Genomic DNA, 144179 nt, shown 5'->3' with positions numbered 1-144179 from the left:
CCTGGCAACCACTCAGAATACCCTAGCAACCGCCTAGCAAAAAACTTTCTGGTCCAAACTTTCTCAAGCCAACTTAAAGTTTGTCTCGACGAACTTTCGCATCTAGTTCACCTTACTACTGTAAGTTGTCATTACTATACTTTTTTACATAATTGCAAAATTTGTTTATTTACAATTTATTTGTTTTATTACAATCTACTTTTTTTGTGTAACTATATAATTTTGATTCTGTGTTCTCCATTTTTTGATTTAGTGTCTAACAAATGATGAGTTTGTAATATTGACTCACTGTGTGTATGATCTGAAAGCATTGTTTGATTTTGCCAGAAGAGTCAGAGATTCTCTGAATGTGGTTTGAAAATTTGGTTTTGTGTTTAAGGTTTTGAGAAATTGAGTGATGGTTTCAAGAAATGTGTTTTAGCAATTCGGAAAAACTGTATTACAGGCCTGGATTTTCAGTTTGTTTCCCCCAACTTTATATTTTCACAAGTAAATTACTATGTGCAAAATACACATTTTACAAAAATACATTATTGTTACAACTGCTGTGGTACAGTCAGTAAAATGAAAAGATATTCATATTATTCTAGAATAAAATACAGATTTATGTGAAAATCTTTTAGCGTGACTGAATACGTGCAGAATATCTCATCCTGTCCAAATAAAAAACTGGCAGATCATTCAGAAGTTTCAAAACAAAACACAGTTATTACAAATGATGTTTGCTCAAGACCCACAGCAAAATTCAAAATCATTATTTCATCATTTCATAGTTAGAGTTCACCTTGAGTTTTTGTAGAATACAGAAGGGGTTCATTATCAAGCCTGTTCATTATCAAAATAAAATATAAAAATACCAAACAAATAAAAAGTTGCACTGCTCAGTTTAATAGTATACAATCCGTGCTGACCACTGTGGCACATGTTTGATTTTTTCCCATCGATATTGGAATGAGAATTGTGAATGTGAACCATTCACTCTTAATGAAAAACCAAACTTTGCCCTCAGACATCACACACAAGCCCTCACAAACACACACACACTACAACATACAGTAGTCTTACACACTGGTGCAATAAATTCCAAAACAACATTTCCAAAACTGGTAAGTTATGTTGCTTGTGTTCCCCCCTCACAAACCTTTTCACATGATGAACACAAAAGACACAACCAATGGATACATTGGCACATTTTTTTATTCCTTTATACTGTACAGTACAACACACCAAACAAACAAGCAAACAAACAAAATACTCTGCCCCAGCATCCCGTCTTTGGTCTGGGTCAGGCCAGAGAATCTCGTCCACATCACAGGCTATATTGGCCCTAGCCAGGCACACATCAACTGCAATATTTGGCAGGCTTCTTCCATTTCATCGTCTCTGTGTCCTAGAAAAATAGAGGTACCGAATACTGTAACTGTAACACTTCCTTTGTACAAAATGAAAGCATTCAGAAAACTCTATCTGTATGTGAGGCAATTTGATGCATTTCTTTTTATTACAGTAGTATAGTGCAACAGCTACAGTACATGTATGTGTTGTAAAAGCACAGTGTACTACACTCAAAAGTTACAGTATGGAGCAGTCTGAAGTACATCTACTGTACCTGTTTTTCTCCATGAAGGTTCGTATGATCGAGGCGACGGTGAAGCGACTCAAGTTTGGCTGTACTTGTAGCCCAGCCTTTTCGTCTTCAGGGACTTTTTTGCTGATACTGTGAGTTCTCATGGCTGGAAACAAGTGTGCCGCCCCGTGTAAGAGGTTTCTTACACCTGGTGACACTCATGTCCTACCGGTATGTGTGTTCTGTTTGGGTGAGGAGCACGCGCGCTCGGTTCTTGAGGGGGATATGTGCGTGAACTGAGCGCTTCTCCATGAAGACGCCTCGCTCTCTTCATATCAGAGAGTTGTGATTTAGGCCCTTCGCTCCTTGAGCTCTGTGCAGTGCATATCAAGAGCCTAGCTGTTTAAAAAAAAAAAAGGCAGGCCTCCTCTTCCTTAAAAGTGTCATCTTGCAGAGGCCTCCATGCAAACAACCTTTCAGGTAGAGCTAGAGAAATGGTCTCTCTCTCTCTCTCTAAGAGAGTGGTTTTTGGCCCCCCGGTCCCTGAGCTCTGTGATAGTTGAGCTAGCTGTCCTAAAATATGTGTCCGGCCTCCTCTTCTTCGAGAGTCATCCTGCTGAGGCCTCCATGCAGCAGCTTTGCAGGTGGAGCAAGAAAAGAGGTTTCTTTCTCATGATAATGAGTAGTTCTTATACCCTGAGCTCCCTGAGCTTTGTGTTGATGTCTGCAAAATCTCTGGTGTGAGTCTGGCAGGCCTCCTTAAAAACTTAATGACTTAAAGAGTCATCCTGCTGAGGCCTCAGGCAAAACAGCCTGTGAGGTAGAGCTGGAGAAGTGGTCTCTCTCTTTCCGAGAGGTTTTTAGGCCCCTCGCTCCCTGAGCTCTGTGATAGTTGAGCTAGCTGTCCCCAAACATGTGTCAGGCCTCCTCTTCTTCGAGAGTCATTCTGCTGAGGCCTCCATGCAAACTGCAAACGGCTTTGCAGGTAGAAGCACAGAGAGCTGTTCTTTAGGCCCTTCGCTTCCTGAGCAATATCGCGAAAACAGTCTGCAGCAGTTGTGATAGTATATAGAGAGAGATGACACACACTCTTTAATCTGCTGCGGACAATTCATGATGTTGTCTCTGATTCCTCAATAAAACAAGTGTTGTAATCACCGGAGCTCCTTGTCAGTGTCCTCCCTATAGCGGTGATAACCCGTTAACAGAATGAAGCCAAGAACCCACAGAACAGCGCTGGGTAAGAATTGTAAAGCTAAAGGATAGTTGTATAAAGGCCTATGGGTCAAGTCAGTTAAAAAAAAAAAGGTTTGAAAACAACTGGGCTACAGCAACAGAACCGTCAGCAGGAGTGCGGGTGGCATGCCATCAGTTGCGGATACTGCCTTTAACTTCAGACAACGATTCTACAATTATTTTAGATCTCCTTGGATTGAGCTCACTTTATTTTTTCTCATTTTAAATAAAATGACATTACATAGGCTCACACCATCACAAGGAAGAAACATCTTTATATTTATTGTGACTACTATTATCTGATATTTTTACTTATAGATTTTTCTTACATCTTTATTTTGTAGAAAACTATACACACATGCAAAGAAGAATTTTTTCAAAGTACTGAGTTTTGGTGACAATAAATGGGTTCTTCCCGTATACCTGATCATCTCTGGTAAAAGTCTCTCACCGAACACTCCGTAGTGGGTCTGTTATGGGGTCTGTTATCAACCGGCAAATTCACATAAAGGGAGGAGAGGTGCTAGCCATCCTTTTTACAGACTATTTCAGATCGGTTCAGGTCATATCACTATGGAGTAGCCCAGTACCTAGACTTGACAAGTTGATTGGATTGATTATTTGTACGTGCTCCGCCCGAACTTTGTTTAATGAAACATCATTTAATTGTCCCGCTGGCAGAGTTTCAGACAGTGTTTCTGGAAAAACTAGAAATATTTTTGTACAGTGTAGAAAAACTGCATCTTTCAAAGATTTGGTGCCACTAGTTTAGCGTGCGACACAGAGGCAAATTGCCTGTTTATTAAATAGGTTTGATTTGGGAAAAGGTCACTAAAGGTGATGAAAGATCCGTGCATAATTCATCGGCCCAGAGACTCTCGATACTCTGGAACCTAATTTACAAAGTATGAGAAGTGTGAAACATAAAATGACCCTAAGTGAAGGTGTGAACATGTAAAAACGCTGTACATGGGCTACTCATAAGACCAGAGGTTGAGTGTGACTGAATACATGCAGAATATCTCATCCTGTCAGAACTGATAAAACAAAAAAAAAAGCCAGATCATTCAGAAGTTTCAAAACAGAACACATTTATTACAAATGCTGTTTGATCAAGAGCACAGCAAAGTTCAAAATCATTATTTCATCATTTCATAGTTAGAGTTCACCTCGAGTTTTTGTAGAATAAAATAAACTCAGCCTAAAAGTGCTGAGGTGAAACTGTCTCCCAGCTAGAGCTGTTAGAGGCTAGGCCTATATATAAGAATTGTCATGTATTTTTGTCATGTATGATTATTATTATTATTTTTTTTTTTACAATTGCCAACAATCGTTTACCAATACTTAAAGAACTTCTTCTAAACTCTTAACACAGCAACACTACGGAGCCCCAAAAGGGACATGGTGGTGGAAAAAATATGGGATGGGAGGAAAAAATGCCTACAAGACAACCATTGAGTCTGAACCAATATACCTAAACTCGCTAGTTCAGACTTAAGCGCCCTCCAGAAGCTTGTGTTCAGCAAGTGAACGACGCCTCGTGGTGCAATCCCAAAGAGGCACGAAATCACTCTCACAGACCTTTTCCTGGACTGTTCCCTGCTGGTGGAATGACCAGCCTATCTCAATTCGTGCCTAAAGACACATATTTTTCTTCAGCACCAGACCAATTAATACTAGCATTACCTTTTATTTTCTATTCTATACTGGCCTATTCTATTTGTTTTGTTTTTCTGAAGAAAAAAACCTTGCTGTGTACTGTACTAGACTAACTGAGATTACAGCACTTGTATACTGTAGCCCTCTTGTTGGTCTGATTGCTTCTATTTTTCTCCTCATTTGTAAGTTGCTTTGGATAAAAGCGTCTGCTAAATGATTAAATGTAAACGTAAGTGTCATGACTTAGAGCACATGTATTTCGTTTGAAGAAGACGTGATTAAATATGTGCGCATACACAATGTGGGTTCATGTTTAGAGCACAGAAGAAAAAAGCTGCAGAAACCGCTCTCATGCGCATGCTCCGCCTGTTGTTTGAATTCTCTGCTCTAATGTGATCTCATAATACAATGCAGTGATTGGGTTAAAAGAGTTCATTCTCATGAATAAAAGCAGATAAGTGCTCAGAACCGGCTGATGTAGAATCGTGCCTGCAGCCAATCACACACTCCGAAGGCACGCTTATACCTCACATTCCGTCACATTGCTTCGACTTTGCTTTCGACCCGGCAGAACGAAATTGAAGTGTATGCTACGTCTGTTTGTCTCCAGTCCTGTTTCTCCAAGTCTCCATCGTCTTCCTGATCTCCTTCATCTTCCCCCTCGTCCAGCCACTCCTCACCTCTTCCAGCATTGGTGTGTGCTCCCGCCATTTACCTCCTTGTCAAAAGAAAAGAACTGGAAAGAACTGTCAGTAACTCAATTTACCATTTCTCAAGAACGAAATTGCTCAGAAAAGCGCAAAAATAACCAATTTTCACTTGTTGATTAAATGTGTGAGTGCTATTAGTGTTTTCAGTGATGTTTAAGCCTGTACATATCTGTTTAAAAATCTCAAAATGTGTTTTGGGGTTTCATGACCCTTTAATGTCTCCCTGGCAGTGTTTCAGACAGATCCGTACATTAACAATGGAGAGGTTGTTTAACTCAACGAGTTCAGTAAAGTTGGCAATATATTCACAGACTGGTGGGCTAAACAATTTTAAAGGTCCCGTTCTTTGTGATCCCATGTTTCAAACTTTAGTTAGTGTGTAATGTTGTTGTTAGAATATAAATAATATCTGTAAAATTATAAAGCTCAAAGTTTAATGCCAAGCGAAATATTTTATTTAACAGAAGTCGCCTACATCGAACGGTCGGTTTGGACTGCATCCCTCTACTTCCTTCTTTAATGACGCCACTAGAACAGTTTTTTGACTAACCTCCGCCCACAGGAATACACAAAAAAGGGGGCGTGGTCTTGTTGCACTCCCACAGAGAAAGGAAGAGTTGCGTTTGTAGAGTGTGTTTGTCGCCATGTCGTCGAGACGCTGTTATAATGTTCTTCGGGTCTGATTCCGGCTCAAATTAATAGGGTAATATTAAAGACATGTTTACAATAACACTGAGCGCATGCATCTCCACATTATGGTAAGAGGCGTGACCCTTCCGGGCAACGTGCGCTAAGCTGCTGTCGAATCACAACACATGAACCGCTGGCACAATCAGAACTCGTTACGTATTTCTGAAGGAGGGACTTCATAGAACAAGGAAGTCATCAGCCCGTTTTTAGGACAGTGAAAACAGCGGTATACAGATAAATTAGTAAAAAGTAAATAAATAAAAAGTAAATTGTGTGAAAAATACTGTGTTTTTTTACACGCGAAACATGAACACATGTTATATTGCACACTGTAAACACAATCACAGCTTCAAAAACACACGAAAAACGGGACCTTTAAAACACAAATGACACATCTTTCCAATCAGTAACATAGGCAACGAGCTACAACCTAATTTTCCTCAAAACGAGCCTTATAATATAAAGAAACATGTTATAAAGAAACAGAATTTCTCAGGGCATCCACTGGTCAAATATGTCCCCTATGCAGAACTTCAATTGCCTCCTAGGTTGAAATTGCTTTCCAGGGGTGGGAGAATGGTGTTGATGGTGCCCGATGGAGGGTGGGACGATATAGTTGGTGCCCTATGCAGATTGATTATTCTTTGTATATGTGGAACAGTGGTACTGGAAATGCTGTAGTAAAAGCTTTATTATAGCAACATGAATATCAATAAAAAAATCCAACAAACACAGCCTTTTTGTTACTGGAAGCTTGTTTACGCTACAGAATAAAAAGGTAATTGTGAGTTCACACAATTCAGATTTATTTTTCTTGCAGTTGAGAGTTTGTTTCAATTGAGAGGTAAACAAGTTAGAATTGTGAGATAGTCACAATTACCTAATTACTTTTCTATTCATGGCAGGAATAAGCTTTCATAGGTTCCACATGTGGGGAAAAACAGAGATGCACACATTCTTCCTCCTCTCCCCTAACTCTTCTTCTCCCTTTTCCTGATCCAACTCCTCCTCTCCTCCTTCATCTATATTCCTCGCCCAGACATTATTTTTCTCACTCTGCTTTTTCGGCATCCACACTGAACAAAGGCAATTCAAAGAGTCTGTTTTTTACGGTATATTTCCAAATAATGAAAGAAATTCAACACCTGACTCTGCCTCAGTCTGAGGTTGGACTCAGATATTTCTCAGTATGTCAGTGATCTGATACTTACAGTAAAAATGCTTATCAGTTGTTTTAGTAGTTGTTTTATTTTGAGCTGCTGATGTTTCAGAAGTAAAGGCTTTATACTATATTTAAGGTTTGGAACATTAGGTCTTCATTTCTGTCATGCTGTGTTTAAGCATTTGTAAATAAGACCAGAAAGATCCATGATTTTGGTGTGGGGTAAAGCTTGTATGAAAAGAAAATGTAAGAATTTTAGAAACATATTAATTGACTGCATATTGTGTGAAAACAACATGAATTGTAGTCACAACAGACAGATCGGACAAAAGGATGTTAGTAATTGTTAAAAACTGTCAAACATTTCAAACATGCATTTTAGTCTGGGATTAGTCTTAAGCCTAGTCTGTGAAAATGGGGGAATTCTGTTAAAATGTAAAAAGCAAAACAGCTTTGTATTATTCAATAGACCACACATAAAGAGAAAGGGATTGTGGGAGCTGGCGTCTTTATTCCACATGAAACACCCATCATATACAAATTACCACACCATTCCTTAGCAAATGCACTTAAGTTTATACAATCCATTACTGCCATCTGCTGGACTAAATCATTACTCATTACTAGACTCATTACATCAGTTTTATAAAAAAAACAAACAAACCTGTTTTACATCATTAACATCACATTATTATCAACAATTCACATCAGCCCAATGGGAGAAAAAAAAAAGCAATCAATTAACAATCCATTTTACAATTCAAGGCATAGCCTACCATTCTCTTTTTTTTTTTACAAACATGTTTTCCTTTTTTCTTTTCTCTGTCTTCCTTTTTTTTAAGTCCACACATGAACAGGTGATTTTCTAACCTGATTAGATCTCTGTAAGAATTAAATGTCAGTCTTTGTACATCAATCCATTACTGCGACCTGCAGGACTAATCATTACTCATTACTAGTAGACTCATTTCAAGCTTAACCTGTTAAGGAAAGTGATTAAGTAGTAAAGTAGTTCGAGGCAGACAGTCCTGATCTATGGGAATGTTTCCTGACGCACAAGACAGAGTCGAGACTTCCTCTTAATGTGAGTTTGTTAAAGGTGCACTATGTAACTTTGGTAGACGTGCTTTAAAAGGTGTATAAAACCAATTTCAAGTGGGAATTTCCGGAAAGACCAGAGACTGCAGTTTCAGGACCGCATTTAGGACCCTATTTGTTTCTTTTCTTTTTATTTGAGCAGTTTGAACTATTTCATAGCACTAACTATTCAATTCTAACCTAACCAACCACTAACCCATGGCATACCCATTGGCAACCCTCTCAAATTATAATATTTAACCTAATTTGTTTCATTATATGAGACCCTATTCTGGTTTTAAATTCAGTTTTCTGGGAAAGAAAGACTACTTTCTGTGTCTGTGCGAGACTTAAATTCATTAGTCGCAGCGCTGTAAAAACAAGGTAAAATGGCACAGTTGCTTCAGCAAATACGTTTTTATATGACATTGACGATATCGGTTTAGTTAGGAGGAGGTTACGTTATTTTCTAACGCAATGGAGCATAATATAATTTCTGCAAAAACGATTGCCACAGCAAGATTATTTTTAAATGGATTTTACTTGTTAATCTATGCATATTGAATTTTAAAACAAAAGAAAGTAGATCTTAATATAGAATCATATCGAAAAGAAAAGACCTGTAATGTTACAGTTCAATATTGGTCTTTTTTAGAGGCAGACAGTGCGCATCTATGGGAGTGTTTCCTTCCCCATTACAAGCATAACACTCATTCTGGTTTTTACAGTGGAAGAGAGGAACATGAGCCACAATCTGCTTAAAATCATCCTGAAGATCTTTTTTAATGTCAAACTTCCAGAAATTCTTGAAGACAAAAGCTTTAATTCCATCATGTTGTTTCCAGTTCTCCAGAGCATTTATAATGTTGTGACTGCCTGTTGCATTCAGACATGTTTTAACACAGGGAGAATTAAAGGTGTAGAAAACAGAGCAGCCGTCTTTTTTTCTTTTATTCAAAAGATTGCTCAAGGGTGAGTTATTAGCAGGATTCAGCAGAAGAAACTCTGAATGCATTTTGAATTTCTGTTCATCAACATCCTTTTTAGTTCCTGCAGCGATGAGCTCTTCACCCTGGTAAAGTGCCTTTGAGTCATCAGTAATATTCTCTCTCACAATCGCAGCATTCTCCTGAGTGAGGAAGTTGTTCTTTTCAGGAAAGAAGTTCTGTTTACACTGTTCCTTCGGCACATTGATGGCGATAGCATACTGACGGGGGTCTTCCTCAGTTCCTCTCTTGTAGCTGTTAATATTGTTTAATGTGATTAATGATTATTATACATTTTTTTATCAACCAAACACTTTTCATTTCTCTACTAGGCTACCTCATTATTAGGGCTTTTCACACTTGAAATAGTAAACCCTGGGTCATTCTAAAGGCTCATGAATATACTTCATTTTCCGCATTCCGCTCCGTCTCACATGTCAGTCGTGTCTCAGATTTCTACTAACCGCAGATGAGCGCGGATGGATGACTTCGACACCAGCGTAGGTTATCACTTCACGTTTCACACATAATTTACCCAGGGTTAACAATTTATTCATGGGTATCCATAAGTTGACGTTTCACATTGTTTCTAGATTTATCATTTATAAATTGTCGACTGCTGTCAAGTTTTACCTGAATGGACTTTTCAGACTATAAAGGTAGGAATTTAATGCTTTCAATGGTCATAACACTGAATAAAAAGCAGTGTCAAATCCACTTCTAAATTACAAGTGTGAAACCTTCCTCTATTGCGGTTAAAAGTGCTGTTCAGAATGACAGTGTGAAAAGCCCTCTTGTTGCTACTTCCTCATTGCTAACTTTTAATGCAAACTTTGAGCTTTTACTTTTCCATAAAAAGGAGAAGACTTACTTCTGCTCAAAGAAGTTAATAATACGGGTGAGAGTATTGATGTCCACAGTGGCGAGAGTATTGATGTCCACAGTGTCTTCAGTGTTTTCAACACTTTCTGTCCAGTCGGGAAGCAGGAAGAGCAGCAGGAGTCCAGTCAGAAACACAGTGAACTTCTAAAATCACAAAACAGCACACACACACACACACACACACACACACACACACACACAGAAAAACAAAATACATTCATAAATACAATATTCAAAGTAAAAAATAAAACTAAAAACATTCAAAGTGACAAAAACCTCCTACTCCCACCAACACTAGTTGTGTGTTATGAGCCTTTAATGTTACTGACCATGTTGTTTGTTGCTTCAAATTTCTAAGTGATAAGAGGGAAAGAGGAATGTTGAAGATGGCGCCTGTGTGTTCGGCTGGCCGTCGGTCCCTCTCGTGTTTATTTCTATGGATCTATTTATGGATGTTTACCTGGACTTTAAATTGCTGCACACGCCTGGTCTATGACCGCCAGTCACTACTGAACATTCGTACCTCTTTTATGGACATGTACAAGCAGGATGCAGTGCACGTTTTTAATCAAACGTACAGAAGCTTCACTACAGATACTTTGGAGTGTATTCGCCAGTGGCCTCTCATCACTTCGCGGAGAAAACGCAGGAGAAAACGCGGGAGTCGGGGTGGACGCATCATCAGATTGAAAGCACATCTTCGAGCTGGGATTGATCTAAATCCGCATCGCCTGTCGCGTTATGGTGGATATGTTGCCTGGCGACTGCGAGCGTTGGCCCATCAATGGCTTCAACCTATTATTCCCTTGCGCCCGTCTCCTGCCTATTTGGATGGCTTCCCTCGGATCGGCTTTTGCCATCGGCAAAATGGCGTGACTCCTGGAAATCTACGTTCATTGAGGAAAGCCTCGTTTTCCCTCGATGTTATTCCTCCGCCTAAAATGGCTCTGATCAACGCCCGTTCCTTGGTGAACAAAACCTTCCTGCTCAACGACTTTTTCTCCTCTCATAGTTTGGATTTTATGTTCATCACTGAATCCTGGACTAAGGTTGGTGATCTAACCCCTTTTTCTGAATTAGTTCCAACTGACTGTTCGTTTTTTAACTCCCCCCGTCCAAACAGACGAGGGGGGGGGGGATAGTGACTATTTTAAAAACTCATTCTCTGTGCGATGCCGATCAGTTCCTGTCAGTGCATTTTCTAGCCTTGAAGCTCAGCTACTTCATTTAGGCTGGAATGGCCCTATTTTACTAGGGGTGATTTACCGTCCCCCACACTCATTACAGGACTTCATTCAGCAATTTACAGAATTCATTGGTAATATCACCACAACCTATGACCGTTTTTTATTGGTGGGTGATTTTAATATCCACGTTTGCTGTCAATCGAACACCCTATCAAAGGATTTCCTCAGCCTCATTGAATCTTTCAACCTAGTGCAGTGGATCAACGACTCCACTCACATTCACGGTCACATCTTGGACCTTGTACTTTCCTATGGGATGGCAATCAGTGATGTTGTTATATCTGATTTTATGCTTTCGGACCATAAGCCGATATTATTTTCTACATCTCTCCCTTGCATTTCTCACTCCACCATTGCAGATAAAAGACTGTCTCGGTCCTATTCCCCTCAGTTTGGATCTAATTTTAATGAGCACTTTGTGAAATCCTCCTCACATTTGCTTTTGGATTCACCGCTACTGGACTTAGATGCCGACCAGCATCTCGGTCTGTTAAACTCTGCTTGGCTGAATGCCCTAAATGAAACTGCTCCGCTTAAGCCTTACAAACCTAAACCTAAATCTGAACCGTTGCTCAATGTGGATATTCGTCAACTAAGACAAGTCAGCAGAAAGGCTGAGCGCAAATGGAAAAAGGACAAGTTACATATTTCACTCCAGCTGTTCAAAGCCAGTTTGTCGACCTACCAGAATGCTGTAAAGTCGGCAAAAGCCACATACTTCTCTGACATGATTATGGCAAACCACTCTAGACCAAAGGTTTTATTCTCTGTTATCAACTCTGTTTTAAACCCTCCGGTAAATACATTGCTTGGTGCTTCTGACGAGCTATGTGAAAGCTTCTTGAGATTCTTCATTGACAAAATATCTAATCTGAGATGCAAAGCTAGTCCCTCTCATAGTGAACACTCTAGTCAGTTGTTGAATTCTGTTACCTGGGATACTTTTGAACCAATCACTCTGAATCTCCTCAAAGAAATTATAGCAAATATGAAACCTTCGTCCTGCTCTCTCGACATCATTTCTCCTAAGTTTCTTAAATTAATTGTTGACTCAGTAGGGCCAGGTTTGGTGTCATTTGTAAATAAGTGCCTCCTCATCGGCTCCATCCCTGCTGCCCTTAAGGTGGCCACGGTCACACCGTTACTCAAGAAGCCTTCACTGGATCCTGCCGTGCTAAATAACTTCCGTCCTATCTCTGCACTACCTTTTGTTTCGAAGGTGTTGGAAAAAGTTGTTCTTGGCCAACTCCAGTTTTTCCTAAAGTGCAATGATATTTCTGAAAAATTTCAATCCGGTTTTAAGTCTGCTCACAGTACTGAATCTGCCCTTTTGAGAGTTTTAAATGACATCTATTTATCCACGGATACTGGTGACTCTGTGGCTCTTGTACTTTTAGATCTATCAGCAGCTTTTGATACTGTCGACCACTCTATCCTGATATCCAGATTAGAGTATTATGTGGGGCTAAAAGGTATCGTCCTCCAGTGGTTCCAGTCTTACCTCTCGGGTCGAACTTTCAGAGTAAAGTTAGGAAATTGTTCCTCTTCCGTTGCCCATCTAACCTGTGGTCTTCCTCAAGGATCCATCTTAGCGCCATCTCTTTTTTCTCTCTATATGTTACCACTGGGCACTATTCTAAGAAGACATAGGGTATCCTTTCACTGTTATGCAGACGATACACAAATGTATGTACCAATCAAGAGAAATGATCCAGCCGCCCTCTCATCATTATTAAGTTGTCTAGACGAAGTTAAATCTTGGCTGGACCAAAATTTTTTATTTCTAAATGAAAACAAGACTGAGATCATTGTCTTTGGGTCCACTGTTAATCCTCAGGCTGCCACTCTCGACCTAGGCAGACTATCGGCTTTTAGATCCTCACGTGTACGGAACCTGGGCGTTCTACTAGATGAGTCTTTAAACTTTGATAAACAAATCTCCTCTGTAATAAGCTCTAGTTATTATCAACTTCGTCTGCTGTCGAAAGTCAAACCTTTCCTTAATCACAAAACTCTTGAGATGGCTATAAATGCCTTTATCTCCTCACGCTTAGACTATTGCAATTCACTTTACTGCGGTATTTCGAAAACTCAAATTGCGCGTCTCCAAATAGTGCAAAATGCTGCTGCAAGATTCCTCTCAAATAGTCGAAAAAGTGACCATATCACCCCAATTCTGAGGTCTCTTCATCAGTGGCGTAGGCAGAAATTGTATTTTGGGCGGGCCAGTGAAAAAGTGAGTGGGCCTATAGTTTTTCCTAGAAAAAAAATTACTTAAATAATAATTAAGCCTTAGAGAGTAGAAAAAAGAATAGACAAACTGCAAAAACAGTTACACCTTTATTTTGCAATATTCGGCATAGGCAATAACAAAACACTGTCTAATCATCATGTTCAACCATTGGTTGCTGATTAAAGGAAATGACCATATTTGGATCCGACAGCATTGTACAGGAGAGAGAGAGAGAGAGAGAGAGAGAGAGAGAGAGAGAGAGAGAGAGAGCTTTTCAACGGTGTTTGACAGGTGCAGACAGCGATCGCGGAGCAGCATATTGATTTAGAACGCCAACTTTTGTTGAATTTAGGAGAAATCTACAGACGCAAATAGACAAAATGTAGTAAAATAAAGACCTAAATGTGTATTTTGGACTTTTTTTCACCACAAGTCTGAAAGAAGGCATTGAAGACAAATAGCCCAAAATCTCAAAATTGACCAGTGAAAAAAAAACCCCGATGTTTTTGCCTGCCGTGTCTTGCCTTAAATCACTTCACGGGCAAAAATTAAGGAAATTAGTTAAACAACAGGCCTACCTTTGTTGTTTTCATTCTACAAAACAAGACGCAAGTGCCTGGGTTTAGTGTTGAAAACAGAAATGATCTCATCATAGTCCAAACAGTCACAGAGTTCTTTTTCAAATAACTTTTTGGCTAAAAAGCAGCTAGCTGGCTAAAGGCCGCCAGAGCCCGCCGCCCAGAGTGTCTTCCTGTCGGAACCCCTAGCAACCATAGCAACCAATTACGTTCTGGAGAGAGGCTTTCTACAACTTGCTTCAACAGTTCCATTTTATTCGGAAAACAAATTGAACACACACACACCAGTCAACAATAAATCAAGTTTATATTAATATATTTTCTTAAATACATTTGAATAATAAAAATAAACTAAAAATGTATTTTGATCAAACTTGCCTGGGCGGGCCAGTGAGTAATGTGGGCGGGCCAGTGCCGCCCTGGCCCATTACTGGCTACGCGCCTGCTCTTCATTGGTTACCCATTAATTTCAGAATCGATTTTAAAATCCTTTTATTTGTATATAAATCTCTATGTAGCCAAGCACCAAGCTACCTATCTGAATTGTTACAACCATACACCCCATTAAGAAGTCTGAGATCGAGTGATAAGAACCTGCTATTAGTCCCACATTCCAGACTCAAACGCAGAGGTGATCGAGCATTCGCTGTGGTTGGGCCTCGGCTGTGGAACAATTTGCCCTTAGTAGTTAGGACAGCCCCTTCCGTGATTTCTTTTAAGTCACTTTTAAAAACGCACTTGTTTTCCCTGGCCTATAATTAAGGATGGTTAGTTTTACTATTTCTCTTTTGAGTCTTAAGGTTTTTTTTTTTTTTTTTTTTTAATTGATTTGTCTGATATTGTTGTGCCATTTCTTATTTTTTATTTTTGTATTCTGACAATGCTTTTGCTACTCATGCGTAAGGCTGCTGTATCTGTGCTGTGCTCTTATGTATGGTATTATTGTTTTAATCTTGTAGTTCTGTAAAGCACTTTGGTCAGTCAGTGACTGTTATAAAATGTGCTATATAAATAAAATGAACTTGAACTTGAACTTGAAAGAGGAAGTGGATGGGATTTATTCTGAGTGTAGACCAGCCCTCTTCTTTAAAAGACTATGGGTGTTTCTCAAACGAAGGCTGCATATCTCAGCTGTCATCAAATGTTGCTGAAGGCCATCTCGATTTGAAGGATCCTTGGAAGGCAGCCTTTGTTTCGTGTCCTTCATTCGGCCTGTTTTGAAGGACGCATTGGATGTATCTTTCTCGGCATTAAATCACCCACAATCCTTTGAACACATTTAAATTCATGAAAATAAACTGACAGAAAATGAGTCGGCAATGAGCTTGTCTGAGTAAATCTGGCCCTGGTAATCACTGACTTTCACAATCTTCAATAATGTCATTGGCATTTTGTGTTTGTACGGCTCTTAGAAAGAATCAGTTATGGATAAGAAAAAAAAGATTATTGGCTTTCTCTGCATCAATGTTTAAGCATGTTTGCCTATTTCTTTGGAATTTAAATCAATATAGCACTCTGCATTACTTATCATAAATCACTCTTTTAAGTAGTTTCAAATTCAGTCAAGAAGGAATATGCTTTGAATCGGTTCACGATTCAGTCTGGATCTTTCGAAAAGTTCACTCAGGGAATGCATCATTTGGAGCGCTTTCTCACTCCGAGAAAGTTTAGAACACAAATAACAAAAATGATGATGGAGGAAGAGGATATTTACCTACAGTGATTTGAAACCAAACCTGAAAATCTATAATATCATTTGTCAGAGATGACAAATGTCTTTTTTGTTTAGTTGACATCTGCACTTGGAACCTGTCAAGGGTGCTATACTTCAAGTAAAACCAGTGTCAAGAAATACATTGGAGTATGAGTTAAATAACATACTATGTGAGTATCAATTCAGTATGTTCTATTTGTATGTTCATATTCAAGTTGAAATAATGGCCTACTTGATATAATGGCCTTTCTAATGTACTGTATTACTGAAAGTACTGTATTACTGTACCCATTACTGAAAGAACATTTTGATGCTGGTGTGGGGAATAATGGAAAATATTTTGCGTTTGTATTCTGCAGGAAGACAGGGCATTGTTAACACTCTAAATGTTGTCTGAACTGAATGCAACATGTAAATTACAAAGACATTCTAAAATTAATTATGATTAATACAGTTTTCCTGAATTGCTAAAACACTAAATCCAATTCTCTGAACAAATTTTCTCAATACCCTAAACCAATTTGTCGAATAAATCACTCTTTCAGTAAAACATTGAGGTTAAGACACTGTTTGCAAATGCACTCTATTTGCAGAACTCTAAACTCACTCACTGAAACACATTTTCAACTGTGATGCACTTTTGTTTCAAAATGCTAAACACAGGCAGGCAAAATTTAAACACACACGTTTACACACAACGACTCAACAACATACAAGAAGTTAGTTCAGAGTGCCCAAACTGACTCAAAATGTTGCACTGAATGTTGATACCAACAATGGATGGAAACAATATACAGTATTTCTGATTTGCTAAAACACATTTCTTGAAAACATCACTCAATTTCTCAAAACCTTAAACACAAAACCAAATTTTTAAACCACATTCAGAGAATCTCTGACTCTTCTGGCAAAATCAAACAATGCTTTCAGATCATACACACACAGTGAGTCAATATTATAAACTCTACAGATCAGACACTACATCAAAAAATGGAAAGCATGCAGTTACAGAAAAAAAAAATTATATTGTAACAAAGTAAACAAATTTTGCAATTACGGAAAAAAGTATAGTAATGACAACTTACAGTGTTAAGGTGAATAAAAACTGTAATCACTGCAAGTATAGTTTTGTACTGGATATTGTATAGTATTGAATGTCTGTATATTCAGCACTTGTGTAATACAGACACAGTAAAAAAAAAAAAAAACTAAATAAAATGCATGTTACAGTACTTTCAGAAGAGTTGTGCAACTGCAGAATCAAGGTCAATGAGAGAGATTTTATTCTGCTTCAGCATCATGTGTTCATGTTGGTCCGGCCCGGAGGAGTTTCTCCACATTTCAGACACTGTCGTCTCTGAAGGAAAAGAGAAAAAAAAAACTAAAGCAGATCCAGCCTTGACAACATTCTCCACACCTGCTCTTTCTCATCCTCATCCTCGTTCACCTCCTCTTATACACACACTCTTCCTCCTCTCCCTCTTATATTGTTTCCATCCATTGTTGGTCAACATTCAGTGCAACATTGTGAGTCAATTTTGGCACTCTGAACTGACTTTTATGATGTACAGTTGGTTTGGTTTCATAATTAGAAATAAGTGTGAACAGTTTGAGTCGTTGTGCGTAAACAATGATAACTGTGTTGTAGTTGTGTTTAACTTTTGCCTGCCTGTGTTTAGCATTTTGAAACAAAAGTGTGTCACAGTGCAAAATGTGTTTACGGGGTTTTGTGCAGACGTGAACGGTCCGGAAACGTGCTACTTAGTGCAGTGTTAACATGCTCATTACAAAGACATTCTAAAATTAATTATGTTAACATAAAACTCCAATGTTTTTAAGTTGGAATCTCTGTTTTATAATTGTTTGGAAATCACTGATTAAACCAAATGTATAAAACTGTTTCCTTCTACAAGCAACTGTAAAGTTCATCAATTTTGTGAATACATGCTGTAGGCTACAATGTATTTGTGCACATGTAGCCTGTGTGTGACAAACCTCTGTGCACTTCACTGCATACTGAACATGCAAAAGATGTTTTACATTCTTCACATCCATGTGTAACATGATGGATGCTGTGTAAATTATGCAAAAAAACAAACAAAATAAACACCATTGTTAGAAGAGTTAAAATAATTTTGAATTAAATGTTTGCTTTCGCAAGAGATGTGTGATTGTTTTGCATGGTGTGTGTTTTGTGGTTTTGTGTGTGGAGTTTTGAGAAAAGGAGTCAGAGTTTCAGAAATTGTGTGCAAGCAATTTTTAAAAACTGTAATGGATCAGTATTGTAGTCAGTGATGTTACATATGACACTGAACTGAGATGATTGGGTATTGAATTATTTATTTGTTATTGTCACGAAACTGCTCCGAGACACAAAGGTAGATCCAAATGCAGCTTTTATTAAGAGGCAATCCAGACACGGAATCCAATAAACAGGCAGTGGGTCAAAACACAGGTAGGCAGTCCAAACAAACAAACAAAAACAAAACAAGACAGGCAGGGGTCAGAGGCAAGAGAGTAATCCAAGGAACAGGTAAGAAATCCGAAAACCAAGAAACAAGAAAACCAGGAAAAACGCTCAGAGTTGCAGTGTGACACTAAACAAAACTTCGCAATGATTGAATGAATGAACAAGGAATAAATAGGCTGAAACTAACAAGGATGATGAGACACAGGTGAATGCAATTAGTGATGATGAGTCCGGGCAGTGAGTTATGGGAAATGTAGTTAGTGAGAGAGTGACAATAGTCGGGTGTGGAGTGCCCTCTGGTGGTTCGCAAGGGCACTCCAGCTGGTGACCGTTACAGTTTTATTGGTTGATTTAATTGTATTTTCTTTCATTTGATATATCTTTTTTTGTGGCTTGTTAAATGTGTTCTTGAGTACTGTGGGTGGTTATTGCCACCGCTCTTATACTGTCAATTCCTTTACAACAACCATGGGCTATTAGCTGCTGGGATTGCGAGGATTTATTTAATCCATTTATACTTTTGTTTGTTTATTGTGTGGATTGTGATTTTTGGTTATAAATTTGCATGAAGGTGTGAATTGAGGTTGTTTGAATTTAATTTATTTGGATCTTTTTTTTAAATTATTATTCTTTCTTTCCCAAATGTGACTTATCCCATGGGATATTGATATTGACTGTCCAAGATCCAATTTTACAGGTGGCCACTTTATGACTTATTCTTTTCCTTTTGTGTGAATGTTATTGTATTTGTAACTTGTGTATTTTTTTTCCTAAAATTTTTGTATGATTATACTTTTACTTCTTGGGTGTAAAATAAAGATTGTACACATCTCTGCTTGTTCTTTCCATTTATTTGGAAACCCTGTAGTTGGGAGCATTTATAAAACATATTTTATATCTTAGGTGGCAATAGCCTCCGCTCACAGTTTCAAGAAATGTGTTTTAACAATTCAGAAAAACTGTATTGCAGGCCTGGAATTTCCCAACTTTTTATTTTCACAAGTAAATTACTATGTACAAAGATATAGAAAAAAACACATACATGCATAATTCTTGTTAAAACTGCTGTAGTGCAGTCAGTGAAATGAAAATATATTATTCTTATTCTAGAATAAAATACTGATTTATGTGAAAAATCATTCAGCCTTCTAAAATAAAAGTTCATCATTATTGTAATGTTTCCTGTATGTCACTTTTCTTATGTTGCTTACCAGAAGTTACGCAGTCTTACCAATGATACTCTGCAAAAACTGATGCCTATCCACAGCTATGTAAAAAAAAACTGAATTCTTGTTAATCAAAATGAAATGATCAAACTTTATGTTGAAAAAACAAAACAAGAGCACAACCATAACTTGATGAGATATTAATAATAATAAAAAAACAATTCCCGTATTAGTTACACGTGAAGTGAACCTTAATGTAATGTGGAAATCTGCAAACCATTTATTCATGAGTTATAAACATTACTAACAGCAGTTATTGCGTTAAAGTCCCCTTTTGGTTCATGCAGTTATAACTGCTTATCAACGATTAATAGTGCATTTGTAAATTACTTATTAACAAACACCTTTATAAACCCTTTACAAAGGGAACCTTAATTAAATCTGTTGAGGCGGGAAAAGGTCACTATAGATGGTGATGAAGATCAGTGTATAATCGGCCCAGAGCTCATTCAGACCATTCAGAAGTTTCACAACAGAACACATTTATTACAAATGCTGTTTGATCAAGACACACAGCAAAATTCAAAATCATTATTTAGAGTTTGCCTCAAGTTTTTGTAGAATAAAATAACCTAAAAATGCTGATATGAAATAACGGTCTCCGCTAGTGCTGTTAGAGGGACTAGGCCTATGTAAGAATTATCAAAGATTTACAGTTTTTTATTTGTATTTTTTATTTTATTTAACTGCTAACAACATTAACCAATACTTAAAGTACTTTTTCTAAACTCTTAACACAGTAACATGGAGCCGCTAAAGGGACATGGTGGTGGGAAAAATATGGGACGGGAGGGAAAAATATTTTTAAAAACTTTTCTGTTCCCCTGAGAAACTTTGCTTTCTCTCGCAAATATATTTCCGTACTCTCACAAAACCTGTTGTGAGTTCGGAAAAACACTTCCTGTTGAAATGTCATGAAATTACACTCAAAAAAATGATTCATGGCATAGTTTATAATTATGTATTTGCATCCTTTTGATTTTATTTAAATCATAATATTTTCTAAATGTATGTAGTCAGATTGCTTAGAATCAATGTAAATCTGTTAATTGTGAAAACTATTCGATTTAATCAGTTAAAAAGCATGAATATGGTTTAAATAAAGGTAGCTGCGGAACGAGCCAGATTCTATTAGTTACATTTTATGAGATTGGTTTGCATACAATTTATGGGAAATGGAAGCCGGAGCCGATCCATAGGGGGCGGTACTGCACATTAGACAGGTCTAAATGCACCTGGAAAAAAGATGAAGCAGAGACCAGCGGCAGTTGAAAAAGTTCTCCTCGCCATCTTACATGAGATCGGAGCACCTTCTTGGATCAACCTGATTGCAAGGCAAGTTACATTATGTACTCATCGTATATAAGTTGACTGTTTCTGTTTTCAATGTATATACATGTGTTATTTCTGCTGTTGATATCGTATTACACGTATCAATGCCCCGACTATCAAATTTGGATTTAGTCCACTAGCTAACTTGCACATGGTTCTAATAAAAGCTAACTTTATCTACTTTCCCCTTAAGCTACTTTTTCAGCTACACAGTATAACTAATTAAAAGTAACTGGGAGATGTTTTGTGTTTTTAGTTTATATTAATTAGCATTTTTTTGTTTGACCTAAGTAGCCTAACGTTATAACTTTGGCCCACGTACATTGCGTAAATAAAAAATGGTGTTAGGTTTGTGGTAAGTTAACGATTTAAAGATTAAAAATCGCGATAATACTCTAAAAAATGAATGCTGGCTTTGTAATTTCATAAGCAAAAGTATGCATTTTGTTTCTAACTAGAACCGTTTTTTCTTTTACAGATAACGTTACATCAAGCATCCTTTCTTACATCTATATGGTTGGACATGGACAACCTCCGATCTTGTATGTATGCTACAAAAATACATAGAAAAATCAATACATCAAATTATGAACAATTAATCTCAGTTTGAATGTTATATGATTCAACATAAAAAAACATTACATTCCGAATACATAGTTAAAAACATATTTTACAGACATGAACAGCCGATATCATCTTGCAATCAACCATATTTTCTTATAAATTGGACCTACAGTGAGGAAAATAAGTATTTGAACACCCTGCTATTTTGCAAGTTCTCCCACTTGGAAATCATGGAGGGGTCTGAAATTGTCATCGTAGGTGCATGTCCACTGTGAGAGACATAATCTAAAAAAAAAAAAATCCAGAAATCACAATATAGGATTTTTTAACTATTTATTTGTATGATACAGCTCCAAATAAGTATTTGAACACCTGTCTATCAGCTAGAATTCTGACCCTCAAAGACCTGTTAGTCTGCCTTTAAAATGTCCACCTCCACTCCATTTATTATCCTAAATTAGATGCACCTGTTTGAGGTCGTTAGCTGCATAAAGACACCTGTCCACCCCATACAATCAGTAAGAATCCAACTACTAACATGGCCAAGACCAAAGAGCTATCCAAAGACACTAGAGACAAAATTGTACACCTCCACAAGGCTGGAAAGGGCTACGGGGAAATTGCCAAGCAGCTTGGTGAAAAAAGGTCCACTGTTGGAGCAATCATTAGAAAATGGAAGAAGTTAAACATGACTGTCAATCTCCCTCGGACTGGGGCTCCATGCAAGATCTCACCTCGTGGGGTCTCAATGATCCTAAGAAAGGTGAGAAATCAGCCCAGAACTACACGGGAGGAGCTGGTCAATGACCTGAAAAGAGCTGGGACCACCGTTTCCAAGGTTACTGTTGGTAATACACTAAGACGTCATGGTTTGAAATCATGCATGGCACGGAAGGTTCCCCTGCTTAAACCAGCACATGTCAAGGCCCATCTTAAGTTTGCCAATGACCATTTGGATGATCCAGAGGAGTCATGGGAGAAAGTCATGTGGTCAGATGAGACCAAAATAGAACTTTTTGGTCATAATTCCATTAAACGTGTTTGGAGGAAGAAGAATGATGAGTACCATCCCAAGAACACCATCCCTACTGTGAAGCATGGGGGTGGTAGCATCATGCTTTGGGGGTGTTTTTCTGCACATGGGACAGGGCGACTGCACTGTATTAAGGAGAGGATGACCGGGGCCATGTATTGCGAGATTTTGGGGAACAACCTCCTTCCCTCAGTTAGAGCATTGAAGATGGGTCGAGGCTGGGTCTTCCAACATGACAATGACCCGAAGCACACAGCCAGGATAACCAAGGAGTGGCTCTGTAAGAAGCATATCAAGGTTCTGGCGTGGCCTAGCCAGTCTCCAGACCTAAACCCAATAGAGAATATTTGGAGGGAGCTCAAACTCCGTGTTTCTCAGTGACAGCCCAGAAACCTGACTGATCTAGAGAAGATCTGTGTGGAGGAGTGGGCCAAAATCCCTCCTGCAGTGTGTGCAAACCTGGTGAAAAACTACAGGAAACGTTTGACCTCTGTAATTGCAAACAAAGGCTACTGTACCAAATATTAACATTGATTTTCTCAGGTGTTCAAATACTTATTTGCAGCTGTATCATACAAATAAATAGTTAAAAAATCATACATTGTGATTTCTGGATTTTTTTTTTTAGATTATGTCTCTCACAGTGGACATGCACCTACGATGACAATTTCAGACCCCTCCATGATTTCTAAGTGGGAGAACTTGCAAAATAGCAGGGTATTCAAATACTTATTTTCCTCACTGTATGTAGTTATTTAATTGTTATATAAAAGTTATTAATTTATTATTATTTATTAATTTATTATTAGTAGTAGTAGTAGCTGTATTTTGACTTGTCTTGTTACAGCAAAATTAAGTGTAAATCAAGTAATGTCGATTCTCTAAGTAAACTGTTTTTTTTCTTTCTTTTGTCTTTTTTCACAGATACGTGAATGTGGCCATGCAAAGTGTGTGACGTTTCATTATCTACCCGGTATGAATTGCTAAAACATTTTAGGCTGAAACATTCTTTCTCTTTATTGGCATTATTGTTTAAATGCAATATTGTTAAAGCATTATTCATATAACAGGTATTATGACATATGACAGCTACGCAATCACCACTTTGACACTTCAAAAAGTTAATAAAGAGATCATAAAACTAATCCATATGAATTTAGCAGATTAGTCCAAATTTTCTGAAGAGACTCAATCCTTTTTTATGATGAACAGATTGAAGTTTTTTCACATTCAAACATTCATCAACTCACACATCAGTTATAGTAAACGGAAGCTCAAGAATTTTCGCTTGACGTGCGAGTGAGGTTTGTTCTAGTGTGTTAAGCAAGTTCAGTTGAGCTTCTGTTTATGTTCGCTGATCAATGTTTATGTGAATAAAAGCCTAAATTTAGTCTGTCTCTTTAGAAAATTTGGACTAAACCGCTCAATTCATGTGGAATAGTTTTACTATCTCTTTATGAACGCTTGGAAGCGTCAAAGTTGTAGTTGCGTAGCTGTCAATAGAGGGACAGAAAGCTAACTTACTTAAACTGTAAGTTAATAATTAATGACATGTTTTTTTGGGATCTTTTTATGCTTGTTTGAGAATGAAGACAAACACCAGGCGAGATTGTATCCTGAGGTGCCTAAGTGTCTACCTCAACGAAGACATCGAAACACTTCTCAAAGAATATGTGGTAAGTGTGTGTCAACCTACTCTCTTTATGTTATAAATTTCTTATGGATATATTTACATTGATGCCAATGAGAAAATTAACATAATAACAGCCTAGCTTATGCCCTTGTGTGTAGTGTGCAGCGAAATATTAAACTATGCAGCAATCAGTGCAGAGCATGATTGATCACACCAGACAAATGAGAAGCTTTTCAACTAGAAATGACCTGGATCAGCTGCAAAATAAAATTGTAAGCCTTGGAAAAGGTTCACCCACAAATGAACATTATGTCATAATTTACTCACCCTAATGTCGTTCCAAACCTTTATGAGTTTCTTTCTTCTGTTGAATACAAAAAAATATATATTTTGAAAAATGTTACAAAATATGTAACATTACATATTTTGTGTTCAGCAGAAGAAAGAAACACATGAAGGTTTTGAACAACATAAGGGAGGATAAATCATGACAAGATTGTTTTGGGTGAACTAACCCTTTAACTTATTTAACCACTTCGATTTTTTTTTCAGCAAATCAAGACACTTGTTCACAATCACTGGAACATAATTTCCAGTTGTGTCCAGTTGCATCAGGAATTTCTTCTTCTATATACTTCTCCTATTCTCCTAAGCCGAATATTATCTGAATATTACATTTTGACTCACATTGGGACACGACTCACATTCTCTTTGTTTATCCTCCAGGACTGAAAGTAGAGAGGCGGAGTCTCATTTCACAGACAACAATGGGCATCTATGTCATTCGAGCGGAGGGTACTGGTCCTGGAGAAAAACCTTCAGATGTGGGTGTTGTTCTTGAAGTTCTGCAAAGCCTGCCAAGTGTCACACTTGGATGTGTGATGCTTTTTTGACTAATTTATGCCCTTAACTTAAACTATCCAATGGACCTCGATTGCACATTTGACGCATTTCAGAAAATCCTGATGGAACTGGATACAACCAAGCTGTCGCCAAAAGTTCAGGGACGGAAATTAAGACGCTTCAGTGATTGACAGATATGCTGATATTTTCCTCTTGACTTGTTGCACTTTTTCTACTCATTTGAATGACTTTTAAACTTAAACAAAACTTGTTTTGTCTACTTGTAAAAGTTGAACAGATTCTTTGTTGTTCTAGATTTTTCTCTTTTTCCCCGCTGTCGAACCTTTTATACACCTGTACTCCTAACTTGTAAACGTGGGTAAAAAGTGTGGTGGTTGATTGTGGCAACGACAAAAACAAAACAAAAAAACCATTGAAATAAGTGCATTTAACCTTAATGTGCATGTAAACATGAAGGTACTTTTTTTATTTGTGTTGAGGTTGCACACATCACAGTGTATGTGAGCATGGGTTATGTCTTTCTTTCTATCTCATCTTTTTGCTGCCTTTTGAGCTTGTTATTCCTAAAATAAAAATGAGGGGGAAAAATGTGAAATGAGGTGGTCGGGCTGTTATTTTTGTGTTGTATATCGTGATTGGGGAGGGGAAATGGTGATTAATAAATACAAATTTATAAATATGATTTTAAAAAACATTGGGTTTATTAATAAAAATTACTTAAATGTGATGCATTTTAAGTAAATTAGGTTTATTATATAATAATACATAAACCTGTTTCTTATTCATTTTAAATAAATTGGATTTATTGATAATTTTACATAAATCTCATTCTTACTTGTTTCATTTATATAGGACTTACAAATATTTATTGCATTAAGTTTATTAATATGTTTACGTTAAAAATATGTAATCCAAATGGATGGAAAATTTATATGCAATCAAATTACATAAATCTTATCTATTAGGCCTAAATATTTTTTTGAGTGTAGGTATATTTTGTTATTTGTTTCTGTTTTACCTTGAGAGTCTTTAAAAGAGTATAGTTTTATAATTTTGCCGAAATGTATGGTGGCATATTAATAATATTTTCAGCAGGGTTCATTAATAAACATTATCTACTTTTTTACTTTTTAATTTTAAGCTAAAACTGCTTGTACTCTGATTTTGCGCAAAACGCCCCCTTGGTACATTTAAAAAAAAAAATCTAAAAACAAACTCTGGACATTTTTCACACCTGAAAACTAGAAATCTAGACACATTTAATTATTGCTTCACAGAAAAAAAAATACACAGTCCTTAAGGGTGGCATTTTCCCCGCCATAGGACATCATAGACATATCCACTCTGTATAACTGAATAACTTGTGTTTAAATGAGATGATACTTTGAACCACAAATGATGCTCAGTAAAATGTACTTTAATTTTCTCCAGCATTAAGCAGACATGCTGACATTAGTTTACTCTAACAATAATTGCCAGCTAATCAAGCACACGCAATATCACAATTTATGCATTTTCCACATTATAGATTATTTTTGTGCAAATTTTACTGTTTACAATTAAAACAGAAAAAAAGTCCTCAGCTAAATAAAACTATGTAAATATGTGAGGAAAGCAACAGTGTAAAGTATAAGCATTAATTACAGGCGATGGCATATAGCTTTGTTTTTCATACACTGATAATATGGCAAATCAGGTGCTATTCCCTTCAGTCTGCTTATCACATCTACCTGTTTATCTTCTCTCCAGATTATTTTGAATGCAAAGGATTTAATTCCCTCATATTTTTCTAACATTACAAGATTGTCTCTAACGCTGAATTCCCCGGATACTGATACACATTTATTCAAACAGGGTGAATTTACAGTGAAATAAACCACACATTTATCTTTTACATTTAAGATGAGCCCCAGATAATCTTTCAGGCGAAACTCTGAATGATCTTGTTTATCTTTATCAGCCCTTGCAGCAATGAGGTCACCACTCACATAAACATCATTTTTCTGAAAATATTCTTTCACTTTAGTTAAGTCCGGACCTGCATAGTCAGAACCTTGAAGACATTTGTCCTTCTCGACTCTGAACGCGACAGCGTATTGTCCCATGTTACGCAACCTGGAAATTATAAAGCAGTGGGAAATTTATGTATTTACAAATTTTAATAGAAAAAAAAAATGAATATGAAAATAATAATAATGAATTATTTTATTATAATAAATAAAAGTTATTTTATTACATAGAAATAATGAATATATAAAGTTTAATGTTAAAATTATTGCATGATGATGTAATTATAAAGGACAAATAATTCTCATAACAACCTCTGTTAAATCCACTACTGTTAGTTTTTCTTTATATATTTCTTGTCATTTCTTTAGAATATATATATATATATATATATATATACATTTCTTGTTGTGTCTGTGTAGTTTTTCTTTTTGTTTATATTCTTTTTTTTAATAGAAATTTTGATGTTCAAACAAGGAAACTTACTGATTCTCAAAGTTATTTACAATATTCATGAGAGTTTTTGGGTCCACACCCTCTCCTACTGCACAAGTCCAATAGTGAAGCAGGCAGAGCAGGAGGATCCTCAGTGGCACAGCGAAAACCTGGAGCAAACACAAAACACGTAGGGTATGTATAAAATATATGCAGAGGAGCACAGCATAGGCGTAATTTGCCAGGGTCGATATTATCCCCTACCATATGCGGCACGGATGCACCTAATAGCCTACAAATGAAACATCTCCAGTTGACTAGCAGAGTATTAATTTAGTTCATTTGTTAATAAGAGGTAATCTAGCGCTGGAATGTGTTTGAGATCATGCTGAGTGCTCATTGCCGCTGTTATCAGTCGCAGAAGGAAACCGTGCTCTCTCTCAACGAGCGACAGCCTTCAATTAATCACTTAACGCCGTTGTGGAGACTCTATTCGTTCCGATGAAATCACAAAACAAAATGCACAAAAACGTGTCCCTGCTCTTGATTTACAACAACTGATGAAAATATTTGGTTTTAATAAGAGAGAGAAAAATATAACTATGGGTGGATTAGAACCAAGAACCTCTGAAAAGTTATACCGCCAGACCGTTACGAGACACGAGCGTTGTCATCGAATTTATGTATTTATTCACAAACGTGAAACTATATCACTTTAAACATGACTTCTTTGTCGATAAATTAAACTCGATGTAGGACAGCACTGAATTCTCAACTTCCTCCCCCACTCCTGTCCCATCCACTTTTTTAAATTTTCGCCACTGATTTACAGTAGCCTATACACACAAAGTGCATATAGAATATTAAAATATCATTCTGTTTGTTAGGAATTTAATATTCTTTGAATAAATATATATCGGTTTTTTTTTTTGGTGCTTAAAATTAGTTTTCAACAACAACAACAACAACAACAACAACAAAAATAATAATAAAATGTGCTGCTTTAGCACCACTAATGATAGTAATTAAGTGATGAAGAAATATAACTTACCATGTTATCTGTTGCTCAGATCAGAAGGTTCAGAGATGTTGTGTGAGTCTGCAGTGAAGCAGGAGTGATGAGGAAGAGGAAGTAGATGCTTTTTATTCTGACACTCGACCAGCCCCCTTCTTCAACACCATGAAAAGACCAATTAAAATGGTTCATCATACTTGAGGAGGTCAAAAAAGGAGGCCAAAACTGAGCAAAAATGTGCAATTCATTTGAACATGATTTTTCAAAAAAATTATGTATGATCAAGAAAACCTGCTGCTTCAGTCCAGCAAGTGTTCATCTTGAAATATCACTATATAAAAGTTATTCTTATGTTTAGTTTATAAAACTCAGTTAAGATTTCATAGCAAAAAGACACGTGAACCACGAGCTGGACGAGCTACTAACTAAAAAAGTCTAAACTCTCAATCAGACGACAGAAGGCATAGTACATTTCTGAACAGTGTGTTTCAAGGCCTGTTTGACACTTTGTTTGGTTTGTGTGAATGATCTGGCAGTTTTCTTCTTTTTTTTGGGGGGGGGGGGGGGGGGGGGGGGGGTTGCATTATGTTCATGCACATATTCAGAAAACCTCTGGTCCCAAGAATGTTTTTTTACTTATCATATATCTGGATGAAAACAATGGGAGATAATACATTTCTTGTTATTATTATCTGGCAGAGTATTTTTTTTTTCATTCCACTGCGCTACTTCTCCATTTTTTTTTTCTATGTAAACACATGGCTAGATGGACATGTTTAACCAAAGTCCCTTTAAGGCAAGACATTTCACTTGGCAGCCATTTTTAAAAAGCCTCTCGGGCAGCTACTTCAGTCATGCAAGTGTAACGCATAGGCCAGTAAGTCAGTGTGTGTAAACCTCACTTGCCTGGCCTCAAGAAGCATGCTAGGCTTTAGCGTGCACCTGCCTCCCATGCTCGGGTTCGAAATCACCCGTTTGGAGCGGGTGAGTTACGTTTGTTTCCGTGACCCGGATGGGAGTGAGGTTTAGGGGGGTGAGTGTAACTGTTGTAGGCCAGTAAAAGCTGTGCGTGTAAACCTCAAGAGGCGAGCGAGCGGCTGGGGTCTTTAGCATCCTTGTTAGCCCACCCGCCTCCAAAGCCGATGACCAGTTTCTAAATATTGATTGATCGAAATTATTGTCACAAACTCAAAGAGAATAGATGAAGGCATACAACCCGTAACATAAGCTACTCACATATAGACGAGAACTGACAATGAACTGAATGAGACAGGGAGTATAAATACAGGGAACTCAAAGACAGACAGCTGAACGTAATCGAAGAGACTAAATAGGAGGTAATTAAGGTTAATAACAAAAGTTATGAATAAGAAAAAAAACCCCACATTATTTGTTTTCTGCATCAATGTTTAAGCATCACTGTTAGACATTTTATCGTATTTTTGCGGTAACTTACTGGCAGCACTATTGCCAGTAAGTTACCGTAAGTTCCCCTTTACAGTAGCTTACTGTAAATGTGTCTTACGGTATGATGCCCTTACTGCAATTTCATTTTACAGTAAGATGCCCTTACCGCAATTTCATTTTACAGTAAGATGCCCTTACCGCAATTTCATTTTACAGTAAGATGCCCTTACCGCAATTAAATTTTACAGTAAGATGCCCTTACTGCAATTTCATTTTACAGTATTATGCCCATTTTACACTTTTATTATTTATATTTTACATGAATGCTATTTAATTTAATAAATTCCAAAAAAGAGACTTGAGTCCATGTACATTAGCATATTCTTTATTCACTCTCACAATCAATTACATCCATTTTATTTATTTATTGTGATGCAACATTAGGCAAGGCAGTTTTATTTATATAGCACGTCATACACTTTGGCAATTAAAAGTGCTTTACACAGTAAGGAATTAAAATAATTACAAAATTACAAAAAAGGAAAATTAAAGTGCCCCTATTATGGATTTCTGAAAATGACCTTTCATGTAGTGTAAGTGTGTAACAGCTCTAAGGCCTCCTTTCTTTATATATATATTTCAATGTATTTGGAATATATGCCACATATATTTTTACACTTTTGGGGACCCATACAGAAAAAAATGCATTGAAATATATTCTGAAATATAACAAAAATATATGATGTTAAGTGTGAAATATATTTATTGGGCCAATTTCAAATATTTGCATATATTCCAAAATATATTCTGAAAATATATTTCAAATATATTTCTTTTGTGTATGGGGTGCGACGTTACCTGGTGCTGTCTGTGGCGATGGAGCTGAATTGGTTGATATCGATGGCTCGAGAATCAATTATTCTCTTGTCCAGGGGCTGTTTCACTGCATTATGTGAGAAAACGGTGTTCTTTATAAAAGAAGCACTTTATAAATAGTTGAAATTGCATTTATTATTACTCATGGGATATTATAAAAATAATCCAAACTATAATAGCCTATAAAATTGTATCAAATATTGCTGTCACAATAACCATTTAAAATGTTTACGTGCTTTCTTCTCTTTCCCATTTTTGTTCGCTGAGGTGGAGCTATGATGAAATATTGTTCTTGTAAATACTTTCCAGCATTTCAGTAATAAAAGTGTACATCTTACATACGGTGCTCGGCAGTGATCAAAAAGGGTTTAAACAGTGGATTTTGAATCTCTTCTTGTAAACTCAGAGATGTGGATTCAGACGGCAATTAAATTACCACACGACCTGTTTGTCAAAAAACAGAAGGTACTAATTTGGCCAGGGATGTTTACGTGGGTTGGGTGAGAAAAACACTGATATTATGGATTCGGACGGCACTAAAATCACTGACTTACCCCTATAAATGTTTAAAATACCATACAAGCCCATGAGAAACAATATTAGCGTCCGAATAGGACTTAACTGACAGTAGCCTCTGCTTTCTAATTAAATTAATAATATTGTATAATAATATAATTAAAAATCTAACAACAATCAGTGTAATGACAATTTTATTCTTTGCATGAAAACACTAGAATTAGCCTAATTGAATACTGTCTGGGTGTATTAAAACTTCAGAATTATATTCGTATAGACCTGCAACAGTGATAAGGTCCAGACCAACCTTACGAAAGTGTGACTTACAGAAGATATACTTAGCGTACGAATGTGTCGGGAATCGTGCCATAATGTTAAGAGAGAGGTTAAGGAATAGGTTAAGAACTACTTAGCGATAAGAACGTTTTGGGGAACCGGGCCCTGGCTGTTAGGAGTTGGGTATTGTTTAGATGTTAATGAATGTACAATGTCTACTATTATTATAAATGACTTTTGGTCATCAGGGAAAAACAGCTGCATTCAACATACTGCGGATTTGGACATTAATGTGAAATAAATATCCTAACACATACAGTATCTTTCCATGTCTAATGCATCAAAGTTCTTAATGTGGAGCACGAAGAAAAGCTGTAGAATTGTTAATAAGCTGTGAATGTGAAAATAATCTTAAGCTGAATTGAGTTAAATGAATTCAAGCTACCATAAGACATGAACTGTAAAAGAAAGTGCAGTTTTTCTTAGAGATGTTCAGATGAACCTTGTCTGGGGTCATGAAAATGTGCTATTCCAGAACCAACAACCACACATCATGAGACTGCATGACTCAAACCACAACCTTCTTGAGACAATTAAACGATTAAAAGCAAAGTGAATAATTATTATTATATCGTTAGAGTTGATATTGCACTGTTATGACAGCTAATAGGCTTTTGACATTTTTATACTACTTCGTAGAATTATCAGTTGATTTTACATTGTTCCTTCAACCTAACATTTTTTTACAAAGAATCACATTGTTAGAATCGTAACATCTTTTAACATCGACTACACTATCTACTGTTTTACGAACAGATGCAGAAAGAGAGTTCATGTATGAACTGTAACATTCTTGATGCACCGTTTAGACAGGCTGATCAGGATGTGTTTGCCTTGTGCAAGCAGCATTTGTGTTCAGTGTTTGCAATGTGTTGCAGGGCCTTGCAGTCTGTTTGACACTCAGTTTAGTATGTGTGAATGATATGACTTTTTTTACCAGTTGCTACATCACTGTGAGACCACAGGATGAGACATAGCCTACACTGCAAGTATTCAGTCATACTCAACTTCTTCTTCAGAAATTTAAATGAGTGGGGAAAAAGACACCATGTTCTACTGAATGCGGGAACCTTTTTTTAATTTGTTTTGGCCGTTCATTCGACACGAGACAAGACAACAGCATTTTGGGGACCTGAAAACGCAAACTTTTAAAAACAGGTTTCAAAATACAAAACTATTTGAAAACAATATTGTTATTGTCTCCGTGTAAAGTAAAAAAAGGCACATTTGTGAAAACATCATGCACTTGCGTATTACGTGTTCAGTCTATAAGCACAGAGTGTTTCTCTTTTTTATTTCTTTTTATAACTTTATTTATAACAGTTTTATACAAACACAAAACAAATCAAAGTCTCACAAAATGTATACAAAAAACTATGTTATAGGCTACATAAAATAAACAAACAAAGAAAAAAAAAGAAAAAAAAGAGAGACACACCCCCATCCAACCTGCACCAGAGAGAAAAATTACACCTTAAAGCCATACTTAAACTTAAACAAAACATTAACAATGGAGTGAGGAGATAAAATAGAGAAGTTATCCATCTTACATATATGCCCAAACATATTTCAACTCCTAAAAACATACCTAAGGAAGGGGCCCCAGACTTTATACATTTTTTTAGAAGCATCAGCTTTAGAAAAAAAACAAATCCTTTCGAGCTTGAGGGCAGCAACCATTTCCATAGATATCCATATAGGGCTAGATGTCTTACGGCGGAGTCTCGAACGGCATTATCGGCGGGCATCTTGTCACAGGCAGGCTTTCTGGCGGGCTCTGTGGTACCTGATGTAAGGTGAGTGATCAGCACGAACACAAATCCTCTTATCTCGCTGAAATCTTGATGGATTTTAAACGGTTTGGTTTCTTACAAACGTTATTAACGTGGATATAATTCCGAATGCTTGAACATGTATGTTATAATTATTTGTATGCAGTGTCATAACTACATCTCTGACGTTTATAACAAACCAAACCGTTTGAAAATCGGTAGAAAATTGAGCAAGTTATGGTTATTTAAAAAGTACATGCAGCATTAAAACACGTTTACGAGTGAGAGCGAGCTGACTGTGGCAAGATGGCCACCACGTGCGGACGTCGACCTCCATTGAGACATCTAGCCTTTATTATATGATATCTATGACCATTTCAGCCAGCCATTTATGAAAGCTGGGTGGTACAGTGGACTTCCAGTCCATCAAGATCACCCTTTACAAAGAGTCATCGCCACCTACTGGCCTGGCAGCAGAATACAGCGTTATTTAATCTTTTTTTGCGGATCCGTGTGAACGGAAACCCTGTTTCATCTTGTGTCTGCAGCATATGAGCAGCCCATATATAAGGATGTGTCACGATTTGGTTTTAGGTTCATGTACATCTCATGTCATGCTTCATGTCTGTCATGTGAATGAAACATGGTACATGTTTGACCTGTAAAAACGTATGAGAAGCAATACGTTTGTGAGGGGTTGTGAGGAACAAGGACGCATCAAATAAGATATTAAGCAAGGATGTTTCTAGGAAAACTTGTCGGTTGTTTAAAGGTGATGATACACGGGGGACATTTTTGAGCAATGTTGCTGCATTGGGCAACATGGTTCCCCCATGTATCATCACCTTAAGGAATGTCACTTTCCCCTATTGTTTCAGTTTCATTTTTACGGAATTTTTGTTTCTGTGACAACCACATTTAAATTACCCTCAATCGTTATTGGGGTCAATAGCCTATGTCTATATTCCTTAAAAAAAAAAAATTCTCTACATCTCAGTGGAATAAGATTTTGTGACTTTTCTACATTATAATCTATATTCACATTAAAAACTGGGCTTGGTTCGATTGTTCTCAAGGTCAAGGTCAAGGTAACTTTATTGTCCCAGAAGGGCAATTATTTGTACAGCCAGGCGATAAACACAAGGACACAACACAACAATACAACAAAACAGCAGAACATATAATATCCTCAATCTCTAAAACACACTAGTAAAGAAATACATTTAAAACAGTTCTGACAAATTGTTTAAAATTGAGATAGAAGTCGGGATAAAAAAATGTCTGAATCTATTGGACCTGCACCTGGGCATGGAGTACGTATGGCCTGAGGGAAGTAGCTTAAACTGGCAGGACAAGGGATGGCCAGGGTCAGCTGCAATAGATTGGGCCTTCTTTGCCACTCTGTTGTGGGAAAGAGGGGGGAAGTTAATGCCTGCAATCTTGCTACATGTCCTAACAATACTCTCTAGTCGTTTTTTGTGGACAAGAAACCAAACCAGCAGATAAAACATTCTCATCAAAGTGGGGTCAATGTTAAAATTCTATGATAGAAATACATTCGCTGCTGGGCTTTGGCACAAACAACATCAGTGTGTGATTCAAAACATAGCTTACTATCAATTATTGTGCCAAGGTACTTGTATTCTTGTACTATCTCAATAGGTTGGCCATCAATGATAGTGAGGGGAAGAGAGGGGCTCTGTTTCCTAAAATCAGTAATTCATTCTTTAGTTTTGGAGACATTTATGTTTAAAAAGGAACACTTGCACCAATCATTAAAATCCTTCACTATTGGTCCATGGTCAATCACACTTTCATTTAAAAGAGACACAATGACAGAGTCGTCTGCAAATTTCAAAACCTGTCTACCATCATATTGTGAACGGCATTCATTTGTGTATAAGACAAAGAGAAGGGGGAGAGGACATCCTTGGGGGGAGCCAGTAGAAGATAGAAGATTGCCAGATAAAACGCCATTAACTTGAACCCTTTGAGACCTTGAGGTTAAAAAGTCTATCTGCTAAAATTTGGGGTTGAATACAGTTAAAAGCTGATGAAAAATCAACAAATAATAATCGCACAAATTGCTTTGCCCCTTCCAAGTGATTAAAAACTGTATTGAGCAGGCTGCCCATAGCAGTCTCGACCCCCCTACCTGCCCTATAGGCAAATTGTAAGGGGTCAAGTTGAGACTGTGTTATTGCTAAAATCTCCTCTTTGATAATCTTTTCAAAAGCTTTCATAATGAGAGAAGTGAGAGCCACTGGCCTAAAATCATCAAGGTAACTTCTTCTGAAGGTATGTAAATTATATATATATATAATATATATATATATATATATATATATATATATATATATATATATATATATATATATATATGTATATATATATATATATATATATGTATATATATATATATATATGTATATATATATATATATTTATATATATTTATATATATATATATTTTTTTTTTTTTTTCATTTGTCAAAAAAAAAAAAAAAATGAATCCAGCATAAATCTGAAAATGTCAACACCACAATGGAGGTCTGGAACTTGAGCATAAATGCAATGTGAAACGAACATGATCACACACACGTGCATGCGCACGCGCACACACACACACACAGAGGTGTGACTGCGATAGAGAGCATTTTCTTAGAAATTGGCAAATAATCCCATCATAAATCTGAAAGTTTCCACAAATAAACGAAGGCCTGAAAAAACATGATCACACAAACACGTGAGCAAACACACACACAAAAAGGTGTGACTGTAGAGAGCATTTTTATAGAAATTGGCAAAAATTAAATGAAAAATTCCATCATAAATCTAAAAAAATTAACAGCACACACACACACACACACACACAGGTATGTGTTCACTCTTCATTCCTATTCATATCTGCTTATTGCTTATTATTCTAAAGTTAATTCTTTTTTATATTTGGATTATTTAAATAAATAATATGTGATTAAAATTAAGTCTTGTTGTTTAGTGGCAACTTATATGGCATTGTTGCAAATTTAAGTGGCATTATTGTAATAACAAGACACTTCAAAAGATCTCAAACAACAACAATAAATTATGAACTTTGACAAAAATACTGATTTAATGTAAAAAAAAAATAATTAAAAAAATAATAATAAAAAAAAAAAAAAAAAAATATATATATATATATATATATATATATATACATTCACAAAAATATATTCATCACAAAAGCTGTAGTAATAAGAGCAGTTAGCTACAGCCAGAAAAATGAATGGATCTCTATGGGCCCCTGCTGGACAGATATGGTAATTACCCTTATTTTTCTAAAATATATTCATTCCCTCAACCAGCAGATGACAGAATTCTCTCTATAACACCCAGATCAATATCCAGAAACAACTAATAATTACAGTTTTTTTCAATCGCTAACAAGCGCTTACACATACTTCAGATACTTTTTCTAAACTCTTAACACAGACTCACACCTACAAAACACAATTGGCCAAATGGTTAATTGTCTTCTCAAAAACACATTTTGTTAAATACAGTATATACTAACTCTTCATTTCAAAACAGAACACATGTTTCTCTGCACACAATAACTTTACCAAAACACTGGAAATCTGACTCAAAATGAAATTATTCTGTCAAAGAATAACACTTGTTTTGACTTCTCAAGGTACATGCACTCAATCAAAGTACACCAGGTTTCAAAATACTGGCTATTGTTGACATTACTAAAACTGCATAGACTTTTATGTTTCAGTTTTACAGGTATTTGCATGCAAAACGTGCAATTCACCGTTTTACACTAAATTTCTTGGTTGGGAACTGTATGTCCACATGTACAGTACTGTTCACATTCATAAGCATTCCAGTAAAAAGCAAATCAGTTTTTATTCCTTTACTGTTTACTACAGGAGGTACAGTAGAAACATGGTTTGATAGAACAGAAAAAAAAAAAAAAATTACTGTATCTAATCTCTGCGATCTTCAGGGTTAGGCCACATGTTTTCATCACATCTGATATCATCCAAGGCGATGCACCTGGGATAAAACTGCTTGGTATGTCGGATCCACCCTTGGAGCCAGCATCCATGGCTTCAAGGAGGGACATCTGGTCATGTGGCTGATGGTCATAAACCTTCCACCTCCACATTACATTTCGTCCAGGTCGACGCCTTTTGGCCAGATTGAATCCTATGTATATGAATTCATGAGGGGCCTGGTTGGCCTCCAATTCCATAACTCTTAAAACAAAGTTTATGTAAATCATGTCATTACTGTATACTATACTGTACTGTGTAGGGTACCTACTTGCAAAGTGCAAAGCTTATGGCGCTTTTCCACTGCATGGTACGGTACGGCTCGGTTCGGTACGGCACGCTTTGGCGCTTTTCCACTGCATGGTACGGTACGGCTCGGTTCGGTACGGCTCACTTTTGGCGCATTTCCACTGCATGGTACGGTACGGCTCGCTTCGGCTCGCTTTAAATGGTACCACCTCTGTTGAGGTTCCAAGCGTACCGTACCGATACTAAAATGTGACGTGAAAACACTGCAGATCACTGATTGGTCAGACAGAATCATCACTACCAGCGTCATTGTATTTACGACACGAGACACTAAACCCGCTAGATTTAAATAGCCAGTAGACAACAGCCAGCGCTGTAGCGCCTGTTTTAAAAGTAGGCTATTTGCTTTAAAAAAAAGAGAAAAAAAAAAGAGAGTATAAACTTCAAAAAAAGAAATGGCTGAATCGTGGTCAGTGGACGAGGTGCAGACGTTCCTCTCGTTGGTTGCCGAGGAGTGGATGGGGAAACACGGAATGAAAAATTCGCATTTAATATGATGATATCATGGCAGTAGAGACGGCAACTATAACGATCAGTCCCACCCACTTTGAAGCGGTACTAACTGCAGTGGAAAAACAACCGAGCTAAAGCGAACCGAACCGTGCCGTACCGAGTCGAGTCGTACCACGCAGTGGAAAATCGAAGCGAGCCGAACCGTTCCGCGCCGAGTCGAACCGTACCGAGCCGAACCGAGCCGTACCATGCAGTGGAAAAGCGCCATTATAGAACTGGACATTCAATTGAATATACAGTACACTACCTGGACATATTGTCGTTGTAGCTCCTTGACTCTCTCACTGATATATTGTTTTTGAACTGATATCATTGCAGAAGCAGAGGTTTTTATAAACTTTCATATTGTAAAATATTAGTACAGTTTGAAATAACTGATTTCTGTTTAAAAATATGTATGTCATGTAATAAATTGTGTAAAATGTAATTTATTCCTGTGATGAAAAGCTGAATTTTCAGCATCATTACTCCAGGAAGATGCATATGGACTCGAAAAGCTTGTTTCTTCATGACATTGTTCAAATCACATTTTGCTAAAATCATGAAATTTACAAAAATGGTAAAAGTTTCATGTAAATGGTAAATAAATAAATGCAGTCCATACTGTATCTGTGGCATTCAGCGCCTAGAGTGCCCGTGTGAGCCACTGGAGGGCGTCCTTTCCTAGTTTATGCTTTTATTTTGTATTGTTACCCTGGACTCATTATGCTTTATGTCATGCACCTGTGTGATGATTATGCTTGTTAGTATCCTTATTTAAACCTGTATGTTTCCTTTGTTCAGGGCTCAGGATTGTACGTGTCACACTGCATTATCTAGCCTTGTTTCTAGTTTCTAAGTTATCCAGTATTTTAGTCTCCGTGTTTCTGACCTCTTGCCTGCCTGTCTTGATTATCCGACTGCCTGTTCCCTGTTTGTACTGCTGCTGATTTGGATTGCTTATCTGGACTCTGATTACTGCCTGTTTCCCCGTTTGTGCTCTTTGGATTATCCTTCAAATAAAAGCCTGCATTTGGATCACCTGTCGGTTTCCCGGTGCAGTTCATGACAGTATCTAAGGTTTGGAATATTGTTTTTGCTATTGTGGGATGTTGTGTGTTAACATTTGTAAATACTACAAAAACAATCCATCATTTTGTTGGGAGGTATAGCTTGTCTGTTAAGAAAATGTAAGCATTATGGAAATGTGTTCACTGACTGCATACTGTGTGAAAACGACAAGAAATGTGTGAATGGTATGGCCACAAAAGACCGATGCTGTGCTAATTGTGTTTAGAGTTTTGAAAATGTGACAACTGGTTGGACAAATGCTTGTTAATAGCGACTGAAAAAAACTGTAATTTGTTGCAGATTCAATTACGCCCTGAGTGTAAAGCCTAACGTGATTGGTTGTAGCATGAACGTGCTACGATTGGTCAGCTCAAGGTGGCCGTTATCTGATTGGCTTGAGAAAAACAGTGGGTGGAGTCCACATATTTGTGGATTTGTCTGCATGGCGGAGCTAAAAGTGTTTTAAAATTTACAGATGCGTGAGGGGATTTACAACTGCACAGAAAGCGTTCACAAATAAATGCCAGGCAGAGTTGTGTTTGTGACATAAAACACATTTGTAAATATATTTTTTTATTTGCAAATCTCACTTTATTTATTTGTGAGTTTTATAAGTTGGGAGGGTTTTGTTCAAAGTGCTGAGTTCTGCTCGCGAATCTTGTCTTTAACAAAGAAGTAAGAGATTCATTATGCAGTGTGTGTAGACAATTATTGATTTTAATGGAACATCGTGAGATCGCGAACTGAGATGATTGACATCTTTTTATTTATTGTAAAGTGATTGCTCTTTCATGCTTTGGAGGCTATCAAAATCCATTGAATAAAAATATAGTTTTTTTTATGCTGCAGAGGACACATGGCCAATTGCATGCTGCAAAGTTTTGGAAGTGACATCTAGGCTACAAATAAATGCTGGATTCACTCTCGAAATTGCAACTGACATAGTGATACAAGCAGGGGACAAAAATACTTCCTCAAAATGGTTAAAGGGATAGTTCACCCAAAAATGAAAATAAGCCCATGATTTACTCACCCTGAAGCCATCGTAGGTGTTTATGACTTTCTTCTTTCAGACGAATACAATCAGAGTTATATTAAAAAATGTCCTGGCTCTCCCAAGCTTTATAATGGGAGTGAATAGGTGTCTGTCTTTGGAAGTCCATCAAAGTGCATCCATCCATCCATGATTAAAGTGCTCCACTCGTCTCCATGGGGGTTAATAAAGGCCTTCTGAAGCGAAGCGATGCGTTCGTGTAAGAAAAATATCCATATTTAAAACTTTATCGACTAAAATAATTGCTTGTTATTTTATTTTGATTTTATTATCTCTGGTTACCTATTAAGTTCCGTATAAATTAAAAAATATTGCTACTGACCTATAATGCCCTAAATGATTTAGATCCTGTGTATTTAACTAATCTTCTATCGCCTTACAATCCATCACGCTCTTTAAGATCACAAAACTCTGGGCTTTTTATAGTACCTAATATCTAAGTCCACTAAAGGAGGAAGAGCGTTTTCACATTTGGCTCCTAAACTCTAGAATAGCCTTCCTGATGTTCAGGGCTCAAACTCACTCTCCCAGTTTAAATCTAGATTAAAGACACATCTCTTTTTAGCATAGAGATTTTTAGCATATAATGAAACCATTATATAACCCTTATACTGTTATATTAGATCAAATGAACACAATTATTCTTGTTTAATGTTTTGAACAGCAGCTACGCTAATTATTTTCTATTTGCTTCTCTGTTTTATCTTGGGATGCCCATCCTGAGGTAGAGAGTAAGTCAGCTCCAGTTTGGATCCAGTCGCTTATGAAAACTTCAGATGCCCAACACATATGAAGAGACGGCGCCAACTCCCGTGAAGACTTCAGATGATACAAACTCTGAATCAACATGCACCAATGCTACATTTTTCTAAATGTCATAATCATTTGTTAACAAGTATTCATTACTTCAATGAGCTCATTGTTTCTGCATTAAATTATTACATTGTTTGAATTAATACCTTTTTCGCTAACTGTGATTTTGTATGTGTACATTTCTGAAATACATAACTTAAACAGTTACCTCTGATAACAGAACACTCTAAATTCTAATGTGGACTCATGCATTGTCTGTAAAGCTGCTTTGAAATTATATGTATTGTGAAAAGTGCTAAACAATTATTATTATTTTTAATTGAATTGAAATTGAACTTATCACCAGTGTTTGCCAAGCGGAAGTATTTTATTGGTTCAAGCAGGAATCAAGATTATTTTTAAAATGCATGGTACAATGTCATAATTCTGCATTTCAAAAGATACAATTTCTTGTGGAAGTTATTTTTTTCACATAAGAAAGAAATTAAGGAATAAATCATCATTTTATTGCATAACTGTTTAATTTGTAGGCAGACAGTGCGGGTCTATGGGAGTGTCTCCTTCCCCATTACAAGCATAACACTCATTCTCACTCACACAGCGGAAGAGAGGAGCATAAGCCACAATCTTCTTGAAGTTCGCTGTAAGAGTTTCTATATTCTTCTCAGCCCAAAAGATATGCTTAAAGACAAAGGCTTTTATTGAATTGTGTCTGCTCCAGTTCTCCAGGCCGGGCAGAATGTTATAATCGCCTCTCTCATCAAGGCAAGATTTAACACAGGGAGATTTGTAGGAGTAGAAGATCGTACAGCGATCCCCATTTCCTCTATTCAACAGGTTTGTCATGGGTGGAGTGGCAATGCCTTCAGTAGGGATGAGTAACAGACGCTCTGCGTGTATACTGTATCCTTCCATCTTTTTAACACCTGCTACAATGAGCTCTTGACCCTCGTAAAGTGGACGCAAATTCTTCACGTTATTGGCATTCTCCCCTTTCAGAAAGTTGTTATTTGTAGGCACAAAATTAGTTTCACACTGAGTCTTCTGTACATTGATGGCAACAGCATATTGCAGTCGTTGATTTCCAGTTAAAGTTTGATAGCTGGAAAACATGCAAAACATTCAATTTAAGCAGACACATGGTTGTCTGTAAATAAAATACTTTTATTTTCTGTATTGCCTATATTTAATTTACAGGCATACTTACTTATCATCAAAGAATTGTACAATATGACCAAGAGTATGAATGTCCACAGTTTGTGGCTCTGCACTTTGAGTCAAAAGAAAAATCAGGAGCAGTCCTCTGAGTGAAGCCATGGATTTCTAGATTAATAAAACAACACAAAGACATAATTAAATAGGAAATATTCCATTTCGGGGTGGGTGATTATGACCAAAATCTTATATCACGATATGAGTCATTTTATTTCACTAGAAATATTACATAAAATTAATAATCAAATGTATACATAAACAATGCAGTCTTTACTGTGTAAATTAAATATACATTTATGAAAAGTTACAAAAGATATTAAAGTTACAAAAGTAATTCAGTCAAGAGCAGTGAGAGATTTTCTCTTGATCAGCGCGAGATGCATGCCGGTTAGAAATGTGTTCGAGTGCGGTCGACTGTACTGATCAAAAGCATGATGGGAAACGACTTGCTGACGACACAGCTTCATGATCATTGGTTTAAACAACCGTGATGTATTGTTCTCTTTTAAAATGTTTGATTTTAAAACTCTGATATCATGTTTTATGTGTATAAATGATGAGTGAATATTCCCAAAATTTCTGACAGTGAGATCTCTATGGGTTATGTGATGTCATTTTATTTTTTTTAATATAAACATATGTCTATTAACGTAAAAATGATTGATTAAATAACAAGTTTATTTTATTTACTTTCATATAAAAGCAACAGAACTTAAATTACATCCAGTTTATTAGCAACACTGTGCACGAGCGTAAATCTGCCATATAAAGTTACCAAACAACATTTCTTTTGTTTTTACTTGCTGTTTATCTTAAACAGATGCAGCAAAGAGAGTTAATGTACGAGTCTGCTGCACTTGATCAGCTTGATCTGTTTGGCCTTATGCAAACAGCAATTGTGATCAATATTGCTATGTATTGCAACACCTTGTGCTCTGCTTGACATTTACCTTTCTGCATGTGAATGATCTAGCAGTTTTTTTCAGTTGTTAGACTTGTGTGAGATCACAGGAGGAGACACGCAATAGTGAAGCTGCTTTAGAATCACTAATAATGCAATAAAGTGAAGAAATATGAATATAACTTACCATGTTATCTGTTGCTCAGATCAGAAGGTTCAGAGATGTTGTGTGAGTCTGCAGTGAAGCAGGAGTGATGAGGAAGAGGAAGAAGATGCTTTTTATTCTGACACTCGACCAGCCCTCTTCTTCAACACCATGACAAGACCAATTAAAACGGTTCACACTTGCAGCACTGACTCCTTTAATAAAGTCACTGAGCGTCTGTGTGTGTCTCGCCATGTACGGTGTGTTGGACTTCCTCAAAATGGTCAATAAGAAATAAAACAATTAATAATTCCTCCAAGAACTCTAAAAACCGTCATTGTTCCTCCAATAAAGCGATCCAAGGAAATGGATTTAAGGCAGGATTTAAGGCATTTAAGGACACCAATTTTCTTTGTGAATGAATAATGTATCGTAAATAAATAAATGTTCTTCCTTAAAATACAGGGTGCATAAGTTTGGACACCCCTATGTTAAATTCCCATAGAGGCAGGCAGATTTTTATTTTTAAGTATTTTTATTTTATTTATTTTTTAGGATACTATGCATCCTGATAAAGTTCCCTTTGCCTTTGGAATTAAAATAGCCCCACATCATCACATAGCCTTCACCATACCTAGAGATTGGCATGGTTTTATTTCAGTTAGCCTAATAGCTGGTTTGATTTGCATTGAGAGATGATCTTATGGAAAGTACCCCATGCCAATCTCTAGGTATGGTGAAGGCTATGTGATGATGTGGGGCTATTTTAATTCCAAAGGCAAAGGGAACTTTATCAGGATGCATAGTATCCTAAAAATAAAATATAAAAAAATACTTAAAAATAAAAATCTGCCTGCCTCTATGGGAATTTAACATAGGGGTGTCCAAACTTATGCACCCTGTATTTTAAGGAAGAACATTTATTTATTTACGATACATTATTCATTCACAAAGAAAATTGGTGTCCTTAAAGGTTGGATTTTTCCTAATTTTTTAAGTTCAATTTCCAAAAGATGATTTTTTATTCCTCTTTTTAGTCAACTTTAGCATGGGTGTCTAAACTTATGCATAGCACTGTAAAATGCTTTTTTAAGATACACAATTTTGATTTAGCGTCTCACTGCTAGCATCTTATCAACGATAGAGAGGCACTAGATTATTAATCTTTGCAAACTGATCTCTGACACCAGTCCAGTCTTTGCGCCAGATCTCTTGGAAAACTAAAGCCTTAATCCCAGTTCTGTGTGTGTTTAGCCAGTTTGAAAAGTCATACAAAATAGTGTCAGCTTTATCGTTAATGCACTTTTCTATGCAAGGTGAGTAGTAAGTATACAAAACAACACATTGATCATCATTTGGCATTCTCAAAATTTTGTCCAGAGGAGATGTATTTGTGGCATCCATAGGATAGATAAGAATATATTCAGAATGCAATGTTTTTCCAGAAGAACTGGCCATTTGGATCCAGCTCGGCTTTGCAGCAGCGAGACTGAATAAGTCTTGGGTGACTTCACAAAGCCGTCGCTGACCATTAGACTTGAAATCACTGAAGGCATTTTCCATTTCGTTAATGTTGACAATTGCCTTGGGTCCCAAATAATGTGCAGGAACATAAATATGAAAATTAATTATGATCTTACATTGATAATTTAATAATTAACAATGTTAAGTAATTGTAATTGCCATCACATTGCATACAATATATTTTTTTTCACTCCCTCAGCCATTGCATTAGAAGCACCCTCACAGAAGTGTGAAAGGGATAGTTCCCCCAAAAATGAAAATTAGCCCATGATTTACTCACCCTCAAGCCATCCTAGGTGTATATGACATTCTTCTTTCAGACAAACACAATCTGAGTTATATATATTTTTTAAAAGTTTACTTATTGAATTGAAACTTTCCATTGTGACTGCTTGAATTATGAGTAAAGGAAGATGCTTTTATTTTCAGATCTGAAGCTCTGTTGTTTCTCTTCTGATGATCAGGAGGAAATGAAGCACATATAAAGACCCGAGTGTAAGTTTATAATTTACAAATTCGATTAATCAATTAACATTGCAAACATTTGGTTAACTGTTGAGAGATTGAGTGAATGCACAGGTCAGTTCCTGAACATTTTCACACTAGACCTGAATGATATTGAGACTAACCACAAAGATTAATATTTACCTTTAGCTGTTTATTTACCTTCAGTTTCAGTGAAGAGCAACAATACACAGAGTGTTTCACTTGTTTTTTAATAAGCAGCATCAAGGCTAATTCACACGATTAGGGCTGTTATTGTGTCGCTTTCAGTGTCGACTTGATCAATTATTTAATGTACAGTGTGATGGAATTTTTAAATGAATCATAACTAACATTTATTTTCCTTGCAGGATTGATATTTATATGCTTTTGAAACCGAAATGTCCTTTGGCCAAAGTCAGTGTAAACCATGTCTGAATATAACAAAAGGGGAAATGAAACTAGACAGATATCTACATTTATAAACTCATGGTTTTAGGTAAACAAAGAAATCCAGATTTGCTTTTAGGCTACCTAGTAACAGAAGAGTTTGCTGAATTATATATATGAAGAACCAATCATATTGTATAAAAATGATGTAATGAATCATGTCACATTTGCCATAAAAACTTAGAATTGGTGAATTATATTCTTTTTGCTGGTGGGATTCTCTCTGAAATTTGTCTGAGATCATCCAGCCATGATTAAAGCATATTCTGTATTGTCTGTAGTCTGTTTGAATATTGCTGCACAGCAGGTTAGTGGAACACTAGAGATTTTATAGTGTTCATAGGGGTCAAGACGCTGACCGACTCAGTCGACATCGATTAGGAGACGCGTTAAAGGATATATATTATTGATATTGTTGATAAGGAGATGTTTAGGGGCGTTGATTAAGAGATGACCCAGAAAAACGTAAATCAGGTGTGTAGTGGAATAATCTACAACAATAGTCAGGTGTGTAGCAACCATTATAATCATTCAAAAGTCTTTAGACGAACACAGACAGAGTGAAGAATTGTTCATGAACAGTCATGTTACTCGTGCCCTTATTGCACAAAACAAATTTATTTAGGTTTAAGACATACAGTGATTTGAAAATATGCATTATGATTATTGACATAAAATGCTTTTTTAAGACACACAATTTCGATTTAACGTCTCACTGCCAGCATCTTATCAATGATAGAGAGGCACTAGATTATTAATCTTTGCAAACTGATCTCTGACACCAGTCCAGTCTTTGTGCCAGATCTCTTGGAAAACTAAAGCCTTAATCCCAGTTCTCTGTGTGTTTAGCCAGTTTGAAAAGTCATACAAAATAGTGTCAGCTTTATCATTAATGCACTTTTCTATGCAAGGTGAGTAGTAAGTATACAAAACAACACATTGATCATCATTTGGCATTCTCAAAATTTTGTCCAGAGGAGATGTATTTGTGACATCCATAGGATAGATAAGAATATATTCAGAATGCAATTATTTTCCAGAAGAACTGGCCATTTGGATCCAGCTCGGCTTTGCAGCAGCGAGACTGAATAAGTCTTGGGTGACTTCACAAAGCCGTCGCTGACCATTAGTCTTGAAATCATTGAAGGCATTTTCCATTTCGTTAATGTTGAAACCCGAATCAAGACTGAACTGTTCTGTACACTGTTGATATTGTTGTGTTTCCCGAACTGACGAAAAAAACGCCCGTTGTAGGCTACTCTTCCAGTCAAATATTGCGTTGCAAACATCAATAACAGCTTTAAGTTGTCAATGCTGGCAAATTACCATGGTATCAGCAGGTTAATCCACGGATAGCTGTGCATTTAATGCACGACGTGGAGGCGAGTTTAGTTTACTTGTTTAATTAAAAGGCATCAGAATACATGAAATGGTGTAAGTAACATTTTTCTGGGGGATGACCCACCCACTTTTTTTTTGCTTCCGACGCCCATGCGGGGCTCTCATGGAGGAGCTCCGGAAGGATAAAAAAATGGGTGCCGACTGTGAAGGAAGAGAGAGGACCAGGCCTGGACTTTACGTTGTTGTTGTTTTTTAAGATTTATTTTGCCTTTATTATGATAGGACAGTAAGTAGACATGAAGCGAATTGGGAGAGAGAGTGGGACGGGATCTGACAAGGTCCACAAGCCAGGACTCAAACTCGGGTCGCCCGAATCTCAACAATGATATATGTCGGCGCTCTACCCACAAGTCTATCAGAACTGACACTTTGTTTTGTTTATGTTTGTGTGGCAGTCGTCCGTGAGGGGCTGCCGCTTTACTTTCGTTTTGTGTTTGTTTATTTTTGGATTAAAGTTTTATGTTAAACATTTGCCGGTTCCCGCCTCCTTCTTACCCTGAGCCTTTAACACATTTCACTTATTTTAATTGTAAATTGTGCAAATATAGACTTACTTGTCATCAAAATACTGTATCATTTTAACAAGAACGTCAGTGTTCACTTGCTCCTGATCGCACTGAATACACAGATGAAGCAGGCAGAACATGAACATCCTCAGTGCGCCAGCACAACAAACCTGATAAACAAAAAAAACACAAGCAACAAAACAGAAAAAGCCATGATGAAAATACTTACCATAATGAATTTTACAGAAGAAGGGAGACGCTTCTAAACTCTTCTGAGAAAATGTTTTTTTCTGTTTTCCGTCTGACTCAGAGAATATTTTTTCTGTGATCAGCCATATGCAAATAAACTACTTGCAATCTTTAACAGAGCAGGCTGTTTAAAATTGTTCAGCACACCGAATGTTAGGTATAATAGTTTGAATGTTCAAGAAACTGTTTGACATTTGCATATAATTCAGTCCATATCAGTTATAGTTTGCATATATAGAACTCAAATATCATTACAATGAATGTCCTCTCTACTGCAGTCCTGCAGAGGAATGGTCCATCAGTAAGTCCAACACAATTAGACTATTAAATATATAAACTATACTTCTGGATTGCTTCAAGACTTCGTACAGAAAGTGCCAAAATGCCAATTTTAGCTAATTTAACAGTGAAGCAACAGAAGTTGTTTTGTAACCTGAAAGAATGTGCGTTAGTTCAGATGTGTGTTAAGGTTATTTTGTCTGATATATGAGTGTGTCCTGTCTAGATAAAACTTGCATGACTATCTGACTGGCTTTCACACTCTGTCATCTCTTCTGAAATTACCGTCTCTTCTGAGACAAGTTTGGGAAAGACTACAAATAACCCTTCCTTAGCACACGCTTGTGCATCAAACAACAAAACCGCAAGTAACAAATTTCACTTAAGGTGGATTATGACATTTCTCTGTGTGATTTACTCTCTAATATGACCAAACTGCTACCTCTTTTTAGGATTTTATTATAGAATGAAATCAGCCACAGAACATGATATAATGACAGCAGTGATTGGCTGCATTGCCCGTCATGATTCTAAAATGTGAGATATTATTCACTGTAAACCTCACGTGTGCTGTAGCTTTGAAGTAAAAACATGTTACAAAATGATGACAACAAAAAATCATTCATGGTTAAACTATTCCTTGCTCCTGATGACTTGTAGGACTGATAATCTGTTCTGCTCAAGTGAACATTGTACTAATTATAAAAATGTTTATGTTAAATGTTTAAGTACACCATTAACTTATTTTGTGTGATCACTCATGACAATTTTTGGCTTAACATACAGTACAGTTGTTAACACCAAGCGCAGTGAATACATCAAATCAGTAATGTTCTGGGCCCGGTTTCCCAAAGCATTCTTATCTCTAAGTAGTTCTTAACCTAGTACTTAAGTTCTCTCTTAACCTTAATGCACGGTTCCCGACATGTTCGTACGCTAAGTATATCTTCTGTAAGTCACACTTTCGTAAGGTTGGTCCAGACCATTCGTAAGCTCTCTCTTAGCGTTGTTTGCAAGTCAAACTATGGTATGTTGACAATGTTGTGGCTCAACAATGATTTTATGCTATATATAATGATATATATACTAATAAAAAAAATGTCCGCAATGGATACAGGACTATTTATGAAGTTGACTTTATTTGTTATTAGAACTAAAATGGTGCTAATTAGCCTTGGCTATTTTCTAATGTCATTAAAGCATTAATGATTGTCAATCTATAATTGGCATTCACTTTTGATAATTATAATCTGGCAAACAATTTGCCTCTAATTGCTACACTACTACACTATAACACTACACTACACTACACCACATTACACTACACTACACTACACTACACTACACTACACTACACCACATTACACTACACTACACTACACTACACTACACTACACTACACTACACTACACTACACCACACCACACCACATTACACTACACTACACTACACTACATTACACTACACTACACTACAAGTTAAAGAAAACCCTTTATCATATTCAATATCTGTAGAGAACAGGCCTCAAAACATAAGAATATCTGTGAGTGATCAGCCCTGTTAAATACCCTTATATGGGCAATGTATCCCCCAGGATACAGGCATTCAATGCCTGATAATCAAAGTTGTGAGAAGATTATTTAAAAAAATATCCACAAGAACATGTAAAACTATCCTTAAAAAACTATTTTCTAAAACAAAATCACTCTAAAATATCATAATCGTGAAAAATATAAAAACACTTCCCTTATAGCCAGTGTCTTTGTCCACGTATGCTGCCATTTTGGATTTTGATACAAATATTTGGAATGTTGGCATAAAGTCACATGACCTGATTACATGACCCATCACCCCATCAGTGTTTCTCATCAACTGCAACCACATAATGCCCCTCCCCCCATGGCCCTTCCCCCCACAGCCTGTTAAATGACTGTATCCCCCAAGATACAGAAACTCTTTAAGGGTTAATGTTGACAAAGGAGCGTACACGTTAGAATTTCTGCATCAAAAATTGACATATGCCCAAATGACCACGTCTCATAGCTGATTCATCTTCATTCATTTATAGGGCATTGAACGCAGGTCACATGGTTGTCAGAGGATTCCCTTTCCACTGCTTTGCCTCATGCATAGCTTTACGTCAAACACACAGATAATGTACATTACAAACTAATGTCTTTACGCAGCCTCTTCAAATGAGACTTTATATCTGAATGTGCACTTAGAATGACACTGTTTAATTTCCTTCTGGATAAATAAGGTATCTCATAGATAGAGCATAATTACATAATTTTTAGAAGTCGTTAAACCCATGTAAAGAAGCTGCACAAGTGGCACAACGGGATAAGGAGGGTGGATGATTAGCGAGGGATACCCGGTTCGTCTACCCGTCACAACATATTGTGTGAACCAGTGGCGTAGGCAGAAATTGTATTTTGGGCGGGCCAGTGAAAAAGTGAGTGGGCCTATAGTTTTTCCTAGAAAAAAAATTACTTAAATAATAATTAAGCCTTAGAGAGTAGAAAAAAGAATAGACAAACTGCAAAAACAGTTACACCTTTATTTTGCAATATTCGGCATAGGCAATAACAAAACACTGTCTAATCATCATGTTCAACCATTGGTTGCTGATTAAAGGAAATGACCATATTTGGATCCGACAGCATTGTACAGGAGAGAGAGAGAGAGAGAGAGAGAGAGAGAGAGAGAGAGAGAGAGAGCTTTTCAACGGTGTTTGACAGGTGCAGACAGCGATCGCGGAGCAGCATATTGATTTAGAACGCCAACTTTTGTTGAATTTAGGAGAAATCTACAGACGCAAATAGACAAAATGTAGTAAAATAAAGACCTAAATGTGTATTTTGGACTTTTTTTCACCACAAGTCTGAAAGAAGGCATTGAAGACAAATAGCCCAAAATCTCAAAATTGACCAGTGAAAAAAAAACCCCGATGTTTTTGCCTGCCGTGTCTTGCCTTAAATCACTTCACGGGCAAAAATTAAGGAAATTAGTTAAACAACAGGCCTACCTTTGTTGTTTTCATTCTACAAAACAAGACGCAAGTGCCTGGGTTTAGTGTTGAAAACAGAAATGATCTCATCATAGTCCAAACAGTCACAGAGTTCTTTTTCAAATAACTTTTTGGCTAAAAAGCAGCTAGCTGGCTAAAGGCCGCCAGAGCCCGCCGCCCAGAGTGTCTTCCTGTCGGAACCCCTAGCAACCATAGCAACCAATTACGTTCTGGAGAGAGGCTTTCTACAACTTGCTTCAACAGTTCCATTTTATTCGGAAAACAAATTGAACACACACACACCAGTCAACAATAAATCAAGTTTATATTAATATATTTTCTTAAATACATTTGAATAATAAAAATAAACTAAAAATGTATTTTGATCAAACTTGCCTGGGCGGGCCAGTGAGTAATGTGGGCGGGCCAGTGCCGCCCTGGCCCATTACTGGCTACGCGCCTGGTGTGAACATATTACTGACAATTTAACCATTTAATTAATAGGCTATATTTTACTGATAACTTACACTATGTTAAAATAAAAGTTACTGGAATAATTTGAGGAATGTTTCATTTGGATAGAACGTGTTGTCTTTCTTAACGCTGTAATGCACTGTGTGAAGTGTAAAATCGATTCCTGAGCAATCGATGCCAACTAATTCAGCACCTTCACTTGGGACAGCGCCTTTGTTAAGTTGAACTTAAGCGGCAGCGATTTAAGAAGCTTCCAAGAGACACTTCGGGGAACACACTTAAAAACATAAACTACTTTGGTAAGATATATCTTTCGAGTCTTCTTAGCAGGCTAAGAGTGAGCGTTATCGGGAAACCGGGCCCTGGTTTTTATTTGTCACAGAACTCTGTGTTTCCATTTGTTCATGAATTATTCTGAAATGAAATCAACACAGTTATTTTGCAAATATTTATTGTACATCAAGAAGTATATATATTCAGTAAATACAAGAGTTACCATCTAAATACAGTATAAGCACAATGACTTTCAATAAGTTTTCTAAACAATTTTTTCCTCTCAGCTTCTTTCATTTCTGCATTTCTGATTTAAAGTGTAATATTAAGATACATATTCATGAAAATACATTTTAAACTCCCCATTTTTCACACTCAAATTGAACTTATGCACTGAGATCCAGTCACACGGAGAAGTGATGGATATTTTTATTTATTTATTTATTTTTATTAGTAAAGAATAAAATGAATAATAAAGCAATGAATGGTAAAATAAATTTGTAAGTAATAATCAGTTTCTAATAGTAATTATCAAAGTGATAATAAACCAGTCTGTAACACAATATATCTGAGTAAATATATGCAAAGCTCATGATTGCTTACCAGTTCCTCATTTGATCTAAACACAAACACACACACACACACACACACACACACACACACACACACACACACACACACACACACACACACTTAATTGTAGGAGGATGAATGTATGTGTGTGTGTGTTTAGATCAAATGAGGAACTGGTAAGCAATCATGAGCTTTGCATATATATATTTACTCAGAGATATTGTGTTACAGACACAGTTTACACTGTGTGTGTGTGTTTAGATCGATAACCAGTTCCTCATTTGATCTAAACACACGCACACATATATTCATAGTCCTCCTACAATTAAGACTAATCTTTTAAAACCAGTAGTACAAATACAAGTAGTAATACGTATAAAGAAATACAGCAGGAGTATAGTGGCGATAATTAAAGCAAAACAGGCACCCAAATCTTTAAGAAGATCCAAAAGAGATTTAATGGCCAAAAAACACAAACATACATTAGAGGGCAAATCAGCTAAATTTGCCACCTTCATATTAAAGACTGTCTTTACTTATTTAGCAAACCACCGGTCAACATGTTTCATTTGTTGCTACTTTGTGAATGTGCATGTCTATTACAATGAATTATATTAATTCTAATCTCAGGGCAAAATATATAAAAGCTCATCTGACCCACTTTGTTCTTGTTCTACTGACAATATTTGCTGAAATAAACAGGAATAATATGTTGTGTCATTCTTAGTGTTTATTTGTTGTTTAATTGGAAAATGTTTGTGTTTCATGTATTGTCCAAAATTCCAAAGTTTCCACAAAAATGACAGTGGTCTCCACAGTCACAAATATTGGCACCCTTGGTAATATGAGCAAAACTGACTTTTTGTGATTTCTCCTTTTAGTATTTCGTTCAAAAAGACACACAAATGTAAGCTATAATTAAAGAGGCTACATGCAATTTCCTGTGGCCAAAAAACGGAACTGCTCTTCCTTTATGCTCGCTCTCGCAGCGCGCTCGTACGTGCACACTTCACAAGTCATCCGCTGCAAAGAAGTCAACATTATGTTTACAGAGGTAAGAACAGTCAAATACATATATTGTTTGAGAAAGTAAGTTTGTTTGCAATATATATGACACAACATAAACGCGCTTGACGTCACATCCGCAGACAGCGCGCGAAAAATCCGACCCGACAGAAAATAGGAAAAATAGGATACAGGCTTATACCTGCTGTGAGCTGACAAGGTGTCAGTATGCTCATCAGGAGATGTTTGAGTCATAAATGGTCAAATAAAAAGGCTACTGTTACGTTTATTTTGGGGAAAAAGCTGCATGTAGCCTCTTTAATGTCAAATTCTTATCATAAAACAAATATTGTTTCTAAAATATACATATTTTACAATTATTGGCACCCCTACAAACTCGAATGAGTAAAAGTCAAACGTGAAGTATTCCCATTCATATGGTATGTTTTTATGTCAACTTAATGATAATGACTTGTTTCATTGAGCTCTAAATATGAAGTGAGACACAGTCTGTCACAATATATGTCAGATATTTACAATAACAACTGAAAAAAAAAAAAAAAAAAAAAAATGATGATGTCCAGAAATCAATTTCAATAGTGCAATGAGTTTAATGTTTCAACACAGAACCCTTGTTTCTGACGTAGGGAGGGGATCGTATTATAATATTACCGCCCCTTAATCTACACGTTCCTCCCATGGCGCCTCCATTTGGTTTTCGGAAACGACAACAGTGTAACCAGTTCTAACGCAATGGTAAAATTTCCAGCAAAGCATGCAAACTGTTCTGTCGTTGCTGCACAGACGAGCACTGAACACTATTTGATCACAAAATGCCACAGCTGTCTAATACAGACCTCAGGGAACTGTGTAAACTTGTGTAAAAGTTAAACATGACGGTACATGCAAGTCGATGAGATGAATCAATGTAACTCCACAACAACTGTCAACCACTAACCATTCAGAAACGTCCAGGTGCGCCTAAAAGTTGCAACCTCTTCTTAAATCTCTGTAAGGCTGCACTCCACTACTGGTTATTTCTGAGATTTTGGATGAGTGAGATTTGCTTGTTTTGTTATGGTATCCGAAGCTCGTGTAAAGGAGTGTTTTTGCTCAATGATCTATGATCTATAATGATCTGGTGGTAGAACTTTTGTTAAGCGTGTCAGAGGTTCCGGGTTATAATCCAGCCTTGTATAGGTTTTTTTTTGTTTTTTGTTTTTTGGCTCCTCATTCAAATCAAGTATATTTGTATAGCGCTTTTCACAATACAGATTGTATCAAAGCAGCTTCACAGTATTAAATTAAAATAATACAACAAAGTTTGTTTCTAGTGGAATTTATTGATTGATAGAATAAAATTAAATATCCCCAAAATATCCCCAACTGAGCAAGCCAAAGGCAACAGTGGCAAGGAACCGAAAAACTCCATCAAGTGACCTAATGGTGTCCTAAAACTCCATCAGGTGACCTAATGGAGAAAAAAATAAAAACCTTGGGAGAACCCAGGCTCAGTCGGGGGCGAGTTCTCCTCTGGCATTTATGAACTAGAGGCCGGATTGTAGTTTGAACTGTGAGATTAACAATATTATATGAAAGCCTGGCCGAAAAGATGCGTCTTTAATCTAGTTTTAAACTGGGAGAGCGAGTCCGAGCAACGAACAGTATCAGGAAGACTATTCCAGAGTTTCGGAGCCAAATGTAAAAATGCTCTCCCTCCTTTGGTTGATCTGGATATCCTAGGTATGACCAAAAGCCTTGAATTTATTGATCTTAAAGAGCGCGATGGATTATAGGGTGATAGAAGATCCGTTAAATAGACTGGAGCTAAGCCGTTTAGGGCTTTATAAGTCAGTAGCAATACCTTATAATTAATACGGAACTTTATAGCCAATGTAGTGATGATAAAATTGGTGTTATATGATCATATTTTCTTGATCTAGTAAGAACTCTAGCAGCTGCATTTTGGACTAACTGTAGCTTGTTTATTGAGGATGCAGGACAACCGGCTAATAAAGCATTACAGTAATCTAGTCTCGAGGTCATGAATGCATGAACTAACTTTTCTGCATCAGAAACTGATAGCATATTACGTAGCTTAGCAATGTTTCTAAGGTGGAAAAAGGCTGTTTTTGTAACATACGAAATATGATTTTCAAAAGACAGGTTACAGTCGAGTATAACACCCAGGTCTTTTACTGTAGAGGATAAAGTAACAGGACATCCTACGATGTCAAAGTTGTATTGTGAGAGGTTCTGTGGGCGGTTTTTTGAACCGATAAGTATTACCTCTGTCTTGTCTGGATTCAAAGAAATCAAAGATGTTCATCAATGATTGTATATCAAGAGCAGGGACACTTTTGTGTGAATTTTGTTTTGTGATTTCACCGGAATGAAGACTGTGCATGAGCCACAAGAGAAAACTGTATCAGCGCCACTCATAACAGCGGCAACGAACACTCCAAAAACAACACATTCCAGCGCCAGATCACATCTGATTTAAGACAAATTAATGTCAAATTATGATTGGGCAAACATTTTAATTTATGGTCTTACGCCTTCCACAGACAATACACATATAAATACATTTAGACTGCTTAACTTTGTAATTGCTATCAGTGAAGAGACTTTTCAACCAGCATAACAAAAAATGTTTCTAGAACAAATCGCCTACCCTGCCTTTAAAACTGGGTAATACACACACATTCACATGCCATACAAGCAAACATAATATTTGTATGACGACAGAGATGCTTTTGAGACACACCCTGAAGTTTCCTGATAAACAGGGTGTTTCAGTGTAAACTGAATTCCTGGAAGAAATTTGCCTGCCGTGGACTGCCCCGCCTCCGTAAATTTAAATATGAGCATTCCAGCATCTTTCCCATTTCCCGTTTGGGTTGGGTGCTAAGCAAACACAACTGATCAAACTGATTTGAGTTTTGATATTTCCTTATTTGAAAATATCAATAATCAATATATATATATATATATATATATATATATATAGTAATCATACACTGTAAAAAAAAAACGTAAAAATTTAATTTCTTTCCCGGTAATTTCTTCCCGTTGCTTTTACGGAAAAAAACTGTATATTTAACATTGGATTTCAGTAATATGATATAATGTTAATTTACCGTCCTATTGAAGTATTAATATCTGTTTTGTACACTGATAACCACCAATCACAGCAGTGATGAGAGTCACATGATCAATCAAAGCTCAACACAAGCAGTTCTTCCACAAGAAAGTTAATACAAATATATGAAGAAGCTGCACAGTGTCATTCACACAAACATTAAACACCATCATGGTAACACATGAAATTTTAAAAATGCAATAAACATTAATTTAACAACATTAAATGTAACATAAACCCCTAATGTACATAACTGATTAGAAAAAACGAAGAAAACTATGAAGAAACAAACATAGTTATTTCAACAGAAATACATCAAATGTGAAGTGTCACAGGGAATTGTGGGAATGTCAATTTACGGTTTTTCACTGTAAATTATACAATGAGTTGTTTTTTCACTTTCAAAAACTGTACATTTAACGGTATGTTACAGTAAAATTACATTAAATGTACCGTTAGATCTATCACAGTTATTTACCGTATATAGTACGGAAACTTTCTGTTAACCAATTAACAGTTTTTCACTGTAGCATTTTTACAGTCTTTTACCGTTAAAATTACGATCATTTTTTACAGTGTATAATATTCAACCTGTAGAGTTTAATTAACTAGTGCAAAATGCCCGTGCAAAATCATTTTTTACGTGTGTTTTTAGTAATTGTTGGTTTGGTGTGTTTGAGTGCACATTGTTACAATTACACAGCAAAAGTTCAGTGACATTTTTATTTGTGCATGATAGAAACAGTTTTTCTTTTTTTACAGTCTATGGGTAGAAAGCACAACGTGAACTCCGAGAAAACGCTATGCTTGAGCAAACAGTTTGTGAATAGGCAACTACAAATGATGTCCGTGAAAGAGACTGTGAACGCACTGAAAAGGATATGTTTAATTGGTGAATAGCATTTACACAGTAGCGATAACTTTAAGCGCACCAGAATGAAATATAATATTCAGAAGTAAACAGCATAGCTGACTTATAGATTCAGTTTACATCCACAAATGAATAAGATTCAGGGAGCAGTGCAAAGTGCCCGTGCAAAATCAGTTTTTGTGAGCTGATCGCTGAACAAAAAAGTTCAGGAGATATTTCTTAGCGATGGCTGATTTCAACAGTTTCAATATGATAAAAAATAACTTTTATATTGATTCAATGGATTAATTACATTTTGGAAAAAAAGTGTCATGAATTTATTGCATTTTTGGGAAAAAATAATCAGTTTTTATAATAAATCTTTGAAAATCAAAATATGGATTTGAATTTTTTATGTTATTATAACCTAAAGATGTTTGAAACAGAAAATAGTGTTTTTCATCTTGCCACTTTCCTGGTAAAGAAAACACATTTTTACTCAAATTAATCAAAATGGATTGTATTTATAATATTCAGAAGTAAACAGTGTAGCTGACTGAGTGTTTATGTCAGAATGTTTATTTTTAAACCACAACCTTCTAAAAATGATATATTTAACGATATATTTAGCATTTCTCATCCAAACAACGTCAAACTTGGCACTGCACTTACTCGTGCCCGTAGCGAGACACCTGTCAAGTTTGAAATCCATCGGACTAACGGTTCGAGAGATATGCGGTTAACAGACACACAGACAGACATACAGACAGACATACAGACAGACAGACGTTCCTGTAATTTATAGATAGATATGTTATATATAATAGGCTACTAGTTGCTGGTTAAACATTCTACTCTTTAAAAAAAATGCCTTCTCAAACAAGAACAAACAAGACAAATAGCCTTAATTATACATCAATTTATTTATTTATTTTTTTGTAGCCTAAATAAGGATGTTGTCAGATGTTTCTCTCTGGATAACTTACATTTACCCAGCAGTCCTGTAAACAGCACCACCACGGAATATCAACATTTCGATTTAAGGTGGGCTAATTTTAGTAGCTATCCAATGCCTTGTGTCAAAATTCAGTAACTCCACCTACAGTACGAATCGTTGAGTTCATGTGTCCACCCACCGATCATCGTCATATGAGGTGAACCCTCGTTTGCTGCCAGCCAAATATCACCAGATCAACTTCCATTAAAGGCAGGGTAGGTAGGATTTTATAAAAAACTTTTTTCCAAATTTGTTTAAACTTTCTATATATATCAATACATAATTAAAATGTAAGTACTCTGAAAAAAAGAGTATAAAAATCAAGTGACTCTAGACCGTTTAATCTGCATTAAACACAGCTCATTATTTCCATTCGGGGACGAAACAAAGGATTGGCTTAGGCGACTGTCACTCTCTCTCGCAACCATGGCAACCACCCTTTTGCCACGGGATCTGCCCACTTGCGCACGCACGTTTGATGATTTGAGGAATTCAAGAGGCAAGGAACCTAGGAATAGCAAAACAATGGCAGAGAAAGAGCAATCAAAATTCACATTATGGCATATGCAGTTAGCGAAGGCAAACAAGGCAAAAAAAAGAAGACAGTACAAGAAAAGGTAATGAACAAAAAGTCTTTGGATAAACAAAGAAATAAAACGCGTGTCAATATCGGCGTGGCTTTCCAGCGACCACCCCGTCCTCGGCCTCTACTTCCTCTAGTTCCTTCAAAGTTTCGTAATTAGTAAGTCTGTGCTTTTTCTCTTTTTGTTCTTATGTGCTGAAGGGCCGCTGTGCCTTGGTGAAACGGTGTTTGTAGCCACGTGAAGAGCTCTTTTCCAAAACGCCATAAACCTAAAAAGCTGCCTCAAAGAACCAGCAAAAGTAATGATTATGAATATGTAAAATATTGCAATAAGACATTTTAATTGTTTATTCATTTCTGTGTCGGCTGCAAAGATGAAGTTGACGATAGGCTATTGACTCGCGATCTTCGCAGTAGGCTAGTGAACGCACCGGAGAAATGCACATTTATTAGGCTACATAGTTTTATTTTGTTTTGGATGGTTTTGTTTAGAACCAGATTTCTGTAAATATATTTCACATTTTTTAGGCCTGTGAGGCGAGGTTACGGTTCGGTTCATGATGATATAATCTCCAGTTCAAGCACCTTGTGTTGTGATTGATAGCCTATATTTAGGCTACTTTTATGTATTTAATCCAGGAAATTGGTTAATGAAAAAAATATTAAAATTAAGATACAATTAATACAAAACGAAATTCGTTTTAAATAAAGGCTTTGTGCTTTCTGTTTTGAGGTCTCTGTGAAAGTTTTAAAGTCTTAGTGCCGCTTTCAGAGCGCTCGCGTCCATAATGGAGAACTGTCAAGTAATATTGTTTTTTCCTCATAAATGCAAACATGAAAAATAAAAGACAGACTTTTTTTAAAAGACAAACCATACATTTTTGGAAAAAAAATTATGGATTTATAACGTTTTGGGAAAAAAAGGATGGATTTATACCGTTTTGAAAATGTTTTTTTTTTTTACTTTGAATTGATCATCAACAATATTGTTGTTTGATTTAATAATCACTGTTGCAAGAAGTGCCTAGTTAAGTTTTTTTTTTTGAAAGTGGAAAAAGTAGGGGCTGCCACAGATTCTGTTTAGTTAGCTCCTTTATTGTTTTTTCTATTATCAAATGCAGCAAGTCAAAAGACCAACTGGACCTTCTTTGCCAGTTTGCACACATTTCTTTGAAGGATGGCAAAAATATCGCCTGAATATCGATATCTAGATATTGGGAAAAAAAAATTGAGATATTCATTTTTGTCAATATCTCCCACCCCTACATGCAGAACACCATATCTGTTATGAATCTTACACGAAATTCATCTTCATCACAATGTAACTGATGGTAATGGAAAAACGTGTATCAATGCAACCTGTTTTTAGCTTATATAACTAGCTCGTTAGCGAATCAAAAAATATATATTTTAAATTTAAACTTTACCAAAATCAATATGCTAGCTTGATAGTGAGTACTAAAATACATCTTATTTGTTTATATTCATAGTCACTACATGCACTACATGCACTGTGCTCCTTCCTCTCCCTCGTCTCAGGTAAATAATGAGTCTTCAGCTCAGCGTCGGAGTCGCGCGTTCATGTGTTTTGGGGGCGTGGCTTTGGAAGGAGCCCAGAATGGAGGGGGTGGAGTGAATGGAAATAATGAGCTGTCTTTAAAACAGTCGTGAGAGGTCTACAGACACTCGATTTTTATACTTTCTTTTTCAGAGTACTTATATTTTAATTATGTATTGATGTATAAATAAAGTTTAAACAAATTTGGAAAATAAGTTTTTTAGACAAATCCTACCTACCCTACCTTTAATTTTAAAGGAGAACTCGGCAACTCTAGCGAACTCTAGTCACTTCTTCGCTGATTTTCCCTTTTGTTGTCGCATGTTTTCCCCACGAGCTCCCCCTACAGCTGTGGGGGGGTGTATATTTCACAACACGGTCGTAAAAAACTCACTTGCGGCGGCCTCCTCCCCCTCTCTACCGCTGCTCATGTGCGTTTGTTATGATCGGAGCAAGCCAACTGTATCGTGTGGAGCTATGTCTACCGAGGTGGGTAATCTGGTAATACATCATACATGCATGTGTGTTTATGTCGAATTGCCGTCAAGCAATTCGTGTTTCGCGCTCGTTCTCGTTCTCATTCTCGCTTCTCACGAGACTACCAATTTCTATCTTGCCGGGACGGTAGTGCCCAAGTTGCAAGGTTGGTTTTCCGCCTGGGAACGCTGGGGGGAGCGGGGAAAGTCACCAATATCACCAGAACAGGTTGTTTAACCATTCAAATGATTTCTAGACAGTTTTATTAAGTTAAAAAAGTTACCAAGTTCTCCTTTAAGTGCTTATATTGCAATGCTTAATAAACTTGACAAATGTTTATAATACATTAGAAGTTGGTACTTTATACACAAAAATAAAAAAAATTAAAAAAAAAATATATATATATATATATTATATAATAATATATATATAATAATATATATATATATATATATATATATTATATAATAATATATATATTTATCATTTTAATATATATATATATATATATATATATATATATATATATATATATATATATATATATATTAAAATGATAAATACATAAATATTTTCAAATATATTGCACTAGGCCTAAGTGTTTAAAGTACTTTAAACACACTAAAAGTTTAATCATCTTGCTATGTTCTTACACAAGTTACACATAAAATGTACTTTAAGAGCAACAAAAGTATGTTTTCTTTAAATACACTAAAACTTCACTTCATTGTGTTTAGCATATTTCTTAAAAGTATAATTAAGCATATATTTATTACCAATGTACTTTGTGCATTTGTTAGAAATATATTAAAAGTATGCTTGTGTTTATCATATTTCTTAAAAGTATAATTAAGCATATATTTATTACCAATGTACTTCTAGTGCATTTATTAAAAATATATTAAAATTATGCTGGTATTTAGCATATTTCTTAAAAGTATTATTAAGCATATATTTATTACCAATGTACTTCTAGTATACTTTTTAGAAATATATTAAAATGCAATTCAATATATTTTTAATGCACTTCAAATAAGCATGTTGGTAATACAAATGTATTATAAACATACTATTTGTATTTCAAGTATATTTTTAATACATTTAATACTACGTCTTTTTCACCTGGGTTGTATGAAAAGAAAATGTAAGAATTTTAGAAACGTATTAATTGACTGCATATTGTGTGAAAACAACATGAATATAGTCACAACAGACGGATGCTGTGCTAATTGAGTTTAGAGTTTTAAAATTGTGACTACAGATCAGATCGGACAAAAGGATGTTTTGTCAAACATTTCAAACATGCATTTTAGTCTGGTACTAGACTCACGTAAGCCTAGTCTGTGATAATGGGGGAATTCTGTTAAAATGTAAAAAGTAAAAAGCTTTGTATTATTCAATAGACCACAAATAAAGAGAAAGGGATTGTGGGAGCTGGCGTCTTTATTCCACATGAAACACCCATCATATACAAATGAACAGACCATTCCTTAGCAAATGCACTTAAGTTTATACAATCCATTACTGCCATCTGCTGGACTAAATCATTACTCATTACTAGTAGACTCATTACATCAGTTTTATTTAAAAAAAAAAACTGTTTTACATCATTAACATCACATAATTATCAACAATTCACAATTCACATCAGCCTTATGGAAAAAAACAGCAATCAATAAGGCATACAATACTCTCTTTTTTTCTTCACAAACATTTATTTCTTATGCAGTGAAGAGTGCTGTCTGATAGCACTTCCTTGGCTTTTTTTGCACAGACATGATTTGGGTGAGCAGGTATATATTGAATGAGTGAAAATAATGTTTTATTTTTAACATTACATAGCTTTGTTTCACTAAATCAGGGTTATCTAGACAAACATTGTGGATATGGCCGATATGGCAAAAATAAATCATATGTCTGTATTTAGGGGCTGAATGGCGATATACAGTATATATCTTGGTATTTTCTACCTTTTTATTTGAATGAGAATTCTATATTTAAAAAAAGTTTTGTTTTATGATTTATTTTTTGTTTATTAAACTGATTTATCTTTTTACATAGGTTTATTTCTTTTGTATTAATAACTTTTTGTTGAGCATGTGACATTTTTTATGTCACCTTTGTTTTGAGGAAGATTTTGTCCTTATGTTACACATACAACTCAAGCGCTGCATCCGAAATCACATGTTTGAGATATATCTGTACCATAGCGGACGGGCATGCTTTTGGAGTGAAGAAGATAATAATAATAATTTGTTACTGTTATTATTAGGCTACTTTTATTATTAGATTAATATTATTTAATTTGCCCCATAGGGTGAGACAAACAATGTAATGACAAACAAGTGAATGCAATAATTCATCATGAGTCCGGGCAAAGGATTATGGGGACTGAAGTTCATGGCTGAGTGGTAAAGGTCAGAGAAGGAGTGCCCTCTAGTGGTCAACCTGGGCACACCAGCTGGTGACTGTGACATTCGCTGTCAACTTGCAATTTCATATTCCACAAGTGCTAAGTGTCGTGTTTTTCTCACAGCAAAATCTTTGATCCGATCTTTGAAATCAAGCCGTCTCGTGTTGATCTGAGGTATAGTTATTTACTTGGTTAAGCTTTCTGAAGGCTCTCTGTCCACTTGCAACACTTACAGGCAAGTGCACAATATGTGCAAGGCAATGCACACTTCACTGAAAATCTGGAGCAGCATCTTGTAGATTTGATTCAAAAGCTAAAAATTATTATTATCAATTATTCACTAAGTGAATAACAAGTTTAACACACCAGCAGCTCCAGAAAGAAACTTGGAAATGATCTAAAACAGCGACAGGATCATTGAATCGGTGATTTGAACTCGAGAACCAAATAGCCTAAGTTCTATTCATGAATGAATCATTCAGACTGGTTTTATCAACAGGTTTCTCCTATTCATTGAAATGGGCCGATTCAAATGATTCATTCACAAACTGGACATCATTACAACTTATTTCATAAACTCTACCGAGACAATTAAGCCAGATGTATATGACTTGTATATGACAATTAAGCCATATGTATATGACTTGTATATGTCAATTAAGCCAGATGTGTATCTACATCGTACATTTTTATTGATTCCTCACAGAAAGTGGAACCAAGGCTTCGGAAAGCCTGAATATACATCACTGGGCTAGTTTTATTGTGGCTTGGTGATTTTCCGTCTTTTTTGAAGCTCAATGGCATAGGCACACCCCTATGTAAAATTATACCAAACATGAAAGGGAAAAAACAATAGATTCACAAGATACATCATATGTGGTATGTAGGCATTCTTAGTGAACTTTCAGTGCCTCTAATAAGGGGAAAGTAGAGAGAGTCGGTAGAGAAGGGGATGCATAGATAAGCAAGGAGAGAAGATTAGGCAAGGCGATGTGTCCTATGCTCTTTCTGTGAGATCTTCTCTCTAGATCACATTGCAAGTTTTATTGTTTTGTTGCAGGGGGTTTTATCTCAACTTTTGCCTTAGCAGGAAAACCAAGTTTTACAGGCCTCCCCTGGCCCTTTGGGGCAAATTCTGATGGGCCACTTTTGGACATGTCATGTTTTGGACATTTCATTTTTGACATTTCATGAGTCGATGATTTCAGGTGTAAGGGTGGAATTCCTACATTGGTTCAGGCTGCAAGAACTGCGGAATGACTAAAGAAACGTTATTAGCAAGATGGTAGAAAATTGCACATTTCTTGTCTATACCACCCACTGCCACTTATACCAACGACGGAAATAAGAGCAGTTACAATAAATATTTGTGGGAGAGCATTGCTATAGATAGTGACCATATTGCATTGCAATATGTTGCACTTCAAAGTCGGTACCAAATCAAAACTAGTTAGCACATTAGTTGTAATTGAAAATGTTTAATGACAAAATATGTTTATGATTACACTTAAAATAGTTACAAAATAGATGTATGAAATGATGATAACTTATATTATTAATTGTACCCAGCATATATGAAAAATGTTAGAGAGAGAGAGAGAGAGAGAGAGAGAGAGAGAGAGAGAGAGAGAGAAAAGAGGAGCCCTCAAGAAAGGGACCCAGAGAAGAAGATAGCCAGAGCATCAAAGAGACAGAGCAACAGTTTCAATCTTCTGTTATTCCTTCCTTGACCATGTGACTAAAAACAAACTGTGAGACATTCAAACTGACCAATCAGATAATTACACTCCCACCACTGTACTAAAGGTGTGACAATTCATCAACCCCCAAAGTACAAACATTTGGCCTGCAGGCCTACAGTGATCACTATCAGCCCCTCTGTGCCTTTAGGAACTACAAATGGCCATTGTGATAGAAAGAGGGGGTAGAAAAACAGTCAAGCAAATATCTTTGTTCATTTAAAATATCTTGGATTATTTTCAATTCTACACAGGGGTCAAGTAGTCACCTGAAACAACAGCATTTAGACAGGGTTAGCCTTAAGATTAAAGCACTGTAAAATGCACCTCTGTGGCACCTTTAGGTGTGGTGTACTGCGCTGAATGGATGCGGTAGCATCTGGACAGGATGTCTGCAATCCTGTTGATCGGGTTTGCTTCTACCTGCACTTGTTTGTGGTGGTAATCATTCTGTAGAATGACTTGTTGCACCAAGTCAGTCTGTTGTGTTGGTCTGTGTCCTCCTCAGTTGGCTTAACTGACCCTCTGAGAAGTCCTCGGTCACCTCTAAGTAGAAGTTTTGGTTTGCCGGGCAGGTCAGATCTCCACAGGTTAAGGAATCATTTCACTGATGACGCTCCATTGCGTACGAAAAACCCGGACAACTTTTTAATGACGATGCAATAATTGCACACTGATGAATTTGTTGTTATTGTAAGATGAGAAGGGAGTTGTTAGACAAACACAGGAACATAAAATAACACATGATGAACTCATGTCAAAAGTGCAAGTGGCTCCTTTTCAGAATCATATATTTAGTGAGCTCATTTGATCACATAGTCTTCACTTCCACTGCGATATGGTAGTGGAATGTGCTGCGTCCCAATTCGCCTACTTATACTATGCTCTAAAAGTATGTAGAAAAAGTGAGTGTGTAGCAAAAGAGTAGGCAAGCTTTGGGACATACTACCTCGTCATCTTTAACGGACAGATCTGTCACGTGCATCCTGTCACCGTAAACTGCCCTGTCAATCATCTCATCACAGTTAAAATCCTCCATTCAATCTGATTTAATTTCCTACCGTTTCGGAGAGAAATGTAGTTGCATGTTCATCTGCCAGTCGTGGGTCTTTCATGCGGAGACTCTCCTCATGTGTTTGCAATTTGAATATAATGATGCATTTAAAAGTTAATGGCAAAACGTATCTTTACAAAAGTTCACAATGCTGCTGCAGATGCAATATAATGTAGACAACATTGAATAAATAACTTTTCGTCAGCTTAGACACTGATAATTAATCACTCAAACCCCTTTATCTAAACCTCTCTTCATAACCGCCGGTCGCGCGTCCTCCATGACTGTAGTTTTTTAACACTTTTCACTCCTGTGTGTAGTTCTAACCAAATCCCCGTCCAACGTGCGATGTGTTATTAGCAATATTAGCCGTTAGACTGCGCATCAATCTGCACTTCGGATTCTGACCGGAAATAGTAGACCATCCGGGTCTCTTTGGAACACTCATTTCAACATACTACAATTTGGGATGTACTAATTCTATTTTCGAATACTATTTAGGACGGATAGTATGCGAATTGGGACGCACCGTTAGACTTTGTCTGGATGAATTAAAGGAAAGGTAGCAAAATAACAATAACATTTTCAATAACTAGTATATTTACCAGCGGTATGCATAATTAAAATATAAAACATAATTAAATATAGAAATACACAATTTCATAATTACAATTATAAAATCGTCTATATTAGTTGTTTTAATTGCAAATCATTAATGCAAACCTAAAGTTTTAATCAGGTCAATTAGAGAATTCGATTTACAGAAACAGAGATTTAAAATCCCTAGTTTAATTCAACACAAGACAGATTTTCTTCACACTGTCAGGATCCTACTCTTACTGTCTTGTCTGTTTTGTCATTGTTTAATGTTTTCTTGTTGGTTTTGTGTCTGAGCACATGTCTCTGTCTTTGTTTGTGTTTGCCATGTGCTCCTCTTGTCCTGCCTCCTTGTTTTCTGTTACCACACCCCCTTGTTTAGTTCTCGTCTTGCCCTCATTTCACTAATTGTGCTCACCTGATCCTCATGTGCTTTGGTGGTTCGTTTTGGTGTGTTGTCTGTGTTCCATGTGTGTATTAAGTTTCCACAGAAATTGACAACTTCTGGAGATCGTTTGGAGTTCTTCATTCCGGTTCCCGTTTGGCTTCCACTCAGCATTATTCACACCACTCATCCTCTCCGTTGTTTTATGTCCTGGTCGCCCGCCTGCTAAATGTGGTGTTTCGAGTATCCTCATCTGTACGAACTGTCCTTAAAGGTGAACTAAGTAACTTTTTTATCTTAACCGAACAGCTTCGGAGTCATTGGAATGGTTATATGACTGTTTTCGGGTTGAATGGTGGTCTTCTCGCACCCCTCGAGCGCCTGTGAGATGAAAAACCACCCTTGAACTTTGGGCCGGCGGGCCGCAGCATCAGGAAGTATCGCGTGATATCAGGTCTCGCGATGTAACAAACTGCTTTACGGCACTGCACACATATACTATCTAAACATTTATATGCTAGCCTTCTGTGTATTATACATACCTCAGTGGACATGGCTCTGTGCGTTCGCCGGGTTCTTTGAAAACAAATGCACATGACCAGCGGGAGAAGATAGGACGAGCCAACAAGTTTTAACGACAGTGTTGTCAAATATCTATTCCGAAGCTGTAGGGGGGAGCTCTATAGAGAAACCCGCGAGCAAAAAGCGAGAAAACGGCGAAGAAGTCGGCAAAGCTGCATAATGCAGCTTTAATAAACTGTTTGCTCTGTTCATTCTGCGCCTAGGTTCTCGCTCTCTGAATCGTGACATAACGAACCAGCCCGAATCGGACCCAGCAGAATGAGCATTCGTGTGGGTCCCCCCGCTTCAGCTCAGTAGAGACTAGCACTCCAGCAGGCGTTGGCATCGCTACGCCAGCAGGGCTGTGAGGTAGGATGCTTTGCCCAGTTCTTCTGGACAATGGCTAGGGGATTGGATTACCATGATGCAGCTCTTAAAGAGCCTTTCAACCAATGTCTGGATGATCCCCTTCCTCAGTGGGAGATGGAGGGTTTAAGGATCCTGGACTTTTGGAAATTCACCTATTACCTGCGGCATCGCAAGGATTGGAGGATCCTGCCACCATTAGAGCCTGATTGTATTGACCACCTTACCCATCCTTCTTCGCCGAGTCAAGCTCTTGCTCTTTCGAATCCAACTGAAAGACGAAAGTTGAGAAGGAGGAGAGCAGCTCGGACTGCTGCATCAGTCTTTGTCTCCGAGTCAGTTCAAGATCTTCCTAAGCCAGTTCCAGTCATCCCAGAGCCTGCAGAGATTGTTCCAGTCATCCCAGAGCCTGCAGAGATCGTTCCAGTCACTCCAGAGCCTGCAGAGATCGTTCCAGTCATCCCGGAGCTTGCAGAGATGGTTCCAGTCACTCCAAAGCCTGCAGAGACCGCTCCAGTCACCCCAGAGCCTGCAGAGATCGCTCCAGTCACTCCAGAGCCTGCAGAGACCGCTCCAGTCACTCCAGAGCCTGCAGAGACCATTCCAGTCACTCCAGAGCCTACAGAGATAGTTCCAGTCACTCCAGAGCCTGCAGAGATCGTTCCAGTCACCACAGAGCCTGCAGAGATCGTTCCAGTCACCCCAGAGCCTGCAGAGATCGTTCCAGCCACTCCAGAGCCTGCAGAGATCGTTCCAGTCACCCCAGAGCTTGCAGAGATCGTTCCAGCCACCCCAGAGCCTGCAGAGATAGTTCCAGTGTTGGCTCCAGCCCCGGAGCCATGTTCAGTGCTTGCTCCTGAAGCCCCCGAGGGCACCCCAGGTTCAGTGTCTGTCAAGTCCACTCTAGTGACTCCTGAGTCTGTCAAGTCAAGTCCAGCCACCCCAGATTCAGTCAAGTCAGTTCTAGTCAGCCTGGTGTCAGCTGAGACTGTTCCTGCAGTTTCCACTGAGTCAGTCAAGACCACTGCAGTCATCCCAGAGTTCGTCAAGCCTGTTCCAGTACCTCCAGAGTCTGGTTGCAGTGACAAACTTTCTCTCCCACCTTCGAGTCAAGTCCTAGATCGTCTTCTGACTCCAAAGAAATGAAGAAGGAAAGCAAATAAGATCACTGCATCAGTTTATGAACAATTTGAGTCTGCTCTTGTCAGTCCAGAGCTTGCCGATTTGGAGGATGCTGCCTCAGAGCATGCCGGTGCAGCCCAGGAGGGTGCTCCCGAGCCAGACCCTGAGCATGCCAGTGGAGCCCAGGAGGGTGCTCCCGAGCCAGAACCTGAGCACGGCAGTGCAGTCCAGGAGGACGCTCTCGAGTCTATCCCTGAGCACGCCAATGATATCCTGAGAGACACCTCAACAGCCCTTGGGGACATCCTAGTATCCAGTCCTGTGTTTATCCCTTCAGCTACGGAGAACAGTTCCGAGTCGGTGTCCAATACTGTTCAGGTCTCTCCTGAACACACTCCCCTGACACGCACCCTTCCTGCCTGTTCATTCTGTGCCTGGGTTCTCTCTCTCTGAATCGTGACACACACACAATATGAGTTGCAGTCTGACACGTTTTTCCGCACCCTTTTGATTGACAGGATATAATTGCCACTGATCATTGGCTGTTTTTAAACAAGTGTCTGTTGGCCGATAGCAAAAAATAATAAGACTTAATCATCCGATACTGATTATTGGTACTGCATTCAGTACAACACCATTGTACCATCTCATACACAGAAACTATTGAAACTCTGTCTGGATGTCTTAAGCTGTCTTATAAAATACGCTTTCACGGATTGCCCTAAGACTTAAGTAAGATCCAAGCTCAGCTTTATTGGAAAATCCAGAATCATAGTCATGCCAGGCAATGGGTCAAAACACTTGCAAACAATTCACAAAAAAATGAGAAATGATAGAGAGAACATGGTACAAGTAGGGTGAGACAAACAATGTAATGACAAACAGGTGAATGCAATAATTCATCATGAGTCCATGCAAAGGATTATGGGGACTGAAGTTCATGGCTGAGTGGTAAAGGTCAGAGAAGGAGTGCCCTCTAGTGGTCAACCTGGGCACACCAGCTGGTGACTGTGACATTCGCTGTCAACTTGCAATTTCATATTCCACAAGTGCTAAGTGTTGTGTTTTTCTCACAGCAAAATCTTTGATCCGATCTTTGAAATCAAGCCGTCTCGTGTTGATCTGAGGTATAGTTATTTACTTGGATAAGCTTACTGAAGGCTCTCTGTCCACTTGCAACACTTACAGGCAAGTGCACAATATGTTCAAGGCAATGCACACTTCCCTGAAAATTTGGAGCAGCATCTTGTAGATTTGATTCAAAAGCTCAAAATTGTTATTATCAATTATTCACTTAATGAATAATATGTTTAATACACCAGTAGCTCCAGAAAGAAACTTGGAAATGATCTAAAACAGCGACAGGATCATTGAATTGATGATTTGAACTCGAGAACCAAATAAGTTCTATTCATGAATGAATCATTCAGACTGGTTTTATCAACAGGTTTCTCCTATTCATTGTAATGGACCGACTCAAATGATTCATTCACAAACTGGACATCATTACAACTTATTTCATAAACTCTACCGGGACAATTAAGCCATATGTATATGACTTGTATATGCCAATTAAGCCAGATGTGTATCTACATCGTACATTTTTATTGATTCCTCACAGAAAGTGGTACCAAGGCTTCGGAAAGCCTGAATATACATCACTGGGCTAGTTTTATTGTGGCTTGGTGATTTTCCGTCTTTTTTGAAGCTCAGTGGCATAGGCACACCCCTATGTAAAATGATACCAAACATGAAAGGGAAAAAACAATAGATTCACAAGATACATCATATGGTATGTAGGCATTCTTAGTGAACTTTCAGTGCCTCTAATAAGGGGAAAATAGAGAGAGTCGGTAGAGAAGGGGATGCATAGATAAGCAAGGAGAGAAGATTAGGCAAGGCGTGTCTTAAGCTCTTTCTGTGAGATCTTCTCTCTAGATCACATTGTAAGTTTTATTGTTTTGTTGCAGGGGGTTTTATCTCAACTTTTGCCTTAGGAAAACCAAGTTTTACAGGCCTCCCCTGGCCCTTTGGGGCAAATTCTGATGGGCCACTTTTGGACATGTCATGTTTTGGACATTTCATGAGTTGATGATTTCAGGGGTCACGTAGTCACCTGAAACAACAGCATTTAGACAGGGTTAGCCTTAAGATAAAAGCACTGCAAAATGCACCTCTGTGGCACCTTTAGGTGTGGTGTACTGCGCTGAGTGGATGCGGTAGCATCTGGACAGGATGTCTGCGATCCTGTTGATCGGGTTTGCTTCTACCTGCACTTGGTTGTGGTGGTATTCAGTCTTTAGAATGACTTGTTGCACCAAGTCTGTTGTGTTGGTCTGTGTCCTCCTCAGTTGGCTTAACTTACCCTCTGAGAAGTCCTCGGTCACCTCTAAGCAGAAGGTTTGGTTTGCCGGGCAGGTCAGATCTCCACAGGTTAAGGAATCATTTCACTGATGACGCTCCATTGCGTACAAAACACCTGGACAACTTCTGAATGACGATGCAATAATTGCACACTGATGAATTTGTTGTTATTGTAAGATGAGAAGGGAGTTGTTAGACAAACACAAGAACATAAAATAACACATGATGAACTCATGTCAAAAGTGCAAGCGGCTCCTTTTCAGAATCATATATTTAGTGAGCTCATTTGATCACCATAGTCTTCACTTCCACTGCGATATGGTAGTGGAATTTAGACTTTGTCTGGAAGAATTAAAGGAAATGTAGCAAAATAACAATAAAAATGTCAATAACTAGTATATTTTCGAGCAGTATGCATACTTAAAATATAAAACATAATTAAACAGAAATACACAATTTCATAATTACAATTATAAAATTGTCTATATCAGTTCTTTTAATTGCAAATCATTAATGCAAACCTAAAGTTTTAATCAGGTCAATTAGAGAATAAGATTTACAGAAACAGAGATTTAAAATCCCTAGTTTAGCTTTTGCAATCATCCTCTGTGCATTTGATGTACAGGCTATGTCCCTCTCGATAATGCAGGTCTGACTGGGAACTGTGTGGTTGATTGATAGAAATACCTCCATTCCAGATCTAACTCTAAATTTGTATTGTCATTAGTCATATTTTGTGGGTCCTCCTAGTTTACAACAATGCAAATGACTGGACATAAACATTTTATAAAAAGAGACCAGTTGCACTGCATTTGAATGTGGAATTTGAATGATTAGAAATTAAATTAATTGATGTGTGACTATAGCCATAAACACGTCCAATGCACATTACAGTGTTTTACATACAGGAAGTTAACAAGACTGTAGCGCTGTAAAATTGTTTGACACAATTGAGAAGAAATTATGAATGCTTTTGGCCTGGATAGTCCTATGATCTATGCCAGGTAGAGATGCTGTGAGGTTGTAGTAGTGAGGGTGTGTTCTGTATCTTTGTGTATAGGAGATGGGTGGTGTCTCTCCTACCATAATCTGTGGTGTATAATTTAATTCCGGAGCTACACCAGGAGGCCATGGATCTGCCGTATGAGTGCTATGAGGTGTGAATTGCCCCTTGAAGTATCTCCACACCCATCTCCTACATTTCAAGATGTGTGTGTCCTGGCCCAGACCCTTGTTGACCCTGATTCTGAAAAATGGCAACCATCAGCCTGAAAGGAAAACGGACAGGGAGAAAAACTGTTTAATCTTGAACCTTTACACAAATTGCAAGAAATGTTATCTTTAAGATGTGTGTGACCATCATGTGACAGTAAAAGAGCACACACAAACCTTATTCTAATATGGAATTGTATTGGAATGGTAAAGAGTGTTGGTACGTGAAAGGAGGGTCTGCACTCAAGGATAACATATGATGAACAAGTCTAAGAATGTTCCACATTTGGTTGAAATACCATAATTGGCCAAGAAAAAGAACATTCTGGGAGTCAAGACTATAAAGGAGAAAGGATGCCCTCCCCTCACGGTCACACTCTGCATTCACTCTGTGTGACTGAATGACTGCTGGCCTTTCCTTGCAAGAAAAAAAACCTCATCAAAGACAATTGGAAATGTTTGTCTCTTATTCAGTGATATACTTTTGTTTGCCACCACACAAGATAGTTGTTACAGATGGCTTTCATCTGCGGTTTTGTGCCATCAAGGAAAAATTGTTTTATTTTACAAAGACATGGACCATTATCATGATCATGTTTCTGCAAAGAAAAAGGCCAGCTAAACTGAGTGATAATGGTCAGATGGTTACTGCTGGTAATAAATAAAGTCCTTCTGAAGTGAAGCGATGTGTTCGTGTAAGAAAAATATTCATATTTAAAACTTTAACGACTAAGATAACTAGCTTCCGACAGACGACCGTACACAAGTCGTCTTATGCCAAAAGAGTAACATTTGATGATATATGACGTAGGATGTAGGAGTGACGCCTCTCGTGGTTCAAACAAACAGGGCTGGGCAACCGCATTCATTATTACATTGTGCATCAAATTCAAGGGTTACTCTTTCACCATAAATCGATGCGTATGGCCGTCTGCCGAAAGCAAGTTATTTTAGTCAATAAAGTTTTAAATATGAATATTTTTCTTACACGAATGCATCGCTTCACTTCAGAAGGCCTTTATTAACCCCCCCCAGAGCCACGGAGAGCACTTTATTCAGGGATGGATGTGCTTTGAAGGACTTCCAAAAACCCATTCACTCCCATTATAAAGCTTGGAAGAGCCAGGACATTTTTTAATATAACTGACGTTCCGAAGCTTTTTGAGATCCTGAAGCGCAGATGTTTTAAAACACTGATCCGAAGCGTGATTCAAAACACCCATGTCACGTGACTTCGGCTAAATGAAGCTTCGGAGTGTTTCACAAGTGTTTCAACACGTGGCATGGTCCGCCGAATCAGCGTTTGATTGACAGGGTCGGGAACAGACCACACAATCGCACATCTGTATAAAAGTGAAGTCAACGCATCTTGACCTTGTGGGTTTTTGTGAGAGGAGTTTGTCAAAGGCTGGAGAAATTATCTGTAAAAAAAGAAGTAGGCTAAGTCCTTCCACAGGAGAAAAAATAATATTTTTAATACATTTTCTATAAAAAAGTGAGACATTGTGGCTTGATTTATTTTATTAATATTAATTTTTCATGACCAAAATAACATTATGCACAGTGAGGAGCCTACATGTTACAAGCTTCACATATTAGAAAAATACAATAATACAAAATAAAAATAAAATTTTATTGGCTCATTGTCAAGGTTGTTTCAGATCAACACCTGCAAGTGACCACTAGGTGTCACCGTTGAGACTGGTGTCGGATTGTTTCGAAGCCTCAACACATGGCACATTTGCTTCCACTGTTTCATTGTTTCACGAGGCCTCGATCTGCCCACCACTAATGAAAACTCAAAAAACAGAACATGAACAAAGACTTACAAACAGTGGTCTACAGGAAACAATACTTAACAAAGACACATGGCAAACATGAGGGCTAAATATGCAGACTAATGACAAGACAGAGGACACCTGTGAAAAATGATCAGACAATTAACCAATGACAAGACACATGGCAGGATCACATGACAAATGGAATCACATGACAGACATGAAGCATGACAAGAACAAACCCAAAATCATAACAGTGTGTGATAGGGCGCTTAGTTGTTTGACCTCTAGAGTGAAGGTATGTGTTCACCTTGACAACTTCATCTTTTAATTCCAAACACAATGACTTCAGTTTTGTCTTTGTTTAACTGAAGAAAGTTTTGGCACATCCAACTGTTAATTTCATCAATGCATTGGCACAGGGAGTCAATGGGGCTGTAGTCTTTAGGTGATAGGGCTGAGTAAATCTCAGTGTCGTCTGCATAGCTGTGGAAAGCAATTTGGTTCTTTCTCATTATTTGGCTCAGTGGGAGCATATACATGTTGAACAGAAGTGGTGCGAGAATTGAGCCTTGAGGGACTCCACATGTCATGGATGTCCACTCAGACTTATAGTCTCCTATACTCACATAATAACCTCTCCCATCTAAGTATGACCTGAACCATTTTAGGACTGTCCCAGAAAGCCTGACACCGTTTTCCAGCCTGCCAAGAAGTACGTTGTAATCGACAGTGTCAAATGGAAATGCCATTAACGTGAAACTATGTGCGTCGCGTTCATATGCTCTTGTCTGTAGCCTATAGTTTTCCTCCCATAAGAGTCTATTATAAAGAAAAAGCTTAACGTCAATTCAGTAAGATGGTGATATTAAAACTCAGTAGCCTATACACCTTATTGAACATGCAACGTGCTATTGCACGTTAAGCGTTTTATAGTGTTGTACGTTCACACCGCCGCCGGCGAGAGCGCCAAAATTCATTGAAAATGAATGATTTCCGGGCACTTTGATGCTCTCGCCGGTGGCGGCGTGAACGCAGAGTAACAGCTGTCGTCTTTTGCTAACAATGACAGAAGTGTGTGATAGGTTGTTTTGAGGTTTGTGATATCTATGGTTTTCAATGAGACCAGAGATGACCCAACAGTAGAGCTAGATTATTTACGGAGGAATTATTACTGCTCGATTATCTTAAAAAACCTTGTCTGCTTTACACAATTTAGCTACCTTGGAGTTAATCCTAGTCCATAGTTATGCAGCTAGCTCGCTAACAGACTTGATAGCTATAGAAAGACCTGGAACTACAGGACTCTACGTTGAAAATACCCGTTTGTTGCCCGCCAGGTATCCGTGGTAGTCACGTGACTGCAAAGTATCAATATAGGTAAATTGTCATAATATTTCACAATAATATTTTTTTTATATATATTGTTTTTATCAAACAAATGCAGCCTTGGTGAGCAGAAGAAATTTCTTTTAAAAACATAAAAAATCCTACCGATCTAAAACTTTTACTTTTAGTGTGTATGGCTATATATATATATATATATGTGTGTGTGTGTGTGTATGTATGTATGTATGTATGTGTATATATATACACACATATATATATATATATATATATATATATATATATATATATATATGTGTGTGTGTGTGTGTGTGTGTGTGTGTGTGTGTGTGTGTGTGTGTGTGTGTGTGTGTGTGTGTGTGTGTGTGTGTGTGTGTGTGTGTGTGTGTGTATATATATATATATATATATATATATATATATATATATATATATATATATATATATATATATATACTAAGGGTTAAATTCAACGAATAAGGAAACGTCGAAAAACTTTCTTTCTTTCTTTCTTTCTTTCAAAATTCCTTGGGGGGGAAACTGCCCTCTAAAACTCTATGCACAAATGGGGTTTCCATTTACTTAAGGGAAAATTATAATTTCGCAAGAGATTAGTTTCAGATTTGGGATTGAATGTAGTGCCCAAACTGACCAACCCACACACTGTCATACAAGACTGTCCGGTGGCGGGATTGTATTGGATATAATCTAAATCAAACTATTGTGTATAGGAAAAGTATTATACTTCTTTGAGAGGCCATTGAAAACTAGTTTGTGTATTCTGGAAGAAAAAAAAAAACCCGTTTGGCATCATATTAATATAGCCTAGAGCTCTCCCGTTTGGTATCATAGCCTGAAGCTTGTCTTGAATCAGAACTCTCTGACCTCATTGGAACTTTTTTAAACATGCGGGTGTGTTCTATTGTTCTCCAAACATCCCGCCCCAAACTCACGCCATTGGTTGAGCGCTAACTTAAATACTCTCTCATCCTGAGACAAGTATGATTTTCCAGCAGTTCATTGTATGATTGCAGGTGGAGAGGATGACAGCTCGAGTATATTTCGCTGTGTTATTGTGTCTGTCTGGATGCTTGAGCACATCAGAAGCTGCTCTAGGACGAAATAGGCCTACAGGTGAGAAGATACATGTTCTTTAACTTCATTATGCAGTCAGCTGTAGCCTGAACCATTTTTCATTTTAATTATACTAATGTCTAATTAAAACGTCTACAAATAACTAAAACTGTAAAACCCATAGACACTTGTTCATTGGTTCTTCTCATTGACTCATGATTCATTGACAGATCATCGCCACCAGCGGGGAACCATTGAAATTTCACATAATGAAATTTCATGCGTATATGAAGCCTCGTTTACTGAAATCCGGTGACTCTGGCCGTTTGAAACCCGCTACTAACCAATGATTCGGAACAAAAGCTCGACGCTTCATGAATCAGTGTTTTGAAATTGCCGTGACTAATTTGATCTACCAACTCCAGTGGAGTTTGGTAGCGTTGTTGTTTGTGTGGGCCCATGTCCCATCTAGTGGAAGTGCAGCGAGAGCAGCGGAGTGTATCGCGCACTGTGTTCATTAAGCTTTTAACATTTTCCAACTATATTGCTGGCCAAATTGAAACGGGTGGATGTAAATCCTTTTATTATTAAATGGTAGGCTACTTAATTTTTTGAACAGACAGAACCCAGCAGGTGGTAAAAGATTAATAAGATGATATCTGATTCTCATTATCACGTAGGCTTACAGGATTCCCTCAAGTGTCTGTGCACACAATGGTTGTGTGAGCAAAAACATTAACAATTGCATTGTGAATTTCAGTGCTGATACTGCTATTTTTTTTTTTTTAGCCTGGCAAGCCAGACCTAGGTCTGGGCGATATATATCGTGATATTGATATGCGCATCTCGTTAGTAAAGCCGGTTCCTTGATTAGTAGTAAATCGCCATCACCTGCTTTCAGATGGAGCGGCATTTACTACACAGAGCCGTAGTTAACTGACAAGCTGAGCCATATCGCATTAATTATCGCAGGCGATGCGTCCGTGATAATTTATGCGATATGGCTCAGCTTGTCAGTTAACTACGGCTCTGTGTAGTAAATGCCGCTCCATCTGAAAGCAGGTGATTTCGGAAGGGAATGATTCAGATTTCTCTCGGCACAGCAACTAGAAGACAGACGGGATGCTCACGTCACATCTACGTCGTCAAGCTCAGTTTGAGTCTGCGCAGTACGCTCGACCATCAGGAAGCGAGTGCTTCTAACTGACTTCACTTGTCTCCATTGAAACATATGAGGTCGCTGTGTCCAGTTTATATACTGTCTATGGCTCTCCCTCCCTCTGTCACTCTCGCGTCTCTCTCACAAGCGCCAAAGTACGGTGGCCCAGTAGTGCACAACACAGCGAAATTTAAAAAGCAAAGTTCACAACACAACGAAATTAATCCACAACACAACGGAAAATGTACAACACAACGAAATAAAGCCGCAACACAACGGAAATGCTCCCGACCACTAGAGGGTTCTCGGAGCGCGGTAAAGTTAGTTTTCCTTGCCATTGTTCTATAGAGTCGGTAGTCTTAATTTATCAATCCCACGATTAGTTTTTACAGTATGCAACATTGTATATCGAGATAAAATATACTTCAAAATCACCAACATGAATTATAGCTGTGTATTTATACTGGAGAATTATTTGACGTGCTACCACAGCGCATGATCCCCAAGGGAACGTCTGGCAATTCCACCAAGTGGTTAAAATGTATCATTTATAATATAATTTGATAAATAAACACAAACCATTTGGTGAACTGCAGAATTACAGGAATGAGACAATTTCACCTGTAATAAGTCAGTCTGGTCACTAGGAACCTACCACAAGCTTTAGGACATGAAAAAAGTAGGCCTATATTGTTTTTATAAAAAAACTAATTGTGTACTGTGCATATTGGCACAATTTCACCTGTTGTAAGTCAGTCTGGTTAATAGGAACTACAACCTTTGAAACATGATAAAAGAGAAAAAAAACTTTTATTATAGCCTATTACAGAAATGTCCTAAAAAATAACAATTGTTTACTGTAATGAAGGGAGGTATTGGAAAGAAATCAGCTGTAGTAAGTCAGTCTATTACCAATACAATAAAGCTTTGGATTTGGAACATGTCTGTTTTTGAATGTTAAAAGTAATTTTAATTAATACAAATTATACGTTTTAACAACTTGAAAGAATTGGCGGAAGTTCCCTTAGGGATCATGTGCTGGAAACGCGTCAAAACATTCTAGACTCTAGAGTATAAATATGCAGCTATAATGCAGGAAGGTGATTTTGAATGAATAAATGTCGATATACAATGGTACATACTGTTAAAAATAATAGTGGTGTAGTTAAATGTTTTAGACTCAGTGGCATTGAAAACTAACCTTATCGCGCTCCGAGAGCCCTTGGGAGCATTTCCGTTATGTTGTACATTTTCCGTTGTGTTGTGGATTCATTTCGTTGTGTTGTGCACTACTGGGCCACCGTAGTTCCGCCCAACAACTTTGTTTTAAATTCACTTAAATTATATTTTCACAAACTCATTGTAATGTCACATTTACCTCCCCTTCAATATATCAGAGCTAATTTCTTTGTCTTGTTTCTGTATAACAGTGAAGCCAGGAGTGTGTCCAATCCCAGACTATAAAGGAGTGTGTATCATGGCGCGTCCAGTGAGGTGTGCCAATGACACTGACTGTGCCGACAAGAAGAAATGCTGCAGCACTGCATGTGGTGGACGTGAGTGTATGGCTCCAGTTACAGGTATTATATTATATTATATTATATTATATTATATTATATTATATTATGCAGTCAATAAAAATAAAATTAAACTAATTGCTCATTTTCTGTAATTAAGCGCAATGAATCACACCTAATATTAAAGTTATTTTACATATTTCTATATTGTAGTAATTTCACATTTAATCTCAGTTAATTTAGAAACAACATGATATGGTTGATGGCTGATATTTCAAATATTTGTTTAATGCCATCTTTTTATAAAAGGCATCACTGATACCAATACTGCTCCTGATGTCTCTATGAAAATGTTTTTTATTTTTCACCTTAAATTTTAGCCATTAATTATAGGCATTCCTCATTACAGTATAATTAAAAGCGATACATTTTTCTATTAATATATTATGTTTTAGTTAAATACAGCTAATCACTTCTGTAATCGCGATTTAAAAACATCAGTTAATCTTTTTATATTGTAGTAATTTCATAGCTGCTCTCCAAATCGACGTAGAAACAAATTAAAGACGGTATATTTTAATGATTTGTTGTAATGGCATCTTTTTATGAATGAAGGCCAGGATCACTGATATTAATACTGGAACTGTCTCTGAAATTGATCTTAGTTTAAGTTGTATTATTAAATATTGAGACATTCAACACTACAGTAATTGAAGGCTATAAATTTCAACATTTATTGTGCTTTAAAAAAGTGAACTTAAAAAATCTTCACATTAACCCATTATAATAATTTACATTTTATAAACCTTTTCCTGTGGCATTCCTACCTGTCTAACGGGTCGAAACATATTTTGAAACAGAAATTGAATAAAGTTATCAAACACTTTATAGTATTTATTGCATGAATTATAAATTAAATATATTTCTCACATTCACTATTTGCTTTCTATAATTCACATTTATTTTACTGCATTGTTATTATTTAACATATTTGTGTATGTAAGAAAACAAAATCACAAAAGAAGAAATAAAATAAACCAAAGTGGGGATTTGGGCCCCCCTAGCGTCCTGGGCCCAAATGCCTGATATACTCTGCACCCCCTAGACCAGCCCAACACCCCCATTATAAACGCACCCCTGACTACAGGGCTGTTAAATGCTTGAATCTGATTGGTTGACGAAGATTCTAAGGTATGCAATTATTTTTAGGGGAAAGAAGGCTAAAGTAATTCCAGACAGGTCTTGACCACATTACATGTCCATATCACTGCGCCAAATGTTTTCAAAGATATTTCTTTTAAATAGCAAAATAACCAAAAAAGTTAAAACCTAGTAAAAGATGTGCTCGAAAACTGTTGAAACTTTGCACACAGGTCAGAACCCACGGCCATCAGGGCCGGGCTGAAGCTGGTACCCGGGCGTGGCAGGGGGGGGGCTCAACAGCGCCCCCTTGAATGGGGTCCGAAAACTTGGTCCATATATTAAACCCGCTTGCATGAATTAATATGAATCTCGGTACACATATCTCATCGGGCCGAGCAACTTGCAATCTATGTTATTAGCTCCACCCAACAGGAAGTCAGCTATTATGGGTTGTTTGAAAAACACATCCTCTGGAATTTGAAATACTCCTCCTAGAGAATTCATCCGATTGCCACCAAACTCGGTGTGCATGAAGACAAGACATTGAGGATGATAAATTGCAGACAGATTTTTGATATCTCGAACGGTTTGGCCGTGGCAAGGAAACAAATTTATGGCGAATAAGGGACACAGGAAGTGTGTTATAACTTCAGCATACATTAACTGATCTTGATGGAACTTCAGCAGTGTGTTCGTTGTAAGAGGACGATCTCATGGATGTAACTATTGTGAGTCGAATGAACCTCATTTGTTGTCCCGAAGTTGAACGACATGAGGGTGACTTATTGATGACAGAATTTAAATTTTTTTGGAGAACTAACCCTCCAAGTAAATTCTATAATCTCTGGTACGTTTACCTTGAAGGTCGTCCCAAGACCCCGTGTGAGCAGGAGAGAGACAGAATTCAGAGTGAAAACGGTGGTCGGATTGGAGCCTACATCCCTCAGTGTGATGAGAAGGGTCAGTACAAGCCTCAGCAGTTCCACGGGTCCACAGGTTACAGCTGGTGTGTGGACAGTAGTGGGAAGGAGATACCAGGAACCCGAACTCCACCTGGACCGAACAGTATAAACTGTGACAAGCCTGGTAAGCATGTCTACCTGAACCTGAAGTTTTTTTGTAGAAAATTGTCTTAGTCCTCTCTCAATAGGTCACATGTCCTATTTTAAATAACTATTTCTAATGTTTTTTACTAATTAATTGTCTTGGGATCTGATATTAGAGAGGTAGCAAATGCTTTTTTGTTTTTTTGGGGTCAGTTTTAAAGTTCTTCAAATAAGTCTCTTCTGCTCACTAATGCTGCATTTATTTGATCAAAAATACAGTAAAAACTGTGATATTGTTATTAAATATTACTACAATTTAAAACTAGAATGCATTTCTGGAGGAACTGCGAAGTGTGCTTGCTCGGGTGCGGTTCACTAACGTGAGCAGGAAGTGGATAAGGGTGTGTTGAAGTTTGCTTGATCTGAGAATTTCAACAATAGTACTTTTTTCAAGATTGTGCAAAAAGGTGAAAAGTTATGTGCATTAAGAGACATGCAATGTAGACTAGTGCCAATGGCATTGTTTATGTGGCTTGGTTGATGGTTTTGAAATATTTGGTTATGAATATACAGCAGAGAGTGGGAGTGTTTTGGGTGATGAAATAGTATTGAAAAGAAGTTGACAGTCTTCATTTACTGTATCCAATAAGCCAATAAATAACTCGCTCAGCTGTTCTGTGGTTGAGTGTTCCCTTTGATTAGGAACAAATTTACTATCTCAAATTAAGGTCTACTGTAATTAGCGCAATGCTTTGATTGCTGCTGTCAAGATGGTTGTCATCACCTAGAAACGCTGATTTTTATAGCCTACCGTCAGTCCTCATATTGTAACTAAATGAAAAACGCTATCAGTTTCACTATTAGCTTACTCTAGCGATGCAATCGCAACAACATGGATAACGCTGTTTGGCCTTGCCTAACTTTATATGACATATGCGCCATATGCTAGAGTTACACATCCCGCTCCCACATCCTGGCCGTAGACAGATCATATGTTTCACGCTGTCAATGCAGTGGTCTGCGTTGCGCTAATCTTATTCACACTATCGAGTGTAGGTGCAGCATTCTAACATTGAGTCATAAAGCTGTTTGTGAATAGATTATCTGCTTCCAAATTATGTCATTTTAATCCCGAAATTGAAACATTAAAAACCATTTTTCTCTTTATGGTGTGCGAGTGATAGAGCGCGGCAGCAACGAACCGACTGATCAGCTTGCAGCGTAACAACATTGAATGTTCGGCCGAACAGCTGATCATAGCTGTACAGGGTGCCTTATTATTTTTCATCTCCATAAATATATCTAGTAGTAAAGCTAATGCAAGGGCTAGAAATCAATTAATCCTTTGCTGATACTTCCTCGTCATTATGGAGAGCGCAGTTCATGGTTGCATAGCAACGACAGACACCACGGGAGAGCAAGCGCTTGTGGAATGGAGAGAACGGTGCGCTCACGCTTTCCACTTGTTTTTACCATAGACTGTAAAAAATAGGTTTTTACACATCTAGAGCGACGTTGTTGATTGTTTGAGCATGTGACTGTGCGTTTCTCCTTGTTTTCTATTGTGATGCGCAGCATATTTCCCGCGCGCACAAACACAGCCACAGACAATGAATTGTTCGGTTAGCGAAGAAGAGCATGATGTATTTTGTATAAAGTTTTTTTTGTTTGTTTTGTTATTAACTGTTTTGAGAACTGGAAATGCACAATTCATGCATACAAATCTGTAGATAAATTAAGATTAATAAATGAAGATGATTAAATTAGACCGATGCATCAAAAGTTATTCTTGTGACCCATGTAAGCGGTGCAATTCCCTCCCAGTTTAAAAAACGAAATTCAGGCCCTGCATTTAAGACAAACCTAGTAAAAACGAATGCAGTCTATTCACTGACTTGGCAGCTCTGTGAAATGTAATACAACAGTGCCACCTACTGTCTAAATGCATTAACATTAAAAGTGTGAGATGAAACTCTTTTGCATAGACATAGGTAAATGGGTTTGTCAATTAGCCTGAAATTTAAAAAAAACAAAACAAATTCAGATCTTGTGCATCCTCACATTGGAGTCCCGAGTTCATGTACAAAGTTTGGTTTCGATATGTAACTGAGTTCCTGAGATATGGACGACTTCCTGTTTGGCGACTACGCCGCCGATTTCGTTTGGCTGTGACGGGCAAACGCTTCCGAAAATCAAAAATCCTTCTAGTAACTTTTGTGAGGCTTGGTCCAAGGATCATGTACATCCAGTTTCGTGAAGTTCGGACCAAATTTGTGACCTGTGAAAATTTAGTTTCGCTTTCTGTTCAATCCAATATGGCGGACGAATGACATGGACTCGTGATTTCATCTTCGCGAGCAACTTACACCGGTACTGACCGTACGTTTTAAAGTTGGAACGGTGTCTCTGTCTCAAAGGGCCTAGGCGCAGGAGCTGGCCAAAATATATAGAATAAGAAGAATTAGAAGAAGAAGAATTAGAAGAAGAAGAATTAGAAGAAGAAGAATTAGAAGAAGAAGAATTAGAAGAAGAAGAATTAGAAGAAGAAGAATTAGAAGAAGAAGAATTAGAAGAATTAGAAGAAGAAGAAGAAGTGCTGTTTTCAGCAAGCACACTTAATAACTGTTTCTGTCAGGACCACTACCGTCAAATATGATTGACAATTAGCATACAGTTTGGATTGGCGGAATGGTTCCGTTCTGGGCGAGAACTCCCTGCGCATCCATGCAGCCTAGCATGGATAAGAGCAGGGAGAGCAGCAATAATCCCCCAAAACAAAACCATATGCCAATATCCCCCAAAACCAACTGACAGCGCAATCTGGATGCTTTGTAGTTACCTGAGTGAGCCAAGGCACCTGAAAAGCTTGAGCAACAGCATGTGACCAACAATACCAGAAGCCTTAAGCAAGTATGTTGCCCTTACCTAGATGGCCTAAATGAGTATGATGCCAATACCCACATAAGCCATAGCAACAAGCATGTTGTTAATACCCGAAATGTTCAGCAGTAAACATGCATATTGCAATGAATGACATACCACCTGAAATGAAGAAGTTAAAGTTAGATATCAAAATGAATCAGCTGCTTGCTTGTTGTATATCCACAGTCCAGTTCCAGTTTCTTGAGTGACGCCTGTGAGCTAGAGATGAGAGATGGAGATTTAATTTTCAATTATCTTTTTCATTGGAAATAAGTACTGAAGTACACAATACTGAAGTAATCCTGGTGGAAACTTCTGGTTCACACAGAATTAGCAATACTGAATTAGAATTAGCTGGATGGTTTAATGTAACAAGCATGATGCTGACATTTACTCAAAGTTATAGACAAGTAATTTGTTGACGTGTACTGCGTACACTGCCACCTGTCAATGACGTCATAACCTTGTTATACTTGGTTGTAGTTTACTTCTGTAGAAAAGAGAAAAATTAAAAAAAAAATATATATATATATATACACACACATTTTGTTATTACAATTTTTACACCCACCATGACTGAGGCTGATAGAATGGTTACATCCTGATTTTAGCATCATATGTTGAGCACTATATATATATCCAATCTAATTGGGGAAGCATCACACCAAGCTGGAGCAAGCCAAGGACACATGGCAACAAGCGTGTTGCTGTAGCCAATTTAACAATTGTATGGGATCTATTGGGGGGAAGCTTACACCCCTAGCGGCAGCAAATCTAATACAAGCATGTTGTATAAATCGCGGAAATATGCTAAAACTAGTGTAGTTTGGCAGGGGAAGCATACACCCTACAGCAATAGCTCAGACTAGCGGCAACAAACTAATACAACGATCAGTGTGTAAATCACAGAACTATTGCTAAAACTAGTGTAGTTTGGCAGGGGAAGCATACACCCTACAGCAATAGCTCAGACTAGCGACAAGAAAACTAATACAACAATCATAGTGTGTAAATCACAGAACTATTGCTAAAACTAGTGTAGTTTGGCAGGGGAAGCATACACCCTACAGCAATAGCTCAGACTAGCGACAAGAAAACTAATACAACAATCATAGTGTGTAAATCACAGAACTATTGCTAAAACTAGTGTAGTTTGGCAGGGGAAGCATACACCCTACAGCAATAGCTCAGACTAGCGACAAGAAAACTAATACAACTAGCATGTTTGTATAACCAAAGGACTAGTATTAAAACTAGTGTAGTCCGGTCGGAGAAGCATACACCCTCTAGCTCTGAGTCAGATGCAGTGTGCACTGCGCAGCTAAGCAATGACATACAGTGTGCTTCCTCATTAATGAACATGATTACTGCTCCCGTCCTACGGATTCCTTCGGCTGTGGAGGTGAAGATGACGACTCCCATGATTCCACACTCCTTCACAGGACCATCAAGCTACAGTGTTGTTAGTGTTGAATACCAGACCTCTGCGGTGAATGTACTGTGAATTAAGCACAAGTATGTTACTGATATCTAGATAGCTTTAGCCACAAGCATGTGGTAACTTTAACACATTGTTGCAATAATCAGATAGAATAAAGCACAGGCATTTTTCCAATGCAACCAGATAGCATAACAACGCTTGATTACTATAGCATGTTGCGGAGGACAGCATGCACAAGCCGAAGTAACAAACACATATTCGATAACATTGATTTAGCAACCACTATACAGTACTGATAGCTGTAGCAACAATGGGTTGTACATTAATATTAATATTAGCTCAAATGATCTATAGGGAATTTTAATAATTAATCATGAATATGATTAATATTTTGTATGTTACAGTTAAATTAATTTATCGCAGCTGAACTAGATTGATATATGAATGATTACCATAACGGGTTATGGTTCGTCATTAATACATCAAATAGTCTTATTTCAGCTCGAAGTAATGGGATAACTTTAATGGAATTAATTTAGTTATCAAACAATCTGTTTTGAACGTAAGATTAACTTAATTCTCAAGGAAAATTATCCTTCTTACAAACACGAGAAAGAGTATCTTTTCCAGGCCTTGAAAAGACAACTTTCTATGTTTGTAAAATTAGCTTACTTAAATCGTACCAAGATAAAGCATATAGCTAAGATCGAACATTTCAGGGACTAAGTAACATGGGCAATTAAAACAGAGTCAGTCAAGGACATATGGAATTTAATAATTAGACTAATACTACATTGAAACTACGAGTATACACAGAGTAAATACATATTTACAACAGAAACATACGGATGAAAACATTACAAGACCAAACGGATAACAGATGAGAGAGGGAGAGGATGAAAGGGAGAAAGTGAAACTAAAGTTCAGGATGAGAGAGATCACCGAGATGATCTCTGCATGGCAAAATCACAGGCAACCTTTTGAGAGACAGCAAGGAATCAAATCACATTAAAAGTTCAATAAACTTATCTTGCAAAATGGTTCTCTTTGTTGCTGAAGAACGCAGAGTTCATGCGTGTGTCCTAAGACCAGCGTGCGTTTGTTTCTTTAAGAAAGCAGGGCTCGCGCTCTCGTGTCTTCTGGTGAGCGCGGTAGCGGGGTTTTCGAAAGAGTCTTTCTCTTTGAGTTGAAGTTGTCTGCTGCGTTTGCTTCGTGGAGTCCGAAGACGAAAATAAAGAAAAGACTTAAAGAAAATTGAAAACGCTCCCAAAGGGAGCCATAAGGTCTTCTCGCTGACGAGGCGGGTTCGTGAAAATGCAGGAACAAAACAAGACGAAAGGAAATACAGAACAGAACTCAGCGGAACGCGGAGTGTAACCGCTTTTCTAGGGCACAGGAATTTCACTCCTCCCTGGGCTTGAGCCAATTGGAACGCGAAATTCCAGGCGGGAGAAAAGTTCTTTGTCTCACTATGAGTTTGATTTGCATGTTTTATGGCAGTCTTAGGATCATGCCATTTCTACGTTAAACGATTATAACTGCAGTAAAATGCATTTTATCATAATTTGGTATCCATATCTTTCCTACGGGTATATGGAGGTTTAATTCAAGACCAAATTTGGTATGTTTAAAAGCTACGGCCTAGAAGTACCTTCTTACTCTGTAAGATAAGTATTAAAAGTTCGATTAACAAACTGGGAATAAGACTAACCTAAAATGTGATGTGCATTTACAAGTGGGAATGAAAATTGGACTTTTAAAAAGACCACATGACATATACCTATGAATTCGCAACAGTGTGCACCTCTGAAACATTATTCCTTTAAGGTTTACAAGAATACAAAAACATATCACAGAGAAGAACAATCGTGGAAAAGAGAAAATACATTCAGGTTTGCATATTTCTTCAATGGTTATACATCTAGGATGAACACTTTAATTCTGCTCTCCTGCCAGAATCTCAGTGAGATTCCTGGGTTGTCGACATTCCGTTAGGACCATAAAATTTTATGGTCTGGGGGGAGTTAGGGTACAAATATAGTGTATCATTCTTAAAATACCCACTTAGAATTCAAAACTACACACTAGGGAATCACACTATAGAATAACACAAAACTAATCACATGCATAATGGAATTGTATATCAAAAAGAATATCTCTAAGTTCAAAGTTAAATTCAAAGGATGTTTGTGTGTGTGGGGGTGTGATGTCACGTAGCAGGAGAAGGTTTTGTTATCTCTCTGTGGTCCAGAGAGGGGGAAGGGGGTTTGGAATGCAGAACTTTGCAGAGTTAACGAAAGATGTTGACTGTTTATCCTCCAAGGTACAATAAAGTGTCACGAAAGTCCATTTGCTCCAGTCTTTCTGGAGCCTGGCGTATGATTTGCAATCTTTGAAGTCAGGAGGTTACAAGCTTCGGTAAGCTTAGCAAAGAACATTTTGGACAGGAATGTGCTTAGAAAAACACAGAGTCCGAATTGGTTAATTCAGAATCAAACGAACGAATGATTCAAATAGCCCAGTCGCTACATAGCAATGCTGCTGAAATGACAGCATATACTGATGCCTGAAAAATTTAGCATAGCATGTGCCAATGACACCAGGTATAAGACTAAAACACAGCCATGTTCCAAAAACCGACTGAGCTAAATAACCTTAAAAATAAAATAACTGTTTCAATAGCAACTAACATCTTTTAAAGAAAGCAGTTTTTTAATAGCCACTATAGCCTTAGAACAAGCAGTGTTTCAATAAGTTTTTTTTTTTTTTTTTTTTTTTACATATACACAGCTTAAATATACCATCATGTTGAATTTCAGCCTATAAAGATGCAAGCCCTTAAAAAAAACAATGCATTAAAATCATAGTCTGTAAAAAATAGATTAAAATGAAAGCACTGTAAAATACAATATACTGTAGCTTTAAGAACGACGTGTTTCCAAGAATTAGATAGACCAAGCGTGTCCAAAGTGACTCAACTGAATTGTGACTGTTTACTATGTATTTAAAAGCGGTGCCACAGCAGAATATTTGCACCATGAATTGTTAATTCACATCAAACAGCTGCTTGAATCTAAAATAGCACTAAAAGCACAGCGTGTGCAACGCGATCAGTTGCCAATGACAACACATAGTAACGCACATGGCCAATATGATTGCATAAGCCTAGCAAGAGCATTTTAATGAAAATGACTAAGTTAGAATAGCCCAAGCCACATGTATAGCATTAGCAACAAGCATGTTGCCAAAACCCTGATAGATTTTAACAATGAGCATTAAAAAGGAACTTAGCTTAGCTTTGTGAAAACTTTCAGAGATGAATGGAGAATGAATCACGTCGAGTCCTGTGTCAATAATGCAGCGATGCGAGCAGCAATGCAGACTGAGGTAACTTATGATCAATGCGGCAAATCTCGTGTTCAAGTTTAAGATGAATCTGAGGTGAAATCCTTGTGGGGAATGAATTCCTCTTGCTAAATTCCCGATTGCACGATTCCTTGTGAGATGATGTTGTTTGTAGTGATGTGACATTTGAACCGAGGCGTCGGAGCGTGTGTCGAGAAAAAGTGGGCGTGCCAGATGAAGCCGCGATTCGAGGCTTGTGTTGTTAACGTGAAAATCACGTGACTAATGACAAACGAGGCCTCGGTTTGTGTGGCTACGTCATCGGTTCGGTCTGAGTGTCGCTTCCGGATTAAAGCCGGTTAGTATGGCAAGCCATTTGAACATTTAAAAGCAAATTTTGACTATCCGGAATTAACATTGTAGATATCAACAATGTCTTTCTGACTAGTCGTAATTACATTTTGGATAGTTGGAATTGTCATTCAAGATATCTGTAACGTAATTGTGACTAGTCGAAACGACAGATAGAGATATCTGTAATTCAGTTTTGACTAGGCAAAACTGAATTACAGATATCTGCAATGACGTCATTGAAAATGACATTCAACTCGTCACACATCTTAAATGACAATTGCAGATATCTGTAATTCAGTTTTGACTAGGCAGAATGAAAGTTAAAGATATCTCAAACGTCATTAGACTAGTGCAAATTATTGTGCATGACGTTGCTCTATTTTACATATCCATTTCCCCTCCCCACCATAATCAAAGAAAAAGTGGGTTAATTTCTTTATTTCTATGAATGGAAGAAGAAAGAAGCAGGCATGGCGTTGGCTGTAATCGAAAAAAACACCAGAAAATGTTTTTTATATACAAAAAAAAATAAAATAATTTTTACAATGCTATGTTTATGTTCATGCTTAAAAGGTTGTTGTTGCCGTAAGATTTATGCGTGAAAAAGATTCACACTAATTCACTTTAATAAAGATGCTTACATGCATGCTATTATTGAAAGTACAATAACATTAACTTCCTTATGAGAAACAAAGTTCTTAGTTCAGATTAGTTCTTATTTTTTATTTTATTTTTTCAGTTTGAAACAGCATGAAAAAAGACGATTAAAAACTCTGGTTGCTCCGACATGGTGCTAATCAGTGCTAATTAAAGTTAACAGTTAACAGGTGCTATGTGATTTGATGATTTGAACAACACGCTCTGCTCCCGCCTAAAGTGTGATGCATGCATACAGATATCTGCAACGTAATTTGGCCTAGTCAAAACTCTAATTCAAGATATCTGTAATTACATTTTGACTAGGCAGAATAAAAGTTACAGATATCTCAAATTTCAGATATCTCTAATCAAACTTAATTTCAAGATATCTTTAACTTGATAATAGATATCTACAATTAAATTATGACTATCCCTAACTCCATTTTGAGATATCTACAACGCCATTTTGACTAGACATAACTCCAGTTACAGATATCTACAACGTAATTTCGCCTAGTCAAAACTTAATTTAAGATATCTGAAAAGGAACATGTAGATATCTTGAATTGAGGTGAATTAAAGATATCTTGAACTGGAGTTATGACTAGTCAGAATCTAACTGAAGATATCTCAAACTAGAATTACAGATATCTACAATTCAGTTACAGATATCCATAATTCACATAGTGGATATCTGCAACTGAATTGTAGATATCTGTAATGATAAACCCCATTCAAATGAATGGCAAAAGTGATGTAATTTGTCCTAGGAAGAATGTCTTTGTGGATATCTGAAATGACAATTATGGATAGGAAGAATGTAGTTGCGGATATCTGAAATGTTCTTTTTGACTAGGCAAAACTGAATTAAAGATATCTGCAACACATATCCAGTCTAGCTTTTAAATGTTAAAATGGCTTGCCATAGGTTCGAAACTCGCGCCTCCTTGTGGGTGTTGTCAGCAGTAGTAGAAGCAGTTGTAGAGTCAGAGAGTTATAAAACTATCATTGTATTGTGTCATATGTGAGGGCTGTATATTATTACATTATCAGGTTAGTAGTTATAGTATATTATTATTATTATAGTAGGCCTATATTATAGTCTTGTTATATTAATTAGATAAGATTATTTGGATTGCTCTGGATTTTTGGATCTGGACTGGACTGCTTTTTGATTTGGATTGCCCTTTTGGATTTGTTTGCTTTTTGTGACTCTTCCTTTTTCCTGGTAATGGAGCCAGCAAGAAAGAGGGAATCCTCCCCTGTCTGGGCTCAACAGAAGCATCAGTGTCCTCATTTACCACTGCCATTTTTACGTTCCCCTTCATCCTCTGTTCCTTGTGAAAGGATCTTTTCCAAGGCTAGAGAGATTTTGTCCAAGAAGAGGAATCATCTAAACCCCAACACACTTGAAATAATTCTGTTTCTCAATAAAAAAAATCAATTTTTATTTTCCTTCCTTCCGGACTATTCTGTTGCAGTTTACTTTAATCTGTTATCTATAATCTGTTAAATTAATAAATGTACTTTATTACACTCCCTCTAACATAAGCACTGCACTCAACAGTGTCACTGTTGTTGTTCATACTGTCCCTATCCAAACAATTTATGAATAATTAATGAACTGTGAGTGTTACTCTGGACAAGTAAATTCAGACAGAGAAAGATACATATTTTATATTATACACAGTAATGGACAAATGTCTGATCATGTCTTTTTATTATTGCAAATGAAAGGTTACAAACATCAACAGTGAGTACAAAATAAATAAATAAATATTTATTATTTATAAAAATATTTTTATAAAATATACATTTAAATATGAATATATTTACATTACAAATAAATATTTTTATTTATTAAAGCATTTTTATAAAATATATATTTTTTAATAAAATAAATATTTTTTATAAAATTAGGGAGGGAGGGAGGGAGGGAGGGAGGGTGCGACACTGGTTCAGAATGAATTAATTTTTTGTCTGCTATTTCTTTGCACAGTCGCTAGGTGTCACTAGTGAGCAATGATGAATGAAGCTTCGAGTAATGAACCTTTAGCTGAAGCAATGGCCTGCAAGGTCTCAGTGGTTCAGGAAGCCTCATTTTGCCATCACTAGTTGTTTGCCTGACGAATTTCGCCATTTAATTTGCTCCTGAGAAACGCGATAGCTGCTGATAATACTGAAGGAGCTTATATATGTACACGGTGATAGGTGTCGTATTCCTATAGGTAGATGTGGATCAGCTGAGGGTCAGCTGATGCGAGCTTGACTAACGTGACCTGCCAGAACTAACGCTATGCTTGATTTTATGTCTTAGGATTATTTTTATTAGGGCCCAAGCCCTGGAAGGGTGAAGTAGAGAATTCAGACATTCAACATTGAAGGCTATAAATTTCAACATTTATTGTGCTTTAAAAAAAATTAACTTAAGAAAAGTTAACTTAAAAAAAGGTTTAATAAAGGCCTTCTGAAGTGATGCGTTTATAAAGTTTTAAATATGGATATTATATATTTATTAAAGTAAAATAACAAGCTTGCGGCCAAACATACAGATTCTGCCTGAGTCTAAAGCACAACTTATGCGAGTGATTGGACATATTGCTAATATTTACGCCACACCATGATGCATTACGCTACTTCCGACGTCACAAGTTGCGCAAATAGACTGTGTTTGGCCGGAAGCTAGTTATTTTACTTTATAAAGTTTTAAACCTGGATATTTTTCTTATACAAATGCATTGCTTAACTTCAGAAAGCCTTTATTAACCCCCCGTATTACTTTTATGATGGATGGATGCACTTTGATAAACTTCATAACCGAAACAACCATTCACTGCCATTTTAAATCTTGGAAGCTTTTTTTTTTTTTTTTTTTTTAAATATAACTCCGATTGTATTCGTCTGAAACAAGAAAGCCATAGACCCATAGGATGACTTGGGTGAGTAAATCATGGGCCAATTTTCATTTTTCCATGAACTATCCCTTTAAGCATAAATAACTGAAGGAAAATGAACAAACTGAGCCAATTCGTATTATTTATATTCCTTTGGTTTCTCTACCCAATATATTTAAAAATTACAAATCCAGTGAAAATGCAGGAATCGGACTCGTTCTGGAAAAAGTTGTATTGGTGCATCCCCGAGTCACATTTACTTACCCTTCAATATATCAGGACTTTTTTTTCTGTCATGTCTGTTTAACAGCAAAGCCAGGAGTGTGTCCAATCATACAACATATAGATCTGTGATTTAACATTAATGACAGACATTACAGCAACTGGTTTATTATGCTGCTGTCACTTTAAGATCTGCTGCCTTAAGTGTTGCAAACCAACCATCCTACATTTGATCTAAGATCATTTCTCAAATGTTTAAGTGTGATTCCAGGAAACAAATGTACGCACAAAAAACATGTGTACGCCTGTCTTCCAGATGTTCCACTTGCAGAGGTTTCACACAAACACACTCCAAAAAAAAAAAAAAAAAAAACATCAGGTAGCATTATACAATGTTTTCTTTATCTTTACAAATCAAGAATGACACTACTGCAGTAAGCATGTTTATGTTACATGACATAATGTTTGCATTACAGTACAACAATTTTCGTAAGTTTTCCCCTTTTGTATGGTAATGAAATTGAAATGCTAACCACTTTTGTAGGTGTTCAGTTATATCACTGATAATATGGCAAATCAGGTGCTATTCCCTTCAGTCTGCTTATCACATCTACCTGTTTATCTTCTCTCCAGATTATTTTGAATGCAAAGGATTTAATTCCCTCATATTTTTCTAACATTACAAGATTGTCTCTAATGCTGAATTCCCCGGATACTGATACACATTTATTCAAACAGGGTGAATTTACAGTGAAATAAACCACACATTTATCTTTTACATTTTTACAAGATGAGCCCCAGATGATCCCTCAGGTGAAATTCTGAATGATCTTGTTTACCTTTATCAGCCCTTGCAGCAATGAGGTCACCACTCACATAAACATCATTTTTCTGAAAATATTCTTTCACTTTAGTTAAGTCCGGTACTGCAGAATGTGATTAGACACGGATTACACTGTTATGGCAAAAAAAAAAAAAAAACTTGTTTACGTTGCCTTATCTTCTCTGAAAAGCGTTCCGCCCATTCAGCTAACATGAAAAACACTTTAAATAAGCAAAACAAAACATATCCAATGATGAAATGTTTTCTGTGTTGACAGATCAGTCCTAACTGCCGGGATAATCACACAACGCATACAAGTCCGCTAATGACACGTCCGATTCGCGAACTAATGACTCCTTTGAACCGATTCCATTTAATGAATGGTTAAAACAACTGATCTGTCCAACACTGAATCCGTGTATAACAAATCGGTAATGCTTTACAATAAGGTTCCATTTATTAAACTCTAGTTAACTACATAGTTAACATTTACTATTAATAATGATTCTACAGCATTTATTAATCTTTATTAATGTTAATTTCACCATTTACTAGTAAGCCTATATTATTTAAATCAAAAGTTGTATTTGTTAACATTAGTTAGCCTAATGCACTGAGTGAAGATAATAAAAAATAAAAATACAGCTCTTCATTGTTTGTTTAACTAAGATTAACAAAGATTAATAAATGCAGTAACAAATGTGTTGCTCGTGGTTCATGTTAGTTATAATACATTAACTAATGTAAACAAATCAAACCACATCTAACACTTCTTAAAATGAGAATGTAAGTGAGATTACCCCATTTTTTTAGTAAGAATGTTTAGCAGGATAAACCTTAATAAACTACGGTAGGCTATTTTCAGGTTACTGTATATGACAATGTGTAGAACAATTACCAAAACAATATTTTAGTTTAGACTGTTTGTGGTAAATGCAGTTGGGTTGTCGAGGTCAAAACTCTAAATAAGCTGTGAACCATATAAACTTACTATAAATAATGTTATGTAATTTTTTACTCTTACACTGAATGTTTGGATTTTGTGAAGGTGTGAATAATTTTTGATTAATATTTAATATAATAAAGTTCTGTGTAACGAATTATTAACGAAGGATAATTTCTTTACAGAGAATGGTCATTTGTTAATTCCACTAAATTAAGCAGTCAGAAGAGTTAAGCGCTCTCTCCCTTCTCACTGCCATCACACTATAGTGGGGAAGAAATACAGTAAATACAGTCATTTGTTTAGTAAAATGAATTAGAATTTTTTCACTAATCTGTTGAATAAAAGATTCAACTCACTCATTAAGACTGACTTGCTGCCACCCAAAGATGGATTTTATTGATGATACAGGTAATTGCCACGCAGTGTCTTTCTGATTAAATTTTATTAAATTTAAGAAATCTGATATAACAGGTCACAGATATGACAATACATTTAAACATACTGTAATGTTCATCTCTGTCAGTGTTATTATGATCAGTCTGTCTCTGAGCAAATCCAGGATTTTATTTTATTATAATGACTATATCACTGCTGAACTTTGACTTGACTAGGCATATTAAAGCATGGCTATGCATTCATTGTTCTAGGAACCTCAAAGCATATTTTAATTTGTATATTTTGTGCTCCATAAGTATGTTCTAGGTCATTTGTAGCATATAGGTCCAAAATATAAACTCAAGCCCCCATAAGTCCTGTCCTGATTATAACTTGCTCTTCTATAGTGTTCCTTACAGCCTACAACTGCAAAATAACCAAAAAACCCAGTGAAAGACATTCAGCATTCAGTGATATAGCTTCTCTGTCATGTGTCTGTATAACAGTAAAGCCAGGAGTGTGTCCAAACACAAAGTATAAAGCAGAAGTGTGTGCCCGGATACGTTTCGTGTCGTGTGCCGTTGACAGTGACTGTGCCAACAATAAGAAATGCTGCAGCAATGGATGTGGACGTCAGTGTATGGCTCCAGTTATAGGTATGGTATTATATGTGGTCAATAAAAAAAGTAACTAAATTACACGTTTTCTGTAATTAAACGCAATGAATCTCACCTAGCATTCAAGTTCTTTTTATATATTTTTATATTGTAGTAATTTCATATTTCATCTCCAAATGAATTTAGAAACAACACAGACAGTGGGCTGATATTTCAAATATTTGTTTAATGGCATCTTTTTATGTAGGAGGGCCTCACTGATACCAATACTGATCCTGAATTATTATTATTTTTAGCTATTAATTATAGGCATTCATCATCAGTAGAATTAAAAGCAATACAGTTTTCTATCAATATATTTAGTTTTTTTAGGCTTTCAAAATATATACAGTAACAAATATATATTAAATTCTCTTAAATTATATCTTCACAAACTCACTGTAATAAATGTCACATTTACCTCCCCTTCAATATATCAGAGCTAATTTCTTTGTCTTGTTTCTGTATAACAGTGAAGCCAGGAGTGTGTCCAATCCCAGACTATAAAGTAGTGTGTATCATGGCGCGTCCAGTGAGGTGTGCCAATGACACTGACTGTGCCGACAAGAAGAAATGCTGCAGCACTGCATGTGGTGGACGTGAGTGTATGGCTCCAGTTACAGGTATATTATAATATGCAGTCAATAAAAATAAAAATAAACTAATTGCTCATTTTCTGTAATTAAGCACAATGAATCATACCTAACATTAAATTTATTTTATATATTTCTTTATTGTAGTAATTTCACATTTAATCTCAATTAATTTAGAAACAACATGATATGGTTGATGGCTGATATTTCAAATATTTGTTTAATGCCATCTTTTTATAAAAGAAGGCATCACTGATACCAATACTGCTCCTGATGTCTTTATGAAAATTTTTTTTTTTTCTGCTTAAATTTTAGCCATTAATTATAGGCATTCCTCATTACAGTATAATTAAAAGCGATATATTTTTCTATTTATATATTAGGTTTTAGTTAAATACAGCTAATCACTTCTGTAATCGCGATTTAAAAACATCAGTTAATCTTTTATATTGTAGTAATTTCATAGCTGCTCTCCAAATCGACGTAGAAACAAATTAAAGACGGTATATTTTAATGATTTGTTGTAATGGCATCTTTTTATGAATGAAGGCCAGGATCACTGATATTAATACTGGAACTGTCTCTGAAATTGATCTTAGTTTAAGCTGTATTATTAAATATTGAGACATTCAACACTACAGTAATTAAAGGCTATAAATTTCAACATTTATTGTGCTTTTAAAAAAAATTAACTTAAGTGAACTTAAAAAATCTTCGCATTAAACCATTATAATAATTTACATTTTATAAACCTTTTCCTGTGGCATTCTTACCTGTCTAACGGGTCGAAAAATATACAGAAATTGAATAAAGTTATCAAACACTTTACAGTCTTTACTGCATGGATTATAAATTAAATATATATCTCACATTCACTACTTGCTTTATATAATTCACATTTATTTTACTGCATTGTTATTATTTAACATATTTGTGTATGTAAGAAAACAAAATCACAAAGTAATAAAATAAACCAAAGTGGGGATTTGGGCCCCTCTAGCGTCCTGGGCCCAAATGCCTGATATACTCTGCACCCCCTAGACCAGCCCAACACCCCCACTGTAAAAGCACCCCTGACTACGGGGCTGTTAAATACTTGAATCTGATTGGTTGACGAAGATTCTAAGGTATGCAATTATTTTTAGGGGAAAAAAGGCTAAAGTAGTTCCAGACAAGTCTTGACCGCATTACATGTCCATATCACTGCGCCAAATGATTTCAAAGGCATTTTTTTTTTCAAATAGCAAAATAAACAAAAAAGTTAAAACCCAGTAAAAGATGTGCTCGAAAACTGTTGAAACTGTCAGAACCCGCGGCCATCAGGGCCGGGCTGAAGCTGGTACCCGGGCGTGGCAGGGGGGCTCAACAGCGCCCCCTTGAATGGGGTCCGAAAACTTGGTCCATATATTATACATGCTTGCATGAATTAATATGAATCTCGGTACACATATAGATCCAGGGTTCTTAAGTTTTATCAAAAGCTTGGAGTGAGATCACATGCTGTTAGGGGAGGAGCCCTAATGGAGCCCCGCCCCCACCCGTCCCCGCCCCCTAATTTTACCCATTGCTCATAATTAACCAGCACAAATAGAAATTATAACAATTGGTAAATCTGATAAATGACAGAGCAATTCATCACATCAAATATACTATTTAATGTTTTTGTAATTTCAAAATTACAAATATACAAAAATTACAAAAATATAACAAATTGCTCCAAACCGTTTGGAAAAACAAATCTTTTTGCATTTTGAATGTATCTAGTCGAAATGGTAGGCTATAATGATTTATTGTGTGGTGGGACATTGTGAGCAAATGACATATTAGAGTATTAAGGTGTTTGTGTGTGTGTGTGTGTACAGCAGTGTTGTGCCTGAACGCGTTCATTGAACGATAGTTCATGAACTCGTTCATATTTTAAGCGAACGTGAACTGAACGTACCGTATTACTGCCTGATGAACGTTACTGTGGACTCGTTCATTCTGGTGTCTGTGAACGCACGCTCTCTCAGTTTAACTTCGTTCAATAGGATGCCAGATTTCTATAGAGCTTTCCAGGCGAAAACCCACCTAAAAAACACCCAATCTGGCAACACCAGCCAGCAGTGTCCACTGACTATCTTGTTCGATCTCGTTCATCAAAATGAACAAATCTTTTTTCGAGTCATTTCGTTCATTTAAGGGGCTTTAAAGCTACACTGTGTAACTTTTTTAGTTGATTCTTAGCAAAAAACACTTAGTTCTTTCAAAAATATATGTGCTCATTAATGTATATTTACTTCTTTCAAGTAATAAAGTATTCTCTTATGTTTATAATCTGCCATTGAAAATACATACGGGTGAGGGGTTCGAATGCCGGTCGCCATGTTGCCCATCCATCTTGAAACTACATTAGCCAAAGAGGGACATGCCTGTAAATTCAAGCTTCGCCTTTTGCGTTTTTCACTCAGTGACACTGTGACGAATGCGAGGGGGAGATTACTCGCGAGCTCTCGAGTGCCGGTGTTGTGCCGAATTTCGACCCCCTGCCAAATTATTACCCCCCTCGTTGAAGTCAGTACCTGATTGCCTAATCCTAACCCCACAACTAATCCTAACCCCTCCCCCACAACTAATCCTAAACCTACCAATACTAGGGGGGTAATAATTCGGCAGGGGTCAAAATTCGGCACTACACCGGCAGATTTGAAAGATAGTGTGGTGTGTGTGTGTGTGTGTGTGTGCGTGCGTACTCACATTTGAAAGAGAATTAAAACGTCAACGCGACAGGCAAATCAGCAAGACCATAGTCAATATTGGAGTAACTTTTCCAAGATGGGAAGAGCTCATGAGGACAAGATTTTAAAACGGACGCCGAGGTTGCCTGCTTTCTTCTCGACAGGTAATTCAGCCTGTTGTAATTAATTTGTGTAAATTCGAAGTTTTATAGTTGCTTGTCTAACCATAGCATGGATGTACATAACGCCAGAACGACCTCTAGTATAACTTCATCCTCGCGTCAATGGTGAAAAAGTATTGTTTACCTTGTAACATAAATCTGTGCTGCGACGGATCACAGGTGATGAATAGTTTTAAAGGCGCAATTTTTTAAGCTATATATAAAAAAAAGGATACTGTAAATTTTAGTTATTTTTAATTGCTTTTACTTTGTAAGTTACACATTGTAACGTTAGCCTAATCTGATTATGCTGGGATAGCCGATTCCAAGGGTGACGTTTACCTCCTGACATCTGTCCTGTAGTTTTATTCATTTTAGACGTATTGTTTATTATTGTCATGGACGAAGTCGATAACTGGAAGCCATGTTAATCTTGGAATAATACGGCCACCGTAGGAGTTAAAACGCCCTCGGAATTGAGAGGAACAGAAACTAATATTCACTGGGTAGTCATATACAATTTCACTGCTAGATGGGGGTAAAAATCACACAGTGTAGCTTTAAATGTTATACTATTAACTGGCAAATTCCCCGAACACATCCACCTACGCAACAAATTAAGAAATCATTATAATGCAGTCAAAAATCGTTTACAGGGAACATAAATAATTACTTTACCTCGAGTCTTTCGTTTATTTGTCCCGTGACAAACGCAATGAATGGATCGTTCATGAACGACTCATCACTTACGTTACAAATCAAATCAAAACAAAAAGCAGCAAGGAGGCGTCGTATGCTCCCACTTGAAGCACCGTGGCTCCTTAATGTAACTAGCAAGATTATTAATACAATATAATATATAATTTAAAATAAAATGAAGAAATCTTCATTCCTTCCCATACCCACTAACATTCCCCTTAGTTTCAGATAATGTAAGCTAGCCAAACTGAGCCAAAGCTTCTGGCCTGGTTGCAAAGTATTTGTAGAGTTTTTGACTGCATTAATAATAATGTATACGATAATGTAGACTATATATTAAATGTTCTAGCCTAAAAATGTTAGACAAGCTTTCTTCCAACTTACCTTCTCCATCATGACGTGTGTTCGCGCAATCTTGTTGGTTACCTAGTAACGAACGTACGGTGGCCGAGAATGTGCCGTCAACTTCCGTGTGTTCGCGCATCTATGTTGCCTAACGAACGCAATCTGGCCGAGATACGTGCTGGCGGCAGGAAACTTCTCGTGTGCCTGCGCCTCGTATAAAACGTTATATATAAAGCTTGCAGGACAACTTGGTTGGCATTGCCTTTTCAGCGTGAGAAATACACGGTGTGGCGTGTGAGCGTGTGAACTGGTTGAATTGCATGTCTCACGGCCAATGCGTGAGACTTGAGAACCCTATAGATCTCATCAGGCCAAGCAACTTCTGCAATCTATGTTATTAGCTCCACCCAACAGGAAGTCAGCTATTATGGGTTGTTTGAAAAACGCATCCTCTGGAATGTGAAATACTCCTCCTAGAGAATTCATCCGATTGCCACCAAACTCGGTGTGCATGAAGACAAGACACTGAGGATGATAAATTGCAGACAGATTTTTGATATCTCGAACGGTTTGGCCGTGGCAAGGAAACAAATGTATGGCGATTAAGGGACACAGGAAGTGTGTTATAACTTCAGCATACATTAACTGATCTTGATGGAGCTTCAGCAGTGTGTTCGTTGTAAGAGGACGATCTCATGGATGTAACTATTGTGAGTCGAATGAACCTCATTTGTTGTTCCGAAGTTGAACGAAAATCTTATGAGTTTTGGAACAACATGAGGGTGACTTATTGATGACAGAATTTACATTTTTTGGAGAACTAACCCTCCAAGTAAATTCTATAATCTCTGGTACGTTTACCTTGAAGGTCGTCCCAAGACCCCGTGTGAGCAGGAGAGAGACAGAATTCGGAGTGAAATTGGTGTTCGGCATGGAGCCTACATCCCTCAGTGTGATGAGAAGGGTCAGTACAGCCCTGAGCAGTGCCACGGGTCCATAGGTCACTGCTGGTGTGTGGACAGTAGTGGGAAGGAGATACCAGGAACCCGAACTCCACCTGGAACCCCAAATATAAACTGTGACAAGCCTGGTAAGCATGTCTACCTGAACCTGAATTTTTTTTGTAGAAAATTGTCATAGTCCTCTCTCAATAGGTCACATGTCCTATTTTAAATAACTATTTCTAATGTTTTTTACTAATTAATTGTCTTGGGATCTGATATTAGAGAGGTAGCAAATGCTTTTTTGTTTTTTGGGGTCAGTTTTAAAGTTCTTCAAATAAATGCAGCCTTCGTGAGCAGAAGAGACTTATTTTATCAAAAATACAGTAAAAACTGTGGCCGCGGCCATCACTGACTCCTGCGCCTTTCTCCCCAAAAATATCACTTTAACAACAACGCTTTAGAAAACGTAATTCCATTGTGGATCCTCTTGATCTGCTTCCTCCATGTTTCTTTGAGAAATCTCAGCGTCTCAGTCTCACGCACGCTGCATGTGAGTTAATCACGCCCACTTATTTACATGTTGCGGTATTCGCAGAATAATTTTTTTTTTTCTGCTTAAATTTTAGCCATTAATTATAGGCATTCCTCATTACAGTATAATTAAAAGTGATACATTTTTCTATTAATCTATTATGTTTTAGTTAAATACAGCTAATCACTTCTGTAATCGCGATTTAAAAACATCAGTTTTTATTATATTGTAGTAATTTCATAGCTGCTCTCCAAATCGACGTAGAAACAAATTAAAAGACGGTATATTTTAATTATTTGTTGTAATGGCCAGGGCCGGCGCGTCCATATAGGCGAACTAGGCAATTGCCTAGAGCGGCACTTTTGTAAGGGCGGCAAAATGTGTGCCAATCATGACAGATGCGCTCTCCTCAGGAAGACTGTTACAGAAGTCACGGTGCAGTGTTCGTGTTGAACAATAATAACTGTGTACGTCCTTGTGAGAAAGTGAGTTTAATTTATTCTTTACTTGTTCTAGAGTGATTATATATGTAAATATCTAGAACTTATCGAGTATTTGGGTCATAAACCCACTCGGGAGAAATGACGAGTCATGCCGTGTAGTTAACACAGAGTGAACGTCATTGTAGAATGCTGATGCATGTTATTTGATGTCTACACTCCACACTGTATTGCAACTGTTCAGATCCGTTTTGTGTGTCCACGCAGCTCTTTGACAATACGGCAATGATGTTGCGTTGATGGAGGGGTTTGCATTTGCAATATAAATGTTTTTTTATTTAAATTTTACAATATGGAAATGTATAGCCGCCGCGCTGGACTAACGTTACTGCGTCTCGAGCTGCAGAACTGTAGGAGGCTGGTACTGAATGCACAACTCTTTTTCCGCCGCGGTTTCAAAATACTTTTCAAAAATAATAATTTTCTGCTCGTCCGGCACTTTGCAACAACACAGCCTTGTTTCGGCAGCGACTTTCAGCATGTTCCCTATAACAACGTCTGATGTTTACATTTTACGTGGCGTGAGAAAGTCACATAAACCACGTGGAAGAGCGTTCAGACTGGTGGATTTCCTGATATGTGATTTGAATAGGATATTAAACCACATATGGATGTAGCTTGAAACGGATTTCATGTGCTTTGTTTTTTGGACTGACAATCTGAACGTAGCCAATGTCGGGATATGAAATAGAAGTAAGGACTAGTTAGAGAAGCTAGCTCGTTCAGATCTTTACCACATATTATCTTAAGTTTGTCAAAATTTTGAGCTCTTACCTGCTTTAAGTCCTTCTCTATATGATTTCGCAGCTTCCATGTGTTGTTCCCGTGGTTTAGACATCAGAAATTAGTGTAACAATGTGTTCAGTAGTACATAAACAGTGCAATCCATGCCGTTGTTTACATCCGAGTACCTCCAATATGGCCGCGCATCCGGGTAACTGACCAAATCGTGACGTAGGTGAAAACCCTCTATTCACATTTATTTTACTGCATTGTTATTATTTAACATGTTCGCGTATGTAAGAAAACAAAATCACAAAAAAAGAAATCAAATAAACCAAAGAGGGGATTTGGGCCCCCCTAGCGTCCTGGGCCCAAATGCCTGATATACTCTGCACCCCCTAGACCAGCCCAACACCCCCACTGTAAAAGCACCCCTGACTACGGGGCTGTTAAATAATTGAATCTGATTGGTTGATGAAGATTCTAAGGTATACAATTATTTTTAGGGGAAAAAAGGCTAAAGTAGTTCCAGACAAGTCTTGACCGCATTACATGTCCATATCACTGCGCCAAATGATTTCAAAGGCATTTTTTTCAAATAGCAAAATAAACAAAAAAAATGTAAACCCAGTAAAAGATGTGCTCGAAAACTGTTGAAACTTTGCACACAGGTCAGAACCCGCGGAACCCGTGTTTGAAAAACGCATTCTCTGAAATGTGAAATACTCCTAGAGAATTCATCCGATTGCCACCAAACTCGGTGTGCATGAAGACAAGACATTGAGGATGATAAATTGCGGACAGATTTTTGATATCTCGAACGGTTTGGCCGTGGCAAGGAAACAAATTTATGGCGAATAAGGGACACAGGAAGTGTGTTATAACTTCAGCATACATTAACTGATCTTGATGGAACTTCAGCAGTGTGTTCGTTGTAAGAGGACGATCTCATGGATGTAACTATTGTGAGTCGAATGAACCTCATTTGTTGTTCCGAAGTTGAACGAAAATCTTATGAGTTTTGGAACAACATGAGGGTGACTTATTGATGACAGAATTTAAATTTTTTGGAGAACTAACCCTCCAAGTAAATTCTATAATCTCTGGTACGTTTACCTTGAAGGTCGTCCCAAGACCCCGTGTGAGCAGGAGAGAGACAGAATTCGGAGTGAAATTGGTGTTCGGCATGGAGCCTACATCCCTCAGTGTGATGAGAAGGGTCAGTACAGCCCTGAGCAGTGCCACGGGTCCATAGGTCACTGCTGGTGTGTGGACAGTAGTGGGAAGGAGATACCAGGAACCCGAACTCCACCTGGAACCCCAAATATAAACTGTGACAAGCCTGGTAAGCATGTCTACCTGAACCTGAATTTTTTTTGTAGAAAATTGTCATAGTCCTCTCTCAATAGGTCACATGTCCTATTTTAAATAACTATTTCTAATGTTTTTTACTAATTAATTGTCTTGGGATCTGATATTAAAGAGGTAGCAAATGCTTTTTTGTTTTTTGGGGTCAGTTTTAAAGTTCTTCAAATAAATGCAGCCTAAGTGAGCAGAAGAGACTTATTTTATCAAAAATACAGTAAAAACTGTGGCCGCGGCCATCACTGACTCCTGCGCCTTTCTCCCCAAAAATATCACTTTAACCCTCTGATTGTTTACGGGGTGTTTTGGGACCCCAAATGACGTTTACTCAAATTAAAAAAAAATGTTCCCTTTGTCCAAATGGTATGAAACCTTCTACGGCTCTCAACACTTTCTAGATTTACAAAAAAAATAAATAAATTGAAATGATATCTGTTTTTATGTTAGCGTGACAAAAATTGTGACACTCGTGGTCTTCGGGGTCTCTGGAGACCCCGCAATCAAAATAGACAAAATTCATCATCAAAATCAGAAACAACGCAGAACACATCGACAGAAATGGCACAAATAAAGTGGCACACTTCCACCAATGCAAAAAACATCCACAATGCTAAATTATATTGCTCACAACACGCGTGTACACACACACACATATAGAGGAATACATTTTTGAGACTATAAAAACTGTTCTCTTATCATTTGTAAAATAAAATCATCCAAAATGCAGTACCACCACAAAAATAAATTGGTGACACTGACACATTGAAAATGTACACACACACACACACACACACACACACACACACACACACACACATTTGTAAGGCTATAATTTGTCAAATAAAATTATCCAAAATGCAGTACCACCACAAAAATAAATTGGTGACACTGACACATTGAAAATGTAAACACACACACACACACACACACACATACACGCATACACACACAGGAACATTTGTAAGGCTATAATTTGTCAAATAAAATCATCCAAAATGCAGAACCACTACAAATATAAAGTGGTGTGGTAACACTGGCACATCAACAATGTGTACTCACACACTCTCTCTCTCTCTTTATCTCTGAGACACACACACACACACACACACACACACACACACACACACACACACACACATACAATTGTGTGTGTCTAGAATCTAGAATTAGATTAAAAATAAATGATTGAAATAAATGATAAAATCTTAAGACTCCAACATTTCTCTTTGTAACATTTTGTTCAGGTTTGGTTCTAATCATAATGTAACATTATTGAAAAACTGGGTTTTTTTGGTACAAAAAAATGCTAAACTTTGACAAAAATATTTTATTTTTGTTATAATTGTGATTTTATAATATTTAGATATGAATCCAACTGAATCCAACTTGTGAAAAGATATCTTTCAGGTAGTCTAATAGCAAATAGCATATACTGGAGCTCTATAGCCATCTAGTGGTTAAAATTATTATTTTTTATTTTAAAACTGCATTTTCCAAAAAATGGGCAAAAATGTTACATTAAACCATTTAAAATTATCCATGTTATCCCCATGAATGAAAGATAGAAATCTGGGTCTTTTATAAAGTGAATTTTACATCAAATGCTGTTTTTTTGTAAAAAGGCTATTTAAATATTTATTTATTTATTTATTTATTTATTTATAGAAATTTAAAAAATATCATAAATTCTCCAAAAACTGCACAAATGTTGAGTAAAAACATTAACAAACAGAATAAAATTACATTTGTAAAAAAAAAAAAACTATTATCTTGTTACAAAATTAAATGTTATTGTCTGGGGTCTCTAGAGACCCCAAAAAACTCGAGTGTAGAAATAAATAAAGACCATCAGAGGGTTAACAACAACGCTTTAGAAAACGTAATTCCATTGTGGATCCTCTTGATCTGCTTCCTCCATGTTTCTTTGAGAAATCTCAGCGTCTCAGTCTCACGCACGCTGCATGTGAGTTAATCACGCCCACTTATTTACATGTTGCGGTATTCGCAGAATAATTTTTTTTTTTTTCTGCTTAAATTTTAGCCATTAATTATAGGCATTCCTCATTACAGTATAATTAAAAGCGATACATTTTTCTATTAATCTATTATGTTTTAGTTAAATACAGCTAATCACTTCTGTAATAGCGATTTAAAAACATCAGTTAATCTTTTTATATTGTAGTAATTTCATAGCTGCTCTCCAAATCGATGTAGAAACAAATTAAAAGACGGTATATTTTAATGCTTTGTTGTAATGGCATCTTTTTATGAATGAAGGCCAGGATCACTGATATTAATACTAGAACTGTCTCTGAAATGTATCTTAGTTTAAGCTGTATTATTAAATATTGAGACATTCAACACTACAGTAATTGAAGCCTATAAATTTCAACATTTATTGTGCTTTAAAAAAAAATAACTTAAGTGAACTTAAAAAATCTTCGCATTAAACCATTATAATAATTTACATTTTATAAACCTTTTCCTGTGGCATTGAATAAAGTAATCAAACACTTTACAGTCTTTATTGCATAAATTATAAATTAAATATATTTCTCACATTCACTACTTGCTTTCTATAATTCACATTTATTTTACTGCATTGTTATTATTTAACATGTTCGTGTATGCAAGAAAACAAAATCACAAAAAAAGTAATAAAATAAACCAAAGAGGGGATTTGGGCCCCTCTAGCGTCCTGGGCCCAAATGCCTGATATACTCTGCACCCCCTAGACCAGCCCAACACCCCCACTGTAAAAGCACCCCTGACTACGGGGCTGTTAAATACTTGAATCTGATTGGTTGACGAAGATTCTAAGGTATGCAATTATTTTTAGGGGAAAGAAGGCTAAAGTAGTTCCAGACAAGTCTTGACCGCATTACATGTCCATATCACTGCGCCAAATGATTTCAAAGGCATTTTTTTCAAATAGCAAAATAAACAAAAAAATTTAAACCCAGTAAAAGATGTGCTCGAAAACTGTTGAAACTTTGCACACAGGTCAGAACCCGCGGAACCCGTGTTTGAAAAACGCATTCTCTGAAATGTGAAATACTCCTAGAGAATTCATCCGATTGCCACCAAACTCGGTGTGCATGAAGACAAGACATTGAGGATGATAAATTGCGGACAGATTTTTGATATCTCGAACGGTTTGGCCGTGGCAAGGAAACAAATTTATGGCGAATAAGGGACACGGGAAGTGTGTTATAACTTCAGCATACATTAACTGATCTTGATGGAACTTCAGCAGTGTGTTCGTTGTAAGAGGCCGATCACATGGATGTAACTATTGTGAGTCGAATGAACCTCATTTGTTCCGAAGTTGAACGAAAGTCTTTTGGTTTTGGAACAACATAAGGGGGAGTTATTGATGACAGAATTAAAAAATTTTGGAGAACTAACCCTCCAAGTAAATTCTATAATCTCTGGTACGTTTACCTTGAAGGTCGTCCCAAGACCCCGTGTGAGCAGGAGAGAGACAGAATTCAGAGTGAAAACGGTGGTCGGATTGGAGCCTACATCCCTCAGTGTGATGAGAAGGGTCAGTACAAGCCTCAGCAGTTCCACGGGTCCACAGGTTACAGCTGGTGTGTGGACAGTAGTGGGAAGGAGATACCAGGAACCCGAACTCCACCTGGACCGAACAGTATAAACTGTGACAAGCCTGGTAAGCATGTCTACCTGAACCTGAAGTTTTTTTGTAGAAAATTGTCTTAGTCCTCTCTCAATAGGTCACATGTCCTATTTTAAATAACTATTTCTAATGTTTTTTACTAATTAATTGTCTTGGGATCTGATATTAGAGAGGTAGCAAATGCTTTTTTGTTTTTTTGGGGTCAGTTTTAAAGTTCTTCAAATAAGTCTCTTCTGCTCACTAATGCTGCATTTATTTGATCAAAAATACAGTAAAAACTGTGATATTGTTATTAAATATTACTACAATTTAAAATAACTGTTGTTATTAGGCACCAAGCCCTGAAAGGGCGAAGGCCCTATCGTTTTCCTTAGGATTATTTTTATTTGGGCCCAAGCCCTGAAAGGGCAAAGGCCCTATTGTTTTCATTAGATTCTTTATTATTATTTTTCTGTCAACCTTTCGGGCACTTTTGAGGCCCTTAACATGCTCGAAAACTCTTGAAACTTTGCACACAGGTCAGAACCCGTGGCCATCACTGACTCCTGCACCTTTCTCCCCGAAAATATCACTTTAACAACAACGCTTTAGAAAACGTAATTCCATTGTGGATCCTCTTGATCTGCTTCCTCCATGTCTCTTTGATAAATCTCAGCGTCTCAGTCTCACGCACATGCAGTGAGTTAACCACGCCCACTTATTTACATGTTGCGGTATACGCGTAATAAAAAAATCTATTACAGTTGACATTTTCTACTGCGGTAACGATATATACCGTCATACCGCCCAGCCCTAAGTTACAGGTATTATATTATAATATGCAGTCAATAAAAATAAAAATAAACTAATTGCTCATTTTCTGTAATTAAGCGCAATGAATCACACCTAACATTAAAGTTATTTTACATATTTCTATATTGTAGTAATTTCACATTTAATCTCAATTAATTTAGAAACAACATGATATGGTTGATGGCTGATATTTCAAATATTTGTTTAATGCCATATTTTTATAAAAGAAGGCATCACTGATACCAATACTGCTCCTGATGTCTTTATGAAAATGTTTTTTTTTTCTGCTTAAATTTTAGCCATTAATTATAGGCATTCCTCATTACAGTATAATTAAAAGCGATACATTTTTCTATTAATATATTAGGTTTTATTAGGTTTTAGTTAAATACAGCTAATCACTTCTGTAATCGCGATTTAAAAACATCAGTTAATCTTTTTATATTGTAGTAATTTCATAGCTGCTCTCCAAATCGAGGTAGAAACAAATTAAAGACGGCATATTTTAATTATTTGTTGGAATGGCATCTTTTTATGAATGAAGGCCAGGATCACTGATATTAATACTGGAACTGTCTCTGAAATTGATCTTAGTTTAAGTTGTATTATTAAATATTGAGACATTCAACACTACAGTAATTGAAGTCTATAAATTTCAACATTTATTGTGCTTTTAAAAAAAATTAACTTAAGTGAACTTAAAAAATCTTCACATTAACCCATTATAATAATTTACATTTTATAAACCTTTTCCTGTGGCATTCCTACCTGTCTAACGGGTCGAAACATATACAGAAATTGAATAAAGTTATCAAACACTTTATAGTCTTTACTGCATGAATTATAAATTAAATATATTTCTCACATTCACTACTTGCTTTCTGTAATTCACATTTATTTTACTGCATTGTTATTATTTAACATGTTCGTGTATGTAAGAAAACAAAATCACAAAAGAAGAAATAAAATAAACCAAAGTGGGGATTTGAGCCCCCCTAGCGTCCTGGGCCCAAATGCCTGATATACTCTGCACCCCCTAGACCAGCCCAACACCCCCACTGTAAACGCACCCCTGACTACGGGGCTGTTAAATGCTTGAATCTGATTGGTTGACGAAGATTCTAAGGTATGCAATTATTTTTAGGGGAAAGTAGGCTAAAGTAATTCCAGACAAGTCTTGATCGCATTACATGTCCATATCACTGCGCCAAATGTTTTCAAAGATATTTCTTTTAAATAGCAAAATAACCAAAAAAGTTAAAACCCAGTAAAAGATGTGCTCGAAAACTGTTGAAACTTTGCACACAGGTCAGAACCCACGGCCATCAGGGCCGGGCTGAAGCTGGTACCCGGGCGTGGCAGGGGGGGCTCAACAGGGCCCCCTTGAATGCGGTCCGAAAACTTGGTCCATATATTAAACACGCTTGCATGAATTAATATGAATCTCGGTACACATATAGATCTCATTGTGCCAAGCAACTTCCGCAATCTATGTTATTAGCTCCACCCAACAGGAAGTCAGCTATTATGGGTTGTTTGAAAAACACATCCTCTGGAATTTGAAATACTCCTCCTAGAGGATTCATCCGATTGCCACCAAACTCGGTGTGCATGAAGACAAGACATTGAGGATGATCAATTGCGGACAGATTTTTGATATCTCGAACGGTTTGGCTGTGGCAAGGAAACAAATTTATGGCGAATAAGGGACACAGGAAGTGTGTTATAACTTCAGCCAGGGTTTCCGTTGTCCGGTAATTGCCGAACATTGGCCGAAAAAAAAATGAAATGTCCGACAAAATTAAATCTCTCCGGTCAAATTGTCCGATTAAAATTGCCTAATAATCCCGCCCCCCTAAGACAATCTGAATTTGAGAATAAGCCTAAAATATATAAAGCAAAAATACACCGACCTTTGGCTATGCTATAAAGGAAAAGGCTCTACCATTTGAAAGTTATTAAACATTATTACATGGCTTGGTTGAATTCCAATGTGGAATGCGGTCTGTTATTTCTTGATATCAGACCGCTGCGAAGCACTAGCGGCACCAGGATTTTGATTGTAGCCTAGGTGGGCCTCCAGAAAACTGGATAGGCTAAGCCAAAAAATAAAAAATAAATAAAAACGGGTTCCCCTTCATCTCCATTTCAGCGCTTTTCTGGACACTGAGGACAGCGACTAAAATTATAGGCCTATTATTTTTAGTTTATTAACAGCAATAATAGCTGTAAAGATGATGTTGGCGATCGCCATCTCCGTAGTGAACGCGCCTATAGAGAGAAATGCACATCATGGATTACATAATCAGAGAGTAGCCTATTTCTTTTCGTTTTAAATTGTTAAAAAGACATTTCAAGCTTTCTTAAGATATTTCATGTCTGTGAGGCCTATGCTGAGTTTCGTTAAAATAGGATGAGATGCGCTCCCGTTCACGAGCAATGCAAGTGACTGCGCGGGCGCCGTCTTGTAGGCCTATCGTCTGCTATATTAAAAATTATTATTATTATTATATTACATTTAGGCAATTGGTTGATAAATTATTAAAATTAAGATACAATTTATACAAAACGAAATTCACTTCAAAAAAGGCTTTCTACAAAACAAAAAACTTAAGTGGTCAAGATCATGTCTGACCCGCTCCATTTCTCTCGATATTGCGCATACTATTTTACACGTGCGGTTTACTTTTCATAATCCACATACATTAAAAAATAACATTATAATATTTTAACAAATATTAAATTAAATGAGCTTATTTAATGGCTACAACACGTATAGTAGACCTAGACTCTCTATTTGTACAAATTGCTGCACATTCATTTTATTCTGAATTTTGCACATAAGTTGAAAGGCATTTGTTTGTGCATGCATAGCAAAACATATCTGCAACATTTATCAAGTTCACTGATAATTATGCGTGCATTTATTAATTATCTTAATGAATAATGAAACAAGGACGACGCATATAAACTGCGTTGTTTGTTTAGAATGGAATGGATCGCAAATAGATCCGAATGAAGAAACGTACAAAACCATAGTAGAAAATGGGTCTCGAGTGTTCCTGCAGAGTTTGTTAAACTATGAATGTGAAACCATAGTAAAAACAATTGGCGTTGATTGACGCCAATCGGACGTTCATATTTTTTTCCATCTATTTGAAAGTTAGGCTAATAAACATGTTGCATTCTATATGGCCTGATTATGTCATTTTTTTAAGTTACATAGCCTGCCTCCAGTTTTCCTCAACTTGACTAATTAAGAGGCGATATTTGACCGGCATATTATCAAAATGTCCGGAAAACGAAACCACTGCCGGTCACTTTGACCGGCACCATTTTTTTCTAGCGGAAACTCTGACTTCAGCATACATTAACTGATCTTGATGGAACTTCAGCAGTGTGTTCGTTGTAAGAGGCCGATCACATGGATGTAACTATTGTGAGTCGAATGAACCTCATTTGTTGTTCCGAAGTTGAACGAAAGTCTTATGAGTTTTGGAACAACATAAGGGGGAGTTATTGATGACAGAATAAATTTTTTTTGGAGAACTAACCCTCCAAGTAAATTCTATAATCTCTGGTACGTTTACCTTGAAGGTCGTCCCAAGACCCCGTGTGAGGAGGAGAGAGACAGAATTCAGAGTGAAAACGGTGATCTGATTGGAGCCTACATCCCTCAGTGTGATGAGAAGGGTCAGTACAAGCCTCAGCAGTTCCACGGGTCCACAGGTTACAGCTGGTGTGTGGACAGTAGTGGGAAGGAGATACCAGGAACCCGAACTCCACCTGGACCGAACAGTATAAACTGTGACAAGCCTGGTAAGCATGTCTACCTGAACCTGAAGTTTTTTTGTAGAAAATTGTCATAGTCCTCTCTCAATAGGTCACATGTCCTATTTTAAATAACTATTTCTAATGTTTTTTACTAATTAATTGTCTTGGGATCTGATATTAGAGAGGTAGCAAATGCTTTTTTGTTTTTTGGGGTCAGTTTTAAAGTTCTTAAAATAAGTCTCTTCTGCTCACTAATGCTGCATTTATTTGATCAAAAATACAGTAAAAACTGTAATATTGTTATTAAATATTACTACAATTTAAAACTAGAATGCATTTCCGGAGGAACTGCGAAGTGTGCTTGCTCGGGTGCGGTTCACTAACGTGAGCAGGAAGTGGATAAGGGTGTGTTGAAGTTTGCTTGATCTGAAAATTTCAATAATAGTACTTTTTTCAAGATTGTGCAAAAAGGTGAAAAGGTATGTGCATTAAGAGACATGCAATGTAGACTAGTGCCAATGGCATTGTTTATGTGGCTTGGTTGTTGGCTTTGAAATATTTGGTTATGAATATACAGCAGAGAGTGGGAGTGTTTTGGGTGATGAAATAGTATTGAAAAGAAGTTGACAGTCTTCATTTACTGTATCCAATAAGCCAATAAATAACTCGCTCAGCTGTTCTGTGGTTGAGTGTTCCCTTTGATTAGGAACGAATTTACTATCTCAAATTAAGGTCTACTGTAATTAGCGCAATGCTTTGATTGCTGCTGTCAAGATGGTTGTCATCACCTAGAAACGCTGATTTTTATAGCCTACCGTCAGTCCTCATATTGTAACTAAATGAAAAACGCTATCAGTTTCACTATTAGCTTACTCTAGCGATGCAATCGCAACAACATGGATAACGCTGTTTGGCCTTGCCTAACTTTATATGACATATGCGCCATATGCTAGAGTTACACATCCCGCTCCCGCTGCCATTTCAGGGCTTGAATTTCGGTGCGGGAATGTGGGGATTGCGCATTATTTAAACCATTCCCGCAATGTTAGCTTTTATGGTGCGAGAAATTCCCGCACAAATATTCGCTTCATCTCAGAGCAAATGATTAAAAAATAAATTCACAGATGCGAGAAAAAAGATGTCAAACTGTCTTTTATTTTCGAATTTAATTCCTCAGTCAGCGCTGGACCGGCATTTTCTGTCTTCCGCTGAGCCCTGGCCGTAGACAGATCATATGTTTCACGCTGTCAATGCAGTGGTCTGCGTTGCGCTGATCTTATTCACACTATCGAGTGTAGGTGCAGCATTCTAACATTGAGTCATAAAGCTGTTTGTGAATAGATTATCCGCTTCCAAATTATGTCATTTTAATCACGAAATTGAAACATTAAAAACCATTTTTCTCTTTATGGTGTGCGAGTGATAGAGCGCGGCAGCAACGAACCAACTGATCAGCTTGCAGCGTAACAACATTGAATGTTTGGCCGAACAGCTGATCATAGCTGTACAGGGTGCCTTATTATTTTTCATCTCCATAAATATATCTAGTAGTAAAGCTAATGCAAGGGCTAGAAATCAATTAATCTTTTGCTGATACTTCCTCGTCATCATGGAGAGCGCAGTTCATGGTTGCATAGCAACGACAGACACCACGGGAGAGCAAGCGCTTGTGGAATGGAGAGAACGGTGCGCTCACGCTTTCCACTTGTTTTTGCCATAGACTGTAAAAAATAGGTTTTTACACATCTAGAGCGACGTTGTTGATTGTTTGAGCATGAGCATGTGACTGTGCGTTTCTCCTTGTTTTCTATTGTGATGCGCAGCATATTTCCCGCGCGCACAAACACAGCCACAGACAATTAATTGTTCGGTTAGCGAAGAAGAGCATGATGTATTTTGTATAAAGTTTTTTTTGTTTGTTTTGTTATTAACTGTTTTGAGAACTGGAAATGCACAATTCATGCATACAAATCTGTAGATAAATTAAGATTAATAAATGAAGATGATTAAATTAGACCGATGCATCTAAAGTTAGTCTTTTGATGCATCTTTAGACCCCCCCCCACCCCCCCCCCCGTGTGACCCATGTAAGCGGTGCAATTCCCTCCCAGTTTAAAAAACGAAATTCAGGCCCTGCATTTAAGACAAACCTAGTAAAAACGAATGCAGTTTATTCACTGACTTGGCAGCTCTGTGAAATGTAATACAACAGTGCCACCTACTGTCTAAATGCATTAACATTAAAAGTGTGAGATGAAACTCTTTTGCATAGACATAGGTAAATGGGTTTGTCAATTAGCCTGAAATTTAAAAAAAAAATGAAAAATTCAGATCTTGTGCATCCTCACATTGGAGTCCCGAGTTCATGTACAAAGTTTGGTTTCGATACGTAACCGAGTTCCTGAGATATGGATGACTTCCTGTTTGGCGACTACGCCGCCGATTTCGTTTGGCTGTGACGGGCAAACGCTTCCGAAAATCAAAAATCCTTCTAGTAACTTTTGTGAGGCTTGGTCCAAGGATCATGTACATCCAGTTTCGTGAAGTTCGGACCAAATTTGTGACCTGTGAAAATTTTGTTTCGCTTTCTGTTCAATCCAATATGGCGGACGAATGACATGGACTCGTGATTTCATCTTCGCGAGCAACTTACACCGGTACTGACCGTACGTTTTAAAGTTGGAACGGTGTCTCTGTCTCAAAGGGCCTAGGCGCAGGAGCTGGCCAAAATATATCGAATAAGAAGAAGAATTAGAAGAAGAAGAATTAGAAGAAGAAGAATAGAAGAAGAAGAATAGAAGAAGAAGAATAGAAGAAGAAGAATAGAAGAAGAAGAATAGAAGAAGAAGAATAGAAGAAGAAGAATAGAAGAATAGAAGAAGAAGAATAGAAGAAGAAGAATAGAAGAAGAAGAACAGAAGAAGAAGAAGTGCTGTTTTCAGCAAGCACACTTAATAACTGTTTTATGTCTTAGGATTATTTTTATTAGGGCCCAAGCCCTGGAAGGGTGAAGTAGAGAATTCAGACATTCAACATTGAAGGCTATAAATTTCAACATTTATTGTGCTTTAAAAAAAATTAACTTAAGTGAACTTAAAAAAAGGTTTAATAAAGGCCTTCTGAAGTGATGCGTTTATAAAGTTTTAAATATGGATATTATATATTTATTAAAGTAAAATAACAAGCTTGCGGCCAAACATACAGATTCTGCCTGAGTCTAAAGCACAACTTATGCGAGTGATTGGACATATTGCTAATATTTACGCCACACCATGATGCATTACGCAACTTCCGACGTCACAAGTTGCGCAAATAGACTGTGTTTGGCCGGAAGCTAGTCATTTTACTTTATAAAGTTTTAAACCTGGATATTTTTCTTATACAAACGCATCGCTTAACTTCAGAAAGCCTTTATTAACCCCCCGGATTACTTTTATGATGGATGGATGCACTTTGATAAACTTCATAACCGAAACAACCATTCACTGCCATTTTAAATCTTGGAAGCTTTTTTTTTTTTTTTTTTTTTAAATATAACTCCGATTGTATTCGTCTGAAACAAGAAAGCCATAGACCCATAGGATGACTTGGGTGAGTAAATCATGGGCTAATTTTCATTTTTCCATGAACTATCCCTTTAAGCATAAATAACTGAAGGAAATATTTGATGAACAAACTGAGCCAATTCGTATTATTTATATTCCTTTGGTTTCTCTACCCAATATATTTAAAAATTACAAATCCAGTGAAAATGCAGGAATCGGACTCGTTCTGGAAAAAGTTGTATTGGTGCATCCCCGAGTCACATTTACTTACCCTTCAATATATCAGGACTTTTTTTTTCTGTCATGTCTGTTTAACAGCAAAGCCAGGAGTTTGTCCAATCGACACAACATATAGATCTGTGATTTAACATTAATGACAGACATTACAGCAACTGGTTTATTATGCTGCTGTCACTTTAAGATCTGCTGCTTTAAATGTTGCAAACCAACCATCCTACATTTGATCTAAGATCATTTCTCAAATGTTTAAGTGTGACTCCAGGAAACAAATGTACGCACAAAAAACATGTGTACGCCTGTCTTCCAGATGTGAAATCTATAAATTCCAAATCGGTCAGGCTCTGTGTTTATTTTAAACTTTTCTGCATGGGTTAAAGTACTCTAAATACTCACAATAAAAACTAAATACTGTGATTTACAGTTTTATTTTACTCTTTCAAAACTCTTCACACATTCTCCAAGCAGTTAATTTCACATTCAAAATGCACTAAAACTACCAAAACACTTAATTCATGTATCAAATCAGCTCATTCTTCCTCAACACTTGCAGAGGTTTCACACAAACACACTCCTTAAAAAAAACAAAAAAAACATCAGGTAGCATTATACAATGTTTTCTTTATCTTTACAAATCAAGAATGACACTACTGCAGTAAGCATGCTTATGTTACATGGTCAATGTTTGCATTACAGTACAACAATTTTCGTTTTCCCCTTTTGTATGGTAATGAAATTGAAATGCTAACCACTTTTGTAGGTGTTCAGTTATATCTAATTGCTTTGAATATGTTTATTTACTAATTCTGAATCTCTATCCTTGCAGAAGTTTTGCCCTAGTGAAGGGAATCCAGTGTGTGCCGAATACTGTTCCCATGATGGTCGGTGCCCTGCCGGACAGAAATGCTGCTCAACACCTGTGATCGTACATGCAGTGTAATCATATTAGAGAAAAATGATGTAATGATGTAATGTTACCTTTGTCATGTACCTATCCTATATAAATTGTTGTATTCTTTTTGCCAGTGGCATTCTCTGTGATTGATATGAGGTCCTGTGATTAAAGCTTATTCAAAGGCATCATTTGGAGTCTGTCTCTCAGTCAGGCTAGACACTAGAGATCTTACTTATATTCTCAAGTGATAGTGCTGAAGTGGAACTCCACAAACCTGGGGAGAGATGTCTAGTAGAGTATAAAATTGTAGGTGTCTAGGAGACACCAGGTTAACTTAAAGGGCATCTATTATGCAAAATCTACTTTTATATTGTGTTTTGGACATAAATGTGTGTTGGCAGCATGTGAACCCAATCACTCTACAGTGATAAAAATCCACCTACTCCTCTTTGACATCATACTGCTCAGGTCCCGCCCACTGCTGCTGATTGACAGTCCTGTATTACCATAGTTTCCGCCCTCAGCGAGTTGCACACTATCTGCCATTTTCTCAGCACTCGAGCAGCTGTTGTGACAATTTCTCGTAAGTGCAGGAAATATAAGCGGACTACACCACCTCCTTATTTAAGGCAGGAGAAGCCCTCCACAGATCCCAATACTTGATTCTAGGCAACAAATATAGTTCATAAAAAAAAACACAATTTTGTTCCAACACAGACCATCAAATGTTAAAACGTGTCAACAATAGAATCCAGAGAAGTAGGAAATAGCTCTCCTCAAGACTGCAAGAGGGTCGGGCCTGCTCTTATGGACCTCCTTTAAGACACAGAAGAAAACCCACAGCACACAGCGCAAATAAGAAGGAACCTTTAAATCACCATTTCAGTGCGAACCTTCTAGTACACCTAGTCAGGGAGCCAAAGTCTCAAAAATGGGTTGAACCTGACATGGTCTGCCATACTTTTTATTTGTGTTTTCTCTGTTAACTTTGACCCTAAGAACCAATAATTGGAGGGTCTGCTCTGCCGGAAATATCGCGGAAAGAAATTCCGGAAATATTGAGGCCATTTTAGTGTGGCCACTAAATTTATTTTTTTTATCAGAATTTTATTTTTTTTCCTCAAATCCTCAGTGGGTTGGGTAGGCTGTCAATAAATGCATTCCAGATGCACAGAACACATGTGCTGACAACATCCACTGAAAAAAAAATACTCTTAAAACATATTTCTACATGATTTTGCATCAATTTAATGAAAAAAAAAGTAGGCAGAAAAATTTAATGCAAAAAAAAAATTTTTTCCAATATTTTCATCATTACTTCAGTCAATATGTCATTCTTTTCACCAAACAGTATACTCATTCCACAGAAAAGAAAAAAAAATCCACCCAAAATCAATGGACCTGTGATTTCACTATTAGTTGATCAGCAGGCTCAGAACCTCAATAGAATTTTAGGCTACTTTCAAAATTCTGAAAAACATGCTGGATATTTAACATCATGGCACACTTACGTACACACATGTGATCATAGTAATTTGAATGAGTTTGTTTGGAACAACCAATAGTAACCAATGGTTACCAATGGACTTTGAAGCTGCTCATCATTGTCTGTGGTAAGTGACAGTGACTTTAGTGAATACCGGTAGGTCTGCCCCAGTGTTTTGGGAAAAGAATAGTAATATGGATATTGTAATGGTAATTAACTTAAAGGACCACGCCCGTTTTCAAACAAGTATATTTCTGATGATTCCTCATCCCAAACGTATCCCTGTAGCAGCAACATTCATTCTCTACTAGTTTACTTATCTAGCTTTAGCCGTTTTAGCTAATTTCTGTGGTTTCTTTAAACGGCCATAACTCCTAACAGGAATGGGGTAGAGACTTTTTTTTTAAATGCTCAGAACAGTGTTAATTTCGTTGACACTATAATATTCGTCATTATTTTCGTCAACAGCATTTTTTTGTCATTGACATTGACAAAAGTTTCAATAAATTTTCTGCAGTTACTGCAGATGTCACTGCAGTTAAATCTGTGTCTGTATCGCATGTTCAAACTTTAAAAATGATTCATATTAACAGGTTAATTAATAGATGTTTTCTCCGGGAGTATATAATGGGTTTGGAAATTTTAGAGAAATTCTAAATTAATGCATTGCAATTTAACTAAAACCATTAGATTTTAGATTTAGTCGACTAAAATCTTATTGTATTTTGTCGACTAAAACTAGAGTAAAACTAAAACAATTCAGATGACTAAAATATGAGTAAAACTAAAACAATTCAGATAATTAAAATATGACTAAAACTAAAATGGCATTTTAGTCAAAAGACTATGACTAAAACTAAATCAAACACTGCCTCAGAATCTTATGCTTTACGAGAGGTATGTGTCCTATATGTCCATTTTGCTTTGACTGGAATTTGAGAAATTGCGAAAATTTCAACTGGACTTGCTAGGTAAAGAAATAGAAATGAGAATAAATGCTGCTACAGGGATACGTTTGGAGCGAGAAATCATTAGAAATACACTTATATGAAGGCTGGTGTGGTCCTTGAAGTGTTTTTCATGTCAGACAGATAGTAGGCTAGTAAGGATAACTAAAGGTTGCACTAAACGTTAGCTTCCATTAGCAATTAGCTACATGGACAGTTGTTACGTTAAGGTTTAGAAAAATTGTAGCTAGTTAGCTTGTGGCATGAATGGCCACACAAAAACGATATGTAGCTATATTGGATATCAGACTGTACACAATAATTAACAATACAAATGTTCTGTAAGATGTAAACATACTATATATTATGCATAGTTTGTTTTTCTATATAGTACTGTACAGTATATAGAGTGAGTGATTTGTCAAAAGTTAGTTAGCTAGTAGTGTCAAACATCTAGATTTCTTTCACCAGAATACACAATATTTCCCATTTGCAGATTTGGTTCTGATCTTATTGGGTTTGCTGTGTAGGAAAAGTTAGCAAGAAGAGAAGGCAGCAGAGGATTGGAAAGGACAGTAAAGAGTAGTGGAGAGTGGAGGATTGAACAGAAGAGAAGAGAGGAATGAGGAGAAGAGTGAAGAGGACAGGAGTGGACTGAACAAGAGAGAAGAATAGTGGAGGAAAAAAGAGGAGTGAATTGACCAGGAAAGAAGAGTGGAGTGGAGTGGAGTGGAGTGGAGTGGTATGAAGAGGAGTTGATTGAATCGGAGAGAAGAGGGAAGAGTGGAAGAATGGAGAGGAGTAAAAGAGGAGAAGAGTGGAGAGGATAGGAGAGGAGAGAAGAGTGGAGAGAAGCGGAGTGGATTGGAGAGGAGACTAGAGAGTGAAGAGTACAGGAGTGGATTAAACAAGAAAGAGAAGAGTGGATGGAATAGGAGTGGAGATGGTAGAAGAGTGAAGAGGAGAGGATTAAACGAGAGGAGAAGTGTGGAGGAGAAAGGAGAGGGGAGAGGAGTGAACTGAACAGGAGAGGATAAGAGTGATGAGGAGAGAACAGGAGAGGAGTGATGTGAATTGGAGAAGAATAAAGGATGGAGCCTGAGTTCTCAACCAAGCAGCTGGAGAGAAAGCTGCTCAGTACCAACTATACTGCTTGCATAATATGTCAGAAAACAGACAGTGACTCTGGTCCTCTTCAGAAACTGACAAATCACGGCTACCCTGTTGTAACCAACAGAAAGGATGATGTCTCATACAGACTTGACAATCAGATGAAAGCTCAATGTGACTTTCTGGGGAGGAATCCTTTGTGGCACACACAATGTCGTGCAAAGTACACAAATCATAAAACTGTTCACCAGAAGAGGAAAAAAGTTGAAAAGCCAGAAGGGACTTCATTTGAAGCAGAACTTAATCCAGAGAGAGACAGCAGCAGGCCTGCTAAAAAAAAAAACACGGATGTCAATGCCACAGCCCATCAAACACAAGGAAGAGTGCTTCATTTGTGGAAGAGCATGCATGACCAGAGGGAATAATCCCTAATTTTGATCGCCACTTATGACAGACAGAATGCAGTATGGGAAAAAGCAAACAAACTTGAAGATGAAGAGATACTACACAATATTTGTGGTCCTGATGGAAACAGGTGTACTGATATGATTGTTGAGGACTTCCGATACCACAAGGAATGCATGACCAACTACATGACAAAGCATCTTCGTTCACAGGAAAAGACTAGTACTGCAGGACCAACGTAAGCAGGCCCTGAAGGAAGCAAGAGAAGCCAGAACAGCTCAAGCCAGTGGAAGTCACCAGATGCCTGGAAGTATGACTGAAGACCCGTCACTGCAGGAAGAGATATCATACCTGGAGGCATCCCGAAGAGAGAGCTCTAACCTGTATAACCACCTGGCATGGATGATAACAGATGCATCTCCAGAGTTAGGTGAGGACGGCCGAGTGAAAGTCAGTCCAAACCAGCAAGAACAAGTTCTAAACCTTGCCCAGGATGACCCCACACCAAAGGTTAGTTTACCTCTACTGAATACCCACCAACCAGCCTTTGAATCTTCTCAGTCTTTTCAAACCAAGGAAAGCCACCTCAGTCTAAAAGATCATCAAAAGAATCGCTCCCTGGTTGGAGTTGAAACAGAGCCTAAGCTTCCTGTGTGTCTAGCAGAACCTCTTGACCACCTGAGCATCCTCTGGCATTTAGTGCATAGCTGCCCTACTGTACTATTGGAGGACCTGAAACCAAGTTGCGCTGCTCCAACATGGAGTTCATTCTAAGCATTTCTCATCCCAGATACCATCCACCATCAGTTTCCCAAAGTCACCAACAAACCCATATGTGGTTGAACAGTCTGTTCAGTACTGCATGGATGTGTTGAGAAAACATGGTCAAGAGTATGCCATCATCACATGTGACCAAGCAATCTATGAGGTGGTGCTGAGTCTGTAAAAGAAGAACAAAGAGAAGTATGCCAAACATATCTTGCGCATGGGTGGCTTCCATATTCCTCAGAATTTCCTTGGAGCCATTGGGCATTTGATGCAGTCCACTGGAATCGAAGACATCATGGTCGAGGCTGATGTCTGTCTCTGTGGAACATCAAACAAAATCATCAGTGGTAAAGACTACTATGCAATGCTGCATGCCCACACTATGGTGTATGCAGCCATGTTTGCTCTACACTGGGAAGCATTTGCCAGACCTGTGTACACCTGAGTACATGTGTGTGCTGGATATGGTAATGATTCTTAAACGGTGCATCCATGCTGAGCGTGTAGGTCTGTGGGAGGAACATCTGGCTGAAGTGGAAAAGATGTTACCATACCTTGTAGCTGCTGGCCACTACTAATACGTCTCCTGCCTACCCCACCACCTAGAAGCTATGAGAAGCTTGCCTACACTGGCGCCAAACGTCTATAGGAAATTCAAGGATGGGAAGTTCACTGTACATCAAACAGAAGGACAGTTCAATGTTGTCTGGACAGACATGGCACTTGAAAAAACCTACAACCGTGATACCAAGACAAATCTCTTCACTGGCATCAGTCAGCAGCCAGCGGCCATCGAGAAATACTTAAAAGCTCTTCCAGTTCTGACAGCTGTGTCAGAGCAGACAAAGGTTATGGCACACATGGATGCGGATGACACCAAACACCATGAGGACAAGGACAGCCAAGGTGCAAAGGAGGCAGAAGGTGTAAGGAAAATAACAACCAGATGATCAATCCTTTCACATGTGAAGAACAGGAGCTGATCAACATTTCAACAGGCCACAAAGCCACATCTGCTGACTCACACGTCTCACTCTGGCACTTTGTCTGGTCTTGTTCATGAGTAAGGAGGACTCACCTTCCCATCTGCACTTACATCCTATGAAGTGTATGATACGTATGTTTGTCTCCCGTCCTGTTTCTCCAAGTCTCTATCGTCTTCCTGATCTCCTTCATCTTCTCCTTCCTTTTTCATTGTATATTTCCAAATAATGGAAAGAAATTCAACACCTGACTCAGACTGAGATTGGATTCAGCTAGTTCTCAATATTTCATTGATCCGATACTTAAAAATGCTTATCAGTTGTTTTAGTATATGTTTTATTTTGAGCTGCTGATGTTGCATAAGTAAAGGCTTTATACTATATTTAAGGTTTGGAACATTAGGTCTTCATTTCTGTCATGCTGTGTTTAAGGATTTTTTTTTTTTTTTTTAAACAGAAAGATCCTTGATTTTTGTGTGGGTAAAGCTTGTATGAAAAGAAAATGTAAGAATTTTAGACACATTAACTGACTACATATTTTATGAAACCAACATGAATATAGTCACAACATACGGATGTTGTGCTTATTGTGTTTAAAAATGTGACTACAGATCGGACAAAAGGATGTTAGCAATTGTTAAAAACTGTCAAACATTTCAAACATGCATTTTAGTCTGGGGCTAGACTTAAGCCTCGTCTGTGGGAATTCTGTTAAAATGTAAAAAGCAAAACAGCTTTATATTATTTAATAGACCACAAATAAAGAGAAAGGGATTGTGGGTGCTGGCGTCTTTATTCCACATGAAACACCCATCATATACAAATTACCACACCATTCCTTAAAGGAACACTCCACCGTTTTTTGAAATAGGGCTTATTCACCTTCTTTCCTACATTTAGATAGGTGGGCAAATGCATTTTTGTCTCAGTGCATGCATTGTTTTAGTTTGACAGGGTCGGCGCTAGCTTAGCTTAGCATAATGAATGGAATCCTTTGTTGCCAGCTAGCATGCCCTGAGTAAAAGTGATATAAAAAAAAAAAAAAAAAACACCTAATTACTTCTTGTGGCCTGCGTATTCACAACAAGTACAAATAGCGATGCAGATTAACACTAGGCGATTTCTTATGCAGATATTGACTTGGGACTATATTAAGGGGAAGCACAGGCGAAGCACTGCTACTTGGGCGCAGAGATATCACGCCCAAGTAGCAGTGCTTCGCCTGTGCTTCCCCCTAATATAGTCCTTAATATATAAGTCAATATCTGCCTAGGAAATCGCCTAGTGTTAATCTGCATCGCTATTTGTACTTGTTGTGAATACGCAGGCCACAAGAAATAATTAGGTGTTTTTTTTTTTTTATATATATATATATATATATATATATATATATATATATCACTTTTACTCAGGACATGCTAGCTGGCAACAAAGGATTCCATTCATTATGCTAAGCTAAGCTAGCACCGACCCTGTCAAAATAAAACAATGCATGCACTGAGACAAAAATGCATTTGCCCACCTATCTAAATGTATGAAAGAAGGTGAATAAGCCCTATTTCAAAAAATGGTGGAGTGTTCCTTTAACAAATGCACTTAAGTTTATACAATCTGTTACTGCCATCTGCTGGACTAAATCATTACTCATTACTATTAGACTCATTACATCAGTTTAAAAACAAAAAACAAAAACTGTTTTACATCATTAACATCACATAATTATCAACAATTCACACCAGCCCAATGCAAACAGCAATCAATAACAATCCACTTTACAAGGCATACAATTCTCTCTTTTTTTCTTCACAAACCTTTCTTTTTCTTTCTTTCTTTCTTTCTTTCTTTCTTTCTTTCTTTCTTTCTTTCTTTCTTTCTTTCTAACCCGATTAGATCTCTGTAAGAATGAAATGTCAGTCTTTGAACATCAATCCATTACTGCGATCTGCAGGACAGAGGCAGACAGTCCTGATCTATGGGAATGTTTCCTTCTCCTTTACAAGCTGTCGCACAAGACAGAGTCGAGACTTCCTCTTGTTAATGTCAGTTTGCTAAAGGTGCACTATGTAACTCCTGTAATACCAGAGTTCTGCAGTTTCAGAGAACCTGCATTTCTAGAACCCTGTTTTTTTCTTTCAGCAGTTTCAACTATTCTATAGCACTTACTATTCAATTCTAACCTAACCAACTACTAACCCATAACATAGTCTACCCATTGGTAACCCTCTTGAAATATTTAAATAGTCTGTGTGAGACTTCAATTAATTAGTCGCAGCGCTGTAAAAACAAGGTAAAATAGCACAGTTGCTTCAGCAAATAGGTTTTTATATGACGTTGAGGATATCGGTTTAGTTAGGAGGTAAGCTACGTTATTTTTTAACGCAATAGAGCATAATATTATTTGCGATGAGCTCTGAGTCTGAACCCTGGTAAAGTGACACATTGATGGCGGTGGCATACTGACGGGGATGTCCATATCGACTCTCTTATAGCTGTTAACATTGTTTAAGGTGATTAATGATTATTATAATGTTTTGGTTTTTTTGAGTAGGTAACCAATCACTTCTCATTTCTCTACTACCTCATTAATAGGGCTTTTCACACTTGAAATAGTGATCACTCTAAAGGCTCAGGTAGGATACTTCATTTTCCGCGTTCCGCTCAAATGTCAGTCGTGTCTCAGATTTCAAAGTATATCAACCGTGGATGAGTTTGACACCTGCGTAGGTTATCACTTGCATTTTCACCCTGCTCATAATTTACTCAGGGTTAACAATTAATTCATGGATATCCATACATTGACATTCTAGACCCTGGGTTAACGTTCTTATTTGCATATTTGTAAATTAATTGTCATTGATTAAACGAACACAGCAAACAACCTGTTTACATGAGGCTCTAGCATTGTGCATCCTCATAACAGAGTCCGACTGCTGTCAAGTTTTTCCTGAATGGACTTTTCAGACTATAAAGATAGGAATTGAACGCTCTTCTTCACTCCAAAGGATGCGTTTTCCGTCGCCATTTGACATTTTCCACTCAGACATACTGTATGCAGCCGGTGAAGTGGTTACCAGTGGTTCTAATTAGAGGGTTTTTAGGCAGGCACCTGAAAGGAGGCCTCGAGATGGGGTCCGGTCTTATGCACTGAAGAGTGCTGTCTGATAGCACTTCCTTGACTTTTTTTGCACAGACATGATCTAGGTGAGCAGGTAGGCTAGGTGAATGAGTGAAAATAATGTTTTATTTTTAACATTACATTGCTTTGTTTCACTAAATCAGGGTTATCTAGACACAAACATTGTGGATTTGGCCGATATTGGCAAAAAAAAATCATATGTCTGTATTTTGGGGCTGAATGGCGATATACAGTATATATCTTGGTATTTTCTACCTTTTTATTTAAATGAGAATTCTGTATTTAAAAAAAAAAAAAGTTTTGTTGTATGATTTATTTTTTGTTTATTAAATTGATTTATCTTTTTAAATAGGTTTATTCCTTTTGTATTAATAACTTTTTGTTGAGTATGTGACATTTTTTATGTCACCTTTGCTTTGAGGAAGATTTTGTCCTTATGTTACACATACAACTCAAGCGCTGCATCCGAAATCACATACTGTTTGAGATATATCTGTATCATAGCGGACGGGCATGCTTTTGGAGTGAAGAAGATGATAATAATATAATATAATAATAATTTATTACTGTTATTATTAGGCTACTTTTATTATTAGATTAATATTATTTAATTTGCCCCACCTTATTTTCATATCGCATCACCTCATAAAAAACAATAAAAGATGAGATAGATTAGTTTATGCCTCATTATAAATGTTTTAAAAACATTTAGGTCTATTATACAATGAATTATATAACTACAGTTATATAATAACAGTAATATGTCTGAACACTGCAATAATTAGTCATCAGTGAAAATTATAAAATTACATTTCATCAAAAATTTTCTCTATGTATATGAGCCCATTCACTTCTGTAATTAATGAGAAAAAAAAAAAATGCCGCCCTCCTCCCAAGATAATATTGTGTATCCCATCATCTACTGCGGTTAAAAGCGCAGTTAAGCACAGTGTAAAAAGTCCTCTTGTTGCTACTTCCTCATTGCTAACTTCTGATTCAAACTATGAGCTTTTCATTTTTCATAGACACTGGAGACAGACTTACTTCTGCTCAAAGAAGTTAATAATACGGGCGAGAGTCTTGATGTCCACAGAGTCTTCAACACTTTCTGTCCTGTCGGGAAGCAGAAAGAGCAGCAGGAGTCCACTCAGAAACACAGTGAACTTCTGAAATCACAAAACACACGCAGAGAAAATCAAAATACACTCATAAATACAATGTGCATAGTTCAAAAATGAACCATTCAAAGTGACAAAAACCTACTACTCCCACTAACACTTGTGTGTTATGAGCCTTTAGTGTGACTGACCATGTTGTTTGTGATAAGGAGTGATAAGAGGGAAAGAGGAAGTGGATGAGATTTATTATTAGTGAAGACCAGCCCTCTTCTTTAGATTATAGAGTGTGTGTGTATATATTATTTTGAAATTATGTATCTTTTTTAATTTGCATTTGTTTATTTCTATTATTTTTATTATTTCTTGGCAATGTTATTGTTGTCAAAGCATTATTATTAATAATAAAAAGTTTCTACGAAAAGCAAATATGTAGATTACACATTCAAAAAAATTATTTAAAATAATAGACTGTCTAAAATAATTATAATAATAACTATTATTAATGGTAATAATGTAAAAAATGTTATGTATATTTTATGCTTGTAGGTTAAAAAAAATAGTAAAAAATTGCATTAGTATGGATTCAAATTACAATTATTATTTAAAATAGCATTAATTTAATTACATATGAAGAGTTCAGATGCAAAAGCCTCTAAGTGCCATCTGAAATTTTCTTCTAGAATGATAATTTTTATCAAGCTCGTATATTTAAGTTCAGTAATTTCAATTAAATGGCAATGAAAATTACCTATGAATTGTCATTTAAGTGAAATTACTGAACTTAAATATTCGAGCTTGATAAAAATGATCATTCAAGAAGAAAATTCCAGATGGCACTTAGAGACTTTTGCATCTGAACTCTTCATATATAGCCTTATGTGTGTATGTAATATTTTGTTATTTAATTATAATAATGTAATGTAATGTAATAATGTAATCTTAATTTTAAACATTTAATAATTTCAATTATTATTACAATTATTAAAAATATGATAAAATATTAATCGACCAATAATAATATAAGAAATACAAATAATAATAATAATAATAATAATAATATAATATAAGATGATAAGATGATAATGTTAAAGATAAAAATAATATTATTTAAAGTATTTCAACATTATTATTATAATATTAGTGAATGGCAGAACATTTTGAGGAGCGGAGAGCAGGGGCCGGTTGCATAAACCTCTGAGACAGTCTTACAACTTAGACATCAATTTATTTTCTTTAAGACTGTTCATATCTTTTTTAAATCAGTTACATAAAAATGTAGATTAGCCTAATTTGATACCAAAAACTAAGACTGACTGCCCCTGATTAACTGCTAGTGGGTCATACTGGAACTTAAAGGAACACTCCACCGTTTTTTGAAATAGGGCTTATTCACCTTCTTTCCTACATTTAGATAGGTGGGCAAATGCATTTTTGTCTCAGTGCATGCATTGTTTTAGTTTGACAGGGTCGGTGCTAGCTTAGCTTAGCACAATGAATGGAATCCTTTGTTGCCAGCTAGCATGTCCTGAGTAAAAGTAATATAAAAAAAAAAAAAAAAAACACCTAATTACTTCTTTTGGCCTGCGTATTCACAACGAGTACAAATAGCGATGCAGATTAGGCTAACACTAGGCGATTTCCTAGGCAGATATTGACTTACATATTAAGGACTATATTAGGGGGAAGCACAGGCAAAGCACTGCTACTTGGGCGTGATATCTCTGCTAATATATTCCCCCTAATATAGTCCCAAGTCAATATCTGCATATATCGCCATCTATTGTCCATATCCCCACACAACATGCTTAATAAACAGCATTATCATAATATCTTTCTCCACGCGCACACCAGCGCCAAATTAACCATGACATGGGATGATGTTACATATCTTTAATCCACAATCGACTGGGTGACGTCACGTGTCACATTCAAGACACTAATAAAAGAAACCAAATGCTGAAGAAAACCAGCACTGAGAGGTGAATATATTTATTCTACAAAAATATGCCTATAAACCTGATGCTCATTAGAGAGAGAATATAGGGCGGCTTCTGTCACTTTGAGTGATTTATTGCCCTTAAGCCACGCCCCCTTTTTGACCGTGGGAATTTTCCCACGCTTAAGCCCCGCCCCTTTCTACCCCCTCCCACCCACCTCCGGACAAGTCACGTGACCGTGAGAATTTTCCCACGGTACCCTTCCCCACAAACACCCCCAACCCACCCCACTTCTGGACAGGTCATGTGACCATGGAATTTTTTCCCACGATCCACATTAAAACGTTAAAACAACATGTATTAAAATTATATAATGCAAATAGTTCTATTTTCTAATACATTTGAAGAAAAGTTGTACTTTCACAATTACAGTGTTTAAAGGTGTATACAACATATAACGTTAAAATACATTTGTAAAATGTTAAACATTAATGAAAAAGTTTAAATTGCATTTTCTTAAAGCTATCAAAATGTATTAGTATTAAGACATTAAACAAATATTAAAACACATCAAACGCATAAACACATGCGTACATTTTAAAAACTGACTTACGTTTTTACAATTCCGTTTGTTGAAAGAAGAACAAAGGTTATCCAACTCAGTGATCTCCAAAGTTTAAAGATGTGTAAAAATATTCCCTTGTGTAAAGTAATCTCCTGGGAGCTCAATAAAACACGTCCGAACACGGGAGAAAAGAGTCAAGACTGACAATAGCTACCAATGCACAGGACCCAGACGTAGGCTCCGCCCCTAGACTCCTCCCACACCAAGACACTCCCACGTCAGCTGGTGAAGAGCCGTGGGAAAATACGACAAACAGTTCACACGCTTTGCACAGGACAGGAGGAGGGGTGTTCATATAGCCCCGCCTACGATCTACAAACATTAAAACACACTCCTCTTGAAAGCTTACCTCATTCACGCATCATGTCTCAAGGAACTGACTCTTCTTCATCATCATCATTCCGACCCCTGGGAACTACTGACGGATACGTACCAACTGGATTACTGGCTGCAGCAAATGGATTACCGGATGCAGCAAATGGATATCCGCAGAAAAGCATCGAATGGCTAAATAAATTTTGTACAGATCTCGGATATCACAATCTGGCGTTCCTCACAAGCTATGGAGTTGCAACACCTGTTGCAGTCGCCGAGGCCCATGGCACAACCAAGGATGAGGTGGACGGATGTCTCGGGGACACAGGTCACCGGATTATCAAGGCTATTTTGGCTGTCATTTTGGAATTTTTGATCGATAAACGGATGAAAAAGAATTGCGACGGCTGTACCGTTGACCATCCTTCTCAAACAAGACACAGCTGCTTGTTCGAACCTACTGCATATTATTTTTATGGATGTTTTGAAGAGATCAGACTGAAACTCCTCACACCTGAGTTAAAAAACATATTAGCTCAGGCCTTGAGTCAGTACGGAGGCAGACCAAATCTACAGAGGATTCTGGGGGTTGTTGAGGCAATTTTATACGAGCTCAGAGATGAGATGTACATAGTGGAACAACTGACCTCAATCAGGGACAAGCTCATTGATGAATCTTGCGAGGAGATAATTTACTCGGCCGTGGACCAATGGAAACTCGCCACATCTGAAAACCCTGAGATTACCCTAGTGTGAAAATGGGAAACTTCTGCTCTACCTCTTGGATTACAAAATATTTCTTTAAATCACGTGTTAAATGTGGAATATCTAACCTGCTCCACAAGATTATCCGGAATAATTGGACTACAAATACCAACATAACTCCGGATGAAAAACGACTAATGGAATTAATGAATGGCGTGCGGGGATTATCGGATGAATGGAATCATATGATAAACATGTCTGTAACCTGTGAGAGCACACCCTCTGTGGTTATCAAAAACATTCTCAATCTAATGTCTGACGACCAGAACTCTCTTAGAATAGGAAATATATTGTGTATTTGTACGTATGTAACTGATGTCTGCAGTTTGTTAAGTAACGAAAACCCTGATGTATGTAATATTATTGATTTTTTAGTCGAATACATTATGGAGAAGAATTATGAAATGTCTATGAAATTTTATTTTTTTGTTTGTGTGATATAATTTACATTATACATGTTTGTAACTTTCTACTTCTTACATTCTAATAAAAGAAAAAAAAAATCATTTTTGTTGTTTGGAAATGTTTTTGTAACGTTTATATTGTAAAATAAAAATGTTTGTGACTTATATATTGCAAAATAAAAAAAAATGTTTGTGACTTTTATATTGTGAAAAAATAAATAAATACTGAACAAATTTGCAACTCGATTCATTATGACCGAAATCTCATAGCGTTGACATGGCAGAACTAATGAAAAAAATCTATTACGACCCAGCGAATTCTGGTGCTTTTGGGGGTAAAGACAGATTAAAACAGGCTGTGTTACAGGAATACGGTGTAAGATTATCTGATAATGAAGTGTCCAAATGGCTCGCTAGCCAGGACACATACACTCTCCATCGAACTGCACCAATAAATTATAAGCGGAACCGCGTAGTGGTGTATGGGAAAGACCAGCAGTTCCAAGCAGATTTAGTTGATATGTCTGTATACTCGAAAGAGAACGACAATATCAAGTTTATAATTACCGTTATAGACGTGTTTTGCAAGTACGCGTGGACAAGGGTACTGAAAAATAAAACGGGGCCGGAAGTAGTTAAAGCTTTTTTGTCTATTTTGAGAGAAGGACGTGTGCCTGTAAAGTTGCAGACAGATAAGGGTACAGAGTTTTTCAATAAGCATTTTCAACAGTTGACAAAAAAATATAACATACACCATTTTGCAACAGCAAGTGATTTAAAAGCGAGTGTAGTCGAAAGATTTAATAGAACTTTAAAAGGACGAATGTGGAGGTATCTAACAGCGGTGAATTCCAAACGCTACTGTGATATATTGCAAGATCTGACAGAGGCGTATAATTCTAGTTATCACAAGTCCATAAAAATGCGACCGTTGGACGTGAATAAAGAAAATGAAACTGTGGTGTTTAATAATTTATACGGAAAAATGCGTAAAGAGACACCAGTCTTTAAATTTGCCGTTGGAGATATCGTCAGGGTATCTAAAGTCCGGAATATATTTGCCAAAGGCTATGAACAGAATTATACTGAAGAATACTTTACTATAAGTGCGTGTATACCCCGAAATCCAGTCGTATACAGGATACAGGACTATGATGGTGAATTAGTAGATGGTTGTTTTTATGAGCAAGAACTCCAAAAAATTATTGTGAGTGATGATAAATCGTTTAAGGTCGAAAAAATTTTGGATAAACAACGACGCGGAAAAGCCATGTACGTTTTGGTGAAATGGTTTGGATGGCCATCAAAATTCAATAGTTGGATTCCTGAAAAACAGGTGATTGATCTACAATCTCCCTTAAAACCGTAGCGAAAGCCACAGACGATGTCATTTATCCAAAAACATCTAACATGTCTGAGGAGGAGGGGTTCTACGTCACGCTCCCGTGCAATGCATCTGCGAATGTATACCCCGAGAATCGCATATCTAATTACAGAACTAGATTGGCAAGAGCTATACATTTAAAAGGATTATGGGAAGTGGCGTTGGTTGAGTTTCACTACCCAAAAACTTGGCACACTTTCAACGAGGAAGACGCTGCTTTTATTATTGAATGCGATCAATGTTTGAACATCGATGAACGTAGCAAAGTGCGTGGGGATCTTAATATTCAAACTTTCCGGAAAGCCCTAAAAATATCTACGAATCATAATAATATAAAACATGGCTATTTTGAGGATATTTCAGTATTACTCAAGGAAATAAACGCAACCCTTCCACCACGGGTGCAGCTAGGCTACGATCATATAATGAATAAGATATTTCTGAAAGCAGCTCAGAGAGCATCGCTAACGTTTTACGGAAAGCTCGCCATCATTCTAGGATTAAAACCCGGTGTTCCTATTGAAAATGTAGGCAGTACGGATGAACACAAGGACGTGAGCACATACGCACCATACCAGGCCGATATAAGTGGAGGATTTTACACTCTATTTGTATACATAGATATAATAGAATATCAAGCAGTCGGTGACGCGTATGTTCCATTATTAGAGACGATACATATTGAACCGACCACTAACAAAGCAGTCTGTGTCAGGTACGACAAGTCTCATTACGTCCGTCTTAATAAAAACAACATCTCAGACATTGGGATCGAAATTAAAGACGACCAGAATAAAGACGTGCGATTCACCTACGGAAAAGTTGTGACGAAGCTGCACTTTAGACCAGTGAGAAAACATTTGTTTTAAAAATGGCTTATCTCACACCGTACCAGGACGACCCCCACCGTTACATATCATATTATCAGGCCCAAACAGGACATGGGATGCCGGGCTATGCCGGAAGCGGTGTTATGTATGGTGCCGGTTTTGCATCAGGGATCGGGGGTCTATTTCGTGGATTATATCGTATGGCAATACCGTTTCTAAGAAGGGGTTTCAGTATAGCAAAGCCACACATAAAAGCTGCGGCAAAAAATATAGTAAGTGATGTAGTTACCAGTGCCTTGTCAAAGTCATTTAATAATGATAACACTGAGGGACAGAGTGGTCACGGTCTTATGGTCATGCGTAGAGGGTTAAAGCCCCCTGGGACCCGTATGAGGAGGGGGCGTGGTCACGGTATAAAGAAGAGTACACGCGTCACTAAGAAACGCCCAGTTGCAAAAAGCAGACGAAGAAGCCGGACGAAACGTGTAAAAAGATCTACAAGTTTGAAAAGACGAAGCAACACTATCTTCTAAATCATGTCATTGATTCATGCAATGTCAGACGAATGTATTAAATCCGAACTGGATATTTTTACCCTTCCTTTAACTCAGACAGCTATTGAGAAAAACACTTATGTGGAAATCCCGCCTGTGTCAGCGATTAATGATGCTTCTCCGATTGAATTTTTCATAGCTGGGACTGGCGAGGACTACACTGATCTGAATAACACATTATTATATACTCGTGTGAAAATAACTCTGCCAAACGGAGATGATGTGCCGGAAGGAGCTCCCGTGGGTCTGATTAATTACCCAGCTTCGACGATCTTCTCGCAAGTGGATGTGTCTCTAGGAGATCGGCTAGTGTCACAATCGTCCAGCACGTATCCGTACAGGTGTATTTTGGAGATGCTCATTAATTATGGAAAAGACACCCTAGAGAATAACTTTTCAGCAGGATTGTTTTACAAAGATACAGCCGGCCATATGGACACTACGGATCCGGCAGGTGCGAATGCAGGACTGAAAAAAAGAGCTGCGTTTACAGACGGGAGCAATGTTGTCGAGCTACTGGCTCCGATACACAGCGATATATTTTTTCAGCCGAAATTACTATTGAACGGTGTAGATATTCGTATTCGTTTAACTAGAGCAAAAGATGAATTCTGTCTTATGCGCGGGGATGCGATCGATTATAAACTAAAAATAATCTCCGCTTCTCTCTTTATCAAAAGAGTGTCTGTCTCCCCCTCGCTCCGTTTAGGACACGCCCAAGCGCTACTGTCAGCCACAGCAAAGTACCCTTTCGACAGGGTATGCGTGAAAAACTTTTCTATACCAGCAGGAGCACGTGTCTCAAACCATGAAAATCTCTTCCTCGGGACTTTACCAAAATCCATCATTATAGCATTGACGGATAATGATGCTTTTACTGGCTCATACGAAAAAAACCCGTTTGCGTTCAAACATTTTAATCTTGAATATTTAAATCTCACCTCTGACGGCGCACACATCCCAAATCGTCCGTTTCAGCCGCAATTTAATTTAGGAAATGCTGTAAGAGAATATTATCAGCTGGTTACCGCCACGGGGAGACATCTGAAGAACCAGTCTTTGGCCATAGACAGGGAGGATTTTCTCAACGGCTACACACTGTTTGCCTATAACCTTACTCCGGATGAAGAGTGTTCGCAGCATGTTTCGCTGATTAGATCAGGGAATATTAGGTTAGAAGCACGTTTTAGAGAGCCTCTACAAAACACAGTAAACATTTTAATTTATGCTACCTACGATTCTCTTCTTGAAATATCAAATCGGAGGCAGGTGTTGGCAGAACACTACTGAAGAGTTTGAAATGAACACTGTGGAGCTAACGGAAATTATGGATAACATCGCGTGTAATATAAATTTTTTAGGAGTACTCCCTTCCGACCATCTTCCCAAAGATCCATTGATAGACGTCCCAGCCCTATTAATTTGTAATACGGATCGATCGGACGAACCGGGACGCCACTGGTTAGCTATGTACATGGATCGAAATGGGCTCGGATGTTTTTTTGACAGCTTCGGGAATCCTCCGGATTCAGATTTTTTTCCTCCATCCATTCTCAACTTTCTAAAAAACAATTCTACACAAGTTCATCATTCTACCAGACAAGTCCAAGATTTTACATCAGTCACCTGTGGACAGCATTGTGTCTTTTTTCTGTATCATATTTCACGGGGTGTTGAGTATGAGGATATAATGAAATTTTACCATAACGATAATCTATTAAGAAATGATACTATGGTGTCTCTTTTTGTGAAAAAATTGAAACCCATGGTCTGTGATAGTAAAATATTTAAATGTATCCAGTGTGTACAGTCTGGTAAAATGTTCCAGTCTTATTAATCCTTGTGTAACGAATAAATAAAGAATATGTAATGAATAAACGAGTCGTAAACAGATGAATAATTTCGTTTTCTTTCTTTTATTTGACATCAAAAACAATAACACAATATGTTGTACAATGACATACATAGTTTTAAAAAAATAAAACACAGATACAAAATCCCCCACATGATAATATTTTGTAAAAAAACAAACAAAAACACATAGCTATGCCATTACATATAATTGTTAAAAATCCATCCATTGTTTCGCATCTACACTGGGTGAGTTAAATACGTTTTCATCAGAGTCCTGTGCATGTGTGTGTGTATGGTGTTTTTTCAAAGACTTAGTAGGTACAGTACCAAAGTCATCCGCGTGTGTTTTTCTTTTAAACGATTCAATCATCCGTCTTACATTATGATTGGTTACAGTCGAATGAGGAATCTTTAATGCCACAAATGCATCCAGAAAGTCATACCACCCTACAGGGCGACGATTGTCATGTATCGTCTGCGGTGAAGTTAGACTTTTTACCAGATCAAATATATGGGACCCTGGAATGATTCTCCCTTTATAAACAAATTCTCCATCAACTGTCCATGAAGACACGTGTTTGGCTTTCGACATTTTATCCATAATATATTTTACATTTTTTAACCTTTTCTGAGGAATATTGGTTAAAACTTCTGAGAGGATTGGGTCATCACTGACGTCATCATTCCTAACATCGGGGGTGTGGGAGGGGGGAGGTGTCTCGTGTTCCGGTAATGTAAGAGTTAGAGTGTTACTTTCCATATCACTGTGTTTTACCACACTTAAGAATCGTTGTAAAACATTAGTGTAGAGCTTGGATTTTTCGTAAGTGTTCAAATCATGCCTCTGCAGTATATCTCTAATGGATGAGTCCAAGTCATTCTCCACAGTCGTATGAATATTTTCACGAAGCGGTGCAGTCCTTAGTCTATCCAGCTGATGTTTTGGCACGAGATACAATTTCTCGGCATGTTGCATTTTTCTCTTCAGATTCAGTTTCTAGTTATGAGACTAGATAGGAAAGGAAGCGCTACACTGAGAAGGGGAAGCAGAAAACCACCTTTTTGATTAATCATACGTCTTTTTCTTGCGATATTTATCTTTTTATTAGCAACGTATTTTATCTCTTTTTTCCTTCTTTTTAAAGTCCCGTGCTGTTTCGCAGTTAGAGGAATCTTCCCATGAATAATATTGAGAGCCACTTCACATAGAGCCAATATTAACTCGTCGGGTGAAGATTGCAGAATAACACGTCGCTGCTTGGGTGAGCTCTTGTATAATAACTTTAAGAGGTAGAGATTTCTGGAAAGCCTCGTGCTCATTGTTACTTCTGGACGTACACCACCGGATAGTCTGACAGTAAATCCGTTCTGAGCCGAAATTTTTCAGGGGTCTGTGGTTTATAATCTATTAACAAGTAGCTGTAAGGACGTTCAGTTGCATCCTGGTACGCTTCGATAAAAAACTTTGTATTCCCTGGGTACATCTGCCGTCCCAAAATACCAATCTGCTGCTTATCGCGAGGGTTTTTAAATATTATTAAATAATTTGTGTTTAGGCCTATTGTTCTGGTAGATTTACCCTGGAAAAACAGATTCTGTATTAATAGCAAACAGCTAATCTTATTGTGATGTATGTATTGTGTAAAAATCTTCTCGACTTCTCCGTTAGAAGCAGCCTGACTCATAACGTCGTCCAAGATAAGGAGCGATCTTTTACCAGGAGGGAATAATGAGTCATCATCCAATTTCTGTGGTATGCCTTCAATGAATTTAATATCAAAAGCATGTAACATTTGATCATACATTGGTTGCCAGGATGTATACACATACACAAAATTGTCAAATTTGACAGAACACATTTTGTCTGAATTATACATTAGAGTCTTCACAAAAAAAGTCTTCCCACTATTACTTGGACCGGCAACGACAGCCGAGAATGGGTGCTGCATTCTGCAGTCAAAAACATCTGTTTCACACATTTTTCAAAATATTGTTAAAACCCGTAAGGTAAGGTAGTATAATCTGGTTGGAGTACTCGCTTATTGTACACAAGTCTGAAACTTTTCACGATTGATCTATTGTGCAATGTGAATCCCCTCTTATTACGTGTAATGGTCTCTGTGCGGGGAAACAGCTGCATCGTGTCACGTGATTCCACATAGGCACGCACTAGCCCTATCAGACTATGCAATGTGACTATTTGCGCATTCTCTGCATTGAGTGTAATACCCTTCACTTTGAGACACGTATAGCCTTTTGCTGTCTGATACCCATAAGATTTTGGTCCTGACGAGGCATACTCTGTTATGAAATCATCTGGAACTAATTCGCTCGTGAGCTGACCGAGATAAGATCCTGTCTCAGGAATCCAATCATCGTTTTTTGATACAAAGATCACACTGTCTGTATCGGCATAAATCACACGTTCGCCTAATTTGTCCAAAAGATTATACAGCTCGAGTCGTGCGTAAGCAGTGGTGAAAGCACCAATAAAAACGTTAACGTCCCGTGTGGGGCACGGGTCACGTTCTGCATATGACCACTGAATCAAAGCCACTGAATCAGATACAAACGAAAAGTGTTTTATAATCCGTCCAGCACCACCAAAAAGACATTGCGTGAATTCTTCAGGCTCTGTCAAAAGCTCTGTGGTAGGTAAATGGGTACGCAAAGAGAAACGGCCCCATAAGGTATTCAAGATGAGCTTAGCAATGGATATTTTTGCCGAATTATGCATTATTTTAGTGATGTCTAGCTGAACACCCTGCTTATCGAGATAATCGTCAATGTACGCTTGTTTATCATCCTCTGTCACTACAGTCGAGGGAAAGCCAGATGCCTCCTGTTTGAATTTTAGGAATGTTTTGACATAATCGGTAAACAGACTGTCAGAGCTTTGTGGAAAATGCCACACCTCGTGAATTTTAACCACCTGATAACCGTGCTGAATAGCTCGATGTAATTCAACGCTAACCCATGTAGCTGTAATACATCTCTCAACCTCTGTGTGGCTGCATTGAGGGTCCTGAATCTGATTCTCTGCACAAGTCCTGCACAAAGGGAACATTAATTTACCTGAGCATCTGTAAGGTAGAACAGGGTGAAATAGCTTACGTGGTGGTAGCACTGTCACTTTGACGAGACCAAAATAATTCTCTATCCCTTCAAAGTCCTTAAAAATTATTTTAGGATGGCCGATAGGATACGTTTTACTTGACTGAACGAATGGGTATAGCGATGTGAAATCATAATAATCCACTCGTTCATCATCAGCTGTTTTGTGGTACAATTTATACGCGTTTGTGCGTCCACCAAATAATGCATCCCGAGGTCTCAGCCTCTCAGGTGCCTCGTAAGATGACATGAACCGCATGACATCAGGATCTGTTTGTTTTGCTAGATCCCATTCACATTCCCAGATAGTAATCACTCGTAAGGAGTACACTTTACGAAGTGTTTCTATCTTTTCATCCGACTGCCTTCTGAGAGTACCAAAAGACACTTTTGATAAAGGCTGAATTTCTTCTGCCTTATATCTGCAGTTGTGTCCATGGTAAAAACAACCCAAGAATTCCAAGGCTGTTTTTACCCCATCACCAGACTCATAATACCCATCAACATGATAAGGTCCGAAGGCTTGCTCTCCGTGGTTTAAGGCATGCTGTACATCAATGTTTTGGCTATTTTTAATATATTCTAGCCATTGAATGGATGCGTTTGAAAACGTCTTGTGTTGATTAACATACGCGTGACTATGTGTAAGTGCCACTGTATCTCGACTCAAAAAATTTGTTTTGAATACTTTCATGCATGTCCCTGCCAATGTCACAGATTTAAACGGATCAATGTTCGTACATTCGAGGAACTCTTCACGATATTTTATACACGCCTGTCGTAAGATGACCACGTCATTCCTACAGTAAAAAGCAATCTCCTTTTTAAAGTCAAAGACACTGCCTGACACACCGGCGTACCATGTGTCAAATCTGACACGCTCGGTTTCACTCATTGTCTCATAACCGTAAAACTCTTTTGCCGGATAGGGACCCACATAATTTCCATTCTCCAATCTGTTGAAATGATGTGGGAAAAATCCCTTTTCGCTCACGCTTAAGTTTAACGCTGCCGGTACCTTGCCTAGCGAAAAAGGGATAAATTGAAAACTGTCTATAAATCGCTGTCTAAACGCTGTGTCATACATATGCAATATTCTACATCCCTGCATAATAATCTTTGGACTTATTCCTTCGTTGCTAAGATACTCTAACAGGATGTAGGAATCAAATCCCGATGCGTTGTGAGCTACAAATGTGTAATCGCTGTATTTTGGGCGTCTGAAGTGTTTAATCAGACGTGCCACACAATCTGTTCCTCCAGCTTCAAACGTCTCACCTGTCTGTGTCATTGCACATACAAAATTAGCCACATGTTTATCATTCTGATACATTGTCTCAAAGTCATAATAAATGTATTTTTCATCATTTTTTTCAGACTTTAGAGGTTGGATGTAGCATTCGTGACTACCTTCACTTGTCAAAATCTCGTTGCAATGTACACACCACTCTGGAGAGCACTTGTGCGGTTTGGTTTTATCACCACTTCTCGCGATTCTATACAATCGTTGGCATTTAGTGCAGTATTTTAAAGTGTCACACTGCGATTTCTCAGTAGACGTGGGCTCCTGTTTATGTGTTTCGTAGCAGAAGGTGTTTCTGCAGTATCTGAGGCAGTCTGGACATTGTCTATAGGATGTCGTACGTGTACGGCATTCGGATGTGTTACAGATGTTACAAACATATTTGCATTTATGGAGTCTCTTGTTGTTATGACCCTTGAGACAAAATTCACACACATAACTTGTGCCTAAGAAACCTTTCAAATTTTTTATCAAATAATATTGTTCTTCATGAATATATAAATTTACGGTCTTTGGATGAATTTCATCTGTGTTTTTGTAGACCTGCAGTTTCTCTGAGCAGTCTCTGTGAAAAACTACAATTTTTACTCCTAATTCTTTTTCGAAAATATTCAGATCATGCCAGACAATAACTAAGACACATATTATCGTTCAGATTCGTTGGACAAAATAAATGCATTTTATTTCGTTTTATAACTTCACTGATGGCAATGTCTGTGATTTTCCTACGCGGTCCTCCCCCTCCCTGGTGGTCCATAGCTACCGAAACTCTTAGAGATAAAGAGTTATCTGTTGACACATCTCTGTTGCTTTGTGTAGCACGTTCAATTTGATCAATGAATAATGATGCATCGTGGTTGCTCTCAGGCGTTAATACTGTATTTATAGATGTGGGTAAGCTAGAACCAGTTAGTGCTATATTTATATAACCCGTATCACCTGCCGTCAATTGAGAAAAATGCACAATCTCATCTAAAATATTGTGTAGATGAATATTAAAATCTGCCAAATCGTTTGTATCTATTTCACGGAGATTCAGTGTCCTATGGATTTCTAGTCCGTTGAAACGTGGTCGAGGTGTTATTACAAACTCGCCTACACGCCCTCCTTCAGTCGTCAACGTATGAATTTCGTCCTGACTAAGACCCATATTAGGGAGTTGGTGATTATAATTCGTAAACCCATTACCGGACTGTACGTTTTCATCATCATCATCATCTTCAGGTGTTTCTAACCACGCTCGTTGTTCGGCTATAATATTTTGTAATCTTTCGGATGTGGATAGTTCACTTGTGTTTAGCATCCCAAGTTGTTCACGTATTAAAAGACGTAATTGTTCATTAGTACTCTGACGCCTTGATCTTACGTGCTCTACGTCTTCATCTGAGTCTGACTGCATATCAGTGTAACATCTTTTAGAAGACATTTTGGGGTTTTATTATTTTATTTTTTATTTAAAAATGTGTTACTAGTAAACTACAGACGAATACTCCAACACCACTACCATTCATAAACAATATTAACGATGGCTAATGACTATGGATAACAACCCATAACAGTAATAAAAATAACAATAACAGTCAAATGAATAACAAATAATAACAAATGAATAAAAAAGAAATCAGTCACCAAATATGAAAGCTAAAGATTGTAAGGTTTCAAATGATATAAAAATTTTCAAGATTAGTTTAGGTTTAGTATAGGATATTAGACTACTGTTTTATGTGGGACCGCCGGCGGGCCGGTAACACTTAAGAGGTTCGCTAATGACCACGGATAACAACATCCATAGGAGTAATACAAATAACAACAACAAAACGTAACAGAAATAAATAGTGTATCCTACATTAAAAACTACACATATTCATAACACATATTCATAACTTTCAAGTGAAAACGCTAAAATAACAGTCAAATGAAATAAAAAGAAATCAGTAATTATGAGATGTAACATAACATCTCTTGAATGCTTCATGTCTTTCCATTAATAATCTGGATAACATTCAGACGTTCATTTAAAAAAGAGTTAATGCATTGTTACCGTTATTAACTGCTGTCCAGGACGCATTAAAGATCTTTACGAAGTTCTCCGTTTACATCCTGACAAATCCCCAAAACGTTGATTCACAGAATAAATATTCCTCTCGCTGAATAACAGGGCTGCTACTCCACAAAGATGCAACGAAACGTGTTCATCCAATAAATATTCCTCACGATGAATAATGGTCTGATACTCCACAAAGATGCAACGAAAGTGGTTAATCCCATAAATATTCCGTTCACTGATGAGCGTCGTTCCTCTGCACTTAAACAGGAGCTGAAGTCCGAGCCACAATCCACAGTAAGTTTAGTAAATTTTAGATACGAGGGTTTTTCAAACAGACCGCGTTATCCTGTCAGTGAACAAGCTCAGCAGCATAGGGGAATCCCCGGTGATGTCATCGTCAGCGGCATCCAATGAAATCCTGTGTGTTTCGTGAGGAGGCGTGGCTTCTGCGACGCTCAACACGGTATGAATGAAGTCATTCCGAGACTGAATGGACAAGCCGTCGGTCGTCTTTTCTTGAAGCTGCGGGAGAAAATAATTTTGTTCACTTTTTTTCTTTTTTGAGTGTAGAGTTGCTTCACGTGTCGCTCCACACCTGATGGGTCTTGGTAATCTGGTGGATAGAGTACAATCCTCTGTGTATTTTTGCTCTGGAGAGATAAAATGTATTTGAAATATTCGACGGATAAATAGTTAACGTTAGGTAAGTTAAATGTTTAGTATCGTAACTCACCGTCCCCCGGATAACTTAATCGCGTTCCAATGGATGTGTTGTAAGAGCGATTCGTGGCAGTTTGTTTGGCTCCGTGATGAGTTTACATTCAGAAGTTCCGCTGTTTGTGAGCAGAGAGGCTGAGTGGCTGTTTTGGGGGTAATCCCTGGTGATGTCAGCGTCGCGTCACGACTCTGTCATCCGGAGTCGTCCAATGGTTGTGTGTGCGTGTTGTTTGTTAGGGGGCGGAGTCAGGGCCTGGACCATTGCATACTTTTCACTCGTTCATTTCTTCTTGTGATATAGGACTGAATGGACGCTT

General features: G+C 37.3%; 1 protein-coding gene and 3 long non-coding RNA genes across 6 annotated transcripts; 2 read left to right on the top strand and 2 right to left on the bottom strand.

Moving 5' to 3' along the window:
- The first annotated feature begins 23259 nt into the window (after positions 1 to 23259).
- Positions 23260 to 25335, top strand: LOC311091422. Of its 2 annotated transcripts, none has more exons than XR_014608088.1 (3): positions 23260 to 23339; positions 23959 to 24042; positions 24552 to 25335. It is a non-coding gene; the product is annotated as an uncharacterized lncRNA (long non-coding RNA). The 2 variants fall into 2 exon arrangements; XR_014608089.1 differs by having other exon boundaries at positions 23289 to 23339; positions 23952 to 24042.
- Positions 25336 to 26259: 924 nt separating this feature from the next.
- LOC311091218 lies at positions 26260 to 28422 on the bottom strand. Its single transcript, XR_014608027.1, has 3 exons — positions 28357 to 28422; positions 27357 to 27475; positions 26260 to 26978 (listed from the first exon to the last, which is right to left on the bottom strand). It is a non-coding gene; the product is annotated as an uncharacterized lncRNA (long non-coding RNA).
- A 12938-nt stretch (positions 28423 to 41360) lies between these two features.
- LOC311091638 lies at positions 41361 to 43408 on the bottom strand. The gene is made up of 3 exons (XR_014608133.1): positions 43313 to 43408; positions 42217 to 42332; positions 41361 to 42111 (listed from the first exon to the last, which is right to left on the bottom strand). It is a non-coding gene; the product is annotated as an uncharacterized lncRNA (long non-coding RNA).
- A 10030-nt stretch (positions 43409 to 53438) lies between these two features.
- LOC311091440 (thyroglobulin-like) lies at positions 53439 to 118244 on the top strand. 2 transcript variants are annotated; one of them, XM_084127379.1, is made up of 11 exons: positions 53439 to 53546; positions 77077 to 77176; positions 79706 to 79855; positions 81800 to 82021; positions 96449 to 96598; positions 97072 to 97221; positions 101982 to 102203; positions 104936 to 105157; positions 108629 to 108850; positions 113207 to 113428; positions 117992 to 118244. In XM_084127379.1, the coding sequence occupies exons 1-11, from the start codon at positions 53466 to 53468 to the stop codon at positions 118003 to 118005; spliced, it is 1755 nt and encodes a 584-aa protein (XP_083983505.1). In that variant the 5' UTR covers positions 53439 to 53465; the 3' UTR covers positions 118006 to 118244. The 2 variants fall into 2 exon arrangements, with proteins under 2 accessions (XP_083983505.1, XP_083983506.1); XM_084127380.1 differs by lacking the exons at positions 96449 to 96598; positions 97072 to 97221.
- The last annotated feature ends 25935 nt before the right edge of the window (positions 118245 to 144179 follow it).

This window comes from Abramis brama, assembly GCF_963993115.1.
Source record: "Abramis brama genome assembly, chromosome: 10".
In the NCBI taxonomy this organism is placed as follows: domain Eukaryota; kingdom Metazoa; phylum Chordata; class Actinopteri; order Cypriniformes; family Leuciscidae; genus Abramis; species Abramis brama.
The sequence above is the reverse complement of the archived record's forward strand: the minus strand, read 5'-3'. Positions and strand labels throughout refer to the sequence as shown.

Bases quoted from the DNA above. Each gene is read 5' to 3' on its own strand.
- LOC311091440 (XM_084127379.1), top strand. From the start codon at position 53,466: ATGCTCGCTCTCGCAGCGCGCTCGTACGTGCACACTTCACAAGTCATC. The intron at 77,177-79,705 runs GTGAGAAGATAC...TCTGTATAACAG, and splicing joins AGGACGAAATAGGCCTACAG to TGAAGCCAGGAGTGTGTCCA. The intron at 97,222-101,981 runs GTATATTATAAT...TTTACCTTGAAG, and splicing joins GTGTATGGCTCCAGTTACAG to GTCGTCCCAAGACCCCGTGT.